Source organism: Rousettus aegyptiacus, unplaced genomic scaffold, assembly GCF_014176215.1.
Source record: "Rousettus aegyptiacus isolate mRouAeg1 unplaced genomic scaffold, mRouAeg1.p scaffold_m13_p_13, whole genome shotgun sequence".
NCBI lineage: Eukaryota > Metazoa > Chordata > Mammalia > Chiroptera > Pteropodidae > Rousettus > Rousettus aegyptiacus.
Window position 1 is genome coordinate 75314034 of NW_023416288.1, and position 144179 is coordinate 75458212.

At 36.8% G+C, this 144179-nt stretch overlaps 1 protein-coding gene, 1 non-coding gene and 1 pseudogene across 9 annotated transcripts; all 3 read right to left on the bottom strand.

Moving 5' to 3' along the window:
- Positions 1-34453: 34453 nt before the first annotated feature.
- Positions 34454-117017, bottom strand: BLVRA (biliverdin reductase A). 8 transcript variants are annotated; one of them, XM_016138059.2, is made up of 9 exons: positions 116898-117005; positions 111558-111668; positions 97278-97310; positions 74120-74241; positions 71308-71427; positions 64865-64962; positions 47393-47500; positions 39682-39853; positions 34454-34813 (listed from the first exon to the last, which is right to left on the bottom strand). In XM_016138059.2, exons 3-9 carry the CDS (start codon positions 97287-97289, stop codon positions 34564-34566), a joined length of 882 nt encoding a protein of 293 aa, XP_015993545.2. In that variant the 5' UTR covers positions 97290-97310; positions 111558-111668; positions 116898-117005; the 3' UTR covers positions 34454-34563. The 8 variants fall into 8 exon arrangements, with proteins under 8 accessions (XP_015993545.2, XP_015993544.2, XP_015993548.2 ...); XM_016138058.2 differs by lacking the exon at positions 111558-111668 and having other exon boundaries at positions 116898-117016; XM_016138062.2 differs by lacking the exon at positions 97278-97310.
- On the bottom strand, positions 76027-93573 carry LOC118610795 (annotated as a pseudogene).
- Positions 90549-90667, bottom strand: LOC118610907. Its single transcript, XR_004954144.1, has one exon. It is a non-coding gene; the product is annotated as a 5S ribosomal RNA (ribosomal RNA).
- Positions 117018-144179: the final 27162 nt, after the last annotated feature.

The window sequence follows — 144179 nt, forward strand, 5'->3', positions numbered from 1 at the left end:
AATATATCCAGCAAATCTTTCCTATGAATATGAAGGATCAAAAAAGACATTTCCAAATATATAAACATTGAGGAATTCTCCACTACAAGGCCTGCATTACACAAAATATTGGAGGGGATCATCCCACCTGAGACAAAAGTACAAAAAATACATAACTATTAGTAAGACAACCAACAAGCAGACAGAATCAGGATAGTGCAACCTTTATTAAGAACAAGATATTATAAACATTACGAAGATAATTGCTATTTCAAGTTAGAAATGATGTATAGCATATATATAAAACTATCCTTTACATAATAGTAACCACACCAAAGATCCAGAACTGAGATACATAACATAAAACACAAAGGACCAGAGGGAAAATCACAAAACTCCACCAACTTAAAAGAACAGACAGAAATGCAAGGACAAGGAAACAATGGAAACACAAAGCTACCCAAAAGCAAAAGATAAAAAGAAATTCTCATATTTTAATAATCACTCTAAATGTAAATGGACTGAACTCATTAATAAAAAGGCAGAGAACTGCAGATTGGATCAAAAAACAAAACCCAACCATATGCTGCCTGCAAGAGTCACATCACAGTTCCAAAGACAAATATAGACTCAAAATGAAGGGGTGGAAAATGATAATTCAAGCAAATGTCATTTAGAGAAAAGCAGGTTCAGTTGTACTAATAAAGGATAAAATAGACTTCAACATTAAAAAAGGTAAAGAGAGATACTGAAGAACACTTCATAAAATAAAAGGAATCGTACACCAAGAAGACATGACACTTATTCATATCTGTGCTCCCAATTAGCGAGCCTTGAAATATATAAAGCAGAACTAAATATATAAAGCAGAACTAATAGAACTAAAGAAAGAAATTGATGAAAACACTATCATAGTAGGGAGCCTAAATACCCCACCGTTGGATATATATAGATCATTCGAAAAGAAAATGAATACAAAAGTAACATCTTAAATGACACATTAGACCAAGTGGACATAATTGACTTTTACAGAGCCTCTCATCCTAAAATAGCTGCTTATACACTCTTCTCTATGCACATGGAACATTCTCAAAGCCTGAACACATCCTGGAACATGAAACTAGCCTCAACAACTATAAGTGGATTGAAATCCTACAAACTATATCCTCTGATCATAATGCTTTGAAGCTGGAGAGCAACTGTAAAAAGAAAACAAGAAGAATCACAAATACATGGAGATAAAACAACATGCTACTGAAAAATAACTGAATCAGAAAAGGGATAAAAGCAGATGTCAAGAGATACATAGAAATGAATGAAAAGAAAAGTACAATATATCAAATCTTTTGAGATATAGCAAAAGTGGTAATAACCGGAAAGTTCATATCATTACAGACCTGTAAAGACCCAAATAAGCAGAAGGAAATGAAATGATCAAAGTTAGAGCAGAATTAAATGAAATTGAGAACAAAAAGATAATAGAATTAATGCAATGGAGAGTTGGTTCTTTGAGACATTTAATACAATTGACAAACTGCTAGCTAAATACATTCAGAAAAAAAAAACACAAATAAAACCAGGAATGAAAGGATAAGTTAAGAAGATACCACAGAAATACAAAGGGTGATAAAAGAATACTATGAAAAAGTATATAACACCAAATTTAATAACCTAGAAGGAATGGAAAAGTTTTTAGAAATACACAACCTCCCTAGACTGGTTCATGAAGAACCAGAAAATCTAAATAGACCAATCAGTGTATGGAAATTGAAACAATCATCAAAAACCTACCGAAAAGGAAATGTCCAGGACCAGATGCCTTCACCAGTGAATTCTACCAAATATTCAAAGAAGATTTAATACCTATCCTTCTCAAACACTACCAAAAAATCAAAGAGAAAGAATACCTTTTACCTCTTTTTATGAGACCAGCATTACCTTGATACCAAAACCTGATAATTATAACACTAGAAAAGAAAACTACAGGCTAATATTACTCATGAAGACAGATGCAAAATCCTAAATAAGATATAGTGAACTGGATACAACACATTAAAAGGATTATACACCATGATTATACACCAAACAAAGAATAAGAATCATATCACATTGATAGGTGCAGGAAAAGCCTTTGACAAGATACAGCATCCACTATGATTAAAACACTTAATAAAATAGATATAGGAGGAAAGTACCCCAACATAGTAAAAACTATATAGGATAAACCCTCAGCCAACATTGTACTTAATGGTCAAAAACTAAAAACCTTTCCTTAAGGTCAGGAACATGACAAGGCTGTCCACTATTCAATATAAACTGCAGGAAAATGATCATTGAGAATCACTTGAAGTCTAGCTCAACAGAAGTTTTATAAATAAGAATATACAGAAGAAACTACTTCAAAATTGATGGAAGTGTGAGAGACATGGAATGAACTGATCCTATACCCACGTGTGCTGGTTAAAAAATAAGGAGGGATATCTGGGCTGTGGAGGACTCCCTCTTGAACAAAGGGGCACAACCCCAAATCAGGCTCCTAAGCCCAGGTTTCCAGTGCTGGGAATGCAAGTCCCCACAACTTCTGGCTGTGAAAACCAGCAAAGATTGTGGCTAAATGAGACAGAGGTTGACTACAGTCCAAGTAATTTCTCTTAAAAAGCCTCCTCACGGACTTACTCCCTGATAAGCTCACTCGCTTTGAGTTCTAGCACTGGGCAATAGTGCTAGAGGCATGAGGGACATAAGGGGAGGAACTGAATTTTCTGGCTTCAGGGCAAAGGCTAGAGGGGTAGTTTCCTCTCAGACAGAAGTGCTGTCAGAAGTCATTGCTCCCCTACTGGGGCAGGTAACCACCATCTCTGAACCTCCATCAACCAGGCTAACACTATTCACCCTGACCTGGTAACTCCCTAAGACCTTGCCCCACCCAAATTGTGGGTCCAACCAGGCCACTTCTAGTGGCTTTTCCATACAAATGGCCTATCTTGGACACAGACATTCCTAAAACTTCCTCAAAGGTCCATAAACCCCAAACAAGCAGCATCAGACTTCAGCATACCCTGTATCTCTTGCTAAGTAGCCCCAAGACCAGCATTAGTGTCAGCCAGCTTCAGTCTACAACTTAGCTTCTCACAGGCACCTCCAAATCCAGCACAAGTGGCAACCATCTGCAGACCACTTTATAACTCATATCAAGTGGCTCTAGGTAGGGAAAGTCAGTGGCTGACTTTGGCTTGCACCACGGCCTCTTCCAAGAGCCCTCAAAATCAACATACCTGGAGCCAAGCTTCAGACCACACAAGAGCACCACCCTGCTATCTACACAAAATACACACCCAAAGGGTGGAATCCATAGGCATTAAATCCCTGCTAAACAAATTTTGCTTTATAGGATCAGTCCCTATATAACAGCTCCCCCACTGTAGTCACGACCAGTCCTTATGACCAATTACTCTTAGGCCACTGACATGCAAATAACAACCAAGTCTCAACTACAACATGGAAGCACACACAACCCACACAAGGGACATAGCCAGAGCACCTAGCTCAGGTGATTAGGCAGATGGCACCATTGGGTCTCACAGAACACCTACTACATAAGACCACTTTACCAACACTAGAAGATATAGCCGCTCTACCTAATACTAAGAAACAAACTCAAGGAGGCTGCCAAAATGTGGAGACAAAGAAATATGTCCCAAATGAAAGAACAGAACAAAGCTCCAGAAACAAAAAACCAAACAAAATGGAGACAAGCAATATACCAGATTTAAGTTCAAAACACTGGTTATAAGGATGCTCCACAAAGAGACAGAAAATATAAAAATGGAGATAAAAATAACCATTAGAAATTAAGACTATAATAACTGAAATGAAAACTACAGTAGAAAAACTCCACAGTAGTTTAGATAAAGTAGAGGACTGAATCAGCCATTTAAAAGATAAGGTAGCAGAAAACACCCACTCAGAGCAGCAATGACAAAAAAAAAAAATTTTAAAAAATGAAGATAGTTTAAGGGGCCTCTGGGATAAGATCAAGCATACCAAGAAGGAGAGCAAGAAATTGAAAACCTATTTCAAGAAATAATGACAAAAAACTTCCCTAACCTGGAGAAGGAAATAGACATACAACCCTAGGAAGCTCAGAGTCCAAAAAAAGATGAATCCAAAGAGGCCCACACCAAGACACATTATAATTAAAATGCCAAAGTTTAAAGATGAAGAGAGAATCTTAAAAGCAGCAAGAGGAAAGCAGTTAGTTACCTATAAGGGAGTTCCTATAAGACTTCCAGCTGATTTCTTAATAGAAACTTTGCAGCCCAGAAAGGATTTACATAAAATATCAGTGATAAAAAGCAAGGAGCTAAAACTAAGATTACGGTAACCAGCAAAACTATCATTTAGAATTGAAGGACAGATAAAGAGCTTTGTAAACAAGAAAAAGCAAAAGGGGCTCATCAACACCAAACCAGAGACTAAGAAAAAGAAAAAAAAAGATAAAAATATGAGTAATAAAATGTCAATAACTACACATCTATCAACAATTACTTCAAAAGTAAATGGACTAAATGCTCCAATTAAAAAACAGGATGACTGAATGGATAAGAAAAAATCCTTCCATATGATGCCTACAAGAGATGTCCTTCAGAATGAAAGACACACACAGACCAAAAGTAAAGGGATGGAAAAAGATATTTCAGGAAAATGGAAACAAACAAACAAAAAGGTAATTAGCAATACTTGTATCAGACAAAATATACTTTAAACAAAGGTTATAACAAGACACACACACACACACACACACACACACACACACACAACCAGTAACTCACTTCCAGGTATTTATCTGAAGAAACCCAAAACACTATTTCAAAGGAATATGTGAATCCATATGTTCATTGCAGCATTATTTACAATAGCTAAGATATGGAGGCAACCTGGGTGTCTATCAATGGATACATGGATAAAGAAGAAATAGTACACATATATAAATTGAATATTACTCAGCCTTAAAAAAGAATAAAATCTTGCCATCTGCAACAACATGAATGTACCTAAAGAGTATAGTGCTGAGTGGAGCAAGTCAGACAGAGAAAAATAAATACCACTTAATTTCACTTATATGTGGAATATAAAGAACAAAACAAATGAACAAACAAAACAGAAACAAACTCATAGATACAAAGGACATTTTGATGGTTGCCAGATTGGATGGAGTTTGGGGGCATAGGTGAAATAGGGAAAGAGATTAAGAAGTACAAATTGGTAGTTACAAAATTGTTATGGGTATGTAAAGTATAGCATAAGGAATATAGTCAGTAGTATTCTAATAACTATGTACTGTGTCAGATGAGTACTACATTAATCAGGGCAAGCACTTTGTAAGTTATGTAAATGTCTAATCACTATGTTGTATGCCTGAAACAAATAAAATATTATGTAACTGTAATTGAAAAATAAAAGATAATTAAAAATTTTTTAATTAAAAAAAAAACAATAACATTTTCCAAGACAGTTTAAATAGAATGCTACCACATATGTTTTAAAAGGGACAGAGGGAGAATATGTGCCAGAATTCGTCTTTGCCTGATTGTGGTTGGACACCTAAGAAATTAATTTAAACAAGTGAAAGAAGCTAGACACAAAAGGCCATATATTGTGATTCCATTTATATACAATGTCAAGAACAGGCAAGTCCATTGAGAAGAAAAGGATATTAATGTTTGCTAGAGGATTGGGTAGGGAGGAATGGGAGTTACTGTTTAACAGATATGAAGTTTCTTTTTGGGTTGGTAAAGATGTTTTGGAACTGGATAATGATGTGGTTGCACAACATTGCGAATATACTTAATGCCACTAAACTGTTCATTTTAAAGTGGTTAAAATAGTCGAAAGAAAGAAAGAAGCAAACAAATTTAAACATCAGTTATCTACATGACAGGCAGAAGAATGGGGACAGGAATGGAAAAAAGGTTTTTCACTAAATAACTTTTTACACTTTTGATTTCTGAACTTAAAATCAGGCAAAACTAATCAATTCTTCTCAGCCTGCATAGATGTCACATTTAGAAGGTGATTTCAGTATTTTGATGTAATATTTAAATAGGAGTACAGATTTTTCTTACCTCAGAAAAACACTTTATGAAAGCCTAGAGAAGCACAGTCTACAGGCAAAAATCAAAAAGAAAACAATGCCTATGCAGGTCAATTAATTAGCAAAAAATTTGCCCTGTTCCAAGGCAGAGGAAGACCTTACTGAGCCAAGTGGAACAGACCTATAGCACTAGTTCCTTACATCCTTTCTTAGAACACAAAAAAAGCTGTGAGTGGGGACATCACCATCTTGGTGTAAATGTAGATTTCATCATTTGAGTCCTTTGCTTTTCTTCTTTTTGACTGTCAAAATGAGGAGAAACCAGCCTCTCTTGCTTCTTCCTTCCATAGAGGTCAGGCTCTCACTGAGCAACCTTACCATTCTTACTCCTATCTAAGTGTGTTTTATTCCAAGTGTGTTTTATTAATTGATTGGGATTAGTCCAGTTATCCTGCATCAGTTTTTAATTCACACCAAGGTAGCTAGCTCAAGATATCTGCTCTGGAATTACTTATACCAGGAGTCCCCAACCTATGGGCCATTGACCAGTACCAGACTATGGCCTGTTAGAAACCAAGCTGCACAGCAGGAGGTGGGCCTTTGAGTGAAGTTTCATTTGTATTTGCAGCTGCTCCCCAGCACTAGCATCACCGCCTCACCTCCACCTCAGATCATCAGGCATTAGATTCTTATAGGAGCACCAGTCCCTGGTGCCAAAAAGGTTGAGGAACACTGGCTTATACAATTTCTGCAGGCACTTCTGCAGGTGAAGGCGCCATGTGCATGCCACTAGTGGAAGGCTGCCTTTCCACATCCTTTGATTACGCTAGGCTTTCAGAAATCTGTTTACTCATCTTGGTTCTATCTGGTCTTTCCTCTGATGCCAAAGCCTCCTTCCTAGGACATTTTTTCTACTCCCTTTACTCAAGAATAAAATTACCTGCTCTGTGCTCCCTCATCCAGACAAGCATTTTATCTGGCAGTTTCAGTTTCTCCTGGAAATATGAGAAAAAGAGTCAACTTCTCTGCTGTAAATAGTAGTTCAGGTTACCTGGGGAGTCTAGAATATAATCTGTAATATAATATATAATAGGATATAGTCTGTAATATAATCTGTAACATAATCTGTAATAGAATATAGTTTTTAATATAATCCCTTATTCTTTGAGCTGCTGAAAGCTAGCTCTTTGCCCCATGGCAGCACAGACACAGTGATTTTGAAAAAGTATAGTGTTAATTAGGCAGGCTCCAAAATGAAGGTGGGTTAGCCCTGCTTGGGTTTCAGGTAAATCTCTGGCAGCCCCAGCTTAAAAAAAAAAAAAGAGATGAAAAGTGACTACCTCCCAAAGAAACTATGAATATTCTTCATATTGGCTTTTCTGTCTCTAGGTGCAGTTCCCATCCAGAGTACAATTGAGCATTGCCACAAGAGAACTTTCATCCTTGTGAAGAAATCTGCCATGGGTTAGGCAGGGGAGGTGGCTTTCAGCTGCTTGGTATTCCATGACTTTTGTATAAGGCGTTGTCAGTGAACAGCTCCTTTCAGACATGTTTCTTTTTCTGTGGCTGCATCATCATTTGTGGTGACTGCACTCTTGCCTAAACATTTCCTCTCCTACCTCACTCCTGTTGAGTTTTCTAGGTCCCAAGGTAAAAATGAAAAAAAACAAAAAACAAAAAACAAACAACAACAACAACAACAACAACAACAACAACAAAAACCCTTTACTTTATGGGCCCAAGTTGTAACCTCTTGACATCTAATCGACCCTGTTTTTCCTTAAAGTTGTATAAATTCTTTCAGAGGCCCCTATGTTCTCCCAATGGAAACTCTCCAAAAAACATTTCTATATAGGTCACTGGGGAAGAGTTATCTGAAATATTTCCCATAGAAAGGAGAAAATCCCATTTTAGGGTCTAGGACATTAGTTTTGTGTTTCTGTAATAACCCAATTATTTCTTATAAGATTCTTTCTCTCAAGGGGTAGCCCCTCTTTCAGTCACCTATGTGGGAAGAAAGACATGGGCCCTGGCTCTCTACTTTCCAGTATCCATTGTCCTGAGGTGCAGCTCTACTCATGATTCTGCCTTGCTCGAAATCCTCCTTGCTAAAAATCCTTCTGAAATAACTGAAGACTATCTGGTCTTACTCCTTCTTTTAAGATGAGGAAACAGAACTCTGGGGACATCAAATAATTTATCAAAATCACAAACCACTGTAGCATTATAGCTACAGCTACAGCTAGCCTCCTGAGTTTCTATCATTCCTGAACCCAGAGTTCTCCAGGTTTAGCTCCTTCCTGCCTCTCAGCAATCTCTCTTATCATCCTCCTCTGTGCTGTCAAATTGCACCACTCACATTTTTTTCTGAACATATTCCTTGTTTTTCTATTTCTTTTTTTGTTTGGATCAACCCAGATACCACTTTCTATAAGACATCTCACACAGAAATACTCCCTTCTCTTCTGAGGTCCTGTAGTTTCAGGCTAATCTTCTACTAAAACATTACAATCTACAGCTGGTATGAACCATTCTTCTATAAGCCGTCAGCATCCTGAGACAGGGGCAAAATTATTTTCACTTCAGTCTTCTCTAAGCCCAGCAAAACCAGCACACATTTGTTGTAGGGCTTCATTATATGTTATTTAAATAAAGAATGAATAAATCATGCATGCTAAAGTCAGAAACAGTCAATAAAATTGGGAAAGTGTGTTCTCTTTGCCCATTTTAGTTTCCAGACTTTGTATTTGGTTTATGACATTAACATTGCCTATGTTTTTTACCTTGACATGAGTGGAAACAGAGCAAGGGGACTAAAAGAAGAACTGCATCCACAGATGCCTAAGATCAATTATGGGCTCCTCCATCTAGAACAGGGGTTGCCAAATGTCTTCTGTATAGACCCAGATTGTAAATAATTTAGATTTTGTGGGCCTATGGTCTTTGTCACAACCCTCAACTCCGCTGTTTTTGCATGAAAAAAAAATGATATAAATAAATGGGTTTGACTATGTGCCAGCAAAACTTTATATAACAGGCTGAATTAGGTGAGGAAACCTGGTCATGTGGCTTATCTGAGTCTCAGTTTTATCATTTGTAAGTTAAAAAAAGATTAATGAAAAGTGCTTACTATACATGGCTTTATATGAGAATTCTAAAGAATAATGGTAATAGGACATGTAAAACTCAGCACAAGGCCTGGAGTTTATTTAATAAATGGTAATTAATATATTTTTAAGACTGCAAAAGAAACATTCCAATGTTCGTTAGCAGCTCATTCTCATTTCACAACTTAAAAAAAAATAGCTGGTTTAGAAAAGCCTATTGGAATTAACAAAGGAAATTTAAGGTGATCATACCAAGGATCTTTGGAAACATCACAGATTGAGAGATGTCCCCAGATCTTTCCCCTTGAAACAACAGTAAACTGGACAGCTAAAACTTAAAAAAAAAAAAAACCACCCATACTGCACACCAGTCTGAGCATGGGATCTGAACATAAGAACTAATACAGGTCAGAACCCCAGGTGTCAGACGGTGGTGGACTGAGAGTAATTTAGAAGCTACCTCTCACAGCCTCCAAAACTCCCTGCAGGAAGAGGGGGAAGGGAGAAGGAACAGCGAGTTTGTGTGGTGAGTTCCCTGAAAATTTCTGCCTGGGATAGATGCGAGCTCACTGTAATCAGCTGGGCGCAGGGCCCAGTCATCAAGGCAGAAAGCAGAGAAGTGGGAAGGCAGAAAAACAACGGCTGATTTTTACCAGCTGCACTTGCAAAACTGAGGCTGAGCCGCAGCGCCTACCCCTTAACCCAGAGGGTCCTTCCCCCTATGTCCTCCAAGACTGATCACGACAGGGCCCCAAGAGAATCTGAGCAAGCGCTACTGAAACTGTTGCTAACACTGACAGGGACTGAAACTGAGAGTAGCAAGTGTGACTAAATATCTACAAGAAAATAAAAAAATACATTATTTAGGCTTTATATAAAGCAGGGATCCAAGAGGCTTAGACGCCACCTACTGGAAACCAAAAGAAAAACACCTCCTTTGCAGCATGCTAAAGACAGACCTTCATGTAATAGATCTTCTTTCTGGAAAAAACAACAGAATACACTTCTATTAATGCTCAGGCAGAGAAATAGTCCATTAAACACCATGAACAACCAAGGTGACAAAGTATCTCAGAAAGAAAGAGAAAAATACCAAGAAAATAAGCTTATAGACATAGAAATATGCGACTTAAGTGACAGGAAATTCAGGACTTCTGAAAAAACTCAGTGAGATCCAAAAAGAATCATATCAACAATTTCAGGAATTAAAAAAAAAAAAACTAGATGAGAAGAATGATTTTTTTTAGAAAGGAGATTGAAACCTTCAGAAAAAAAAAACGAATTGACCTTCTGGAGATGAAGAACACACTGCAAGAGTTAAAAACTAAATAACAAGCTTGGGAAATAGAGTCGATCAAATGGAGGAAAGGATCAGTGATATCAAATACATAAATCTAGAAATAAAGTAGAAGGAAGAACATACAAACTAAAGAATAAAAATTAATGAAAGAGAAATTCAAACTAGCTGACAGCATCAGAAGAGGAAACATAAGAATAATGGTCATTATCAAAGCTGAGGAAAAGCAAGAAGGATTAGAAAGAATTTTTAGATAAATAGTGGATGAGAATTTCCCAAATCTAAGAAATGAGCTGGAGCTCGGAATTCAAGAAGTCAACAGAATGCCTAATTATCTAAACCAAAAAAAGACCTTCTCCAAGACACATTGTATTAACATTATCACAAACCAATGGCAAAGAATTGTCAAGGCAGCCAGGGAGAAAAAAAAGAAGGCAACTCATAAAGATAAACCCATTAGATTATTTTTGACTTCTCAGCACAAACCTTAAAAGCCAGAAAGGAATGGAATCAAATATTTAAACTATTAAGTAAAAGGAATAACCAGCCTAGAATAATGTATCTAGCTAAGCTCTCCTTTAGAAGTGAAGGAGAAATTAAGACTTTTCAAGACATATAAAAATAGAGAGAATTCTCCACCATGAGGCCTGCACTACAGGAAATACTGAAAGGGGTCAGTTCACCTAAAACAAAATGACAAAAAAAAAATACATAACTAGGAGTAAAGTGACTATTGGGCAAATAGAAGCAGAGGAGTGCTACCCTTACCAAGAACAGGTCATTATAAGCTGAAATAATAAGAAGAGAGTTGTTATAACAAGATAATAATGAATGTTCACCATACATAGGAACAAATTGAGATAACAATGACTAAAAAGGAAGGGATTCAAAGATTCAAATTTGAAAGGGGGATGGAGATAAGTCACATGTAGAAGAAAATGGATATATATATATATATATATATATACACACACATATATATATATATACATATATCCCTATCTGTTACATATTCATAATGGTAACCATATGCCAAAAATTCAGAACTGAAGTATATAACATAAAACAAAAAGGACCAGAGGCAAAACCCACAAAAGCCAATCAAAATAAAGAAAACAGAAGCACAAGGACAAGGAAGTAATGGAAACACTAAGCTACCAGAAAGCAAAAGATAAAATGGCTATCAGAAGACCTCATATTTCAATAATCACCCTAAATGTAAATGGTCTGAAATCATCAATAAAAAGGCACAGAGTTGCAGAATGGATCAGAAACAAAATATAACCACATGCTGCCTCCTGAAGACACATCTCAGCTCCAAAAACAAATATAGACTCAAAGTGAAAGGTTGGAGAATGATATTTGAAGCAAATGGCATTCAGAGAAAAGCAGGAGTAATGGTATTAATATCGGACAAACTTCAAAATAAAAAAGGTAAACAGAGATACTGAGGGACACTTCATAATAATCAAGGGAATCGTGTACCAAGAAGACATAACACTTATTAATATCTATGCTCCCAATCATGGAGCCCTGAAATACATAAATCTATTACTAACATAATTAAAGGGAGAAACAGACCAAAATATTATCATGTAGTAGGGGACCTAAATACCCCACAGTCTGATATGGACAGATCATCCAAACAGAAAATAAATAAGGAAATAACATCCTTAAATGACACATTAGACCAATTGGACATAATCGACATTTACAGAGCCTTCCATCCCAAAACAGATGCTTATACATTCTTCTCTAGTGTACATGGAACATTCGCAAGGATCAACCACATCCTGGGACATGAAGATAGCCTCACAAATATAAGAGAGTTGAAATCATGCCAACCACATTCTCTGATCATAATGCTTTGAAACTAGAGATCAACTGCAAAAAGTAATCAGGAAGAACCACAAATACACGGAGATTAAACAACATGCTACTGAAGAATAACTGGGTCAGAGAAGAAATAAAAAGAGAGATCAAGAGATACAGAGAAACGAATGATAATGATAGTACAACATATCAAAACTTTTGTGACATGGCAAGACTGGTTATGAGAAGAAAGTTAATATTGTTACAGGCCTGTATCCAAAAACAAGAATGAGCCCAAATAACCTAATGCCTCATTTAAAAAAAAAACTAGAAAAGGAAGAACAAATTAAACCCTAAATCAGCAGGAAAAAAATTAGAGCAAAAATGAAATTGAAAACAAACAAACAAAAAATAGAAAACATAAATGCAACAGAGAGATGGTTCTTTGAGAAGGTTAATAAAATCGACAAATGCCTGGCTAGACTCATTAAAGAAAAAAGTGAAAGGAAACAAATAAACAAAACCAGGGATAAAAGAGGTGAAATTGTGACTGACATCGCAGAAATACAAAGGATCGTGCAAGAATATTATGAAAAATGTACATAACATCAAATTTAATAACCTAGAAGAAATATACCAGTACTTAGAAAAATACAATCTTCCTATACTGAGTCAAGAAGAACTGGCAAATCTAAATAGACCAATCAGCAGTATGGAAATTGAAACAATCATCAAATATATCAAAAAGTAAAACTCCAGGACCAGATGGTTTCACCAGTGAATTCTACCCAACATTCAAGGAAGATTTAATGCCTATTCTCCTCAAACTCTTACAAAAAATCGAAGAGGAGGCAATACTTCCCAACTCATTTTATGAAGCCAATATTACCCTGATACCAAAACCTGGTAAAGATAATACAAAGAAAAAAAAAAAACTACGGACTAATATCTCTAATGAACACAGATGCAAACATTCTAAATAAGATACTAGTGAACTGAATACAGCAACATATTAAAAAGATTATACGCCACGATCAAGTGGGCTTCATCCCACAGGCACAGGGATGGTTCAACATACTCAAATCAATTAATATGATACACCACATAAACAATTTAAGAAATAGGAATCATATGATCATATCAATAGATGCAGAAAAAGCCTTTGAAAAGGTACAGCATCCATTTATGATCAAAACACTTAATAAAATTGGTATAGAAAGTACCTTAACATAATAAAGGCCATCTATGACAAACCCTTAGACGACACTATACTTAATGGTGAAAAACTAAAAGCCTTCCTTCTAAGATCAGGAACAAGGCGAGACTGTCCACTATCGCTACTGTTATTCAATATAACATTGGAGGTTTTAGCAAGTGCAATCAGGGAAGAGAAAGATATAAAAGGCATACAAATAGGAAATGAAAAAGTCAAAATGTCACTATTTGTGGAAAACCATAAAGACTGCAAGAACACTACTAGAAACAATAAGCAAATACAGGAAGGCCTCTGTATACAAAAGCAACTTTCAAAAATCCATAGCATTCCTATACTCTAATGATGAAGTGTCAGAAAAAGAAGTGGAAAAAATAATTCTTCTTGCAATTTTAACAAAAAGAATAAAATATATAGGAATAAATTTAATCAAGTGAATTTCCTATTTAATGAAAACTATAAGACCCTATTAAAATAAATTGATGAAGATACCAAAAAATGAAAAGATATTCCATCTTCTTGGATTGGAAAAATCAACATAGTTAAAATGACCATATTACCTAAAGCATTATACAGATTTAACGCAATCCCCATCAAAATCCCATCGGCATTTTTTTAAAGAAAAAGAACAAAAAAATCATCAGATTTGTATGGAAGCACAAAAGACCCCAGATTATCAAAGCCATCCTGAGAAAAAAGAACAAGGCCGAAGACATCACTGTGCCCAACTTCAAATTATACTAACAAAGTGACAGTAATCAAAATGGCATGGTATTGACAGCAAAACAAACACACAGACCAGTGGAACAGATTTGAGAGTCTAGAAGTAAACCCGTATTTATGTGGGCAAATAATTTTTGATGAAGAAGATAAAAATATATAATGGAGAAAGGAAAGCTTCTTTAATAAATGGTGCTGGGAAAAACTGGAAAGCACCTGAAAAGGAACGAAACTAGATTGTTTTCTATTAAAAAAAGTAAAAAATATACAGTGGAGAAAGGAAAGCTCTTTAACAAATGATGCTGGGAAAACTGAAAAGCCATCTGAAAAAGAATGAAACTAAACTTTTCTATCACCTCACACCAAAATCAACTCAAAATGAATTAAGGACCTAAATATAAGACCTGAAGCAATAAAAGTCATAGAAAACATAGGAACTAAACTCAAGGACCCTGGACTTAAAGGAATTTGATCTCAAAGGCAAGGGAAGGAAAAGCTAAAATAAATGAATGGGACTACATCGAACTAAAAACCTGTTCAGCACAAGATATGGTCAATAAGGTAAAGAGAGAAACATCCAAATGGAAAAATATATTTGCAACCAACGCCTTTGATAAGGGCCTAATATCAAAAATATACAAAGAACTCATACGATTCTATAACAAAATACAAAAACAAAAAAAAATCTCGTCAAAAAATGGGCATAGGACCTGAACAGACACTTCTTCCTAGAAGACATACAACACATATATGAGAACATGCTCAACATCGCTAGCTATTAAGAAAATGAGAATCAAAACCACAATGAGATACCATCTCACACCTGTCAAAATAGCTATAATCAATAGGACAAGCAACAACACATGTTGGAGATGATGCGGAGAAGAAGGAACCCTCTTATACTGCTGGTGGAAATGTAAATCGGTACAGCCACTATAGAAAATAGTATGGAGGTTCATCAAGAAACTAAGCATTGATCTATCATATGATCCAGCAATCCCTCTACTGGGTATTTACCCCCAAAGACTTGAAAACCCATATTAGAAAAGATAGCTGTACACTGATGTTCATAGTAACATTATTCACAGTGGCCAGGACATGGAAGCATCTGAAGGGTCCTACGATAAAAGATTGGATAAAGAAGCTGTGGTACATATATACAATGGACTAATACTCAACCATAAGAAGAGATGAAATAATGCCATTTGTGATGACATGGATGGACCTTAAGATAATCACGCTAAGTGAAATAAGCCAGTCAGAAAAAAATCACATGATACCACTTATATGTGGGATATAAACCTAAAAGGAACAAATGAGCAGGACAAAGAAACAGAGACTTATGAACATGGGCTTTAGCCTAGTGGTTACCAGTAGACTATTGACTAGTGGTTAGTGGTGTGGTGGGGTAGATGGGGTAAAGGGGGTCAAATATAGGGTTAGGGGGAGTGTAAAGTGGGTAAGGGGGATCAAATATATGATAGCTGAAGGAAACTGGATTTTTAGTGGTAAACATAAAATAGAATATACAGATGTCAAATGATAACATACACTTGAAAATTATATAATTGTAATAACCTATGTTACCTCAATAAACTTAATTAAAAATTTTAAAAAAGAAGGTGCCCAGGCCTGTTAGATCGAGGGGTAGTGCTTGCCGCAGGCATGGCTGGACATGGGTTTACACATGCTATTCCTTCTGACTCTCCCCATCCTTTGTCTGCAAGCATCTGCTGAAACTCCCTCTCAACCTGCTATTTTCAGCACATTCTTTAGAGGTCTTCCCTGACTTCCTGCGTAGAGAAGATTCTCCCTAGCACATGCTTTTAAAATCCTCTTTGTAGAATTCATAGTTATACTTTAACATCTATTGTTTGAATAACATTTTTCTTCCTTACCAGTACACGAGCTTTGAAAAACTGATATGCAATCTCATTAAAATGCAGATTCTCATTCAGCAGGTCTGAGATGGGCTTGAAAATTTGCATTTCTAATAAGCTCCAAGGCCAAGAAAATGCCAAGGCTGTTGGTCAGTATACCACATTTTAAGTACTGAGGTTATAGCTGTCTTAGACTTCTTATTCCCTTCTTTCCCACTTAAATTTCTGTTAATTATTTTTGCAGAGGTTTGTCTAGTTATTTTTCCCGTTCAACCCCTCAAACTAGGTCCCCAAGGATTTCCCTTCCATTACAGAACCTTCCCCTGCTCTTTTCCATTCCAACATCACTACTACTGATGAATTGGTTTATCAAGAAATTTTCTAAAAATAAGCATTCTCTTGATGAACTCCAGTACCATGACTAAAATGTTATTTTTTCCTTGATTCCTTCAGATAGAAGTCTATAAGGAGATAATATATTGTTGGAATTTAAAGTGCCAGCAAAGAATATTCCTTTTTCTCCTCATTTCAGAGACAAATTAAGCTATAAATGCAAAAGACAGATGAAGTTTTAAGTTTATTTTTATTTATTTTTTTATTAAAGTATAGCTGGCATATAATAATGTTAGTTTTAGATATACAATATGATTCAACATTTACATACCTTATGATGTATTCACCAGATTAAGTCTAGTAAACATCTGCCACTGTGCAAAATTATCACAATATTATTGATTGAATTTCCCATCACCTTTTATACCCAGGCCCCCTCTTCTCTCCTTTTTGACAACCAACACTTTGATTTCTGTTTCTATGAGCCTGTTTTTGTTTTATTTTATTTTACTATTACTGTGTTTAGATCCCAATGGTATTTGCCTTTCTCTGCCTTATATTACTCTGCTAATGGCAAGATGTCATTCTTTTTCACTGCTGAGTAATATTCCAAGTGTACATATATCACAACTTCTTTATACATTCTATAAATGGGCTCCAAGGTTGCTTCCATATCTTGGCTATTGTAAGTAATGCTGCAATGAACATAGGGGTGTGTGTGTGTGTGTGTGTGTGTGTGTGTGTGTGTGTGTTTGTGTATCAACTTCAATTAATGTTTTCTTTTTCTTGGGATAAATGCCAAAAAGTGAGAGGAGAGAAAAAATGGTGCACATGATAGAGGCTCTGTTCATTACTCTGGCAACCAAATCTAAGTTGTGACAGAAACAAGGACTAAACAGCAAGGAAAATCACCTCGGATATAGATGAACAAAGCCTTTAACTAGGGCGATAAATAAAAAATCACCCTGCAACGGGAGGAAGTAGGATGGGGTGAGGATGCAAGGCTGCCCAATCCTGAGCTGCGGAGTGGAACAGAGATTATGGCAGTGTCAGCTAGCAGGTGCAAATACCTTTTAAAGGGGCCATGTTTGTGAGCAGACATTCACGGTGACAGACCTGCTTGCTCTGAGCACCAGGGCCTAGTGGGCTGTGCAAGGGGCACCAGGGACTTACAGGGAGATACTGAGCTGTCAGAGTGAGGGGAAGACTTGAGACTTGCTCTATACAGAAGTGCTGTTGCTATCCATTGCTTTTCTGTTGAGCCCTCCCCACTCCAAGTGTGCAGACTCAGCACTGCCATAGTTGAGACAGCATCAAACTGGATAATAGAAGCTGCTCTGCCCAGAGGATTCCCTAAAACTCCACCTCTCCCAACTTGTGGCTCCACTCAAACAACATCCAAGTGTATCCTCCATGAGTCACATGCCCCTTGCTGAGCAGCACCTAGACTCACTCTAGTGGCACCTGACTGCGGTTTCTGGCATGGCCTTTTGAGGCAACTTTAAGCACAGCATCTTCGGATTGCTTGCTGCCCCTGGACTTCACAAAGTCATACTAATAAGACTGGAAGACTTAAGAGCTTTGCTTAGTACATAGACACAGACACAGAAAGGCAGCCAAAATGGGAAGACAAAGAAGCAGAAATTATATGAGAGAACAGAACAGAGATCCAAAAATAATGAGTCAAGCAATGTAACAAATGCAGAGTTCAAAACACTGGTTATAAAGATGCTCAATTGTTGCAACCTGCTTGACTATGGGATTAACCTGAAGGTGGCATGTAGGATTGAGGAAAATACAGAGAGATTATATACAAAAGCAGGGGCCATGTGGGACACCACATTTGAATGGAGTTACAGTGACCCTGAGCCAAGCTCAGCACATTTATTATATACTTCTGAAGATCAAGGAAGGGGATAGGAGTCTTCTTCTCAGGATTTGAAACTTGCTGGCAACAATAATCTCCCAAGGCCTGTCTGTACTCAGTTATCTATGTTAAACCACAAGCAGCTATCTGTTCACTGTTTTGCTTCTCTGTCCTTGGAAGATTGTAACACAGTCAAGCATGGCTTTGCCAGTGCTTTGGACACAGGTCTGGCTCAGATTTGGCTCTCTACACTTAATGAACTTAGGGGAAGTGTAGATGAATGCAGTGAGAACTTTCAAAAAGATATAAAAGATATTTAAAAAACATAAAAATGGTAATGAAAATTATAAAACGGGACCAGTCAGAAATGAAGAACACATAATCTGAGATCAAAAGTATATTAAATGGAATAAACAGAGTGAATAAAAAAAGAATCGAATGACCTATATAGAGGATGGGGAAACCAAAAACACTCAATCAGAATGGCAAAGAAAAAAAGCCAAGACTATAATAATAATTTATGAAGCCTTTGGAACATTATTAAATGTAAAAATATCTGGGTCATAGGGGTATTTGAAGTAAAATAAGACACTGAAGAGTTATTTGAAGCAATAATGATAGAAAACTTCCTTAACCTGGGGAAGGAAATAGACATACAACCCCAGGAAGCTTAGAGAGTTCCAAGAAAAAGGAACCCAAAGAGGCCCACACTAAGACACATCATAATTAAAATTAAAAGTTTAAAGACAAAGAGAGAATCAACAAGATAAAAATATTTACTTACCTGTAAGAGAGCACCCATAAGACTGGCAGCTGATTTCTCAAAAGAAACTATGCAGCACAGAAGGGCTTGGCATAAAATAGTTTATGTGATGAAAAGTCAGGATCTACAACCAAGAATACTTTGCCCAGCAATGCTATCATTTAGAGTCAAAGGGCAGTTAAAGAGCTTCCTAGACAAAAATAATCTAAGAGAATTTATTAACAGTAAGCCAGTATTACAGGAAATATTGGAAGGACTTCTTTAAGAAGAAAAAAACATGTAAAAACTACATTCCTATCGAAAAGTACCTCAGATGGAAAAGAATTAAGGACTCCAATAAAAAGATAGGCTGAATAGATAAGAAAACAAGACCCTTACATATGCTGCCTACAAGAGACTCACTTCAGATTAAAAGACACACAAATAAAAGGAAGGGGATGGGGGAAGATATTACCGTGATGGACCTCAAGGGTATTGCGCTGAATGAAATGAGCTGGATAGAGAAAGACAAATATTGCATGATTTCATATGCATGTGGAATCTAAAGAGCAAAATAAACAACAACAACAAAAGTAGAAATAAACTCACAGATGCAGAGAAAATTTTGAGGGCTACTAGGCGAGAGGGGAGTTGAGGGGGATGAACAAAAAAGGCAAAGGGAATAAGACGTACAAATGGATAGTTGCAGAATAGACATGGAGATGTAGAGGATAGCATGGGGAAGATAGTTAATAATGTAATAATTATGTAAGGGAAAAGAGGGGTACTAGATTTAGTGGGGTGATTGCTTTTTGAGTTAGATATATCTCTGATCACTATGATATACAACTGAAACTGGTATATTATTGTATGCCAACTGTAATTGAAAAAAAAACTCATTGAATTGTACAATGTAAATACAAGCAACTGATTGTCTATTATATTGTATTTCAATAAAGCTGGAAAAAAATACTGAGAAGTGATTACTGGGTTGTATGGTAGTTCTATTTTTAGTTCTCAGAGGAATCTCTATAAAGTTTTTCATAGTGGCAGCACCAATTTACACTCCTACGATCATTACTCAAGGGTTCCCTTTCTCCACATCTCTACCAACACTTGTTATTTGTTGACTTTTTGATAACAGCTATTCTGACAGGTGTAAGGTGGTTACCCTTTGTTGTTTTGATTCACATCTCTGTGATGATAAGTGATATTGAGCATCTTTTCATATGTCTGTTGACCATATGTCTTCTTTGAAGAAATGTCTATTCATATATTCTGCCCATTTTTATTGGATTTTGTTGTTGTTGTTGTTGTTGTTATTGAATTGTATGAGTTGCTTATAAACTTTGGATATTAACTCCTTATTGGATATGTCATTTGCAAATATATTCTCACGTCCAGTACGTTGTCTTTTCATTTTGTTGATAATTTTCTTCACTGTGCAGAAGCTTTTAGTTCGATGTAGTCCCATTTGCTTTTGCTTCTCTTGCTTGAGGGGACATATCCAAAAAGATATTATTAAGACTGATGTCAAATGGTTTACCACCTATGTGTTCTCCTTTGAGTTTTATGGTTGCAGGCCTTAACTTCAAGTGTTTAATCCATTCTGAGTTTGTTTTTACATATGGTACAAGAGAGTGGTCCAGTTTCTTTCTTTCTTTCTTTTTTTTTTTTTTTTTTGCATTTATCTGTCCAGTTGTCCCAACACCACCTATTAAAAGAACTGTCATTTTTCCTTTGCATATTTCATCCTTTTTTGTCATATATTGACAATATAAATGAGGATTTATTTCTGAGCTCTCTATTCTGTTTCATTAATTTATGGGTCTGTTTTTCTGCTGGTACCAGACTGTTTTTGATAGTTACAACTTTGTAATACCTTCAACTTTGTTTTTCTTTCTTAATATTGAGTGAGCTATACTTGATCTTTTGTGGTTCCATATAAATTTCAAGATTACTTTTTCTATATCTGAGAAGAATGTCATTGTTATTTTTATAGGAATTGCAATGAATCTGTAGTTCTGTAGTATGGACATTTTAAAAATTTTGTCTTCAAATCCATAAACACCATTTATCCTTCAAGTTATCTTTGTCCTCTTCAATTTCTTTCTTCAGTGTCTTAAAGTTTTTAGAATACAGGTCTTTCACCTCCTTAAATTTATTTCTAGGTATTTTATTCTTTTTGATGCAATTGAAAATGAAATTATTTTCTTAATTTCTCCTTCTGATTGTGCTCAGTGTATAGAAATGTGAAATTTCTGTATTATAATTTTGTATCTTGCTATTTTGCTGAATTCACTTATCAGTTCCAAGAATATTTTTCATGGAGTCTTTACGATTCTGGTTATATAATAATAATGTCACCCACAAATAATGACAGTTTTACTTCTTCCTTTCCAATTTGGATGCCTTTTATTTCTTTTCCTTGTCTGATTGCTATGGCTCAAACTTCCAATACTCTGTCGAATAAAAGCAAAACTGGACATCCTTGGCCTTTTTCTGTTCTTGAAATGAAAACTTTCAGTTTTTTACCATTGACTGTAATGTTAGCTATTGGTTTGTCATATATGACCTTTAATATAATGTCGAGTGTATATTCCCTCCGTCCTCACAAAGTTTTTTTTTTTTAATCATAAATGGATGCTGGATTTTGTCAAATGTTTTTTCTGCATCTATTGATATGATCATATGATCTCTACCCTTCATTTTGTTTACGTGGTAAAAAACATTAATTTATTTGTGGATATCGAACCAACCTTGCATTACAGGAATAAATCTCACTTGATCATGGTGTATGATCTTTTTAATGTGTTGCTGAATTGAATTTGCTAATACTTTGTTGAGGATGTTTGAATCTGTGTTCATCAGGTATATTAGCCTTTAAGTTTCTTTGTAGTGTCTTTGTCTTATTTTAGTGTCAATATAAGTCTGGCCTTGTAGAATGAATTTTGAATCATTGTTTTTTCTTGATTTTTTTGAATTAAATGAGAAAGATAGGTATTAATTCTTCTCTAAATGTTTGGTAGAATTCACTTGCAAAGCGATTGAGTTCTGCTTTTGTTTAAAGTTTTTTGTTTGTTTGTTTTTAATTACTGCTTCCATTTTATTGTTAATAATTGTACTGTTCAGATTTTCTATTCCTGGTTCAGTCTTAGGAGGTTGTACATTTCTAGGATTGATTCATTTCTTCTAGGCTGTTCAATTGGTTGGCAAATAGTTGTTCAAAGTATTCTTTAATAATCTTTTGTATTCCTGTGGTCTTGGTTGTAACCTCTTTCATTTCTGATTTTATTTACTAGGGCTCTTTTTTTTCTTAATGAGTTTGGCTAAATCTTTGTTAATTTTGTTTATCTTTTCAAAAAATAAGTTCTTATAGTTTCATTGATCTTTTCTATTGCTTTTTAGTCTCTACTTCACTTATTTCAGCTCTGATCGTTATTATATCCTCCCATATACTTATTTTTTCTAGTTCCTCTTTAACATTTCTTGTAAAGTTGTTTACTTGGGATTTTTCTTGTTTCTTAAGGTAGACATGTATAGCTATTAACTTCCAGTTTAGAATTTCTTTCACAACATTCCATAAAATTTGTGAAATTGTTTTCATTTACATTTGTCTCAAGAAAATTTTGGATTTCCTGTTTTATTTCCTCTTTGATCAATTGGTTGCTTAGTAACATCTTGTTTAGTCTTCACTTTTGTGTGTTTTTCAGTTTTCTACTTATAGTTGATTTCTAATTTCACACCACTATCAGAAAAAATATTTGATATAATTTTAATTTTCTTGAATTTATCGAGACTAGTTTTGTGGCCTAATATATGATGAATCTCAGAGAATGTTCCATGTGCACTTAGAAAAATGTGTATTCTGCAGTTTTTGGATAAAACATTTTATACATGTCCATTAAGTTTATCTAGTATATTATTTCCTTATTTTCTATCTGAATTATCTGTCCAATGATTTAGTGAGTTATTAAAGTTCCCTGCTAGTACTGTCTTACTGTTGATATATGTCCATTAATATTTGCTTTATATGTTTAGGCACTACTACATTAGGTACATAGATGCTTATGATTGTTATATCCTCTTCTTGGATTGATCCTTTGTATGTAATGTCCTTCTTTAAAACAGTCTTTGCTTTAAAGTATATTTTATCTGATGTGTATTGCTGCCCTAGCTTTCTTTTCATTTCTATATGCATGGAATATCTTTTTCCATCCCTTCAGTTTCATTCATTGTGGGTTGAAGTTTTTTGTAGGCAGAATATAGATGTCTTTTTTTTCTTATCCATTCAGCCATCCTATGTCTTTTGATTGGAAAATTTAATCCACTTACAGTTAAAATAATTATTGATAAGTGTGTATTTATTGTTATTTTGATAATTGTTTTTTGGTTGTTCCTTTCTTCTCTGATTTCTTTCCTTTTGGTTTGCTTATTTTCTCTAGTGCTTTGTTTGGGTTCTTTTATCTTTATTTTTTTGTGTACTTTTTATCTTCTTTGGTTTGTGGTTACCAAGAGGTTCATATATATATCCATATATAACTTATCCTCTTATTATTTACCATAGTTATAATTTTGTTAATTTTGTCTTTTATCCTTCACATTAGCTTTTTAAGTGTCTGCTTCACTGTTTTAATTATATAATTGCCTTTACCTGTGAGATTTTTTTTTAAAGTATTTTCTTATTTCTCATTATGGCATATTCTTTTCTGCATATTCTTTAACATTTCTTATAAATCCAGTTTAGTGGTGAGGAACTCCTTTATTTTTTTGCTTGTCTGAAAGACTCTTTAGTGCTCCTTCAATTCTGAATGGTAACCTTGCTACGTATCATATTCTAGGTTGTAGGTTCCTTTCTTTCAGTACTTTAAATATTTCTTGACACTTCCTCTGGCCTCTAAATTTGTTGTCGAGGTTTCCTCCTTAATATGGCTTTCCTGTTGTTGCCTTCAAGAATGTCTCTTTTTCCTTAACTTTTAATATTTTAATTACGATCTATCTTGGTGTGAGTCTCTTTGGGTACACTTTATTTGGAATTCTCTGTGCTTCTTGGACTTGGAAGTCTGCTTCCTTCCCCAAATTAGGAAAATTTTCAACCACATTTCTTCGAATATATTTCCGCCCTTCTAGGATCTCTATAATGTGAATGTTAGTGCATTTGATGTTGCTCCAAGGATGCTTATACTCTCATTTTTAAAAATTCTTTTTATCCTTTTGCTATTTTGTTTGGCTGATTTCCACTACTCTGCCTTCTAAGTCACAAACCTGTACTGTATTAACTACTTGCTGTCAGTTCCTTCAAGTGTGTTTTTTTAATGTTATTGTATTTTTCATTTCTCATTGGTCCTTTGTTATATTTCTAATGCTTTATTGAGGTTCTGATTTCCTCTATTCTACTCTCAAGTTTGTTGAGCATTTTTATGACCATTTTCTTATAATTTTTTATCAGGAAAATTACTTATCTCCATTTTATTAGTGCCCCCCCCCCCGACTTGTTTCTCAATTTGGGGCATATTCTTCTTTCTTCTCATTTTGTTTGACTTTGTGTGTTTGTTCCTATGAGTTAGATGAAATAGTTGTTTCTTTCAATTTTGAAAAAGTGGTCTTCAGCCAAAGCAGCCTCTGTATGGACTGTAAGCTGGGTAGTATTGTCAGGCTAGTTGAAGTCAGGGCAGTGTGTGTAGTGCCTGGAGTGCCACCTATCAAGAAGGAGCATGTTCCAGGTGGGGTAGACTGGTGCACATGCATGCACTGTAGCTTCCCATTGTTCTGGCTGTCCGTGGCCAGACAGCACACCTCCCTTTCCTGCTGGTTCAGGTAGGGCCCTTTTTGGGTGCATGCCACAGTGGATCAAGCTACAGATGGGGAGGCCCTGTGCGTGTCTACTATGGTGCCCTCATTCCTGTTGGAACTAGTTTCAGGAGGGGTGTTTGTTGATGCACTATGGTACCCTTTCATGTTGGCCAGAGCACTTGGATAGAGCTCCCATCCATGTTATTCAAGTGCAGGGGGAATGCAAACAATGATGCATACCAGCTGTTACACTCCTAGTGAGTTATCTCAGATTCTGGAGAGCTTCCATGGTTCTTCGATCATCTTTATTCTTTTATATGTCATGCAGAAAATGTTGTTGCCCTTTAGTTATCTCTCAGAGCAATTTATTCAAATATAGGTGTGCAATTAGTGTATTCATTGGAGGGGACAAGCTCTGTCTCCTCCTATGCCACCATTTTGAACCTGCCTCTGAGGTGGTTTTATTTTTTAAAGTTGATCGGGGAATGCAGGCAAATAGGTTTTCTGATCTGCCCTTAGTGTAACTTTTCTTCAAAACTGCAGGCCACTGCAAAGAAAGAGCCTACCCCATGGTAACCTACTATGTGTACAAGCATAGAATTCAAGTGCTTGAAGAGGGTGGCTGGGCTTGTATGCATAGCCTCTTTCTCAGCTTTACCATTTAGGCGAGTTACTCCTGCCAAGAAGTAGGTAAGGGGCAGAGAGGTGTTAAGGGCACTGCTGTAAGTTACTTTCCTTGTAGAGGACCCTCTAACACTTACGAGCATTAGTACAGTGGGATAAAAAGCTTTTTTCTTCAAGTTGGACAGAAATCCTAATTTTTTTTCTGAAATATCATACCTCAAATCTCTCTTTTATCACTAGGCCTTCCAAGGAAGTCAAGAGGAACTTAAGGCAAGGGAGAAAATAAAGGTCATCATCTTATAGGCACTTTGAACAAATGACTGAGGGATACTTGTGGCTTCTTCTGTAACACGCTGGTAGAAAATCTGTTATTAGGAGGTGAGGGTGGCCTTCTGAGGAAGAAATATTCATAAAATGCTGTAGTGGAATATAGCGAGGATGGTTCTAGCAATCCCAAAGTTAGATGAAAGGAGCTGTAAATAGAAGATTAAGAAAGGCTGCTGCTCTAGCATATTTCCAGATTGTGTTCTCCCATCTCCTCTTCTTTCTCTGAAATTCTCAAAAAAGTAGTATTATTAATGAATATTCTCATTATGTATTTCTTGACCAACCACAAAACAAATTGGAGATGAACAGTTACCAATGTCAATTAGTAATCACATAACCCATGACAAAGAATCTCTCCTTGACCAAACTTTAGATAGGCTCTTCTGAACATTCTTCACAACTAGGCCTTGACTTTGTGATGTCCATATCTGCCTTTGTATCACTCAATTTTAACAAAAATCCTACTAAGTTAGTTTAGTAAGAATCACTACCCTAAATGTTCTGGTCAAGATGGTGGAGTAGATAAATGCTGTGCTTGCCTCCTCTCATAACCACATTAAAATTACTACTAAATAAAATTACTACTATATAAAAATCAACCTGTAAAACCACTTGAAGACTAGTTTAACAGAAGTCCTATAACTAAAGATATAAAGAAGCCACTCTCTAGAAGGAGACTGATGGGAAGAACAGAGACATAAAATGAGCTGGCTCTACATCCACAGGTGGTGGTTGAAAACTGGGAGTAATATTTCAGCTTTCAAGGCCTCCTGGAGAAGTGAGGGATCCCAGGCCCATCCTGGGCTCCACAGCCCAGAGCACCAGTGCTGGGAAGAGAAGCCCACACAATATATGGCTGTAAAAATTAGTAGGGATTCCATCCAGCTGAGACAGAAGGCTGGAATCCCCAGCAGCTTTTTAAAGGGCCTGTGCAAAGACTCTTAGGCTCCCAGGCACTCACATTTGGCTGTGACAGACAGCCAATGGCTCGGGAAGCACCAGAGACATACAAGGAGAGGCTGCATCGTGTGGCTTCAGGGTGAGGACTGGAGGGACAGTCGCTATTATCTCTGTGTTGAGCCTACCTCCTGTGAAGCCATTAGGCATGTGGCATCTTTCCTGTGTTGATCCTCCATTCACACAGCCAAATCTGAATCTGCATTGGCTTGGTGAACCCTACTTACTTTATTCTGGTGATTCCCAAGACCCCATGCTTCACCCAACTCACATACCACCTGAGAAACTTTCAGGGAACAAGCTTAACAGGCAACCAGAAGACAGTGGCAGACCTTGTGGTGCCCCAGGCTTTATGCTGAGCTCCCCCAGGCTTGGTTCACAGTGTTGCCTCTCCCATATGCTTCTAGGTTCAGTAAAGGCAGTTATCAACCACAGATCACTTTGTAGCTCCTTCTAGGTACTCCCAAGAGGCCCCAGACTGGCTGCAGACCACAGTGGAGAAAGACTATATTAGCTCCATGAGCAGCACAACCAAAGGGTGGTCTCAGCAGGCACCAGAGTCCACTAGGGGCACCAGAGCCCACTATGGGGAATCCCCATTCCATGGGGTCAGCTCTCATAAAGCAGCTCATATGCTATGATTGTGATCAATGTTCAACATCAAGTCAGGCTGAGAGTCAATCCACCCAACAACCAAGGCTCAACTACAACAGGAGAGCACAGGTGCACACATGTTCACACTTGCGCACGTGCGCACGCGCGCACACACACACACACACACACACACACACACAGAGGACATTTATGGAGCACCTAACCCAGGTGATTGGGGATATTGTGCCACTGGGCCCCACAGGACACCCAGCCAAGAATGGGGAACATAGCATATATACGTAATACACAGAAACAACAGAGAGAAAACCAAAATGAGAAGACAAAGATACATGTTCCAAATTTAAAAAAAAAAAAAAAAAGCAGAAGAAAACTTCAGAAAAAGAACTAAACAAAATAGAGGCAAGCAATCTACCAGATAAAGAGTGCAAAACAATAATTATAAGAATGCTCAAGGAACTTAGTGAGAATTTCAACAAAGATAGTAAGTATTTAAAAGGACCTAGAAACCATAAAGCACCAGACAGAAATGAAGAATACAATTGAAATAAAGAATATACCAGAAGAATTACCAGCAAATTAGATGAAACAGATGATAGACACGGCAATTAAAAATGACAAAAGTAACAGAAAACACTAATTGGGAAGAGCAAAATTTTTAAAAATGAAGAAATTTTAAGAGAACTCTGGGACAACATCAAGCATAACAACATTCACACCATAGGGGTACCAGAAGGAGAAGAGAAAAAACAAGATATTGAGAACCTATATGAAGAAATAATGCCTGAAAGCTTCCTTAAACTGGTGAAGAAAATTGATAATGTCCAGAAATGCAGAGAGTCCCAAACAATAAACCCAAAGAGGCCTACACAAAGACACATCATAATTAAAATGTCAAAGGTAAAGACAGAGAATCTTAAAAGCAGCAAGAAAAAAACAGCTAGTTACCTACAAGAGAGCTCCGATAAGACAGTCAGCTGATGTTTCTACAGAAACTTTACAGGCCAGAAGAGATTTGCATGATATATTCAAAGTGATAAAAAGCAAGGACCTAAAACCAAAACTACTCCACTCTCCAAGGCTATCATTTAAAACTGAAAATAAAATAAAATAAAATAAAATAAAAGAGCTTCCCAGTTAGAAAAAAAAAAGATAAAGTAGTTCATCACCACCAAACTAATATTAAAAGAAATATTAGACTTCAAGAAGAAGGGGGGGGAAGAACATAAATATAAATACTAATAAGACAATAACTATATACCTATCGATAATTACTGTACATGTAAATAGATTAAATGCTCCAATCAAAAGATATAGGGTAGCTGCATGAATAAGAAAATAAGGCCCATACAGGTGCTGTCTACAAGAGACCCACTTCAGATTGAAAGACACACACAGACTGATGTAAAAAGATGGAAACAGGTATTTCAGGCAAATGGAAACAAAAAAACAAACAAGCTGGAGTAGTAATTATTAATATAGGACAAAATAGACTTTATGACAAACGCTATATAAGAAAAACATTTCATAATAATAGAGGGATCAATCTAACAAGAAGATACAACACTTGTAAACATTTCTGCAATCAACATTGGCCCATTTGAACATATAAAGCAAGTACTGATGGACACAAAAGGAGAGACTGAGAGTAATACAGTCATAGTAGAGGACTTTAACAGCACACTGACATCAATAAATAGATCTCCCTATTAAGAAAAAGTGGCCTTAAATGACACATTAGAACAGATTAATACAATTGATATTCTTAAAAAATTTCATCCAAAAGCAGCAGAATACACATTCTTCTCAAATGCACATGGAATATTTTCTAAAATAGACCATGTGTTAGGCCACAAAACAAGTCTCCACAAATGTAAGAAGACTACGATCATATCAAGCACCAGCTCCAACCACAACGGTATGAAACTAGAAATTAAATACAAGAAAAAAACTGAAAAAACACACAAACACATGAATGCTAAATAGTATGCTAGTAAACAATAAATGGAGTAATTATGATATCAAGAAATCAAAAGATAGATTGATACAAATGAAAACAAAAACACAGCCCAACGTCTATGGGACACAGCAAAAGCAGTCATAAGAGAGAAAATCATAGCAATTCGGGCCTACCTACGAAACAAGAAAAATCTCAAATAAACATTCTAATCTTAGAACTAAAGGACCTAGAAAAAGAACAACAAACAAAGTCCAAGTGAGCAGGAGGAGGAAAATAATAAAGATCAGAGCAGAAATAAAGGGAGTCTAAAAAAAAAAAACAAAACAAAAATCAATAAAACCAAGAACTGGTTCTTTGAAAAGATCGACAAAATTGATAAACTTTTAACTGGACTCATCAAGAAAAAAAGAGAGAGGACTCAAATAAATAAAATCATAAATGAAAGAGAAGTGACAACTAACACTACAGAAATACAAAGCATTTTAAGAAATTCTGTGAATGATTACATGCCAACAAACTGGACGACCTGGAAGAAATGGATAAATCCTTAGAAACATACGATCTTCCAAATCTTAATCAAGAAGAATCAGAAAATCTGAACAAACCAATTACTACAAATAAAACCGAATTAGTAATCAAAAAACACCTAAAAACCAAAAGTCCTGGCCCGGATGGCTTCACAGGTAAATTTTACCAAACAATCAAAGAAGAATTAACACTTATCCTTCTTAAACCAATCCAAAAACTTCAGAGGGAGAAAAGGCTTCCAAACTCATTTTACAAGGCTGTCACTCTTATTATAAAGCCAGACAAAGACATTACAAAAAAATTATGGGCCAATATCTCTCTGATTAAAATATATGTAAAAATCCTCAACAAAATATTAGCAAACCGAATTCGGCAATACGTTAAAAAAGATTATACAACATAATCAAGTGGAATTTATTCCTGAGGTACAAAATTTGTTCAATATCTGCAAATCAATTAATGTGCTACACAACATAAACAAAATGAAAGATAAAAATCACATGACCATATCAGTAGATGCAGAAAAAGCATTCGACAAAATTCAGCACCCATTTATGATAAAATAAAAACTCAGCAAAGTGGGAATAGAGGGAACATACTTCAACATGATAAGGACCATATAAGATAAACCCACAGCCAACATCATACTCAACAGTGAAAAACTAAAAACATTTTCCTTGAGATCAGGAACAAGACAAGGATCTCCACTTTAACTGCTTGTATTAAGTATAATACTGGAAGTCCTAGCCATAGAAGATAAAAAAAAAAAAAAAAGGCATCCAAATTGGAGAGAAAGATTTTAAAAGATTTTAAAATGTCATTATTTGCAGATGACATGATACTGCATAGAGAGAATCCTAAAGAATCCACCAAAAAAAAAAAAAAAACTATTAGAACCAATAAATAAATTTGGTAAAGTAGCAGAATACAGACATATTATTTAGAAATGGTTGTATTTTTATACACCCACAATGAACTATATGAGAAGTTAAGAAAACAATCTCGTTTACAATTGCATCAAATATCTAGAAATAAATTTAACCAAGGTTAATTATAAAAAAAATTATAAGACATTGAAGAAAGTAACTGAAGAAGATACAATAAAAAAAGAAATGGAAGCATATACCATGCTAAGGGATAGGAAAAATTAACATTGTTAAAATGTCTATATTACCCAAGGCAATCTATTGATTCAGTGTAATCCCTATTAAAATATCAACGGCATTTTTCACAGAACTATAATAATCCTAAATTTTATATGGAACCACAAATAGCCAACACAATTTCGAGAAGGAAGAACAAAGTTGGAGCTATCATGGTACCTGTTATCAAACTATATTACAAGGCTATAGTAATCAGAACAGCATGGTACTGGCATAAAAAACAGACACATAGATGAATGAAACAGAATAGAAAGCCCAGAAAAAAACCATGGCTATATGGCCAATTCATCTCTGACAAAGGAGGAAAGAGTAGACAATGGGGTCAAAATACTCTAGTCAATAAATGGTGTTGGAAAAAACTGGACAAATATATCTCAAAAATGAAACTACACCACCTTCTTACATCATATACAAGAATAAACTCAAAAGGGATTAAAAACTTAATGTAAGACCCAAAACCATAACACTCCTAGAATAAATTATAGGCAGTAAATTCTTGAACATTGCTCTTAGTAATACATGTTTTCCTTGGGCAAAGGAAACAAAAGAAAAAAAAAATTAAGACTATATAAAATTAAAGAGTTTTACATGGCAAAGAAAACTATCAACAAAATAAAAAGACAACCTACTGAATGGGAAAATATCTCCAATGAAACTTATAAGAATATCCAAAAATATAAGAACTGATATAACTTAACACCAAAAAACAAACAAAAAATCCAATTAAAATTGGGCAAAGCTCTTAAATAAATATTTCTCCAAAGACGACATACAGATGGCCAATAAATATATGAAAAGGTGCTCAGAATCACTAATCATCAGAGAAATAAAAATTAAATTCGCAATGAGAAATCACCTCACACCTGTCAAAATGGCTATCATCAATAAATCAGCAAACAACAAGTACTGGTAAGAACGCGGAGATAAGGGAAACATGGTGCATTGTTGGGATTGCAAATTGGTGCCACTATGGAAAACAGTATAGAGGTTTCTCAGAAAAATCAAATAAAACTATCTTGTGACCCAGCAATTCCACTTTTGAGTATTTATCTAAAGAAATCCAAAACACTAATTTGAAAGGATATATGCATCCTTGCGTTCATTGCAGCAGTATTTACAATAGGCAAGATGTGGAAGCAACTTAACTACCCATCGATAGATAATTGGATAAAGAAGTGGTATATATATTCAATTAAATATTACTTGCCTGTAAAAAAGAATAAAATCTCATCATTTGTGACACCATGGATAAATCTAGAAGGTATTATGTTAAGTGAAATAAGTCAGAGAAGGGCAAATACCACATGATATCACTTATATGTAGAATCTAAAGAACCAAAGAAACAAAACAAAAACAGACTCATAGATAGAACAAACTAATCGGTGCCAGATGGGAGGGGTGTTGTGGAGCTGAGTGAAAATATGAAGGGATTAAGTACAAACTGGTCATTACAAAATAGACACAGGGATGTAAAGTACAGCATGGAGAATATAGTCAATAATATTGTAATAACTATGTATAGTTGTCAGGTGAGTTCTAGACTAATGGGGGGGAGTCACTTCATAAATTATATGTTTAACCACTATGCTGTATATCTGAAACTAATATAAATACTGAATGTCAACTGTAACTTGAAAAAAATACCCCAAATCCCATCACCCCCAAAAAGTAAATAATAATAATAATAATAATAAATTCCCACCCTCAACATCTGATCAAATTTATTCATTCCAAACCTCAGTATCTGATTAGAGTGGGCTGCCTTCTGCAAGAATCTTGTCAAATTAGTTTACCCAGAATCCCCTTACCCTTGCAACTTTCCCTTAGCAATTTTCCATTCACTGACCTCTATCCTGTTCCTTGGCTATAAATGCCCACTTGCCCATCCTGTATTCAGAATCAAGCCCAGTTCTATACGGAGGTCTCTTTTTCTTTACTTCAATAGTCCTGAATGAAATATGTTTATACCACCTTACTATCTAGCTCTGATTTCCTTTGATACTCCCCCCCCCACTTCCAATATATATGGCTAATATTATAGAAACAGCAGAGTTACCAGTCCCAAATGGGAGAGGCTATGGCACTGCATTTCTATCATCAAATATTTACCTCATACTAGATGCAGCACAACATACAAAAATAGAGACAATATTTCCTGTCCTCAATGGACATTTGATGTGGATAATAAACAAAGAAAATAAATGAACCAATATTTATTACAAATTATTTTATATGGGAAACAGACAAACTAAGGATTTTTTTAAAGATTGAATATATTTGTCTGCTTTACCTGGAGGGGTTATGATGATAGAATAATAGAAATAGGTAAAAAATAAAGTTTGGTTCCATCAGTGACTTTATGGATTCTGAACTGGTTAAATCTCATAATGGCAAGTGAGGAGTGAGAAAAAAAAAAAAAAAAAAACAAGATGGAGTAATTTACAGAAGAAAGCTAATGTAAACTTTGTGGAGATGCAACATTAGCACCAATGAAACAAAAGAGCAGCTTCCTGAGACTCAGCTTTGCCTCAAGGTCAGCAGAGTCTGACTCAATATGAGCAACAAGTTCAGACAAGCCAAGGACTGCAAGCACGAACACATTTTTTGGCTCTGAACTAGGTGCCTCCCCTTTGGTCTCAAGTCTCATCTCCTCCAGGCAGCCAGCTGACTACTTTATCTAAGTTGGAAACCTGACCATGCCACTCCCATTAAATAACCCTTCAGTGCTTCTGCACTGCCTAATAAATAACACACCAGCTCCTTCACCTGTCTTACAGCCACCACCCCCCACCCCCACCACCTCTAAGATTAAATTTGCCTCTCTGGTACTCCCTTCTCTAATAACTGTTACCATGGCACTCGCATTACCTTTTCTTTGTTCATGCCAGTCCTCTTCCAAGAAAGCCCTACTCTGACCTTTACACAGGTCACTTACTCATCATAAAAATCTGGTTTGGAAGTCTTCCTTCAGACCTTCTCCAGATGGTAGGGGCATGTCTCTTTTACTTGACCTATAACATTACAATGACTGGTTTATGTGACTGTTTTTTTATGACACTGTGAGTTATTGAGGGCAATGGCTATGTCTCACTCAATTTTAGAATCCCCAGTACCTAGCATAGTCACCCAGTAAAAGTTTGTGAGGGAAAATAAAATTCCTCAAAGCAGGGAAGAGTGTTAAAGTCACTATTTTGTAGTGGTTCAATGCATGAGTAGAATTTAGAAACTGGTTTTGCTATTTACCACCTGGGTGATTTCAAACAAGAATTTCCCATATACTAATGGAAATAAGCCTGGCAATACCCTCCTGATAGGTCTGCTGGAAAAGCAAACTGAATCATGGATTTAGCTCAGCTTAAGCAAGCTGAGTTCCTTCGTCATCCCTACTACATGTGCCCCTGCTCCCAAATATCACTCCCAACACATTCTGTGACAATAAGCAAATCACGATTGCCCAAGACATGTTTAATTGTATGAACAGAGATAAAGGTCAACTCTTGATAAAAATCAAACTATGGTTCTGTCTTGGAAGTGCCCTGTTGCATTCTCTTCTTTTAGCGGCAGCATTTCTGGATTTCTTCTGCAAGCCACAGGCAGTGCAAGATGCGTTTCTTTTCAGCAGCTAGTTCCTTTTCAGAGTACTTGCCCAAGAGTTTCTGGACAAATATATTTTGATCTTTCAAGAAAATATTCTTATTGATTCCCACATTTGGTATATTCTCCAGGGACCCAGATTTGAAATGGAAGCTTAAATGTCTGTTTCGTTTTAGACCAGGCCCCCTCTCTTCAATCCATGTCAGTGGACTGCAAAAACAAAAGAAGCATGTTAGAGATTACACAGGAGCACAGATGGATGCTTGCAGGCACCTGAGCACCTGATAACAGGGCCTCATTTTGCACCCATCTTACCTGCAGCTGCTGTTCACTGAGTTAGCTAAGGTGGCATTCTGAACTCTACCAGTCTCTCAAAGGTCATGAGTGATTACCTCCAAATTTACTGCCAAATAGCCCTTTATTTAATTTTTCTATCAGCCAAGAAAATTTATTCAATGAATTTTGTGTGAAAACGAATTTGTTATACAAGGATTTTTACTCTGAGTCTCATGGATCCCTCTAGGGTACCGATATATGGGTTACAGACAATCCAAGAACCACTTGAGATTATGTGCAAACTATTTCCATGTGTATGTGCATTTTTTTGGGAAAGAGTTCTTATAGTTCTTTCATCACATTCTTAAAAAAGTCTATGACCCCCGCCCCCCAGCACATGTCAAAAAACACCAGACTCTTCCTGCTGATTAAACAAGCACTTGTTCCCATTTCAAATTTGCAGCCTCCCAAGGCTAATGTCTGCACCCCCAAACACCTAAAATCCAAATAGGATAGCCTTCACTTCTCTTAAGTCTCTTCTTTCTCTCTGTTTATCTATTGTCATTATAGCAGGAAGGGCTATATTATCTGCTTAATGAAAAAAAGAGAAACTTGCTAAGAAGACTTTGAACAAAGTAAGAAGCTTCACTGAATATGAGAGGAAAATTATAAAATCTACTATCTTTTATATATTCTAAAAACAACACAGAATTAAGGACTTTTAAATGAAATAAAATTTTTAAATTAAAAAATCTATAATTCACCTAAATAAAAGCATCTTTAGTTTGAGATAATCCTTCATATATCTATCTATATGTATATGGCATGTAAAACATAAAATGTAAATAATTTTTTATTGTGCTTTTTTATTTATTTTTAAATACTGTTATTTTTGTCTGTATACCATATATAATTGATTATATGGTCCAATATTTTATTATTGCCAAATATTTAAGCTCTTTCCAATATTAAATTAATATGAATGTCCTGTATTCCACATCTTCACACATATATACAGCATATTCCCCTTCTTCTTATAACAAAGTCCCAGGTATGATATGATTTGGTGTTGGACTCTGGATACTTCTCTTTGCTTTCTCCTCCCTTTTTTTCCCCCTACAGTGATGAGTCAGGCTCAAGGACAAGACAATTTTGTTGGACTGTTGTGTTAAGTAATGGAGTTTTCGATGTGAACAGAGAAAGAGTTAAATCCTGAGTATGCATCAGGGTCTCTGGCCTTCTTGTGTTCTGACATCATTCCTCAGATTTCCTTTGTCTTCTCTCACTGAGCTACAGTAAATCAGGCCTGGGGTGGGTAGGTTAGACCAGCATTGCTAAGAAATCAAGGTAAACTATCATTTATTTGTTTGCTTGCCTGCTTGCTTGTTCTCTGCCTCTAGAGTGATGGGCCACAGTAAGGCTTAAGATTTAGGTGTAGGGTTGTAGAGAGCTCAGGGCTGCCTCCAACCTGGGTAGAGGTCTCTCCCTTTTGCTAACATAGCTTACCAAGACCTAGACTAAGGCATGGAGTAAATGTCTGAGAGAAAAAGATCTGAGGTATATAAAGGGGGTAGCCATTCCTATACCCATACATTCAGGGAGACATCAAGAGAGATACTGACAGAGTAACTTCCTCATTTTGTGGTCCTATAGGCTAAAAACTTTAAAAGTCATGCTGTTTTCCTAATCATGTATTTAAGTAATGACATTAGCTGTTGGCACTTTACTGCCAACTGGATGGAGCAGAGCTGAGGATAGGACCTGGTCTACTTGTATTCTGGGCTTGGGCAGTACTTAACTCTGGATGTCCCAACCAAAAACCCAAGTTTGAATTCACAAATATCTCCTTCTCTCTGTGAAAAACTTCACTTGCAAATATTTGCATTCATCAACCTGGGCACTAACTACCTGCAACAATGCTTCTTACTTTTCACCTTTTATGGGAAGGTATTTAACCACACCCAAATCCCTAGTTATCAAACAGCATGTGTCTGCAAGAATGGTAGAGACTGTGATTTTCTAACAGTGCTCTTCCACCTGAAAAACAAGCAGGTAGGGGGATGCATGACTTTGGCACCATTCCTACCAACTGGCTTCAATAGGAGTTGAAACTTGCACTTCTTCTGTATACTGGCTGTACACATACGACATGAGTTGAAAAAAGTATTCTAATGCTTATTTTTACATAGTTTGAAAACTTGGTAAAAAGCAAAGAACATGGGCATGGGAGTAAGTTGCGGTAGGACTCTCAGAATAACTCTGGGATCTTACATCACTGACAGGTGAAGACTATGACAAAGACAAGGCCTAATATGTTTTCCATTACATTCCTTTCTCATGCCCTTCCTATTCTGGGGGAGAAGTTGTGACAATTCAGGGACTGGAGACAGGCTGCTTAAGTGTAATTAAGTGTGATTCTCACAAAATCACATATTAGTTCTGTGCTCTTGGCAAGCTTTTTAAACTCCTTGAGCCTGTTTCCTAGTTGATAATGCCCATTTCAGAGAGTTGGGATAAAGATTATGAGAAAATCCCTAGGCCTGTACCTGACACATAGTAAGCACTCAATAAACATTAGCTATACTAACACTTATACAACAGAGTTTCAGGTAATGATTTCTGTCTTGCTAGTCCTTTTATTGTGACCTTTCAAGATCATGCTCCCCCTCTTCCCCATCCTCTGCTGTGGTTCTGCTCCATTCCATTGTGTTGTTTGAAGGTAGCTATAACTTAAGAAATTGTGTCTGGAAACAACTGGCAGATGTTCCTACTGTGTAGTAACGAGCCCTGGAAAGACATCTACTTATAGTTGAAATAAAATCTGGCCTGCAGACTGAGCAAACCTTTGAGGAGAGAAAGAAAAGAGGTCCAAGCTTCCAAAGCATTCTTCCCAGGCAAAGACGGAAACCAGAGCTGCATTCACAGGATAAGAAGGCTTTACTTCGTCACAATGCATACTGTATCGTGGGGCATGTAAGCCAAGTAGGGCCTAATCTGCTTTAAAGAATTGCAGTTCATCAAGTTTCCTATTCTGAAAGTCATTAAAATGATCCATGTGTGAATCAATGATAACCCATAAGTCAAAAGTTCATATTCAGGTTAGGTAAGAAATATAAAAAATAGTAATTAAATTAGTATACTAGTAAAACTAAGGTGTTCAATCTATTAAGAAAAAAAATTTTATGACTCAAATTTTAAAACATAAATGATTATTACAAACGCTATCAAAAAGTTAGTCTAACTTCTAAAAAGTTAATTCCCATGGCTAGTGCTTTTTATTTTTAATTTTGTTTTGCTTTGTTTTATTGAGATAACACTGTATTAGTTTTAGCCTATGGCTGATTTTAAAAGCTCATGGTAAATCTTTTACCATCCCAAATGTGATGACAAACATTATTAATATTAATACTACTCATTAAATGTTTTAATACTAGATAAAAATAAATGAGATATTCCAAATGTTTTGATCTAACTAAGAAAATTTCTTACATCCTCCCATATAACATAGTCTTAGAATTTGAGGGAATGCAAAAATGTCAGGATGTTTCTCCACCTCAATTTTCTAATAAGTAAAATTAATAATAGTAAGTATACAACTTTACCTATGTTGTGGTGGAGATGTGAGATTAAAAATGCAATTTGTGAAGTGAAAAGTATTATAGGAATTTAAGAAATTATAATACAGTATTTGCTGTGTCTCAAATTCTCACCCAATGCTTGCCTACCCTTGGCTATAACAAGAGTCAACCCTGCTTCCCTTATATCTTGTTTCTTGTCTGACTCTTACTCAAATTTCAAGATTAAACATAGCATTGCCTCCTCTAAAAAGTATAATCTGACCACTCTAGGTTTGTCCTCCCTGTACTTTTGCAGCACTTAAGCTAGTTTTAACTCTGAAGACAGGGGACAACACCTGTCTGTGGACAGGTATGATATGATCATGGTGCAATTCTACATGACCAGCATCAAAGCCAGGGACCACCACTGCTATGCCCCCAAATGTAGCACTTCCAAGTTCTGCATGCTTTATCTTCATTTGCGACCTCTGTCTTTTCCTAGCAAAGAGGATACTCCTCAAAATGCACATGAATCAGATTTTATTCAGAGACTCCATTACTTTTCTCTTTTTGTAAATACCCAATGATCTTATTTCACTATCAATAGACCCACTTACCTGGAAGCACATATAGAAACAATCTAAAACCCTTGCTGTTTTAAATATTTAAGAGCTAAAATGCTTTTCAAGGAAATTTATAAATATCCTTTTGTTGAAAAAGCCTTGGTATCAGAAATAAAGAATCGGAACAATTGTGGGAATAGTAAGTCAGTATGACATGATGATAAAGCTGATAAATAGAACTTAAATTTTGATTACACTTAGAGATAAATTTTGGCATGTGATAAGCAAGCAGGATAATGGCAAGATCTAGGTGGTAGTTGTATGGGTGTTCACTGCAAAATTCTTTTAATTTCACCAAATGTCCTAAACTTTCATAAGAAAATGTTGAAAACAATTCACGCCAGGGAGGCTTCTAGATCGGATATTGCTCACCTGTATGGCTTAGACAAACTGCTTATATTCTGTAAGCCTCTATTTACTTACTAGCAAAGGGGATCATGTTTGTCTTACAGGGCTGCTTTGAGAATGAAATAAGGCAATGTAAGTGAAATCTCAGAAGCAGAGAGCCCTTCTGGAATTCGGGGTGGATGTATAGGCCTTCCAGCTCCCTCTAGATTTACTTTTGTGAAAACAGGATGATGTGTTTATGTTTTTTTCACCTCATCAATTTCTCACAACCTACCGTTTGTTCTCTGTCTCCAAGCACACAGTCATTTTCATATACTGATCTTCCTTTCGCTCTTCCAAAGTGGCAGACACAAGAGAAAGCTCCCCAAAGAGAGAAACCAGCCAGGTCAGGCGAGAAATGCCACTGAATGCGGGGAAGCCAAACCGCTCTTCTGCTAATGGGCCAGCTGTGGGAAATAACAAACACTGTAGGAACTGGGAAGTAAGGGACTGACAACTGGAGAGCAGGGGCGGGGCATGCAAGAGTATGACAAGGAGTGAACAGATGTGGTTCGCTGATCAGTACGCAACCTTGCCCTTACCACATAGCTATACAAAACGACTAATAATACTGATGAAAACTCAGGCGCCTAAATTTAACTTTCATAAAAGTGTCTCAATTTCTTGTTTATTAAGTTTTTTTTATAGTACAATAACACAATTTATTGGAAAAAGTAGTCCATCTAGTCCAAAGGATAATAATAAAAAAAGGGTTGTAGGCTTCAAATATATATATTCTATGTAAAAATGCAATTACATTCATATATATATCCTCTTCAGTCAGTGATTTTAAAAAGTTAAAAGGGAACCCTCAAGCTTACGTTCCTATAAATTCCACATAGCTGCATGAATAGCAAGAAAGTGAAGGAAATTGTCAATATCAAGAAAATTGATACAGTGTTAAGTGTTTTCTTAGTCTTCATTATTTCCTGAACACAAGCCCATTCAAAAGAGTATCTGTATGATAAATCGAGTCAAGATATTGCTCCTCTTTCTTCACAGCCTTAATTTTAAAGACAACCTAGATTTAAAAGACTTTATAGCTGTTACATTACTCTATAAACCAAAGATTTCTTATAACTTTGATATTAACTTAGAGCAATTCATAATTATGAGTATGTTTTTTAAAAAAGATAAGACATAAATAAAAGCAAACAGGCTTCCAGTCAAAATGGTGCAACAGGTAAATATTATACTCCCTTCCATGACCACATCAAAACTACAACTAAATTACAGAACGACCATTACTAAGCTAGCTGAACATAACTCCTAGAACTAAGGATTTAAAGAAGCCATGATGAGACTGGTAGGAGGGGTAGAGATGTGAAATGGGCAGGCCCCTTTTCTGTGGTGTGGCAGTTAAGAAATGGAAGTGATATCTTGACAGCAAGGGGTCTCTGAGGACCAAGGGGTCCCAGCCCCACACCAGTCTCCCTACTCCAGGGCTCCAATGCTGAGGACAAGTCCTCACAACATCTGGCTGTGAAAACCAGCAGGGATTGCAGGTAAATGAGACAGAGGGCTGCTGGAGATGAAGACATTCCTTTTGAGAGGCCCATGCCCAGACTCACTCACTCAAATTCATTTGTTCTGAGTGCCAGCAGTGGGGCAGTCCTTGACAAGCACTGGGAAGATACAGGTTGGAGCTAATTTATTAGTGTCAGGGTACGGGCGGAAGGCACAAGGGTTAGGTCAGCTCAAACTGGTGACATACGTGCTAGAAGATGCCTGTTTCTTTGTTGAATCCTTTTCCACCCAGCCTGCAAGCATAGAGGGGCACCATATTGAGCTCTCCATTAAACTGGTGAATATCAATAGTCCAGCCCTGGTGATTCCCTAAGACCCCACCCCAGTCAACTATGTGATCATCTAGATTTTCAATAAAAACTGCCTAACTCGGTCTGCACTGTAAACTTTCCTAAAATCTCTCAAAAGTTCCCAAACCCTAAACAAGCAATGTGAGGCCTCAGTGTGTACTAAACCTCTTACTAAGTGACTTTAAGCCTGGTCCTGGTGGCAGCAACCCTCAGTTCTCAGCTTAGCTTCTCCCAGGTGCCTTCAAACCTAGGGGAGGCAAAAATCATCTGCAGATCACTTAGAACCTCCTACCAGGTGGCCCTGAGCTATATACAGGCAGCAGCTGACATTGGCCTGCATCAGAGCCCCTCCTCCCAAAAGGCCTCAGAATGAACTGACCCAGTAGCCGGCTTCAAACCACAACAGAACACCACCCAAGTAGCTTCACAAATGACTATCCTAAAAGGCAAACTCGGCAAACGCCAGAGCCCTGCTAAATTAAGTTTAGCTCCAAGGGATCAGCCCTTGAAAAACAGCTCATTCACTGTAGTCATGGCCATTCCACATAGCCAGACAGCCTGAGGGTCATTTACTCTCACAGATATCACGACATCAATCAAGGCTCAATTACAGCAGGAAGAAACACAGAACCCACAAAAAGGACACACTTGGAGCATCCATCAAATCAGGTGACCAGGGAGACTATGCTACTGGGTCTCACAGTACACCTACTATAAAAGGCTACTCTGCCAAGATGAGGAGACATACTACATCTACTTAATACATAGAATAAAGACAGGAAGTCAACTAAAGTGGGGAGACAAATAAATATGTTCCAAATAAAAGAACAGGACACAACTCCAGAAAAAGAACATGCAGAATTCAAAATGCTGGTTATAAAGATGCTCAGTCAGCTTAGGGAAAGAGTACATGAACTCAGTAAGAACTTCAACAAACAAGAACTATTAAAATGGAGATAAAAACCATAAAAAAATCCATCAGAAATAAAGACTACAATAACCGAAATCAAGAAAACATTAGATGGAATCTACAGTAGATCAGAAAGTCAGAGGATCAAATCAGCAATTTGGAAGACAATGTAGGAGAAAACAACTAATATGAATGACAAAAAGAAAAAAGAATGAGGATAGATTAAGAAGCTTTTAGGAAAACATCAAGCACACCAACATTTGTATTACAGGGGTACCAGAAGAAGAGAGAGAAAATAATAGATTGAAAACATATTTGAAGAAATAATAATGAAAAAATTCCCAAAACTGGGGAAGGAAATAGACATACAAGTCCAAGAAGCACAGAGAGTCCAAACAAAATAAACCCAAAGAGGCCCACACCAAGATAAACTATAATTAAAATACCAAAGGTTAAAGACAAGAAGAATTTTAAAAGCAGCAAAAGAAAAGCAACTGTTTACCTACAAAGGAGCTCCTATAAGACTGTCAGACAATTCCTTAACAGAAATTTTGCAGACCAGAGGCATTGGCATGAAATATGTTAAGTGATGAAAAGCAAGGACCCACAACAAAGATTACTCTACCCAGCAAGGCTACCCTTTGGAAGTGAAGGAAAAATAAAAAGCATCTTAGACAGAAAAAAAGCTAAAAGAGTTTATCGCCACCAAACCAGTATTACAAGAAATGTTAAAGGAAATTCTTTAGGAAGAAAAAGAGTGAAAGATTAAAAATATAAACAATAAAATGGCAATAACTACATACCTATCAATAATTACTTTAAATTTTAAATGGGTTAAAGGTTCCAATCAAAATACATAGAGTAGCGGAATGAATAAGAAAACAAGACCCACACATATGTTGCTTACATGTGATAGAAAGACATACACAGACAGAAACTAAAGGGATTGAAATATTATTTTATGCAAATAGAAATTTTTTAAAAACCTGGGTAGTAATAGTTATATCAAACAAAACAGGCTGTAAAACAAAGGCTACGAGACAAGGACACTTCATCATGATAGAAGGATCCATCCATCAAGAGAATATATAACCCTTGCAAACACTTATACACCTAACATAGGATCAGCTAAATGCATAAAGCAAATATTGGCAAACATAAAGGGAGATCAGTAAGACAATCATAGTAGATGACTTTACTTCCACATTGACATCATTGGATAGATCATCCGGACAGAAAATCAACCAAGGAACTGCAGTTTTATATAACACATTATACTGGATATTTTCAATTGATATTTTTAGAACATTTCACCCCAGAGAAACAGAATATACATTCTTTTCAAGTATGTGGAACATTTTCTAAGATAGACCACATTAGGTCAAAAATCAATCTCAGTAAATTTTAGAAGACCAAAATCATATCAAGCAACTTCTCAATCACAATGGTATACATTTAGAAATCAATTACAAGAAAAAAAAAAAACTGAAAAAAAACCCAAACAAACATTTGGAGGCTAAATAACATGCTACTAAGCAAAGAATGAGATAACAGTGAAATCAAGGAAGAAATCAAAAGACACCTTGAGAGAAATAAACCCACACATACACACCTACACACACACACACACACACACTTTGACCTCAAAATATACGGGAAAAAGCTTAAGCAGTGCTCAGAGGAAAATCCATAGCAGTAAAGGCCTATCTTAATAAAAAAAGAAAAATCTCAGATAAATAATCCAACCATATACCTAAAAGAAGGAACTAGAAAAGAAGAAAAAATAATAAAGATCAGGGTAGAAAGAAATGATATAGAGTCTAAATAAACAATACAAAAGATCAACAGGACCAAGAGCTGGTCCTTTGAAAAGGTAAGCAAAATTGATGTTTTTAACCAGACTCATCAAGAAAAAGGAGAAGAATGATATAAAAACAAACAAAAAAGAACTGACAGCTAACTTCACAGAAAAACAAAGGATTATAGGAAAATACTACAAACAATTACATGCCAACGAATTTGGAAACCTGGAAGAAATTGATAAATTCTTAGAAACGAACAATCTTCCAAGACAGAAGTAAGAAGAAACAAAATCTGAACAGACCAATAACTATTAACAAAATCAAATTTGTAATCAAAACATGCCTAATGAACAAATGTCCTGGACCAAATGGCTTCACAGGTAAATTTTATCAACCATATAAAGAAGAATTAATAATTATCTTTCGCAAACTATTCAAAATAAAATGAAGAGGAGGGTAGACTCCCAAGATCATTTTACAAGGCCAGCATTACCTTGACTCCAAAACCACACATACGGAAAAATTATAGGCCAACATCCCTGAATATTGAAGATATAAGCAAACAAAAACATATACCATGCTCAGAGATAGAAAAAATCAACATAATTAAAATGTCCATACCACCCAAAGCAATCTATAGATTCAATGTAATACCTATCAAAATACCAATGACATTTTTCACAGAACTAGAATAAATAATCCTAAAATTTACATGGAACCACAAAAGACCCTGAATAGCCACAGCAATCCTGAGAAAGAAGAACAAAGTCGAAGGTATCACAATACCTATTTCAAACTATACTGCAAGGCGATAGTAATTAAAACAGCATGGTACTGGCATAAAAATAGACAAATAGATCAATGAAACAGAACAGAAAGCCTAGAAATAATCCCACACCTATACTGTCAATCTATGACCAAGGAGGTAGGACATTCAATGGGGTAAAAGACAGTGTCTTCAATAAATAATGGGGAAACTGAACAAACACATACAAAAGAATGAAACTAGACTACTTCCACCATATACAAGAATAAACTCAAAATGGATTGAAAACTTAAATATAAGACCCAAAACCATAAAAATCCTATAGTAAAACAAAGGCAGTATATTTTTTGGCATTGCTCTTATTAATATATTCTTAGATGTATCTCCTCAGGCAATGATAATAAGAGGAAAATAAAGAAATAGTACTACATCAAACTAAAGGGTTTTTACACAGAAAAGAAAACCATCAACAAAACACAGACAATTTACTGAATGGGAGAGGATATTCACCAATGATACATTGATAAGGGGTTAATATCTAAAACATATTAGGAACTCATATAACCTAATACCAAAGAAACAATCTAATTTAAAAAATGGCCAGAGCACCTGAATATACATTTCTCCAAAGAGGATATTCGGATGGCCAATAGACATATGAAAAGATATTCCACATCATTAATAATCAGAGAAATGCATAGTAAAACCACAATACCACCTCACACCTGTCAGAATGATTATTATCAATAAATCAACAAATGATGATGTCAGAGAGGATGTGAAGAAAAGAGAACCCTCATGAAATGTTGAGGGGATTGTAAATTGGTTAATCTACTATGGAAAACAGTATGAAGTTTCCTCAGAAAAGTAAAAATAGAAATACTATAAGACCCAGCGATTCCACTTTAGGTATTTGAAGAAATCCAAAACACTAATTCAAAAAGATATATGTACCCATGTTTTTTGCAGAATTATTTACAATAGCCAAGACACAGAAGCAACCTGTGACCGTCGATAGACAAATGGTTAAAGATGTGGTACATGTATGTATACAATGGAGTATTACTCAGCTACAAAAAAAAAAAAAAAAAATGAAATCTTGCCATTTGCAATAATATGGATGGACCTAAGAGGGTATACTGCTAAGTGAATTGAGTCAGACACGGAAAGACAAATATCATATGATTTCATAATTATGCGGAATATAAAAAACAAAATAAACAAACAAAACAGAAAGAAACTCATAAATGCCAAATGGTAGAGGGATTTGAGGGATGGGTCAAAAGAGGAAGAGCTTATGTTATAAAAACAGTCACATGGATATGAAGTACAACATAGGAAATATAGTCAATAATATTGTAATAACTATGTGTGGTGTCAGATGGGTCAGACTTTCCTAAGTGATCACTTCATAGCTTATATAAATGTCTGATCACTATATTGTACACCTAAAACTGATTTAATATTATATGTCAACTGTAACAAAAAAAAAATTTTTAAAGGAAACGAAGTTATAAGTTTCACAGACAACATGGTTTGCAATTATGAGGACCCTATGTATTAAGCTTACAAAAGAAAGATGGCATGCTCTTTACTGGTTTCCATTTGGTCTTTTTCTTTGGAGAGAACTAAGCAGCCATCAAAAGTTTGAACCCTGTACTCAGAGTCCAAAGTACCAATCTGCCTCTGCCACATAACTGTTGTGACAACTTTGTGAAGCTACTCAACTCTTGAATTTCATTTTTTTAACCTGTATAATGGGGGTAATTAATACCTACTTTATAGGATTAGATATGCATTAACATCAAATAATGTATGCCACATATCTAGCATAGTTCCTTGTATAAATTAATGGATATTATTATTTGTTGCCACAACTATAATTATACCATTTTAAATGATAAAGATGGATTTTGAAATGAGGTTCTACTTTATTTTCTGGAAATTCATGAAGAGATTAATAGTTTTACAATTTAATAATGCCATACTATATCAGGGTTTCTCTTCTGTAATGACATCCCACAGGAAATGTGGCCCAGATACCCTAGGGGCTATACAGATAAGGAGTCCATCAAAGGTGACTACAAGAGCAGGAGGCTCCAGGATGCTAATTTCCTATTGCTAGTGAAGGTGCTAGAAAAATGACCAAGATAAAGTAAATAGCCAAATATATGGTAGATTAAATATTTTGGACAATGTTCTTATAACATGTTGGGGGATAAAAGGGGCTAGCATGTTCTATTTGCTCCACAAAGAGAAGTATGTTCTCCCTTTCAAGAATCTTTTTCTCAGTCCTCTTTTAAAAAGAGATGTGTCATTTTCAAACTCCTATGGAAAAAAATAATCTCTAGTTTGTTGAGATTTCACGAGGGAAAATTTTACTTAGTAGATTGGGACAGAAGCATAATCATGCTTAAGATTTCTAACACACTTTTTACCCAAGGCCCACCAAATAGTTCAATCACATTTGAGGAAAGAAGAAAAATAGATATTTTCACTGTTTATGGATATATTTAAAGAATCAAACAGGCCCTCAGAGAATCTTTAGGAGAAATAAACCCAAGCTCACATCCTAGAGAGCTAGGAAAGAACCCAGCTAGCATCTTGGACTCACCACTGACACGAGACTTGCAATCCCACCTAAAACTGACCTGTGAAGAGAAGAGATCCTTTCAGCAAGTCTTTACCCATCACTTCTTTTTTCAGGAATGTAAACTCTTCCATCAAAAGTTCCACGTGTTCCTCATGCAAGACTTTCCCTATCATTATGAAAATGGAGTAAAAAAGGTAGTTATCATCAATTATATAACTGGGCATCCCAGAGTCTGTCTAGTGTAGCATAAAAATCTAAGAAACATGAAGAAGAAAAGGGATTGTTGAGATTGAAGAAGTATTAAAATTACTCTTATTTCAAAGAATGGGAAGAACCAGATAACTTTTTAATATTATCCAGGTTTGAAAGAGGACAAGACCTTAAATTTATAAAAATATTTTGGATTCTAAAAGAAATTTGTTATAGAATATTTTGACATTGCCAGATGGGAGGGGGATTGGGTAGTGAATAAGAAAATAGTCATGGGGATGTAAGGTATAGCATAAGGCATATAGCTAAAAATATTGTAATAACTGTGTATCTTGTCAGATGGGTACTAGATTTATCAGGGTGATCACTTCATAAGTAATAGAACATTTAATCACTATCCTGTATACCTGAAACTAATATAATATTGTATGTCAACTGTAATTGAAAATTTTTAAATCTGTTAAAAATTTTTGATCTGGTGGCTTTTTCATATCTAGGCCAGAAGTTTCATAATTGACCAAAACTATTTTGTGATTAAGTGCCAAGTGTAGTTATGATCTACACTTTCACGCAGAGAGAAATCAGCTACTAGAAGATATTCCTGGGATAGTAGCCTTTGCTTAACCCAGATTCACATAAAATACTGCACAATGTGTTGGGTTTGTTCTGCACATCACTGGGTAGGCAAAGACTACGTCCTGAATCTCCAGAGAGTAAGATATGTGGGAGAGTGTGATCCCTTTCACCCATTCCCTAACCTATAAATGTTGCAAATGAAGCTTCTTACAATAAGTAGAAGTTCTCCCCTGTAGGTGATTTTGTCCATATGTGCATGCTTATGAAGAGAGGCTTGGCACCTGGGAAGTTGAACCATGTTTCAGAGTATGTTGTAGTCTCTCTAGCATTATTTCTATACTTCTATTTATGTATTTCCATATCCATGGTCATTAAAGCAACTTTATACCTTTCAATTGCATCTTTGGTTGCTTTTCTACCAATCACTCAATGCTCTATTGTGATACGCTCATGCAACAACCAAGGTATAAACATATATACACTCAAGCACACAAATTTATATACATATGTTCCCATGTCTCTTCAATGAAAGAATTTAGAAGCAGAGATACCTCAAAAGCAATGAGCACACCTAATATACAAATCTTGGCATCAAAATATCATTTACTTCACTTTTGATGGGACTATAAATTGATGCAGCCACTATGAAAAACAGTATGGAGTTTCCTCAAAAAACCAATCATAGAACTACCACATGATCCATCAATTCCACTTCTGGATATTTATCTGAAAGAAACAGGAACATGAATTCAAAAGATATATGAACCCCTATGTTCACTGCAGCTTTATTTACAGTAGACAAGACATGGAAACAACCTAAATGCCCAAGTGGATTACAAAAAAATGTGGTATACATAAATGGAATATTATTTAACCATAAAAAGGAAACCTTGCCACTTGAGATAGTATGGACCTTGAAGGCATTATGCTAAGTAAAGTAAGTCAGACAGAGAAAAACAAGTACTATGTGACCTCACCTATATATGAAATCTAATTAAAAAAAGGAACGAAAAACCTCATAGGTATAGAGAAGAGATGAGTGGTTGCTGAGAGATGGGCAAAATAGGTGAAGGTAGTCAAAAAGTACAATCTTCCAGTTTTAAAATAAATAAGTCCTGGGATGCCATTATAGCATGACAACTATAATTAGTACTAAACTGTATATTTGGAAGTTGCTAAGAGAGTAGGTCTTACAAGTTTTCATAAAAAAGAATAAAATTGTAATTATGTGTAGTGCTAAATGTTAACTAGACTTATTGTAATGATCATTTCATAATATAAACAAATATCAAACCATTATTTTGTATGCCTCAAACCAATATATCTCAATTTTAAAAAGAATTAATAAAAAAAAATACCATTCACCACCAAATAAGCTAGAGGTCCTTGAAAAAATGGCTAATTTCAGGGCTGAGGCAGAGAAAGCATATAATAAAAATAAACCATTTATATCAGAAAGCAAGGAACTGCTCAAAGAATAATGGAAATATAACAAAATGACACAAAAAGCCAGAAGAGGTCCTCATTGACCAAATATGAAAGAATTTGAACATCAAATAATGAAAATGAATTATAGTCCATTGAATTAAAAAAGGAAGCCATAAATTCATACTAATATTAAGAAATTAATAATCAGAAAGTGATAAATAGTAGATATTTACCAACTTTCAAACAACCTCCTCACAACATAATCATTAATTACAAGGGGAAAAAAATAACTTTCATTGGAAATCCTAGCAAGTATGTTCTCCCTTCCAAGAACCTTTTTCTCAGTACTTTTTAAAAGAGATATTTCATTTTCAACCTCCTATAGAAAAAATAATCTCTAGTTTGTTGAGATTTCACGAGGGAAAATTTTACTTAGTAGATTGGGACAGAAGCATAATCATGCTTAAGATTTCTAACACACTTTTTACCCAAGGCCCACCAAATAGTTCAATCACATTTGAGGAAAGAAGAAAAATAGATATTTTCACTGTTCGTGGCGATATTAAAAAAAAATAAAACAGGCTCTCACAGAATCTTTAGGAGAAATAAACCCAAGCTCACATCCTAGAGAGCTAGGAAAGAACCCAGCTAGCATCTTGGACTCACCACTGACACGAGACTTGCAATCCCACCTAAAACTGACCTGTGAAGAGAAGAGATCCTTTCAACAAGTCTTTACCCATCACTTCTTTTTTCAGGAATGTAAACTCTTCCATAAAATCTAATTTACTTGTTTAAAGCCTACACTTTAAACAAATTGTATCATAAGTAATGGATGAATTGAAATTGGATAGCTCCTGATAAGACCCAGCACAAAGAACACAAAACCACTTCTATATTTCTATGAAAAATGCATACCTCAAATATAATCATAAAGAAACATCAAGCAAACACAAATTTAGGAACTTTCTACAAAATAACTGACCTGTGATCTTTCTAAACACCAAGGAAAGACTGAGGAACTGTCCAGAGCAGAGGTTAATAATGACATGTCATTATGGACATGAACAATAGGCTAGAGGTTACTAGAGGGAAGAGGGGAGGGGGAAGGTGGGAGGTACATGGGGTAAAAAGGGTCAAGTATGTGCTGACAGAAAGAAATCTAATTATGGGAGGTGAACACACAATGTGTAAGGCATATATATATATATATATATATATATATATATATATGCGCCTTATTGTTAAAAATGTACAACTGAAATTTACCAGATATAGTTAACCAATGTCACCATAAAAAATAAATTAAATAAATTAAAAATAAATTAAATTAAAAAATAAATAAAAATAAAATAACATAAAATTTGAAAATGAAATGCCAACTGAAAACTATATATGATTCTGGACTAAATCATTTTGCTATAAAGACTGTTACTGGGAAAACTTGGAAAATGTGAATGGAGTCTGAATCTATGCTAATTTCCTCATAATTTTTCATTTTTTAAATTGAAGAATAACTGACAAATATAATTGTACATATTTAATGTGTATGACAGGTTGACTTTATATACATATACATGATGATTTGGTACACATACACATTGAGAAATGATTACCAAGATCAAGATACTTAACACTATATTATCTAACATAGTTAATTACTTTTGTGTGTGTGTGGTGAGAATGCTTAAGGTCTGCTCTCAGGAACTTTCAAGTATACAGAACTATCTGACTAACTATCATCACCATGATGTACATTAGATTCTCAGAACTCATTCTTATAACTGACTTACATTGCTATATTCTCCCTTCTTTCCCAGCCCAGGTAAGTACCATTATAATTTCTGTTTCTATGAGGTTTTTGTTTGTTTGTTTTATGATTCTACACATAAAAGAAACCATAAGATATTTGTCTTTCTCTAACTGGCCTTTTTAGCAAAATGCGCTCCAGGTTCATTCATGTTGTTGCAAATGGCAAGATTTCCTTCTTTCTCATGATCAAATAATATCACATTATATTAACATATGCCACATTTTCTTTATCCTTTCCTCCATCAAAGGACATTTAAGTTGTTTCCATCCCTTAGCTATTGTGTGAACAATGCTGCGATAAGCACGAGGGTGCATATATCACTTCAATAAAATGATTTAAATTCCATTGGATATACACCTAGGAGTGGAATTGCTGGATCATATGGCAGTTCTTTTTTAATTTTTTGAAGACCCACCAAACTGTTGGCTGCATCAATTTGCATCCCAACCAACAGTGCACCAAGGTTCCCTTTTCTCCACATCCTTGTCAACACTTGTCTTTTTTTTTTTTGAAGCAAACTTTTCATTCATTTATTCATTATTTATCATTCATTTATCCATCCACACATGCATGCAATTTAGCAAATATTTTTTAGTATATTCAATGTGCCCAGAACCATGCTAATTTCTCAATTTAACTGTATAAAAAGTGTTCAGCCTTCTAGGATAACTGTTTGATTTGTTAGCCCAATAAAGCAACCCATGCCTCAATTCTGTGATCTGCAGGAAATCCACTCACTGTTTCTAAAAACTGTGTGAAGTAGTACCTATGCCTGCTATGTCACCACCTTCTCTGAGCTCTAAGATGGCTTGGGCTCCCCATCATTTCCTCCTCCCTTCTCTATCTACTTCTGCTGCTATGGCTATCTATACTCTGGTTTGCATCAAATTATAGACACATTCCCTCCCTTAATTGCCCAAAGCTGCAATTGGAGGGTAGAGGTGAACAGATCACAGTGATGTTGTAGAAGTCACCATGAGAGTATTATAACATAGAAAAGGAAACTGTAAGTGAGATGTTGGCTATCACTGCTCCAAAAGCACCTCCTTCAGCCACAGACAGGCGCCCTCTGGCTGGTGCATCCACTCCTACCCATCCATGCTTCCCTTCCCCTCACCTCAGGTTCCTCACTAGAGAAAAGCAGAGAAGACTTTCTTAGCAGTCAGATAATGTCTCCTCAGGGGTGTCCAAGCCCCCAAGTGTTGTTGTTTTTTTTTTTTTTCATGTTTCCATTATTTATTTAGACATTTGATACATATTTTTTTTCTTCTTAAAGAAGTATCTCCAACATTTTCTGTAATACTGGCTTAGTGGTGACAAACTCCTTTAGCTTTTTCTTGTCTGTGAAGCTCTTTATCTGCCCTTCAATTCTAAATGAAAACTTTGTTGAGTAAAGTAATCTTGGTTGTAGGTCATAGGTTTCCATCACTTTGAACATTTTGTGCTAAGCCATTCTGGTCTGTAAACTTTCTGTCGAGAAATCAGCTGACAATATTATGGACATTCCCCTGTGTGTAATAATTGCTTTTCTCTTGCTACTTTTAAGATTCTCTCTTTGAAAATTTGTACTTTTTGACTTACATCACTATATTCTCCCTTCCCTCCCAGCCCAGATAACTACCATTCTAATTTAACTCTTGGCATTTTAATTATGATGTGTCTTGGTATGGGCCTCTTTGGATTCATCGTGTTTGGGATTCTCTGAACTTCCTGAGGTTGTATTTCTCTCTACAGATTAGAGAAGTTTTCCATCACTGTTTCTTCAAACAGGTTTTTTCTTTGTTATTACCATGAGATTTTCATAATATAACTTATAGTTATAAAAGTCTATTTTAAGCTAAGAGCAATTTCAATTGCATAAAAAAATTGTACAAATTTACTCATCTCCCCATTATGTCTCAATTTACACCTTTTAATAGTGTCTATTCATTACAAAATATTATAGCTGTAACACTTATCTTTTAACCTGCATACTAGACTTCAAAGTGATTTACAAAGTACCATTGCAGTATTAGAGTATTTTGTATTTGACTCTATTTGAAATTTGATCTTCATCACTGAATTTTATACATTCATATATTTTCATGTTACTAGTCAGCATCAGTTCAGTTGAGGTCAAAGAACCCCCTTTAGCATTTCTTATAAAGCAAGTGGAAAATTCCTTCAGAGTTTATTTGTCTAGGAGAGTCTATCTCTCATTCACTTCTGAAGAACAGTTTTCCTGGGTAAAGTATTCTCAGAGTAGTGCTGGCTTCATAAAATGAGTTAGGTAGTATTTCCTCTTCTTCGATTTCTTGGAAGCATTTGAGAAGGATAGGTATTAAATCTTCTTTGAATGTTTAGTAGAATTCACTGGTGAAATCACCTGTTCCTGGACATATCCTCTTTGGGAGGTTTTTGATGATTGTTTCAATTTCCATACTGCTGATCAGACTATTTAGATTTTTTGGTTTTTCATGAGCCAGTCTAGGAAGAATGTATCTTTCTAAATACTGATTCATTTTTCTAGGTTATTAAATTTGGCATTATATAGTTTTTCATAGTATTTTGTATAGCACTTCATATTTCTGCAGTGTCTGCCATAATTTCTCCTCTTTCATCCCTGATTTTGTTTATTTCTGTTCTTTCTCTTTTTCTTTAGTGAGTCTAGCAAGGGGTTTGTCAATTTTATTAATCTCAAAGAGCCAGGTCTTCGTTGCATTTATTTTTTTCTAATTTTCTTGTTTGTTTTTTATTTCAATTAATTCCACTTTAATTTTGATTATTTCTTTCCTACTTCTGACTTTAGGCTTCATTAGTTCTTCCTTTTCTAGTTTTTTAAAGATGAAGCGTTAGGTTGTTTATTTGGACTCATTTTAGTTTTTTGAGATAGGCCTGTAATGATATGAACTTTCCTCTTATTACTGCTTTTGTCATGTCCCCAAAGCTATGATACTATTATTACCATTCATTTCTATGTATCTCTTGATCTTTTTATTTCTTGTTTGACCCAGTTATTCTTCAGTAGCATGTTGTTTAATCTCCATGCATTGTGTTTCTTCCTGCTTTCTTTTTATAGTTGATCTCCAGCTTCAAAGCATTACAATCAGAGAATATGGTTGGTATGAATTCAAGTCTCTTACATTTGCTGAGGCCACTTATGTGTTCCAGAATGTGCTCAATCTTTGAGAATGTTCCATGTGCAGTAGAGAAGAATGAATAAGCAGATGTTTTGGGATGAAAGGCTCTATAAATTTCAGGTATATCCAGTTGGTCTAATATATCATTTAAAGATGTTATTTCCTTATTGGTTTTCTGCTTGAATGACCTATCCATATGTGATAGTGGAGTACTTAGGTTCCCTACTATTATAGTTTCTCTCTTTGTTAGTAATTTTTTAAATAAATTTTGGGGCTCCCTGATTTGGAACATAGATATTAATAAGTGTTATGTCTTCTTGATGTACAGTTCCCTTTATCATTATGACCTGTCCCTCAGTATCTCTTTACCGTTTTTATCTTGAACTCCATTTTGACCCATATAGTATGGCTACCCTCACTTTTCTCTGAATGTCATTTGCTTGGATTTTTTCCCATCCTTTCGAGTCTATATTTGTATTTGGAAATGAGATGTGTCCCTTGCAGGCAGCATATGATTGAGTTCTGTTTTTTTAATCCGATCTGCTACTATGTACCTTTTTATTGTTGAGTTAATTCCATTTATATTTAGGGTGATTACTGAAATATGAGATTTTCCTATAGCCATTTTATCTTTTGTCTTCTGGTAGCTCTGGTTTCCACTGTTTCTTTGTCCTTGTATTTCTGTCTGTCATTTTAATTTGGTGGGGTTTTGTGGATTTTCCCACTGGTCCTTCTTGTTTCATGTTGTGTATCTCAGTTCTGGGTCTTTGGTGTGTGGTAACTATTATGAAAAATATAGTATATATGTGTATGTGTGTGTATATCAGTTTTCTCTGTGTGTGCCTTACCTCCATACCCCTTTGCAAATTTGGATCTTTGCTTTCTCCCCTTTTTGTTACAGTTGTCTCAAATTGTTCCTACGTATGCTCTAAATTCATTTCTAAAATGCAATAGCAATTATCTTCTTAATGTTTAAATTTTAATACCCTGTTATTAATAAGGGTTGCAATATCTTACTTTTTTCTGCCTGTTGGTTGTCTAACAGTTATGTATTTTTTGTCCTTTTGTCTCAGGCGGGATAACTCCCTCCAGTATTTCATGTAATGCAGGCCTTGTATTGGAGAATTCTCTCAACTTTTGTAGGTCTCTAAAGGTCTTTATTTCTCCTTCATATCTAAAGGAGAGCCTTACTGGATATATAATCCTTGGCTGATAATTCCTTTCACTTAATAGTTTGAATATTTGGTTCCACTCCTTTCTTGCCTATAAGGTTTGTACTGAGAAGACTGAAAATAGTCTGATGGTTTTTTTATTTATAGGTTACTGTTTTCTTTTTCCTGGTTTCCCTGAGAATTCCTTCAAAAGGTCTTAGTAAAGGCCTTTTGGGGTTGAGATACTTGGGTGTTCTTTTAGGTTTTTGGGTTTGAAGATCCAGCTTATTCTTTGGATTTGGGAAATTCTTGTTAACTATTTGTTTAAACATGCTCTCAGTTCCCTTCTCCTTCTGGTATATCCATTATTCTTATTCTTAGGTTGCTTTTCCTGATGGTGTCAGATAATTCTTGTATAGCTTTTCTATTTTTTTTTTTTTATTTTCAGATCTCTATTCTTCCTTCCGAGTCATTCCTAGATTTTTTCGTAGATATTACTGATGCATTCCTCCATGTGGTGAGCTCTATTTCCCAAGCTTGCTATTTCATTCTTCATCTCTTTTAATGTGTTCCTCATCTCCAGAAGTTCTATTTGGTTCTTCCTAAGGGTTTCAATCTCCTTGATAAAAAACAAAAAAAACAAAAAAGAAAAAACAAAAACAAAAAAACTCATTTTTCTGGTCTATCTTGATTCACAGTTCTTGGAACTGTCTTTATCTTGCATCTCAGTAAGTTTTTTCAGAAGTACAATCGTGAATTCTCTGTCATTTAGATTGTATATTTCCGTGTCTTTAAGCTTATTTTCTAGAGATTTTTCTCTTTCTTTCTGAACTGCCTTGTCACCTTGTTTATTCATGGTGTTTGATGAACTATTTCTCTACCTGGGCATTAATTGGTGTGTACTCTGCTTTTTTTCCTCCAAAAAGATTATACAAAGTTCCTCTTTAACCAGTTGATAAGGGGCATTGCTTTTGATTTCTAGTATGTGGTGTCCAAGCCCTTGGATATCTCTGTTGAGGCTAAGAATGTTTTTTTTTTTTTTCCCCCAAACATACTATGTATTTGATCCATGACCTGAGCCCCTTGGTCCCAGCACCTGGCTGTGGTACCGGCTGTGGTTTATGTTTCTGTACTAGTTGTACAAATTTCCCTGAGGCTCCATAGTGCTAAGTCTGGGAGGATATGAAGTAGGAGGAGGGTGTGCGCTGGGTTGATGTGTGTGTGGGGAGGGGGGGCACGCAATGTCAGGGTCCATATCTCAGCCTCCCACTTGGCAGTGGTGGCTGCTAAGACACAGCTGCTGCCCCTCTGCACTAGTTCCTGCTCTGATTTCTGCCCTGATCCATGGGATCTGCTGTGTAGAACACTACGATCCCGCAGGCAGGACTGTTTGGGGAAACAGCCACAACTTCTCCCCTCTCCCTACTTCTGCAGGAGCTCCAGCTGTATATGCCAGCTTCTCTATTCTTCCTAATATACCCCCCCAGACTCATGGGGTTCTGACCTTTTGAAGCTCTGACTAACAGATCTCTTAGACGTGCTTGTGTGCAGGTCGGGAGTTATTTGCTGAGTTTTATATATTCAGCTTATTTTTATTTGAAGGGGATAGATCTGAGGAGATCCCTCACTCTTCCATGCTTCTGATGCCACTCTTAATTTTTTAAATTGTTTTATTTGATATTTCTATTTGCTTTACTATTATAAAGCAAATTATGCTCATTACGGAAAACATGAAAATACATAACATACAAAAAAATAAAATCACCTAAAATGCCACTACCAAGAAATAACTACTACTAAACAAGTTGTCCATACATGTCTTTTTCTTAAAAATGCTATAGATTTGTAATTTTCATTTCGAACTTAGTTATGTATAATGTACCTTCTATTATGACAAGAAGAATCTTCATGATTTTTAGAGCCTGCACAGTATTCCACCTGATGAATATACCACAATTAATCATTAACCATTCTCTTACTATTGAATACCCAATTTGCTCACCTCTTATTTGCTCGTATAATGTAGGCATAAACACTTCTGTACAGAAAGTTTTTCCCATACATCTATAAAATAATATTTACAAAATATTTGTACTTTTTAATGTTCTATAGATATTTTGACTTCCAAATAGCTTTTAATAACGTTGCATCTGGAGCCATTCCACTTGAGTTAAAATCCTCTCTCTTCAACTTTTACTGCCCTCACTCTTCTAAACTTATTTAGTTTAGTTGTAGTAAAAATATATAACATAAAATTTACCATATTAACAATTTTAAAATATACAGTAAAGCAGTGTTAACTAAATTCACTCTATTGTACAAAAGATCTATAGAACTTTTTTATCTTGCAAAACTGAAACTCTATTCCTACTGAGCAAGACCTCTCCAAATCCACTTCCCCTTGTCCCCCAGCAACCATCATTCTATTTTGTTTCTATGCATTTGCCTAAATACTTCACTTGTCTTTCTGTGGCTGGCTTATCTCACTTATTATAATGACCTCAAGGTTCTTCCATGTTGTAGTTTGTGAAGGATTTCCTTCTTTCTTAAGGCTGAAGGATATTCTATTGTACATCTTCTTTATCCACTCATCTGTCAATGAACATTTGGGTTGTTTACACCTCTTGGCTATTGTGAATAATGTGTTATGAACATGAGTATGCAAGTATCTCTTCCAGATCCTTTCAGTTCTTTTCAGTATATACCCAGAAGTGGGATTGCTGGATTATATGTTTATTCTATTTGTAATTTTTTTTTCCAGGAACCTCCATATTTTCCACAGTGGCTGCACTATTTTATATTCCCACGATTATTGTACAAGGGCTCCAATTTTCCCACATCCTCACTAACAACTGTTATTTTCTGTGTTTTTGCTAAATAGTGGCCATTCTGATGAGCTTAATGAGATATAACATTGTGATTGTGACTTACATTTCTCTAATCATAGTGATACTGAGTATATTTTCATATAATTATTAGCCATTTGTACATCTTTTGCATAATTTTTAATCAGGTTATTTTTGTTGCTGTTGTTGAGTGGTAAGAGTTCTTTATATAATCTAGATGTTAACCTCTTATCAGATATATGATTTACAAATACATTCTTCCCTTCTGTAGGTTGCCTTTTCACTCTGTTAATTATTTGCTAATCAGCAATTTTATTGAGTGCAAAATCCCACTTATCTATTTTTGCTTTTGTTGCCTGTGCTTTTGGTGTCACATTAAAAAAATCACTGCCATAGCAAATGTCCAGAAGCTTTTTACATGTTTTCTTCTAGGAGGTTTATAGTTTTAAGTCTTATATTTAGATCTTTAATCATGTTTAAGTTAATATGATGTAAGCTAAGGATACAGCATCATTCTTATGCACATAGATATCCACTATTCCAACACTATATGTTGAAAAGACTGTCCATTCCCCCATTGTGTGGTCTTGGCACCCTTATCAAAGATCATTTGACCACATACAAGGGTTTATTTCTGGGCTCCCTATTTTATTCTATTCCACTATGTGTTCATTTGAGTACCACACTGTTTTCATTACTATAGTTTAGTGATATGTTTTGAAATCAGGAAGTGTAAGGACTCCCACCCATTTCTTCATTCTTATTAAGGTTATTTTGACTATGAGAGGTCTCTTATATAAATTTTGGGGTAACATTTTCTATTTCTGCAAAAAAAAATGTCATTGATATTTTGATAGGGATTGTTCTGAATCTGTAGATAGCTTTGGATAGTATGGACATTTTAACACTATTAAGTTGTTCAACCCATTAACACAGGAAGTGTTTCCAGTTATCTGTGTCTTCCTTAATATCTATCTTTCAGCAATGTTTGCAGTTTTTGGTGTACAAGTCTTTTGCCTCCTTGATAAAGTTTATTCCCAAGTATTTTCTCCTTTTTAATGCTATCAATAGAATTGCTTTCATAATTTCTCTTTCAGATTATTTGTTGTCAGTATATAGAAACACAGTTGATTTCTATATGTTGGTTTTATATCCTGCAACTTTACTGAATTTGTGGATTCTGAGTGTTTTGGTGGAGACTATAGGGTTATCTATATATGAGCATATAACCTGAACACAAAAATAATTTCACTTTATTTCTGATTTGGATATCTTGTATTTCTTTTTCTTGTCTGATAGCTCTGAATACGACTTGCAGTACCATATTAATAGAAGTGGTGAAAGTGGGCATCCTTACTTTGTTTCCTGATGTTAAAGATTTCAGTGTTTCATCATTGAGTATGATGGCCTATATTATGAGATAGTTTCCTTCTATTCTTAGTTTTATTGAGTGATATTTTTTATCATAAAAGGGTGTTGAATTTTGCCAAATGCTTTTTCTGTATCAACTGAGATGGTCATGTGGGTTTCGTCCTTTATTCTGTTGTTGTGTATTACATTCATTGACTTTTATATGTTGACCAATTCTTACATTCCAAGAATGTCTCATTTGATCATAGTGCATAATCCTTTTAATATGCAGTTGAATTTGGTTTGCTAATATTTTGTTGAGAATGTCTGCATCTATATTCATCAGGAATATTGGTCTGTATCTTTCTTTTCTTGTGGTATCTTTGTCTGGCTTTGGTATTAGGGTTATGTTAAGTGTAAAACTGTTCTTTCCTCTTCAATTTTTTGAAAAAAACGGAGGAGGACTGGTGATAATTCTTCTATAAATGTTTGCTGGAATTCTCCGATGAAGCTATCTGGTGCTAGGTTTTCCTTGTTGAGAGGTTTTTGATTTGTTTAAATCTCCTTACTAGTCATAGGTTTGTACAGATTTGCATTTTTTCATAATTTAATATTTTATGTCTGCAGGAATTTATCAATTTATTCTAGGTTATCCAATTGCTGGATTAAAATTGTTCACAGTAGTCTCTTATTATCCATTTATTTCTACGGCATCTGTTGTAATGTCTCCTCTTTCATTTCTTTATTATTTAATTTCATTTTATTTATTTGAGTCTTCTCTTTTCTTCCTAATCTAGCTAATGATTTGTCAATTTTGTTGATCTTCTTAAAAACCATTAGCCTCTTTGATTTTTGTCTATTGTTTTTCTATATTCTATTTAATTTATTTCTATTCTAATCATTATTTTCTTTTTCTGATCACTTTTTATTTAGTTTGGTCTTCTTTGGGTTCCCTGAAAAACAAAGTTAGGATGCTGACTTGAGATCTTTATTCCTGCTTAATGTAATTACCACTATAAATTTCTGTCCTAGTAGTGTTTTTACTATATCCCTAAGTTTTGGTCATTTTACTTTCATTTTTTCAAGATATTTTCTAATTTCTTGTAATTTTTTCCTTCACCCATTGGCTGTTTAAGAGTATGTTGTTTAATTTTCACATATTTGTGGATTTTTCTAGTTTTTCTTCTGCTGTTGATTTCTAGTTTCAATTCATTGTGTTTGAAAAGATACTTGGGATGATTTCGATCTTAAATTTGCTAAGACTTATTATAGCTTATATGTGATTTATCCTGGAGAATGATCCATGCACACTTGAGAAGAATGTATTCTCTTCTGTTATGAGTTGGTGTAATCTGTATATATTTGTAAGGTTCAAATGGTTTCTGTTGTTTAAGTCCTCTGTTTCCCTTATTGACCTTCCACCTACTTTTCTTATCTATTACTTAAAGTGGGGTATTAAAGTCTCCTCCTACTTTTGTGCCCCATCTCTGTGAATATTAGCTTCACATATTTGGCAGCTCTGATGTTAGATACCCATATCTGAGAACTGATGTTAAGTGAATGACCCTAACTTTTATCATTATATAATGTCCTTTATCTTTTATGACACTTTTTGACTTAAAGCCTATTTTGATTGATAAAAGTATGGCCATCTTTTTTCTCTTCTAAAATTTTCAAAAAATATCTTTTCCTATCCTTTTAGTTTTACTCCATGTGTGTCTTTATATCTAAAGTCTCTTGTAGATAGTATATAGTTGGTCCTTGTTTTTATCCATTGAGACAATCTATGTCGTTTGTTTGGGGACTTCAATCCATTTACACTTGAGTTTCTGATAGAAAAAGACTTACTAATGCCATTTTGTAAACTATTGTCTGTATATTCTTGCAGATATTTTGTCCCTTTTTTTCCTCCATAGCTTCTTTTGTATTTGTTGAGGTTTGAATATTGGAAAAAACAGCCACCTCTCCCAGTCTTTCCAGAGTACCTTTGTAAAGAAGACCTTCACCACTTCGTCAGGCAAGAAATTCTGAGGGACTATGAAACTTTTTCTGAGAATGTGTCATCTCTGTGTTTACATGTATAATTTCTAAACTAAAGAGGCTTGCCCCTGTTCTCATAAACCTGTAGTCCCTTGCTCCTCCTGGTGTCTATTTGTAGTACTGCAGCTTCTCTGGTGGTGTCTCAAGCCAGAGTACTCACCTTGTTCTCAACAGTCCCCAGCTTGGCATCTAAAGTATATCACCATTTCCTTTAGCACTCCAAGTCAGTAAAGACAGAAACCTGTCCCTCAAGCAGCCCCCTGAAAATCCAGAACATTATAAACACATTCCATTCTCTTCTTCCCTAATCCCCCAAGGCAAAAGTGAAGGAATTTTCTATTAATCAGACCATCCTGTAACAGTGTTGCAAAGCAATATGAAAAACAAATGGAATTTTCTATTTCTATTAATCAGACCATCCTGTAACGGTGTTGCAAAGCAACATGAAAAACAAATGCAATGGACTTTCTTACCCACTTCAATGCATCTCTCATTGGCTTTGTACTTACCTGGGGTACTGCAATCACTTAACTAGTTTTTGAAGTTCTCACTACGACATTTTGGTCTATGTATTGTTCACTCAATGTCTCCATGAGCAAATGAGGTCCTAGGGCTTCTTATTCTACCACCTTGAGACACTGCTCCCAAAGCATCCATAATTTTGCCATCCAAAATGATATAATATTTAGGCATGCCCCATTAAGATTATTAGTTCCTAGGCTACAATGTAAATGCTATAGTTGCCTTTAAATTTTACATTCAGCAGGCAAGTTAATACTGCTAGTTGTGAACATTTGGCAATGTGGGCTCCTGGAGGACAAGGGTCATATTTTGGTATCCCTATCATCATGCAAGATGGCTCATACATAAAGTTAACTATTATGTAAAACCTGCTTAATGATTGTTCTAGAAGGAGTTATGAATACTTGACTAATGAAGAAAGGTCACTTTCATTTTTAAGGACAGTTTTTCTTTTTAAAAGTCATTTGTGATTCGTACACATCCACTCAGATTATGTTTGCTTAAGAATCTAATACCGATGCTCCAATGTAATACCAATCCTTAATATTTTCTCTTTTTCCCTCATTTAAAAAAGTTAAATAAGGTCCATTTTTTTTTTTTTCAAATTTCCTTAGTTTTTACCTAGTGTGTTTTTTCTGTCTCAGGATACTGCATTACACTTAGTCATCATGTCTCCTTAGTCTGCTGAGTTGGAAAGTTTATAAAATTTTCCTTGTTTTTGCATGACCTTGACAATTTTAAAGAGTACTGGTCGTGTATTTTGTAGAATGCCCCTCAACTGGAATTCTTCTGATCCTCTTTTCTCAGACCGTAGTTACATGTTTTAGAAAGGAAATCTAGAGGTAATGGGCCATTCTTATCATATCACATCACATCAAAGGTGCATTTTATTGACATGACATTGCTGTTGATGTTGATCTTGATCACCTGGCTTAGGTAGTGTTTGCCTAGTTTCTTCTTCCCTCCTTTCCACATTCTATTCTTTGGAAGGAAGTCACTATGTGCAGGACATTATCTTTCTGGAGAAACTTAGCCTATTATCCTGTAGAGAATTCTACATTCTAGCTTGCTTGATTTTATTGGTATAATTTAATTTGTTCCCTCATCCTATGTTTCCCATGAAGTGAAAGTTTGGTTTAAATCTCAATTATATGACTGATGCCATATATGTCACACCAGATGGCTTATAATCTCAGAATGATTTACATTATCAATCATTTGGTTAGGATGGTAACAGCAGAGCTCTTTATTGTAAAGAGACTTTTTTTTTTTCTTTGCAATTAGCAGGAAATCTGTGGGACATATTTTGGAATCTTGTACTTAATTCATGGATATATGTGCCATGAGAAATATTATAAAAAGGTAACAGTCCCAAAGCTCCTCAATCCTCTCACTCACTTCAATAGTAATTCATCCATCTTTTCATTCAACAAACATCTAGTGAATGCCTAGGATGACTTTTAAGTTTACCTGCTAGAGCTACAGAGGGGAAAGATGGGCTCCGTCCTCCAGAAGGTACAGCCCACTGCTAGAGAAAGACAATCAAGAATTTTAATAAAGTGTGATAAGTCTACATTGGTAATAACCACAAGGTGCTTTCTTTAGTGATTTTCATTATAATTGTTCACCATATTTTGTTCATATATTAAATATTTTCAATAGAAAATGTTGAAAAAAAAAGAGTGTGACTTTATTTTCATAACTAGCTCCTTTAATCCCTAAACATTCCACTTAATTCTAGTTGCCTCCGTAAAGATACTTGTCCAATTACTATAAAAATCTCTGGAGGGCAAGATGATTCAGAAGAACAAATGTGGACTTCAGAGTCCTTAAGGACTTAATTCACATCTCCATCTCCCATCTAGTAGTCATGTTACTAGCTTTGTGACCTGGCACAAATTATTTATCTACTCTGAGCCATGGATTAGCAAGAAATCTGTGGGACATACCTAAGCTAGAGAAAACACCTACCTCTAAGGATTTCTAGGACAATTAAGCAAAATAACATATGTAGTGCTTATCAGAATCCCCAAGTTTCCGGCCTACAAAAAATATTTAATAAATAGTATTCCTCTTAAGAAACAACAAAAACTATAAATGTGCATATAAAACAACTAATTACACTGATCTGGGCATTTTTTATATTAGCAAATATCACATGACTGTAACTAAAACAATATCATGATACTAGCATAGATAGAAACTGATTCATATTTTAATTAGAGTAAAAGAAGCTGGTAAGTCTCAAACAAAAGTTTGCAAATTACCACCCAGCCCCCTATCCTGTTGGTTCTCCACACATCCCTTAATATGTGCCTACAGTAATGAAAGGGAAAGGGGCTGGAACACCTTAGAACCAGTAATATATCTGACACAGAATTAAACTTTAAAGGCATAAAGATGATACTACAGAAATCTTAGATGCAGCAACTCTTTAAGAGAGTCTGTGTTCTCAAAAGACAGAACATACATCACCTTTCTGTTCAGCCAGCTCCCACAAGTCCTGAGCTGCTGCTCGAGACAGAGTCATGGGGTATTCCACAAGCACATGCTTGCCTGCATTAAGGAACTGCCTATGTGAAAAAGAGAAAAGTACAGAGAAAATGTATTTCAAATAAACTTCACTAAAATGTCCTGTAAGACAGTGTAAAGAACGTTATAAATGAACAAAAATCAATGTGTATAAATGTGTCATGCAAGTGAGAGTCAAGGCAAGAGGATAAAGAATTGTATCTCATATTATTTTCTACTATACTGTAAAGACAATGGCTTTATAGTTATACATTAATTTGAACATTCATTTACTCATCTACTCACATATTCAACTAGGTACTAGTTACCAGTTATTCTGGAGGAGCAATAAAGACACATTAACAGGTAAGTTGCCTGTTACCACATGATAACTATAAATAAAGACTATAAAACCAATGACAGCTAACTCTGCTTGAGGCAATCTGAAAAGATTTCACTAATGACAATTGAACTTGCTCTTGAAATATAAGTAGGCATTTTTCAGGTTCAATGAAATGAGGGTATTTCATTTTGAGCAGCATATACAGGGGCTTGGGCATTTTGTGGCACTGTTCATTTGGATAATGGTATAAATTTCAGCATGGCACGGGAATTGATTACAGGGAGTAAAGGAAAATGAGGTCATAAAAGTAGTTGGGAGCTTGACTGTGAAGGACTTAGAATACTGTGTTCAGAAGTTTGGATTTTATTTTCTAGATATTCCAGGATATAAACATTTATAGTTGACCTCTGAACAATGTGGGTGTTAGAGGCACTGAGCAACCACAAAGTTGAAAATCAGCATATAACCTTTGACTCTCCCAAAACTTAACTATTAATAGTCTACCACTGACTGGAAGCCTTATCAATAACAAAGTTGATTAACATATATTTTGTATATGTATCACATACTATGTTCTTACAATAAAGTAAACTAAAGAAAAAATGTTATTAAGAAAATAATAAGGAAAACACCTTACAGTATTGTACTGTATTTATTGAATCTGTAAGTTTACATCACTTATATACAAGATAAATTATCTGTCAGTACCAATATCAATATTATCCTATGTGATAGAAAACACTGTTGATGTTATATGTACTACTAACACAAGACATCAAAAATGAAAATATAATGTGAAAAAGAAATCCATATTTATTTACAGGTATAATGATTCATGCACTGATAACAAAGAAGCAGCAATATGATTGGTTCGTAGTAGCCTAGCCTATACACTAATGAATCATTATAAAAATTTTATGGCATAGAGTATTACAGTCATATTCTTAATAAAGTATTATAAACATTGTTATATTTTTGTAAAGAACACTTACCTATAATGATAGGTTGATAGGGAGTTTCTCCAATTATACAGTAATATAAGTCTTTGAAAGCAGTTATAAAACAGTAAAAATACTAATACATTATTAATTTCATATTAAGTATCATTTACCTTATATTATATAAGTATAGGCTATCCACTTCCATACAAATCTTGCAAACCATATTCTACATGATGAATACTTAGGCGATATGACAATGACGATGATGACATCAACAAAGTCTAATATAGTTCTTGTACAGTTATTAGATTTTCAGGTGAAGATACACACATACACAACAGATAAGTTTATTAACTGTACAACATGATGGTTATTTACTATTCATTAAATGGAAATGTATTATCATACGGGTCTTCATCATCGGCATCTTCACATTGAGTTAGAAGAAAAAGAAGAGTTGGTTTTGTTGTCTCAGGAGTGGCTGAGGTGAAAGAATTAGAGGAGGTAAAAGGGGAGGCAGGAGAGTTACTCAGTGTAAATTTATGGAAGTACATAGAAATTACTGACTGATGTTTTTGCTTTTATATCTCTAGAATTTTTTTTGATGGTATCAATGATTTAACATTTGCTTTAGTTTCAGTGCCCATGTCATAGAAGGGTCCAGGTCATAAAAGAAGTCAAAGGCAGTCATAAATAACTGGAGCCCTATATCATTTTGTCTAATAACAATGTGTTTTCTAGCATTGCTTCTTACATGTCTTCCTCGTCATCTGTTACTGGTTTGAAAGCACTTCTCTATCAAGGTGTCTTTGGTTAATTCTTCTGGTGTGGTGTCTATTAGCTTTTGAATTTCTCCAAGATCTATATCTTGAAACCCTTCACCCCATCTCTTTTGCCATATCTTTCATAATTGTCTTGATTAGCTCTGTTGTAATCTCATGAAGTTATGCATACATAACATCTTGTAAATCTTATGAAATCATGCATAACATCTGGGCAGTTTTCTCCAGCAAGAATCTATTGTTTCAGACTTGATGGCTTTCATGGCTTTTTCTATAACAATGATGATATCTTCAATGGTATAATCTTTCAATACTTTCATGATGTTCTCTCTACAGGGGTTCTCTTCCATAGTGCTGGCAATCCTTTCCAGAGTACTGTATGTAATGAACCTTAAAGGTTTTTATGACTCCTGATTTAGAGGCTGAAATAGGGACACTGCATTTGGGGGCAAGTAGACTACAATGATGCCTTTGGTATTGAACTCATGGAGTTGAACTCATGGCCAGAGGCACTGCTGAATATCAAAAGAATTTTAAAATGTAGTTCATTAGTGGCAAGTGTACTTGACTTCAGAGACATCAATGGAATCAATCCAGAAAAAGCGTTCTTGCTGTTCAAACCACCTTGTACACTCAAAAGACTGGTAGCTGATATTTATCTTTTCTCTTCTAGGCTCAGGGCTTAGCAGCTTTATAGATGAGTATAAGTCCTGATCATAAACTGGGCTGCAATTGGACAAATCGGTAGAGTTAGCCTGTCCCTTTCTGCCTTAAATCCTAGCACTCGCTTCTCTCTCTCTTACTAATAATGTCCTTTGTGGCATTTTTTTCCCCCTCAAAAAACTTTCATCTGCATTAAAAACCTTTTCAGGTAGGTATCTTTTCTGTTCTGTGATTGTAATTTTCTTGATGGCATCTCAGAATTTGCCTGCTACCTCTTAGTGGTCAGAAGCTGCTTCTCTTGACAGATATAAGCCAAACTCTTTCTAAATTTATCAAACCTTCCTTTTCTGGCATTAAATTCTCCAGCTTTAGATCCTTCACATTCCTTTTCCTTTAAGTTGCCATATAATAACTTTGTTGTGTCTCGAAGCATTTTGAGTCAATGGGTTTGCCTTTCCTAAAATAATCCTACACTCAATAAATGATAAAAAGGTATTTCACATAAAGTATAAGGTTTTTACACTTGCTGCAGCAGCAGCTTCACTATTTTTCTTCCACTATGATCTTTATGTTGGATGAATTAAAAAATGGCAGGCACTGCAGACAGCTCTCAATCTAAAGTATATATCAAGCAATTCAAATTTTTCTTATTATGTCCTATCTTTCCTCAGACTCTTGAGTTGAGAGAAGTTCCAGCATCACTAGTGGCACTTTGTAAGAGTCCAAAGGTATTAGTCAAGGTTTACATTATCACAGTACACATGATGAAAAATACATTAGAACGAAGATGGATCATTTTAAAACTCCCCCTCCCTTTTTTTTTTTATAGACAAGTAATACACCATTGTATATATGTACCACTTCTTTATCTGATTGTCAGTGGGTACTTAGGGTGCTTCCGTATCTTGGCAATTGTAACTAGTGCGGTACTGAACTTAGAGGTGCATGTATCTTTTAAAATTAGTGTTCTGGATTTCTTTGGATAAAACCCAGAAGTGGAATTGATTGATCATAAAGTAGTTCTATTTTTAATTTTTTGAGAAACCTCCAAACTGTTTCCTATAGCAGCTGCACCAGTTTGCAAACCCAATCATAGGTTATGAGGATTCCTTTATCTCCACATCCTTGCCAACACTTGTTTGATTTATTATTGATGGTCACTCTGACTGGTGTGAGTTGATATTTAATTATGGTTTTAATCTGCATTTCTTTGAATATTTGTGACACTGAACATCTTTTCATTTATATTGGTCATCCGCATATCCTCTTTGGAGAAATGTCTGTTCAGGTCCTTTGACAATTTTTTAACAGGAGTTTTTCTTTTCTTTTCTTTTTTTGGTGTGGAGTTGTATGAGTTCTTTATAAATTTTGGGTATTACCTCCTTATCAGATATATCATAGGCAAATATCCTCTTCCATTCAGTAGGCTGGCTTTTCATTTTGTTGATTTCTTTTGCTATTGGTATGTCGGTAGGTAGGGCTCACCCTCAGCCTCACTGGCTGTGTCATTTGGCCACATCCACAGCTCATGAGCCGCTGTGTGGAGTCTTAGCCTGCAGAGGGGGATTAGCCCCAGAAGGTTCTGGTGCCTACTGAGAATGCCCTTTGCCTATACCACAGTGAGGCTAATCAGGTGGGCTCTGTTATAATCCGAAGCTGTCTTCCAGGTCGGTTGGTTTGGGGCTTTGGGGACTGGCTCTCATGTAGGTCAAGGTCAGCCGCTGCCTATGAATGGTCCATGCTTACCTTGTAGGAGCTGTAAAGCTATCTAAGGTTGATTGCTGTCTTGACCTGGAGGATCATGGGAGAGGTCATGTTATGAACCAAGGCCAGCTGCCACCAGTACCAGACTGGGGTAGCTCCACAAAAGGCCCAGGGCACCCTGAGGCCTGACGACGCCTGCCAGCTAGCTGTAAGCCTCAGCCAGTAAAAGAACCTCATGCTATATGTGAGTTGGGTGAAGCAGGATCTCAGGGAGTCACCAGGATGGGACAAGTGGTTTTCACCAAGTTAATGAAGACTCAGATTTGGTGCCAGTGCTAAGCCTGGAGCTATTCATCAAAAGGCTCAGAGCACACTGAGGCCAGCTATGGTCTGCCTAGGCCAGCTGACCCCAAGAATTCTCCAGGATATACTGTAGCACAGGCTAAGGTCTGGCTGCTGGTTGTGAAAATGCTTCCTGCGGCATGCAAATTAAGGCCAGTTGTTTGCTGCTGAAAGAGCCTCCTTGTGGAGCGTGAGCCAAGGTCAGATAGTTGCTGCCAGAAAAGCCTCTTATGGTGCTCGAGCCACGGCTGGCAACTATCTATTGAAAGAACCTCCTTCAGTCTGGTGGGATGAGCTAGTGTTTTAAGTGGATACTTGTAATACTTTCACTCACTTCAAAAGCAATATGAAGTGGCTACAAAATTATTACAGTAACACTATATACACTAGTTAATTTTAAGCAATTATGATTTGATACTGCATCTTTACATTTGTTTACATTTCTCTCAATTGCAAATGGTACCATGTACCACCCACCTATAAGTGTGTGTATGTTTTGATAACTTTTGACTTTTATAATAGATCTGTGTATATTTAATAGTAGTAAATGATAAAATAGACTACTGTCTACATATATTATAAGCATTCATGACATACCTAATATTTTCTTAATTTTCTTGTATGTCTAGGATACATAGTTTATCTGCAAGTTTTTTCAAATTGTCTCAAATCCTCTCCAAAATTTTCCAATTTATTTATTTAAGAAATCCATGTATAAGTGGACTGGTACAGTTCAAACCTGTGTTGTTCAAAAGTTAACTGTATAAGCATGGGAATTGCATGATTACTTTTTAAAGAAAACACACTCTGGTACCTAAGAATGTTAAGGAAAACCAAAGCAAGGTGTTTCTGTCCACACAGCAGTCGGCATGATAAAAAGGGAGTAGTTTATGACTGAGGATCAGTACGATGACATTAGCAGCTGTATGTAAGAACCTAAAAGGGAAGCTGATATTCAGGAGGCAGTTGGCACAACCTTGTTATCTGCCAGGTCATATATGAGGCTCCTCCTTCCAGGCTCAGTCCCAGTAAATGCTTGAAGGGCTCTAGGCTTTTCATTCAAAGGTGAAGGAGAGGGACACCTTACTTACTTTGCTTTAAAAACAACGTCCTCTTCCCTTTCTGATGCCATCACAATCTCCTTACTTACGTTATAGAAAAAACACATTAAAGGAACTCTCAGAGGTATTTCTCAATATTGAATGTTCAAAGAATAAAATGTTAGAAACCAATCCAAACTTAGAAAGGACTATGATAATTTGCTAAGGCACAGAAAAGATGCTGGCTCTATATCCTAAGTTACATGATGAGTAGAAGGCAATGACTATTCAAATTATTCTTGATAAATATTTTACAAATAAATAAAACACTTTAATTCTTAATGTTTTGAATTGCAGTGTACTAAATATTAGCTTTATTATATTTTTCATTTTCTTATACATTTATAACCCGTAGTGAGAGTTTTTAATATTTTGACAATTTTAAAGGTCACAAATCTATTATAATTTTTCCCACTAATTATTAGGACCCCTTTGCGAGACTTCAGCTTGCCCAGTCATTTTTACAGTACTGCACTACTGTGCAAGGGAAGGCCACCTGCCAGCTAGCTGTAAGCTTACATTGAAAACCCACCTGATGTAGTCCTCATGGCTTGTGCTTTCACTGCAAATATAAGCAACTTCAACCTCTTGGCTGGAAAGAGCATCTTCCAAAGAAATCTGCTGTACTTCATCAATATACTTGAGCTCTTGTCTATTTGAGAATAACAAAGAAATAGAACTTAAAAGTGGCAGAACAATGGCTTAGAATAAATGAGCACCTTTTTCTCCTCTCACTCAATGTCCTGATGATCAGCATTTGGAAATGAAGAAATTTCCATCCTCCCACATTCAGGGCATTTTCTATATGGATGGAAAAAACAACCTCAGGGTTAAAGTCAGGGGACCTGGCATTGAGTGCCAACACTATCACTAACTGTATGATAAGGGAATCTTGGAATTACTTCATATCTGAAATTAAAAATCAACAACAACAACAAAACAAAAAAAAAACTATTCTCTTTTTACCTCATGAGAAATGATTTCTGCAGTCACCGCCAGCTCCACACACCAGGCCAAACACTACGGCCACCGAATCTAACTCAAATCCAGTAACGCTGCAAACTGTTGTGCAACTTCAAGCTCCCTCACATATGTCATGGCCTTGTGATGGTCAATGGAAGGCAAATGTCACTGCCTACTTTATAGCTGAGTTGACAAAGCCCAGAGAGGCAGTAGCTGCCATGGCTAACCAGTCGGAGAGGCAAGACAGGAACTCCAAGCCTTGTGATTCTTATAGAGCAGCAGTCTCTAACCTTTTCAGCACCAGGGACAGGTGCTCCTATGAGAATCTAATTAATGCCTGATGATCTGAGATGGAGCTGAGGTAGTGATGCTAGCACTCGGGAGCAGCTGGAAAGAAAGATGAAATTTCGCTGGTTCTCCTGCCACTCACCTCCTGCTGTGTGCCTGGTTCCTAACAGGCTGCGGTCAGGGTTTGGGTTCCCTGCTGTAAGGCAAGAAGGGACTCCTGATTGAAAAGGGCTGAGGGCCCTGGCCATTTGCACTACCCCAGTGCAGAGGCTGGAAAAGTGGAGTGATCCTCCTGTGATGAATGTCAGAGGAAATGAGGCAGCCAGAAAGAGGCTCTCAGTCAGCTTAGAGCTCTCCTCAAGTTGCAGCAAGCAGAGGGCATTTGGGGAAGTTTGGCTCCCAAAGGACATTATGGTAAGTTTCTTCCTATGGGGGTCACCAAGTCTACACTGCTGAATTACACCAATACTTATTGTTTGCCTACTGTGTGCTAGGTACCAAAGGGAAGATCATAAAGAACGAATAAAAGTCCTCAGCTTATAATGAGCTCACAGTCTGGTAGAGAGGGGAACACACACATACACAGATATGATAACAATACAAAACTAACATGAGAAATGTCCTGGGGTACCTACATGTAGGAGATTCAAGGAAGGTAAGGAACACCTAGTTAATGGTTTCAGAAAAGAGTTCCTACGGAGAAAGTAGGACTTGGCAAGAAGGTCATAAGGAACAGGGTATGTAAGAAGGGGAACAGTGTGACAATGACAAGGGTGCAGTAAAGCAGTGGGATTTGAGCTGGCAATCTTTACATATAATTTGGGAACTTTAGAAATTTCCTCCGCATTGGTCATGGCAGCCAGCTGGCAGAGGACTAAAGCTAAAGGGAAAAGGAGAGGCTTTACTTCATCATGCTTGATCAGAGCTTCAAATAGGGGTGCAATGGGAGTTATAGTGTGGCTAATAAATTTTATCTCCCATTTGTGTGCAACTCTCTTAGAATCTTACTGGGAGGGGAAGACTAACCAACGGCAGGTCCCAGCACTTATGGGTCTCCCTAGTGACCCAAAGTCTACTTTAAATCCTTCAAGGAAGGCCCAAATTTTGTGACAGCAAACTGGAAAAAAAGTATGGCCCATAAATTAAAATATAAAAAATCATCTGCATGGACCATCACAATAGTTACTTATGCTTTGTGTAAGTATTTGATTTCTCTAAAGCACTAAAAGTAGAGATGTGCCTAACTTCTTCACTGCCACATTTCCTCAGCCAACACAATGCCTACATCTAATTCACGATTAATACTGATAAATCATGTTACATGCCATTAGTTATTTACATGCCATGAGTAGTGTCTGTGTGTTTGAGGAAGTGGTAAGAGGAAGGACCTGAGCATAGTGCAGGAAAAAGTATGACTGTGATAAGTTCTAGTTGGGTATAGGAGAGAAATGAAGCCTAAAAGAAAAGTGCAGCTCAAAATTATCAAAGGGAAAATAATACCTGGTGTTTAAAAGATGGACTTTGGAATCAAATGGACCTACATTCAAATCCGATTTAGACTTTCCAGCTATGTGACCTCAGCAAATTACTTAACCTCTCTGTGGCTGTTTTTTTTGGTTTGTTTGTTTGTTTTATTTTGTTTTGTTTTCATCTGTAAAGTGAATTTGATAATGATACAAATGTCAAATAATTGGTAGGGCTTGTAAAGCCCAGGGTCATACCATGGATGGTGCTTATGACATCTGATGTAATAGTTAACTGTTGCACACCTGAAGCCTTCATTCATGCCAGCCAATCATGTATTCACTGTGCTTTCTATAACTGTCAGGTCCAATGCTCATCTTACCTGCTTTTGCCTTTGTAGTCCCTTCTAGGCTGACTCACTGCACATCAAGCTATAGACCCAATACTCTTCAATTCCCACACCCATTCAAATCTGAGATCTTGTGGGGCTGACTCTGAGCACAATTCTCTGGAATGAATCTGGAGCTGGCTCTCTTTCTCCTGGGTCTGCAGAATTTCCCTGTCCCAAGGCTTACTCTATCCCAATGGGCTTCCCATAAATAACAAGGCATAAAGCAAATGCAAGCCACCTGGATATGAAGCCAATCAGGTTCAGGAATGCTGAGGAAGCATGTGGATTCCGCAAGTCCTTCATCCGTATAGAGCCAGCTCTGCCAGCGCCAACCACCACCACGCCAAACTTTCTCTCAGGCTGAAACACAAGGAATGAAGGTGGGGTTTAAAAACATTCCAGGCATCTAGCAGAAAATAACAAAAGACAGGTCGGCAGGACCACACATGACCCAGACAAACGAGTAAAGGAGCCAATCCAGAATACACAAGAAGCCATAGCATGTAAGGGTGAGATAAGACACTCCCTGAAACACGAGCTGAAAGAAAAGTCAGCTCTACTCAAAATATATTTCTACAGGAGCTCTGACCTGTGTCATCCATAAAAAAGGCTCCTCACATTTGGTTCTCCACTTCTGACACTTGTCCAATAAGGTGAGACTTTCTACTTTAAGTCATATCTAGCATATCATCTATATAGTACTTCTATCCTCCCTGAATCCCTTTTCCAGTGGACAAGTGACTCATATAACTGGGAGTCACTCAGATGCCAGTTGCTTAGTGAAATGCTGGCAGACAGGGGAAATGGGAAAACCATGAGATGTCACCTTACTCGGACTCCTCACTATGGCTTTCTGAGTTCCAACCAACTTCAGTCCCCTCTACTTATTATTTAGGCATATTCATTATTTAAGTATACTGCTAAAGGCTGTATGTGAAGAGTATTAGAGTAAGAAATCAAGTAGACTTTTAAAAGTTATAGACAGCAACTCGACACAGTCCAAACTGGTTAAAAAAATTATCTCTACACATCCCTTAAACCTAGTTCTTTTTGTATATCTCTGAGCATAGAAACATAAATGTCACCCTAGACTCACCCCTTTCCATCGCTTTTGCTATCCAGCTGTCACCACTTCCCACTAATTCTGCCCCTTTTCCTGTGTCCACTACCCTACTCTTGGCCCAAGGCTTCTTTGCCTCTTGCCAACTGTTCTCAGCGCTTCTAATCTTACCTTTCCCATGTGTTGTTCATACACAGGCCTGCCACAGTTGTCACTTAAGATAAAAACTAAGACCCTCTTCTGATTAACACACTTTATTTTCTCAAATGATATGGACTGAATGTTTGTGCCCCTTGCTAAATTCTTATGTTGAAACCCTATTCCTCAATATGATGACATTGGGAGGTGGGACCTTTGGGTAGTAATTAGGATTAGGTGAGGTCATGAGGACAGAGCCCTCATAAACGAGGCTAGTGTCCTTATAAGCTTCACGAGAGAACTTGCATCCTCTCTCTGTTCACTGCCTCTGAAAGAATACAATGATAAGTCAGCAGTCTACAACCCAAAACAGAGCTCTCACCAGAACCCAACCATGCTGGTAGCCTGATCTTGAACTTCCAGCCTCCAGAACTATGAGAAATAAATTCCTGTTGTTTATAAGTCACCGGTCTGTGGGACTTTAATGCAGCAACCCAAATTGACTAAGACAGCAACTAAAGAGAAAAATATCCAAGTTCTTTACAATACATATAAGGCCTTCCACAACTGGGCTCCAGCCTGCTTCTCCAGCATTGCCTTTGGGCCACCTACTCTACTGTGAAACTTTAGGCCTCTGGTTTTCCAAACAACTTGAAAGTCTGCAGAGCACACGATTGCTACTTCTAAGTCAGCAAATCCTGCTCCCCTTGACTGAAATTAGCTTCTACCTACTGTCCACCAATGGACATCTTCAAAGCTTTCAAAACTTGGGCATCTTACACTCTATAAATACTGCCCTAACATTATTGGTTAGGTTTTTGTGCATATAATAAATTTATATGCATATCACATTATAACATTTATATTTTACAAAAAAATTATAAATATGTATATATTTATAAGCAAAATTTATAATTTATATTAAAATAAAATAATTTAGTGTAGTTTTTGAGTTATGCCCAAAATAGTCACATAACTACCACATGGAATGAAAAAACACTTCTATCATCCCCTCCAAAATTAACTAAGTACCTTTGTAGTCAACCCCTATCCCAGAAACCACCGATTTATTTACTGTCCCAATAATTTTGCTTTTTCCAGAATGTCATATAAATGAAATTATAAAATATGTAGTCTTGAGCTTTGCTTTGACTTCACACAGTGCACTTTTCATCAATATTGTTGCATGTATCATTAATTTCTTTTTTTATCACTGAGTAAGTAGTTCATTGTATGCATGAAGTGGTTTGTTTACCCATTTGACAATTGAAGAGCATTCAGTAAGAATCAATTATAATTCATTCAATCATGAATAAAGCTGCTATAGATTGTCAAGTACTATTTTTTTGTGCAAACACAGCTCTCCTTTATCCTGGGTATGACTTTGCTAAGTCATATGGTAAGTACAGGTTCAACTATATGAGAAATTGCCAAACTATCTTCCAAGGTGTACCTATACTGTTTTTCATTCTCCCCACCAATGTATGGGAATTCCAGTTGTTCTGTATTCTCACTGGCACTTGGTATTGTTGTTTCCCTCCTCTTTTTATTTTAGCCATAAATAAAATATGTGTTGCGGTATCTACTTCAGGTTTCTATTTACATTTCCATAATGTCTAGAGATGTTGAACATTGTTTCATGTGCTTATTTATCATTTATATTATCTTTTTTGGTGAAGTATTTGTTCAAATATTTTGCCACTTTTTATTGGGTTGTTTTCTTAATATTGTGTTTTTAGAGTTCTTTATATATTTTTCATACAATTAATTTGTCAGGTTTACGATTTGCAAATAACTCCTAGCCTGTAGCTTGTTTTCGTTTTCTTAAAAATGTCTTTTGAAAAGGAAAAGTTCTCAATTTTCATGAAGTCCAACTTAACAAAATTTTTTTAATAGAGCATTCTTTGGGTTAACTCTAGGTCACAATGCTTTTCTCCTGTTTCCTTTCAGAAGCTTTATAGTTGAAGGTTTGTAGTTTTAGTTTAGCTTGTTATAATGTTCTAATAGGAATTAATTCTTGTACATGGTGTAGGTATGAATCAAGGGTTGTTGTTGTTGTTGTTTGTTTGTTTTGCTTTTTTTTTAAGCAGAGAGGCAAATGTGTATTCATTCCATAGGCTGTATTTACTGCCTACAACTAGTCAGGGGTATGCCAACCCTATATTTAAATAGACCCAAACTTCCAATTGTTCCACATAATTTATTGAGAAAGATTATCTTGTCTCAGTTGAAATGTCTTTGCACTTATGTGAACAGTCTTGATTATCATAGTTTTATAGTAAGTTTTGAAGTCAGTTATTATGGATCCTCCAACTTTTTTTTCTTTTCCAAAATTGTATTTCTCCGGACTTTACATATAAATTTTATAATCAGCTTGTCAATTTCTACCAAAAAAAAAAAATTTCATGCCAGGATTCTGAATGGGATCATTGAATAGGTCAGTTTGATTGAAAAAAAAAAAAAAAATGACATCTTAACAATAATGAATCTTTCAATCCATAAACATGATATATATCCCCATTTAAGTCTTCTTTGATTTCTTTCTATCATTTCCAGTGTATAGATATTGTACATATTTTGGTAGATTTACATTTAAGAGTTTTATGATTTTAGTGCTATTGTAAATAGTATTGTTTTTTACTTTCCATTTGCAATTGTTCAAGTATAGACACATACAATTGGTTTTTGTATACTGACTTGGTATCTTGAAACCTTGCTGAACTCACTTATTACTTTTGGCAGCCTTTTTTTGGTAGATTCTATTAGTTTCTTCATAAACCATAGAATCAAACATGAAGAGATGGTTTTACTTCTTCTTTCCCAATCTGTATGTGCTTTGTTCATCATTTTTGCCTGACTGCACTGGATAGGACCTCCAGTATGATTATGAATAGGAGTAGTAAGAGTGGATGTTCTTGCCTACTTTCCAATCTTAGGAGGACAGCATTCAGTCTTTCACCATGAAGAATGATGTTAATTATAGATTTCCTTTTTGTATGCCCTTTATCAAGATGCATATCTTTCCTTTCATTCATATTTTGCTGAGATTTTTTAAACCATAAATGGTCTAATTTTTTCAAACACCTTTTCTGATTCTGTGAGATAATCATGTGTTTTTTCCTTCTTAAAATCTGTTCATATGGTGACACCTTTCATTCCTAGGAAAAATCTCATATAGTATTATCCTTTTTAATGTATTGTTGATTACAATTGCTAAAGTCTTATTAAGAATGTTTGCATCTGTGTTTATGAGAGTTACTGGTTGGCAATTCTCTTGTCTTGGGATATGAAATGATTTTCAGTATATCTCATTTTATAAAAGTACTACTTTTATAATGCCTGTATAAAACATTTTATATCACTATTAAGCCCACTGAAAAGCTGCCTTTTCTTTAAGGAACTGATTCCAGTGGATAGGATACATGCCCTTAAAATAGGTTTCCTTTATCCAATAAAATTATGATTACTGATAAGTTTATTGCTTTACAGATGGACACGATGCTACTAGCACATTTTAGGTATATAACATTCTTTGTTAAAAACTATGAAATCTTTTTAAATCCTTCATAATAATTTATGGAAAATAGATAATATATTAAATTCCACACTGGCTGAGCTATTAACTATAGATATTTATAAGTGAAGCAGCTCTTTAAACAATTAAGACCAAAAATAAAGCTTTCTTAAAATACATAATTGAAATGAATAAAACCTGGAAGACCAAAATTGTTACATTATGTTCTATTAGAACCATTTTTAAAAATAACACAATTAGTAATCAATTTCTGCTTACACTATTCATATGTATGAGTTTAAAGGAAAAAAAAACACCTCTGTACATAATAAAGTTGTATATACAAATATATTTTTTTCTAATTGCATTTTTATTAACGACACTTTCTTAAAGTCAAACCCTCCTTTCTACCTGGCACAGTTTTTCAGACCTAAATGTTGACAATAGGAGGCCTCTCTGGTATTGTGAAGTAAATAACGAAGTGATAAAAGACCAAGCTGTAGCCATTAATCCAAGACTTTGAATTGCACTGGCACCTTCACCTGCCCCTTTCCCACCACCACCATCAAGCCCATCATTTATAAAATTATCCATTTCTTCAAATTTCAGATTTTTATTTGTTTCCCATTATTGTTAACTTTGGCAATATTTTAAGAAGCCTGCTGCTGACCTTCCTGCCTAACGGCAAATCATCTACCTTGCTGTACATAAACCAGTAGCATAGCTTCCATTACCATAATAAACTGACTAAAGAAGAAAAAAAGTACTCAATGATAAGGAGAACTGCAGCTTCTGAGAACCTGTACATCAAATCTAGCACATTTTAGCTGACATCTTTGTCTAAACATTCTAATTCATGGGCTAACTTTCTTGGTCTACAAGGTTTGAAGCTAGTGGGAATTATTCTCTGGGAACATGTGCCAAATAGAGACTGTGAAGCAACAGGCTGGTTGGGTTGACATCTGATGTGGCCTGAGCTTAAACTTCAGCTTCATATTGTATATAATAGATCATAATACTAATGAGCATACATATTTGCCATCAAAGTATCTGCAGCGGGCTAAAAGTAGGCTATAATGGGAATCTAGCTGGAATAAATTGCCCAAGAAAATGGTTGTCAACATTTCTTTGTGTTACATGTAGGAACTGATGATCCTATATGGTTATTGGTTTTTATCTGTATAGGTAAGTTATCTCAGTCCTTCTGAGGAAGAACTGGCAGCTCTAAATAATGTTTCTTGATTAGATTATGGAGTGGTTGATCTTGAATAATTTGAACTATAATTACTGTTGGATGCCAACGTTTCATGACTTTCTCAATTGGTACTGGGTTTTGGAGAACTGGGAGTTGACTAAACACACAAATGATAAGCCATATAACACTCATCATGTTTTCTGATGTCTTTCCTTTTTCAAATTTATTATCTCACAGTTTCTATGGGTCAGAAATCTGAACATGGCTTACCTGGGTCTTCTGTTCAGATATCACAAAGTTGCATTCAGGAGCTGACCAGGTTACATTCTCACCAGCCTAGGGTGCTCTCCCAAGCTCTTGTGGTTGCCAGCAGAATTTAGATCCTCACAAGTGTAAGAGAGGCCCTCGGCTCCTAGAAGTCACCAGCAGTTCCCTGACAAATGTCCCTGTCTATAGGAATTTCACATTATAGCAATCCGCTTCTTCACTCTAGCAGAATTTCTCTGTGGAAAGGTTCTACAGATTCTATTTATTTAGTGGGTTTAGTTGAAATGTACATGTACATATGCACATATATATATATATGTACATTGTGTGTGTATATATATATACACACACACACACACATACACATTCAAGTTGCTCATTTCTTTTAAAATAAATTTACTTAAGTTAGTTTCTAGTACACAGTACATTGGTTAGACATCTATATTGTTCATCAAATGATTCCCCCAATTGCTCCCTCCCTTCCCTAGCCCTCCACTTAGCCATATTAATGCTAACTGCATTTCCTGTGCTGTGCTTCCCATACTCGTGTCCAACTATCAACTACTAATTTATACTTCTTTAATCCTTCACCCCACTCTCCCAGCCCCCAACCCGTCCCCTCTGTCTGTCACCAAATCGTCCACTATATTTGTAAGCATGTTTTTGATTAGTTTGTTCTTTTTGTTCCTTAGAGTTCACATATAAGTGAAATCATAGTTTGAGTCTTATAAGGAATATGAGTCTTATAAGAAAATTGTTGAATTCCTAGCCATAAAGGTATGCACAATACATTCTTATTATCCTTTTAATACTTGACTCTAGACTTTAGTGATGTTCTTTATCTTGAATTTGATATTGGTTAATTTATGTCTTCTCTCTTTTTTTCCTGAGCTGTCTATAAGTTTATCAAGTCTAATGATCTCAAAAACAATAGCTTTTGATTTCACTGATTTAAAAAAAAAATTGTTTCCTAATGCATTGATTTCTACTCTTATCCTCATTCAACTTTTCTGCTTCTTTGGAGTTTAATATGATTTATTTTATTGTTTGTTTGTTTGTTTTCGTTTCTGAGGATGGCAGTTTAGATCATTGATATGAAAACTTTCTTTGCAAAAATAGGCATTCAGAGCTATAAATTTCTCTGTAAGTGCTGGCAATGGTTTAGTTGCATCCTACAAATTGTAAAATATCATGCTTTCATTTTCAGTTAATAATACTAATTTCCCTTTTGATTCTTTGGCCAGTAGATTATTCAGATGCGTGTTTAAATTGCACATGTTTAGCAATTTTCCAGATATTTTTCTGTTATGTATTTCTCACTTAATTCCATTGCAGTCAGATGATATTCTTTAATGATTTGAATGCTTTATTATTATCTAGATCTGATTTATCTTGATAAATGTTTTGGGCACACCTGAAAAGAATGTGTATTTCACTGTTGTTAGGTACACCTTTCCACAAGTCTATTAGGTCAAGTTGGTTGATAAGGTTGTCTAAGTCTTCTATAACCTTATTGGTTTTCTGTCTTTTTTAAAAATCAATTATTGAGAGGTACTAAAATCTCTGAATTTTAAATATGCACATTTCTCTTTTTAGTTCTATCAGTTTTTGATTCATGTATTATGAAGCTGTTATTAGGTACACAAATGGTTGGATGGTTATATCTTCCTGAATAATTGACTCCTTCATCATTTTAAAATGACCATTTTTTATTCCTGGTAGTATTCTTTACCCTGAAATTAATTTTGTGTGATATTAACTATCCACTCCCAGTTTCCACTGATTGGTATTAGCATGATATATATATATATATATATATATATATATATATATATGTATTTTTTTTTCCAATCTTATGTGTGGTTTGATATCTAAAGTTTCTTGTAAGCAGCATATAGTCAAGCCTTGCTTTTTAAATCAAACTAACAATCTCTGCCTCTTAGTAAAGTTTAGACAATTTATGCAGTGACTATCAATATGGTTGGGTTTCAGTACACCATCGTGTTGTTTGTCTTCTATTTATCCAATCTGTTCTCTCTCTCTTTTAGTGCCTTCTTTCAGATGAATAGAACATTTCTTGTTATTCCATTTTATCTCATTTATTGGCTATTTGTTGTGACTTTTTTTTAATGATTATTTTAAGGATTTTATATTATACATATTCTACTTACCATTGTCTACCTTAGGGTAATATTATACCATTTCACATATAAGAACCTTGTAACAGTATACTTCCATCTCTTCTCTCCCAGACTTTGTATCATTGTTGTTACACAATTCACTCCTATATTTATTATAAATCCCACAAAATATTCATCAAAATTAAGTCTGGAAAAGATAAATCACTCTATGAGTTCTAAGTATACAGTTTTAACACAAGAAATTAGAGACTTACATAAACCATTGCCACCAATGGGGAGCTAAAGCCAGAGAAGCTGTCACTGACCATGTCCCTGCCATACTAAAACAAGTGATTCTCAAGAGCTTGCCTGGAAGCCAAGATCTCTGGAAAGAGTTTACATCCTCTCTCAGCCTGCAGCTTGGGAGAAAATGATTCATAGGAGCTTGACTGCCTTTTACTGCTAAACCACATACCATCCTTGGCTCAAACCAGCCTTAGCTTACACATCTGAGTACAACTTTGCCCTGTAGATAATAGTAGCTTTCTTTAGCCTTCCAAATTTCCTGAAAGTGCAACTAACTGGCCAACCTCACACATAAATGGGAACTCAAGGAAATGTAGTTCCAAGCTTCTCTTCTTTGAACCCTAGGAGAGGAAGGGAAAGAATGGCCATCATGCCCAACTGACAAGAAGCAATTTAGCCCAGTACCTGCTGGGGAAGTCTAGTTTTTAATTTTTATTTTTTGACAGTGTCATGTACCAAAAAGCAGTAAGTCAGTCATTAGAAAAATCTATACAGCCAATACACATACCCCTGATCAAATGTCTGTTTCTTCTTTAACCAAGGAGACAAGCGATCTCCGATTATGCTAAATATTTATGGCATTTCTAAGATTAACTACTGAATTACTAAATTCCAGATAACAACCAAGAACATAAGCTTCTTCTTAGCTTTAAAAAAGCTGTAACGTTAAGAAACATATCCATTTCTTTAATAAGCCAAGTTGCTTTTTTAAAAATCTCATTAATGATACACGCATACTTGCATACAAAACCTGGCTTGTATAGTGTCAGAATGAATGATTAAGCACTTTAGAATTTGGTTTAGACATTTCCTTGAAAAACTAACACACAGGGACAAGTGTGGGTGAAAATACTGATGTATTGACAGTTGAGTTCCTCTTTGGAAAAGAACTGTATTTTTGAGGAAAATGACTTGCTAGACTATCTTATCTGTGCCTCTTCCTTTTACATGAGGCCTTTTCAAAGTATGTTGTGAAAAGAAACTGCAAATCAAAGTGATGAGGATTTCCAGTTTCCCATTCCAAATATAAGGAGCTGCAAGTTGCAACTCTTTGCTAACAACAAGCAAAAAGCCAAAAAAACTGAAAACGTAACAATTCTTCTAGGATTCTTTAGAGAGATGAGGATATAAGACAAACTGCAGCCCCCAAGATTGAAGAGACAGAGATGCTAACGCAGAGAGTAACAACTTACCAGAGGAGAGACTCATGAGTGAAAACCACCGCAGGAACCAGTGCTATAGTAGGAAAGCTTGAACTGTAATGGATGAATTGCTGGAGGCTAAGTGTGAACAATTCTGAGAGTTAAAAACTCCAGGGAATGAGTCACAGGGAGACCCTCTCAATTTTGAGAGATGTATCTCCAGGAGCTTGAACAGGCTCGTACAGGATATACTAGAGAAATTTCCCCTTATTATTCCAGCAGGGGAGAGGGAAAAGAACAATTCTGAAATATACCAGTACACTTTGTTCTTAGTAAGGCCTGACCTCAGAGAAAACTAGTTTACCAGAGTCTACCCTGCTAGGGTATTATCAGAGCTTAAATGACCTCAGGGAAAGAAAATACCAGACTCTAGTCCACTCCAGAATTCCACTTGGGAGAAGAAAAATACCCACTTCCAATCCACTCTTACCATACTCTCCAACTCAAGAGGGGAGGAAAAAAACAAAACAAAACAAAACTGAGAAACACAGTCCATTAGCACAGTCTCACTCAAATCCTGAAACCTAAACATTGGACTATGGACTGATTCCCCTCCCCCCATAACTCACCACCACATTATTAAAGGCCTGTTTAGAGTACTTCCTTTAACGTAGTATATTATATCTAGCTATAAAGAAAATATGACAAACCATAAGAAGAGGCAAAACACGGGTTGAAGAGCCAATGCAAGCATCAGAACCAGAAATGGCAGGGATGTTGGAATTATCAGTCTGGGAATTTAAAACTATGATGAGTACCTAATCGGTAGACAGTATGCAAGAACAGATGAGTAATGTAAGCAAGGATAGAAAGCCTAGGGATAACCCCTCCCCCCCAAAAAACAAAACAAAACAAAACAAAACAAATAAACAAACAAAAAACCCAAAAACCAGAACAGAATATCCAAGGACTGTGGGACAACTGCAAAAGCTTTAACACACAGGTATTGTGAATACCAGAAAGAGAAGAGAAAAAAGAAAAGAAATATTTGAAACAATAACAACTGGTAAAATCCTCAAATTGATTTCAAACACCAAAGCACAGATTCAGGAAGGTGAGAGAATGGCAATCAGGAAAATTGTTCGCCACCCCACCAAAAACAATGACTCATTAAGCATATCATTTTCAGTTACAGAAAAATCAAAGACTGAAAAAAAAAAACCCATTTTTAAATAAGTCAGGGGGAAAAAAATTACATTCTACTTCTCAGAAACCATGTGAGCAAGAAAAGAATGAAATGAAATCTTTAAAGTACTGAGAGAATAAAACAACCAACTTAGAATTCTGTATCCTGTGAGACTATCCTTCAAAAATGAAGGAAAAATAAAGATTTCTCAGACAATAACTTGAGACAATAACTTGAGAGAATTTGTTGTAAGTAGATGTTAAAAGAATTACATTAGAGAGATGGAAAATAATATAGGTCAGAAACTTATCTACATAAAGGGAGAACATCAAAGGATTAATTGAAGGTAAAATAAATTTTATTTTCCTTATTCTTTGCATTTTTAAAAATTCATTTTTTTAAAGTAGTTTCAAGTATACAGTATATTGGTTAGACATCTATATAGTTCATAAAACAATCCCCTAAATTGCTCCCTCTCTCCCCTGGCCCTCCACCTAGCCATCATATTAATGCTAATTGCATTCCCTCTGCCATGCTCTCCATCCCTGTGAACGACTATCAATTACTAATTTATACTTCTTTAACCCTTCACCCCATTTTCCCAGCTACAGTTGCGAGTATGTTTTTGATTAGTTTGTTCTCTTTGTTCCCTAGATTCTGCATATAAGTGAAATCATATGGTATTTATCTCTCTCTGACTTATTTCAGTCAGTATAATAACCTCTAGGTCCATCTATATTGTTGCATATGGTATGATGTCATTTTTTTTAATGGCTGAGTAATATTCCATTGTATATATATATACTATAATTTCTTTAACCAATTGTCTGTTGATGGGCATTTAGGTTGCTTCTATTTCTTGGCTATTATAAATTGTGCTGCCATGAATAGGGGAGTGCAAGGATGATTATGAATTATTGTTTTGGTTTTCTTTGAATAAATACCCAGAAGTGCAATTGCTGAGTCAAAAGGTATATCCATTTTTAATTTTTTGAGAAACCTCCAGACTGTTTTCAATAGTGGCTGTGCCAATTTGCAATCTCACCAACAATGTATGATGATTCCCTATTCTCGATATGCTTGCCAACACTTGTTGTTTTTTGATTTATTGATGATAACCATTCTGACAGGTGTGAGGTGATATCTAATTGTGGTTTGATTTGCATTTTTCTGATGATTAGTGACCTTGAGCATCTTTTCGTATGTCTATTAGCCATCTGTATTTCTTCTTTGAAGAAGTATCTGTTCAGGTTTTCTGCCCATTTTTTAATTGGATTGTTTGATTTTTGTTGTTGTTGTTATTGAGCTGTATAAGTTCTTTATATATTTTGGATATTAACCTCTTATCAGATGTAACATTAGCAAATATCTCTTCCCAGTCAGTTGTCTTTTTGTTTTGTTGATGGTTTCCTTTGCCATTCAAAAACTTCTTAGTTTGATGCAGTCCCATTTATTTTTTCTTTTGTTTCCCTTGCTTGAGGAGATATATCTGAAAAGAAATTCCTCGTAGTAATATCAGAGAGTTTATTGCCTATGTTTTTTTCTAGAAGTTTTATGGCTTCAGTTCTTAACATTTAAGTCTTTAATCCATTTTGAGTCTGTTCTTGTATATGGTGTAAGAAGGTGGATTTATTTCTAGGCTCTCTATTCTGTTCCATTGATCAATGTACGTGTTTCTATGCCAGTACCATGCTGTTTTGATTACCATAGCCCTGTAGTATAGTTTCATATCAGGTAGTGTGATACCTCCAACTTTGTTCTTCTTTCTCAAGATTGCTGTGGCAATTTGGAGTCGTTTATGGTTCCATATAAATTTTAGGATTATTTGTTCTTGCTCTTAGAAAAATGCTATTGGTATTTTTATAGGGATTACACTGAATCTATAGATTGCTTTAGGTAGTGTGCCCATTTTAATGATGTTGATTCTTCCTATCCATGAACATGGTATATGCTTCCATTTATTTGTATCTTCTTCAATTTCTTTTTTTAATGACTTAATTTCTGAAAACAGGTCTTTTACATTCTTGGTCAATTTGATTCCCAGCTATTTTATAGTTTTTGATGCAATTGTAAATAGGATTTTCTTAATTTCTCTTTCTGAAAGTTCCTCATTGGTGTAGAAAAATGTCACTGACTTCTGAATATTTATTTTCTAACCTGCTACTTTACTGAATTCACTGATAAGTTCTTACACTTTTTGGGTGGAATCTTTAGGGTTCTCAACATATAGTATCATGTTATTGGCAAATGAGAGCTTTACTTCTTTCTTTGCAATTTGGATGCCTTTTTTTTTCCCCCTTCTGTACCCAGGGCTTCCAATACAAAGTTGAAGAGGAGTGTTGAAAGTGGCCATCCTTGTCTTGTTCTCTTGATCTTAAGGAAAATACTTTTAGGCTTTTCCCATTGGAGTATGATGTTAGTAGGTTTGTCATATATGACCTTATTTTGTTGAGGTATGTTCCCTTTATTCCCACTTTGCTGAGAGTTTGTATCATAAACGAATGCTGGATTTTGTTAAACACTTTTCCTGCATCTATTGATATGATCATAAAGGTTTGAAACTTTTGATTTATTAATGTGGTGTATCACATTAAGTGATTTGCAGATATTGTAGCAACTTTGCATCCTAGGAATAAAACCAACTTCATCATGGTGCATGATAATTTTAATGCATTGATGAATTCAATTTCCTAATATTTTATTGAGGATTTTTTTTGCTTCAATGTTCATAAGAGGTATTGGCCTATAGATTTTGTTGTTGTTGTTGTTGCTGTTTTTTCGTAATGTCTTTGTCTAGTTTTGGAATTAAGGTAATGGCGGCCTCATACAAGGAGTTAGGGAGCCTTCTCTCTTCTTGGATTTTTTGGAATAGTTTAAGAATAGGTGACAATTCTTTGAATGTTTGGTAAATTTTGCCTGTGAGCCATGTGGTCCAAGACTTTTGTTTTTTGGGGGGAGGTTTTTGATACTGATTCTACTTCATTGGTGGTAATCGGTTGGCTCAGATTTTCTGTTTCTTCTTAACTCAGTCTTGAGAGATTGTATTTCCTAGGAATGTGTCCATTTCTTCCGGATTGTCCAATTTGTTGGCATATAATTGCTCATAGCATTTTCTTTTGATCCATTGTATTTCTGTGGAATTCATAGTATTTCTCCTCTTTCATTTCTGATTTTATTTGAGTCCTATTTTTTCCTTGATGAGCTTGTGAATTTTGTTTATCCTTTCAAAAAAGAAGTTCTTGGTTTCATTAATATTTTGTATTGTTTTTCTAGACTCCATTTCATTTATTTCTACTCTGATATTGATTATTTCTTTCCTTCTATTCACTTTGAGCTTTGTTTTCTGTTATCTTTCTAGTGCTTTTCATTGTAAGGTTAGATTGTTTCTTTGAGATTTTTCTTGTTTCTTGAGGTAGGCCTGTATTGCTATGAATTTCCTTTTTAGGACTGCTTTTGCTGTGTCCCATACATTTTGAGTCATTGTGTTTTCATTTTCATTTGTCTCTAGGTATCTTTTGATTTCTTCCTTGATCTCATTAATAACCCATTCATTGTTTAGCAGCATGTTATTTAGCCTCCATATGTTTGTGTATTTTCCAGTCTTTTTTTTTCCTTATAGAGGATATCTAGTTTCAGATCATTGTGATAAGAGCAGACAGTTGATATGATTTCAATCTTCTTAAATTTATTGAGGCTTGATTCATGTCCTAATATGTGGGCTATTCTTGAAAATGGTCCATTGTATCTGAGAAGAATTTATATTTTGCTGCGTTGGGGTGAAATGCTCTGAAAATATCTATTAAATCCATCTGTTCCAGTGTGTCTGTTAGGCTCATTGTTTTCTAGTTGATTCTTTGCCTGGAAGATCTGTCCATTGGTGTCAATGGGGTTTTAAAGTCTCTTACTATGACTGTATTACTATTGATCTCTCCTTTTACGTCAGTCAATAATCACTTTATGTATTTAGGTGCTCCTATGTTGGGTGCATGTGTTTACTAGGGGAATGGCCTCTTGATTTATCGATCCCTTTATCATTAAGTAATGCCCTTTTTTCCTCTTATTATAACTTTTGTTTTAAAGTCTATTTCCTTTGATATAAATATTGCTACCCAGCTTTTTTTTTTTTTTTTTCATTCCATTTGCGTGAAACATCTTTTCCCATTCCTTTATTTTCATTCTGTTAATGTTGTTTGATCTGAAGTGGATCTCTTGTAGACAGAATATGTACAAGTCTTATTTTCTTATCCATTTGGGTACCCTATGTTTTTGATTGGAGCATGTAATCCATTTACATTTAAAGTGATTACAGATAGATACACTGTTACTGCCATTTTATTATTCATATTTGTTATTTCTATTTCCTTTTTTGCCCCTTCTCTTTTTATAGAAGATCCTTTAACATTTCTTGTAATGCTAGCTTGTTGGTGATGAATTCCTTAAACTTTTTCCTGACTGGGAAGCTCTTTATCTTACCTACTATTTTAATCTAAAGCCTTGCCAGGTAGAGTATTTGTGGTTGTAGATTCTTGTTTTTCATAACTTTGAATATTTCTTGTCATTCCCTTCTGGCCTGCAAAGTTTCCATTGAAAAGTCAGCAGACATTCTTGTGGTGGTATCCTTGCAACTAACTCACTGCCTTTCTCTTGCTGCTTTTAAGACTCTCTCTTTGTCTTCAACCTTTGGCATTTTATTATGATGTGTCTTGGTGTTGGTCTGCTTGAATTCCTCTTGTTTGAGACTCTTTGTGCTTCCTGAACTTGTATATCTAATTCCTTTGCTAGGTTAGGGAAGTTTTCTGTCATTATTTCTCCAGTTAGATTCCCAATCCCTTGCTCTCTCTCTTCCTCTTCAGGTACTCCTTTGATCCAGATATTTTTATGCTTCATGTTGTCCCAGAGGTCTCTTAAACTATCCTCTTTTTTTAATTCTTTTTTCTTTTTGTTGTTCTGCTTGGGTGCATTTATTTTTCTTATTCTTAATTAACCTAACAATTTGTTCAAAATAAGAATAGCAATAACATATCCAATTAGGTGTGCTTATGTATATTTTTATGTATATATTTATAGGCTTATGTATGCTTATATTTAAGTGAAGTGAATGACAGAATGAATAGAATTATTTTGTTATTTTATGATACTCACACTACTTGTGAACTGGTATAGTTATATGAAAGTGGAGTTGGATTATCTGTGAATGTTTTTGCAAACTCTAGAACAACCACTAAGCAAAGTAAAAAGAGAGAAGTATAACTGATATACTGTAAAAAGAGAAAACTGAATCATACAACATGCTCAATTAAAACCACAAAAGGCAGAAAAAGGGTAGAAGAGAAAAATAGGAACAAAAAAGAAGAGCAATGAAAGAAGAGTAACAAATAATAAACTATAACAATAATCACTTTGAATGCTAATGGTTTAAATGCATCAGTTACTAGATAATGTCAGAGTGGATCAAAAATAAGACCCAACTGTATGTTGTCTACAAGAAAACCACTTTAAATATAAAGACACATATAGAATAAAAGTAAATGAATGAAGATGAATATACCATTCTAACACTAATCAAAAGAAAGCAGGAATAGCTATATTAATTTCAAGAAGGATATTATATAACAACAGGACACAAGAAGCCATAATGATTCTTTTTTTTTTTTTTTTCAGGTGAGGCAACTCTTGGTTGACCTCACAGTTTGAAAGGACCTTGTCAGATAACAATCCTTCATTTTTTTTTTATTTTTACATCTACAGCACCCGGTCTTCCTAGGTGGTCTCCCATCCAAGTACTAACCAGGCCCAACCCTGCTTAGCTTCCAAGATCAGACGGGATTGGGCTTATTCAGGGTAGCATGGCCATAGACCATAATAATTCTTAACATGTATGCACCTAACAATGGAGCATCAAACTACATGAGTCAAAAACCCAATAGAACTACAAGGAAAAACAGAAATCCAATATCATAGTTGGAGACTTTAATACTCCTCTATCAGAAATGAACAGATCCAGTAGGCAGAAAATTAGTAAGGACATATCTGAACTCAATAACATCATCAATTTTAACTGGATATAATTGATATCTATAGATTATTTCATACAACAACAGCAGAATACACATTCTTCTCAAGCAATATATAGAATATTTATCAAGACAGACCACATCTGGGGTATAAAATATACCATATTAAAAAAAAATTTAAAAAAAAAAAACCCAGAAATCACACAGTGTCTGCTCTGAGACCACAACGGAATTAAATTAGAAATCAAGAACAGAAAGATACCTGGAAAATCCCCAAATGTGAGAAGATTAAACAGATCAAAGATATGGTTAAACTGCTCTGTCGTGATGACCAAAACTTTGGGAGTGGAAACCAGCAGAAAGCAGAGGAAAGAGGAAAGTACGAGCAGGTTCTGAGGAAGTTGAAGTATGCAGAAAAAGGAGCCAGTAAGACATGCCTAGCGGAGGCACAGACAATAGATTTCTAAAACTCAGGATGTCTTAATTTCCATTTTGAGTTCTCTGCTGTATTCTGCTCTCTTGAACCTTTGGTTAAATGCCACTATATACACAGCTTTGTAGAGACAATATTTTAAGGAACAAAGGAACAAGATCAGTTTCAAGACAGCAGAAAATGAACACACATAAGAATAGCAAAGTGACTCAAAAACTAATTTAGGGCCAAAACACAGTCACAGAGTGAGCATGCTCCCCTTCTTGGACTCAGAGAAACCAGTGTTTGGAGCTCCAGATCTAGTACAAGAATTTAGAAAATGTTACAATTAAGAGAACATACTCTGTCAATTTAGAAAAAGAATTGATTTGAGATTAAGAGGGTGAAAGAAAATGTAAAATCATCATAAAAGAACTTCAAGGTGTGAGGCATGAGGGCAGATTCAGGACTACCACTTTGAGATGTACAGATACCCTATCTATATACATGTATCTGTAACGCGCGCACACACACACACACACACACACACACACACACGGAGAGACAGAAAGACAGAAAGACAGACAGACAGACAGACAGATGGATTTTACCATTATAGCCATAAAGCCAAGTTTAGAGTCTGGCACGATGCGCCGTTTTGGTGACTGATTAAATCAATGAAATAACGGAATTTACAGCATGGAATATAGGAAAGGAGTGAGGGGGACATTAGGCTTATAGGCCAGGTAAATAGACAACAGTGATCCCATTCTCTGAGAGGACCCCATGAAGAGAAGCATATTTGGGAAAGGCGAAAAAGAGCAAGTCCATCCTAGGTTAGGCTGTTGGTGGAACCTCTAAGTGAAGATGAGCAATCCAGGCTTCTGGATGTATGGATCTGGAATTGAGAAGGACCTGGTTGAACAGATCCATTTGGGACATTCCTAAACATACAACTGACAAATAAAAGCTGTGAGGTCAGCTGAGTTTCCTAGGGCAGTGAGTAGAGCAAGAAGTACCCTAGGAAACACAAACTTTTAAGGAGCAGAGAGAAGAGGAGTCTAAGAAAGAGTCTGAGAAAAGGTAACCAGAGAGACAGGCAGAAACCCTGAGGTGTCATGGAGACATTTCAAGAACATGGGCAGTGTGTCAAATGCTTCAAGGAAAAGGTTTCCACCCAATTTGGCAATATGAAGTCCACTAGTGACTTTTACCTGAGAAGTTTTAGTGGAATAATGAGAAGCAAGTCAGACTGTAGTGGGATCAGATATAAAAGAGAAGTAAGAACGTGGTCACAGACATGGAAAAATGAATATTTAAGGTAAAAGAGAAGAGGGAATAGGTAGAAGGGGATCCAGCATCTGGGAATGTTTTTAAAAGGCTGAGATGAAAAAGCCATCAAAGAAACAAGGTTGAAATGATAGGACAGAAGAGGTAATTGATGACTGGTGGAACTGTTAACGGGCCAGGCTATGTAAACAAAGTTTCTATTCTTCTTCAGAACTTCTAAGACATGAGTATTTGGGTGAGTGATAGGGGCCTTCAGATAAAAAGTTAGAGGCACCATAAAGTGGTTGAAAGAAGTCAGCTCCATGAAGAGAACGCTAAGGGGATGAGGTAGTAGGAAGACTTACTTTTGATTGTTTAGCATTTTGCATCTTTTAAGTTTTGTTTTAGGTATGTGTATTTGCATTATTACAAAAATAAAATTTTAAAAATTATTTAAGATCAATTTCATTATGGGCCAAAGCCAGACTAAAGAAGGTTAAGAATGACTTGAGGTATTGAAAAGTTAAGTTCCAGTCGAGAAAGTAGGCAAAGAAAAAACAAGTTCATCTCTTTGAATGACTGCATTAAAATTACAACGAAATTATAAAACAAACAACTTGGAGAATTACCTGAAGTCCAGCTGATCATAACATGTACATCTGAGGATATAAAGAAAAAGCCACATCGAGTCCAGTAAGAGGAGCAAAGAAGTGAAGTAGGCTGGTTCCGCACCTGCGCATGGTGTTTGAGCAGCAAGAAAAGTGTAACTGTGGAAGCCACCCTGAAAGAACAAGAGGCCCTGGCTCCACACAAAGGCTCTTCAACCCAGAAAGAGGAGTTCCCACAAAATATGACTAGAAAAATCAAGGAAGACTCTGGCCATCTAGTGAGGTAGAAACAAACTGAAAGCCCAGATGTAACATTAAAAGGACTGTGTACAGACTCACTCACTTGTAGATACTCACCCTGGGCTCTGGCAGAGGGTCAGCAGCCTGGGAGGCGCAAGAGACACACGGGAAAATACTGAGTCATGGGGCACCGGGGCAAGGGCTGAAGGGACAGCTCCCATCGCCCCTTTGTTGGGAACCCCTCCAGGCAGTCTATAGGTGGGTGTCACCTTGCTTGTGCTGAACTCTCCTCCCCACCACACAGGCAATTATGAAGCTGCACGAACTGAGTGAGATCAGCTCACTCCACCCCGTGTCTCACTGGGGCCCTGACCCACCCAGCCCACAAATTGCCCACGGCAGCCTGTTTCTGGGCAGCCAGCCTCAATCCACAGCTTCCCTGGGCAGCATATTTACTGGCAGGCAGCAGCTCTTGGCTCACATGGCCCACACAGCAGACTACACATTTTGGGGGATACTTCTGGTGGCGAGCCACTGGTGCCAGCCCAAGCTGCAATATCTTTTAGACAGATCACAAGGGTATGAAGGCCTTACTTTGCTGTGATCTGAGACTTTTATGGGAAGCACAGATTCAGCATTGGCATAAACTGACTGCAATGGCTGGGTGAAATCTGTTTGCTTTACCCTAGTGACTCCCTGGGTCTCTTTTCCTCACAACTAGCATGCCACTAGACTCTTAAAGCTGTGGAGTTATACAGGCAGCTGGCAGGCAGGCCTAGGCCTTGAGATGCACTAGTCCATTTGCAGGCCCAGTACTAGAGGTTACTGATCTCAGCTTATAGTGTGGTTTCTCCCATTTGCCTCCAGATCCAGTGTAGGCAGCAACCATCTGCGGATTGCTTTGTAGTTCCTAACAGATAGCCACAAGCAATTAAAGGCATCACCTGAACTTGGCCTACATGGGAGCCCCTCCCAAGGGGCCACTGAACCAGCACATTTGAAGTCTGGCATCAGACCACAACAGGGCACCATACCCTGTGGGAGTGGCCAATTTCCACAGCCAGTCAGGCTGAGAGTCAATCCCATCCACTGATGTGCTAACAGCAATCAAGATTTAGCTACAACAAGAGAACACGCAACCACTCAAGGACCAGGTCCAGAGCCTCCAGCACGGGTGATAAGGGAGACTGCACCACTGGGCCACACAGGACACCTAGTACATAAAGCAGCTCTACTAAGACCAGAAGACATAGCAGTTTTACCTAATATATAGAAACAAACACAAGGAAGTAACCAAAATGGGAATACAAAAAGCATTTCCAAGTCAAAGAACAAGATAAAGCTCCAGGAAAAGAACTAAACAAAATGGAGACAAGCAAGGCTGGGAGGCATAACAAATCTTCCTAATACACAGAAATGAACACAGAGAGGCAACTAAAATAATAAAACAAAGAAACATGCCACAAATGAAACAAAAGGAGAAAACACCGGGGCGGGGCGGGGGGGGGACTATATGAAATGGAGGCAAGCAACTTACCAACGGCAGAGTTCAAAATAATGGTTATAAGAATGCTCAATGAACTCAGTGGAAGAATAGATGATCTCAGTGAAGACTTCAACAGATAGACAATAAGTATAAAAACAGGTACAGAAACCATAAAGAAGAACCAGTTAGAATGTAAGAATACAATAACCAAAATGAAGACTACACTAGAAAAAATCAATAGCAGATTAGATGAAGCAGAAGACCAAATCAGAGGGAGGGTTGGAAGACAAGGCAACAGAAAACACTCGATCAGAAAAGCAAAAAGAAAAAAGAATTTTAAAAAATGAGGAATGTTTAAGAGACATCTTGGACAACATCAAACACACCAACATCAACATCATAGGGTACCAGAAGAAGAAAAGAGAGAGGAAGGGATTGAGAACTTATTTGAAAAATAATGACAGAAAACTTCCCTAACCTGGCAAAGGAAACAGACATACACATCCAGGAAGAGCAAAGAGTCCCAAACAAGAGGAACCCAAACAGATTAAAATGCCAAAGATTGGAGACAAAAAGAAAATCCTAAAAGCTACAAAAGAAAGGCAGCCAGTTACAAGTGTACTCCCATAAGAATGTGAGCTGACTTTTCAACAGAAACTTTGATGGCCAAAATACATTTGCATGAAATATTCAAAGTGATAAAAAACTTAAACTTCTAATCAATACTACTCTGCCCAGCAAGGCTATCAATTAAAATTAAAGGTGAGATAAAGAGCTTCTGAGGTAGGAAAAAGCTTTTGAAATTTATTACCAACAAACTAGAATTAAAAGAAATGTTAAAGGGACTTCTATAAAAAAGGATGGAGGAAAAACACCTGTTAATGTCAATAATAAAATGGGAATAACTATGTACTTATCAATAATCACTTTAAATGTAAATGGAATAAATGCTCCAATCTAAAGACATACATTAGCTAAAAGGATAAGAAAACAAGGCCCATACACATAATGTCTACAACCTGCCTCAGATCAAATGACATACACACAAAAGTAAAGGGATGGAAAAAGATATTTCATGCAAAAGAAAATGAAAAAAAAAAAAAAAAAAACTGGGGTAGCAATACTTATATCAGACAACATAGACTTTAGACATAAGAGACAAAGAAGGCCATTACATAATGATAAAGGGATCCATACAACAAGAGAATATAACCCTAGTAAACATACACACCCACCACAGGAGCACCTACATATATAAAGCAATTATTGACCAACATAAAGGGAGAGATTGACAGTAATGTAGTCAAAGTAGGAGACTTTAACACTCCATTGACACCAACAGACAGATCTTTCAGACAGAAAATCAATAAAGAAACAACAGCCTTAAATGACATACTAGATCAGATGGATTTAATTGATGTTTTCAGAACCCCAAAGCAGCGGAATATGCATTCTTCTCAAGTGCACAAGGAACATTTTCCAGGATAGACCACATGTAAGACTATGAAAGAATCTCAATAAATTTAAGAAGACTGAAATCATATCAAGTGTCTCCTCTGACCATGATGGAATGAAACTAGAAATCGACTACAAGAAAAAAATGGGAAAATATCAAACACATGAAGGCCAAACAACATGTTGCTAAACAATGAATGGGTTAACAATGAAATCAAGGAAGAAATCAAAAGATACCTAGAGACAAAAATAAAAACACAAAGACTCAAACTGTGGGACACAGCAAAAGAAGTTCTAAGAGGGAAGTCATAGCAATACAGTCTTACCTTAAATAAACAATCTAATCTTACACTTAAAAGAACTAGAAAAAGAATAACAAACAAAACCCAAAGTGATTAGAAGGAAGGAAATAAGATCACAGTGGAAATAAATGAAATAAGAGTCAAGAAAAATAATACAAAAGAAAGATCAATGAAACAAAGAGCTGGTATTCTGAAAAGATAAACAAAATTAATAAACCTTTAACCAGACTATTAAGAAAGAAGAGAGAGGACTCAAATAAATAAAATCAGAAATGAAAGAGAAGCAACTACAGACTGCACAGAAATATAACAGATTATAAAAAAATACTACAAGCGATTATATGCCAACAAATTGGACAATCTGGAAGAAATGAATACATTCCTTGAAACATACAATCTCCCAAGACTGAGTCAAGAAGAAACAGAAAATCTGAACCGACTGATTACTACCAACAAAATCGAATCTAACTGAAGCAGGACAGACACAGATAAGAACTCAGAAAAGCCACTTCACATATCACCCAGAGCCATGTGAACATTGGCAGGTGGGAGGGGAAATGTTTTCAAGTTTGTGCTGAAATGTTTCTGAAAGCTCTATAGGGTGAGAAGACACTCTGTGAAAGAGAAATGAAGAACAGTAAAAGAAAAGCATTCCTTAAACTGGTGCTTTTAAAGAACTCACCTCAACATTCATCTTGGTCTTTTCCGCCAGTAGCTGTGAAGACAAAAAGCAGAGGTTCAGGACCCTGGTGACACCTACTCTGAACTCCATTATGACACTCCCTTTTACCACTCCTACTTTCTCTCCCACTATTTCCTGTCCTATTGACCCTATTATTTCCAAATGCCTATACCACCTTGTGACCTCCAGTGAAGGTACCCAGGTCAGTGTCTGATTCTGAGTCTGGTGGTCGCTGACTCCCCGTGACATCATACTAGTGATGTTTCTCTAAAGGAGGACATTTCCAAAGCCCACGTTCAAATCCCTTTACTGGAAGACTGACTGCAAACACTAACTACTTGAAAGAATGATGAGCTTCTCAAAGCTAGTATCAGAGAAAATAACTTTGTATCTACCTTCATTTTATGGGGACAAACAAAGCAGTAAGAAATACATACTTTTTTTTTTTAATGTCCTAGATGAGTTTCCAGAGGATCTAAATTTATTATGTTAAAAGAGCAGTTCATCTGGCTATTCTGAACCAGTAGCATTAAGGAGGAGGAAGGGGTAAAGAAACAGGTGAGCATTAGTTTAGAAGGTATGAGGAAACAAAAAGGGAAGATAAGGGAAAACAGGAGAAAAAGGAAAAGAAATAAGCAACTAGTAAGGAATAACTGGTTTCAAACTTTAATGTACTCCTGGGACTGCTTGCTGAAAATGCATGTTCCTCCCCAGAGATTCTGATTCTGGAAGTCTACAGAGGAAGGGAGGCTAAGAATATGCATTTCTAACAGGCATCCAAGAGATTGTGTGCAAATGGTCAGAGAGCCAAACTTGGAAAAATAGTAGAATTCAGAGTACAACAGAGGCCCTTAACAATTAACTTTTTTGAGATCTGGTCAAAATGGCAGAGTAGGTAAACACTATGCTTGCTTTCTCTCATGCACACATCAGAATTACATCTAAACTACAGAACAACTATCATTGGGAGTCACCTGAAATCTAGGTGAACATAAGTCCTACAATTGGGGACATACAGAACAGGCCACCTCAAGATTGGTAGGAGGGGTGGAGACATAAAACCAGCTGGTCCCCATACCCAGCTGTGACAGTTGGGAATCAAGAAGGATATCTCAGCTGCAAAGGTCCCCCTAGGGGAACTAAGGGTCCAGTCCCACATCAGGCTCCCCAGGCCAGAGTTCCAGTGATGGGAAAAAAAATTCCCCAAATTTTTATCCATGAAAACCACTGGAGATGGTGGCTGAGTAAAATGAAAGGCAGCTAAAGTCACAGACAATCCTCTTAAGGGACCCACACAAAGGCTTTCTCACTGATGGACTCGCCTATTCTGAGCTCCAGCACTAGGGCAACTGCCTGAAAATTACCAGACAGAAACAAAGAGAAACTAGGTTGTCTGGCTTCAAGGTGAGGGGTAGAGGAGCAGTTTTCTCCCAGACAGAAGTGCTGGAAGAATCCACTGCCTCTTTGTTGAGCCCTCCCCTTACCCAGCATATAGATACAAGCTGCCACCAAATTTGAGTCTCCATCAACCTGGTTAACACCATTGCCCCACCCTGGAGATTCCCTGAGACTCTGCTCCACCCAACTTATGGTCCCACCCAAGTCGCTTCCAGTGGCTTTTTCATACAAATGGCCTATCTTGGCTCATGCTGTGGACTTTCCTAAAATCTCTCAAAGGTTCACAAAACCCAAAAAAGTAGCATATGTCCTCAGCATGCCCTGTACCTCCACTGAGCAGCCCTAAGCTCAGGACTAGCAGCAGCCAGCCTTGGTTCATAGCTAGGCCTCTTGAGCCTCCTCTAAGCCCAGCACAAGTGATGGCCAACTGCAGATTGCTAGGTAAATCTTGCTAGGTGGCCTCAGATAGGGCATAGGCTATGAATGAAGTTGGCCTGTGGTGGGGCCCTTCCCAGGAGTCCCTGGGGCTGGCATGTCTGGTGGCCAGCTTCTGATTGAGCTGGAGCACCACCCAGAGCTGCATCTAAGAACAATATGCCCAAAGGGTGGACTGTACAGGCACCAGAGTCTTGCTAAAGCAAATCCTGCACCACAGGACAAGGCCCTCACTGGCCAATCCTCACAACCAATCAGCCCAAGGGTCAATCCCCCCACTGACATGTAAATAGCAACCAAGGCTCAAGGCTCAACTACAACAGAAGAGCATGCACAGCGCATACAAAAGACATACTTGGAGCACCAGCTCAGGTGACTAGGGAAGACTGGGCCACCCCACAGGACACTAACTACATTAGACCTCTCTCCTAAAATTGGGAAACATAGCAGCCCTACTTAATTTACAGAAACATATGCATAGGGAGGCAGCCACAATGCTGAGATAAAGAAACATGTCCCAGAAAAAAGAACAGAACAGAAAAAGAACTAAACAAAATGGAGACAAGCAATCAACCAGATGCAGAGTTAAAAAAAACTAGTTATAAGGATGTTCGATGAACTCAGGGGAAGAGTAGATAAACTCAATGAGAATTTTAGAAAGATAGAAAACATAAAATGGAGACATAAAACATAAAGAACCAGTCAGAAGTGAAGAATATAATAAGTAAAAAAAAGATTACATTAGAAGGAATCAACAGATTAAATGCAGCAGAAAACCGAATCAGCGATTTAGAAGATAAAATACCAAAAAACCCAATCAGAACAGCAACAAGATTTTTTTTTTTAAATGAGGATATTTTAAGGAGCCTCTGGGACAACACCAAGCATACCAACATTCACATCACAGTGGTACCAGAAGGAGAAAAGAGAGTGCAAGGAATTGAAACCATTTATGAAGAAATAATGACAGAAAATTTCCCTAACATGATAAAGGAAATAGACACACAAGCTCTGGAAGCACAGAGAGCCCCAAACAAGATTACCCCAAAGAGGTCCATACCAAAACACATTAAAATTAAAATGCCAAAGGTTAAAGACAAAGAGAGAATCTTAAAAGCAGCAAGAGAAAGCAATTAGTTACCTACAAGAGAGCTCCCATAAGACTATCAGCTGATTTCTTGACAGAAACTTTGTAGGCTAGAAGGGATTGGCAAGAAATATTCAAAGTGATGAAAAGCAAGGACCTACAACCAAGACTGTTATATCTAGCAAAATTATCATTTAAAATTAAAAGAGAGATAAGAGCTTTTCAGACAAGAAAAAGCTAGAGTTCATCAATGCCAAGCCAATATTACAGGAAATGTTAGGACTTAAGAGGAAGAAATAAGAAAAAAAAATCACAAATATGAATAATAAAATCGCAATAACTACATGTCTATCAAGAATTACTTTAAATGTAAATGGATTAAATGCTCCAACCAAAAGACATAGGATGGCTGAATGGATAAGAAAATAAGATCCTTACATATGGTACCTACAGAGACTCACTTCAGATCAAAAGATACACACAGGCTGAAAGTAAAGAGATGAAAATAGATATTTCATGAAAATGTAAGCAAACAACAACAAAAAGCTAAGGTAGCAATACTTATACCAGATGAAACATACTTTAAAACAAAGGCTACTGAACAAGCCCGATCCCGTCTAATCTCAGAAGCTTTGCAGGGTCAGGCTTGGTTAGTACTTGGATGGGAGACTGCCTAGAAGACCAGGTGGTCTTCCTATAGGCGTAAAAAATTAAAAATAAAGGACTGTAAGATGACAAGGTCTTTGCAATCTGTGAGGTCAACCAAGGGTTGCCTCGCAAAACGAACAAACAAAACAAAGGCTATATATAACAAAAGACAAAGAAAGACCCAATAATTTGACTTCTGGGTATTTATCCAAAGAAACCCAAAACACTCCTACATTGAAGGGACATGTGAATCCATATGTTCACTGAAGCATTATTTACAATAGCCAAGATATGGAGGCAACCATTAATCCGTTCATCCAATAATGGATGAATGGATAAAGACGAAGTGGTATATACATACAATGCAATATTACTTAATGACATAAAAGAACGAAATCTTGCCATCTGCAACAATGTGGATGGACCTAGAAGGTACTGTTGACTGGAGTATGTCAGAGAAAGACAAATGCCAAATGACTTCACTTACAGATGAGATCTAAAGAACAAAATTAACAAAACAGAAACAACCTAGGATATAGAGAACATTTTTACGGCTGTCAAATGGGAGGGGGGTTGGGGGTAAAAAAGAGTACAGGATTAAGAAGTACACACAGTCATGGGATGTAAAGTATAGCATAAGAAATACAGCCAATAATATTATAATAACTATGTATGGTGTCAGATGGGTACTAGATTTATCAGGGTGATCACTTTGTAAATTATGTCTAATCACTATGTTGTACTCCTGAAACTAATATATTATATGCCAACTGTAACAGAAACATTTTTAAATTATTTTTTAAAAGAATTAACTTTCTCATTCATTTTTCAGAACTTTAAAATTGCCACTTTATTTTAACTAAGATCTAGGCAGGCACTGGCAAGGTGACTGGGTAATCAGAGGTGACAGATAAAGAACTAAAGATGCCTCTTCAGCTTTCAGCTTGGGAGGGTGGTAGGGGGATATCCAAGGAGCCAATAAAATGACTGCTCAGAGCTTATGGAGAGGAAGGATGGCCTTTCATAGCCTCTGGGAAGAGAAGGCTATGGCAGCCACTTTCCTCAGACCCAGCTCTTCATCTGACCTCATTCTCTTTCTAAATATAGGTAAGGTTAAGCATAGTAATGATGACCATGGATAATAACAATGAAATAATAATTCCCATTTAAAAAAATAAAAAATTAAAAAATTAAAAAAAAAAAAACCTTGACTCTTGGCAATCCTAAGAACACCTACATCTTGGCTGTATATTGAAAATGACATGTTTTCAGTAATTCTCCATCCCCTCTCTCTTCCCATTCCTGTCTTCCCTCTTAAGAGTAGGCCAAAACCTGGCCAGCACACATGCTGTCTTTCCTTTTGAAATATGGAGCCTTTTAATGTTTCCTGGAAATCTGAAAAATGAAGCTTGATAGAAGACAAACCTTAAAAAGTTGAGAGTTACAAAGTGGGTAAACTTTCTTCTTAGATATCTGGGAGTCCGTATGGGTGTGATGCTTTACTTCCATTTTTAATAACTTTAGTTTAAGTCTCCCTTAGAGCTTACATGTGAGTGGGCAAGTCAAATAAAATGCACAAATATGAAGGTGATAACAGTGGTAAGCCTATTTATGTCAACTACATTATATACATTAATCCTAATCCTTGAAACCTTTGTAAAAAAAGCTAATACTAGTTTCATTTTACAGAGGTACTTGAAGTTCAGGGTAGCTAAAGGCACTTGGCCTCAGTCAAGGCACTGCGACACTGCACTGTAATTTCCAAGCTTTCTAGTTGTAGAGCCAAACCCCAGACTGCCCCAGTGACCTTTACAGATCCCGTCTTACTGTGACCCCAACAGCTTTCATGATAATTAAGAGTCCTATTTAGTCACGGACTAGCCAAGTGACCATGGCCAAAGGTTCTCCAACTGTAGGCTGAGCAGTTGGACTTCACCTCACAGGTCTGTTCCAGCTTGAAAGTGTTTTCCGATTCCCAGAAAAAGAAATTCAGGTGACCCTTAAAAACAGGTGGAACGATGCTGAACCTCAGTCATGATCACTGAATGAAAATGATGATTTCACCTAGATGCTCTATATCAGACTGACAGATCAAAGTGTACGCCACAGAATGTTGATAAAAGTGTGGAGAGGAATACTGACATTATTGTGGGTCTACAAATGGGTATCATATCTATGGAGGGAAGTTTTGCAACATCTATTAAAATTCCAAATGCACACAACTTCTAACCTAACAATTACATTGCTTCCTATATCTGTCTCCAGCCCCAAAAGTACATTCAGGGGAAACCATTAAATTGTCCTGAGTCCTTTGTCCTTGTAGAGACATTGCTACCGTTTGCCTTCTCTTTCTAATGAGAACTTCCAGGAAAGTTTTCCTATAAAGAATAGTCTACAGAACATTACTTTTGAAATTCACTATTTCTCAGACAATATGGGGAAAGCAAAACAAAACAAAAATGACTCGAAGAGATGAATATGCATGAGAAAAAAAGATCCCACCTTGGCATTCTAATATACTAGGTGTCAATGGTCTACTACTTATGATGAATGCATTGTATTGTCACTTATAAAGCATATTCAACTGTGGTATCCTGGCCAGATCTTTTCCATGCCCTTTTCCCTCTGATTACATTTCAACTCTCCTTATAAGAAGATGGTACTGTCAAGGAAGGCAGCAATCCCAGATGGATTTGCCTCTACCTTTCAAAACCCTCCCTGCTCATCCCATATCTCTTTCTCCCTTCCTCTCCATTGTCCTGCCAAGACCAGTTAAAGTTTAAACAGAACCAGGGAGAATTGTATTCTATATTTTAATATATTCCAAAAGATTGAAGACCAAATCCTATAAGAAAAAATTGTAGGTCTGGTTATTTCCAGGATTTAATATTTAAATGGTTAAAAGCTAAAAGGCTTTAAGTTCCTGCCTCTTATTATTATGTTTACAAAGATTTATAGATACATTTTATTTTCTTTTAGACTTTAAACATTATTTACATTTTCATTTTAGAACCAACTTAAATTTTATTTTATTATATGGCATCAGACTCTAACTGTACTTTTCCCTAAATAATCTTGTTCCCAAATCATTTACTGGATATTTCATACTTTTCCCCAATGACTCATACATAAATTCTTATGAATATGATTATTCTTTTTTTCACTGTCTCTGACCTCTAATCTCATGGCTCTAATATACTGTTTACATGACTGTGTCTTTACAGTATGTTTTGGTATCTGGTCATTCAAGTTCTTTTGTTATCTCATTCAGTATTCTTATCTATTCTTGCTTGCTCAGACCTACAGATTAATTTTGGAACATCTCTTGTCAAGTTAAAAAAATCCACAGGGACTGTGTCCATAATTACATCAATTTATAAATTAAATCAGGGTTCATTAACAAGCTTTTCCATCTATAAATATATGGTATGCCTCTCTAGGAGCAGCCACTTAAAAAAAAAAAAAAACAGAAAAAGACGAATCTTGAGTTTGCTGCCAAATTATTGCATAATGGCAAAGGGAAGTTCAGGCACTGGCTCACTAGTTCCCCCAAATCTACTGAAGCAGGTCTACTAAACAGTGTTGGGAGTTTGAGCTTTGACCCCAAAACATGATGCACTCAATGCACAAACATAAGCTCTCTCTAGGAGGTAACAGCCTGCCTGTGACTCAAGAGACCAAAATTCTAGACCTAGGTCTGGCACTCACTAGCTGTCTTACCAAGGCCAGAACACACTGATTCCCAGTGCATAGGTTATACCCCTTTGAAAAAGGAGATGTAGCAGATGAACTCAGAAAAACTTCGATGACTCATACTCTCTCAGTGCTGATATGCTATAATTTGAACCCACTGTACTTCCATTTTTCTGTTCTCCTTTGGTTTAGATTTCTTGGTGTTTGGCGTCATTAACTGGAGGTTATTAGCTTCACTTCTGGTTTTTTCTGGGGCAGACAAAAACAAGTAGGACAAGGCTCCAATTATAAGAGTTAGTGAAAGTGCTGCAGTCAAAGCCTCAGGTACAGAAAAGCTGAACAGGGAGAAATGCTTTCCTTGGCATTCTCCCCAAACATAAGCCACTCTCTCCCCAACCCCATCTTTCTAGCCCCTCCTACCTGTTCCATGTTCTCCTATTCCTCTTTTTACTGTTTCAAAACCTTTTACCTTTTATTAAAAGTGATCATAATATAATAGGAGAGCTATAACAGGAGTCAAATTACTCTTACTAATGAATAAATACCTACTCTAATTAAACTTGGAAGGGGATATCCTTATTTTAAAAGAGCAGCTTAGTAACTCAAATAATTGTAGAACAATGTGCAACTCAATTTCAAAATTTGGTTAAGATCAGGATACTCTGAGGCGCATACATGTGTGAAACATTGATCCCCAATAGGTCCAGGTCAAAAACTTGGTTCTCTATTGCTGAAAGACTAGTTTTTCCTGGCTATGTGCTATAGAAAACCATGAACTTTTGGAACAGCTGATCATGGTACAACTGACAATGGGGGGAATACAAATCTTCCAAGCAAGCAAAACACAAGTATAGGTATAACTTTTGTTTTTAATATTTTAAAGCTCAATCATTTTGTTTTTAGAGATCTCTAGAGAGAACATATTTTCTTAGTAAATCAATCAGGATTTTTACAAGCAACATTTCACAATGTGTTATTTGTGACCTTGATTGTAATTATATAAATCATTTTATTTCACAAAAAGTATCATGTTCTTTATTTTGTGCATGTTTTGTTTTCCTATATAATTTTTTCCAGCTTTATTGAGATGTAATTGATACATAACATTGTGTAAGTTTAAGTCATACAATGTGGTGATTTAATACATGTATATATTTTATGGGCAGTTTTTTTAAGGCTATAAATTCCCAGATTTCAGGTAAGAAATTTTAAGGCCGTTTCAAACTTAGAGGTTTTATGATGTGGTTTTTGTGATGATAAAAAAAAAAAAAAGAGGAAACAGTTAAGCTGCAAGAAAAACTATTCTGTATAAGTAAAACACACACACACACACACACACACACACATATATATATATATATACACACACATATACATATATATGATATCTAACTATTTACAGGCACCAGCAAATATATGTTTTAGTATACCAAACAGCACAACTGAGCTGGAACATGGAAAAATGTAGAGAAATTCTACTGTAAAGTCAACCAAGATGGCAACAAAACAGGTTCCTAGGCTCCCCTCCTCCCACAGATGCACTAATTTTACAGCTATACACACAGCAATTTCCTCTTAAAGAGATTCAGAAAATAGCTGAGTAATTCCTATATATCTGGTAAATGAGAAAATATTCACATGAAAGCAAGTAAAAAAGGCTAAGACACGCTCTCACCACAAACCAAACCCCTGGTATAATGCCACACAGTCAGGAAGGAACCCTCAACTCCCAGCTTCTCCTTGAGGTTGGGACCTCAACTCTAGTACCTCAATTTTTAAGACTCAAATCCAAGGGATGGGTACAAAAAAACTAGCTCTGAAAGCTAATGGGGCTTCTATCAATAACACCACAAAAAATAGCAAAGAAGCATTTCCTCACAGGCACACAAGCACCCCCTGCAGATATCCCTGCAAGACTCAGTAGACAGAGCAAGCAAAAAATGTCCATTTTCCAGTCTTTCTCTGAAAGGGCTCTATTTGCATACTTTAGAAGCTGCTGCTTGAGGGTCAAGCCTAACTGAGGAACATATCTAGGGTCTACCTGGGATTCTCCCCAGAGCTTGAGGAAGCCAGCATACACCTCCCTCAAGTTGCAAGTATCTCCCTGAAAGAAGTTTGTACATCTTTTTGTGCCAAAGCTTTTGCAGCTACCTCCCAAGGGATAGATCCCCAAATCACCTGATCCATTGGTCAAATGAGTCTTCCATTCATAAGTCCCACAGGATTTTAGCAAACAATGAAGTTTGTAACCAGCTATCTTCCCCTTCCCCCAGGGCTCAGCAGAGGAGCAAACAAAACATCACTCTTCCATTATCCCACCCCCACTCTGCCACCCCCCCCCCCAAAAAAAAGTTCTATTTGTATACTTTACAAGTGCTGCTTAGGAGAGTCAGGCTTCTAACATAAGCATATATCTAGGGGCTGCCCAGAGACTGGAAAGGCTAGTAAACACCAACTCACCCTGTCTCACTCCAGCCCACTTCACTAACGAAAGTAAGCTGCCAGTGCCTCTTTGGAAGGATCTTACCTACATGTATGGTACCTTAGCTTTTGTGGCTCCTGCCTAAGAGACAGCCCCCAGGTTGTCTGACTCTGTTAGCAAGGAGGCATGCATTCAAAAGTCCCACGGGACTGTAGCAACTAAGGAAGCAATTCTTAACTGGCACAGGAGCACCCCTCCCCCACATCCCACTTCTGCAGCTATATGCCTGGGCCCAGCATAGAGGAAGCAGGCAAAAACGTCCATCTGCTAGTTTCTCCCTAGAAAGAGCTTAACTACACATTTTCCCAGATGCTGCCTGAGGGTCTAGCTTAAAAGGCTACATCAAAGTGCTAACTGCAATCTTGCGCTTTGGGACACTGAAGGGTCTTGGCACACCCTCAACTATGGGAGACACTATGAACAAAAATGATAGCTTTAACAATCATGAACATTTGAAAGATAACTAGGAACTCAGTAAAAGCTGATTGATGAGGTCCATCTCCTATACAAGACAAGACTGTCAGACTGGAAGATGTAGCTATTTTTACTAATGTGTAAGATAGGAGGTCAAGGAAAATGAAGAAACAAAAGAATATGTTCCAAACAAAAGAACAAGATAAATCTCCAGAAAAAGATATTAATGAAAAAATGAAAAGTGATTTTACCTGAAAGTTCAAAATAATAGGCCTAAAGATGCTAAGAGTTCAGGAGAGTAAGGCTTGAACAAAGTGAAAGTCAAAACAAAGAGAGAAAATATAAAAAAGTATGAAAAAAGTCACAAAGATGAAGAATACAATAAACTGAAAAATGAAAAACTCAAACAGGGTTTCAACATCAGACTATATTAATAAAAGAAAGTACTAGGAAACTTGAAGACAGATCAGTAAAATTAATAAAATCAGAGAGACAAAAAAAAGTTTCCTTAAGTGAAGACAGCTTAAGGGATTTATGGGACACCAAAAGGGGATCAAACATATATATATAGTAGGGATCCCAGGAGAAGGAGAGAGAAAAGGGCAAAAAACTTACTGAAAGAAAAAATGGCTGAAAATTTCCCTAACCTGGGGAAAGAATCAAACAGCTATCAGGAAGCCCAAAAAAAGACCAATCTAAGAAGTTAAATACAAAGAAACCCATGCCAAGATATGTTATAACTATATCATCAAAAGTTAAATCAAGGGGAGAATCTTAAAAGCAGCAATATAAAACCAACAGTTAAATACAAGCAAACCCCAAAATAACTATTTACTTATTTTTTTAACAGACACTTTGCAGGCCAGAAGAAAATGAGATGATATATTCAAAGTGCCAAAAGAAAAACTGCCAACTAATATACTTTATCCAGCAAAGCTGTCCTTCAAAACTGAGAAGAAACAAAAAAAAAATATTTTGGACAAACAAAAACTGAAGGAGTTCATCACCATATACCACTAGCTTTAAAAGAAATGTTAAAAAGAATTATTCAAGCTGAAACAAAATAATGTTAATTAGTAAGAGAAAAAAAAAAAACACTCACCGGTAATTGTAACTATACAGTCAGGTTCAGAATACTCTAACATTGTAATGGTTGTAGATAAAGCATTTATAAATCTAGTATGAAGATTAAAAGACACAAGTATAAAAAAATAACAACAATAACTTATTAATGGATACACAATGTAAAATTATGTAAACTGTGAAACTGAAACAAAAAAAGTTGGAGAAATAGTATGTAAAAGTAGAGCTTTGTTATACATTTGAAGTTAGGTTATTATCAGCTTAAAAAAAAACTGTTATAAAATACAAGCCTAGTGGTAACCACAAAGTAAAAACCTATAACAAACACATAAGGGAGAAAGAGGAAGGAATCAAAGAATATCACTACATAAAATCATCTAATCGCAAAGGAAGAGAGCAGAAGAGGATGAAAACAAAACAAAACAAAACGAAGAATTACAAAACAAAGGAAAACCAATAAAATGACATTAGTAAGTCCATTACTATCAATAATTACCTTAAATGGACTACTACAATCAAAACCATAGAGTGGCTAAAGTGATTATAAAAACAAGACAACTATACACTGCCTACAAAAGACTCATTTCTGTTTAAAGGACTCAAATAGACTGAAAGTGAAAGAAAGGAAAAAAGATATTCCATGCAAACTAACCAAAAGAAAGCAAGGGTAGCTTATACTTATATCAGACATAACAGATGTTAAGCCAGACTCTAAGAAACAAAGAAAGTCATCATATAATGATAAAGAGGTCCATCCATAAAAAAGATATAACATTTGTAAATATTTATGCGTGCAACATGGAAGCATCTAAATGCATAAAGAAAATATTAACATATCTGAAGACAGACAGCAATACAATAACAACATGAGACAAAATACCTCTACTTTCAATAATGAACAGATCATCTAGACAGGAAAACAATAAAGAAATATTGGACTAAATCTAATCTACCAGATATATTCAGAAACATCCATCCAAAAGCAACAGAATATGTGTTCTTCTCAGGCACAAATGGAACATATGTTAAGATAGGTCACTTATTAGGCCACAAGATAATTCTTAATATATTTAAGAACGTTGAAATTATATCAAGCGTCTTATCTGACAATGATATGAAACTAGAACTCAATCATCACAGAGATGAAAAATTCATAAATATGTGAACATGCTCCTGAACAACCAATGAACCGAAAAAAAAAAAGCAAAAAGAAAATTTTAAAAATATCATGAGAGAAAAGAAAATGGAAACACAACATACCAAAACTATGAGATTTAGCAAAAGCAGTTCTGAGTGGGAAGTTTATAGCAATAAATGCCTACAGTAAAAAAACAGAAATATTTCAAACAACCTAAATTTATATCTCAAGGAACCAGAAAAATAATAACAATCTAAGCCCATAGTTAGTAGAAAGAAGAAAATAAGATAAGCACAGAAATAAGTGACAGAGACTAAAAAGTCAATAGAAAAGATTGATGAAACTAGGGACATGTTTTTTGAAAAGATAAATAAAATTGACAAATTTTAAGCTAGACTTGAAAATAAACATAGAGAACTCAATATAATAAGAAATGAAAGAAGAGATATTACAACTGATAACACAGAAATACAAAGGATCATAAGAGACTCTACGAATACATATACATCGACAAATTGGACAACCTAAAAGAAATAGATAAATTCTTGGAAACACAACCAGGTCTGAGTCATGAAGACACAGAAAATCTGAACACAAAACTACTAGTAAGGAGATTGAATTAGTAATTTAAAAACTCCCAATTAAAAAAAAAAAAATAACAGGATCAGATAGCTTCACTGGTGAATTCTACAAAACATTTAAAGAATTCAAGCCAATCCTTCTCAAACTCTTTTCAAAAAATGAAGAGAAGGAAACACAATCTCAAAATGAGACCAGCACAGCATTACCTTGATACCAAAGCCAGAGAAGGACACTACAGAAAAGTAAACTAGAGGCCAATATCCCTGGTAAATATACTTGCAAAAAGCATCAATGAAGTATGAATGAACCAAATTTAGCAATAAATTAAAAAGATCATATAGCATGATCAAGTGGCATTTATTCCAGGGGTCCTTGGATGGTTCAATATCTGCATATCAATCGATGTGCTAAAATATGACATTAACAAAATGAAGGATAAAAATAATATGATCACCTCTGTAGATGTAGAAAGAACATTTGACAAAATTCAATATCCTTTCATAAAAATGCTCAGCAAATGGGTTATAGAAGAAACCTCACCATAATAAAGGCCATATATGCTATAGTACAGTTAACATCATATTCAATGATGAAATACTGAAAGTTTTTCCTCTAAGATGAAAAAGAGGACAAAAATGCTCACTTGCACCATTTTTCTTCAACATAGTATTGGAAGTCCTAGCCAAAGCAATTAGGCAAGAAAAAGAAATAAAAGGTATACAAATCAGAAAGGAAGAAATAAGATTAACTTTATTTGCAGATGACATATAGAAAACCCTAAATATCCCTCCCCCTCCAAAGAAACTGTTAGAACTAACCAACAAATTCAGTAAAGTTGCAGGATACAAAATTAATATATGAGAGTGATGTAAGAAACATGGCAGAGAAACATCCCTAGATCTTTCCACTTGAAACAATAAGCTAAACATCTAAAATTCAATGAAAAACACCCATAATGCATGCCAGCATGTCTGAGCATGGGATCTCCACATAAAAGCTACCAAAGGTTAAAACTCCAGGTGTCCAGCGGTAGACTCAGAGAAACAAAGAAGCTGCCTCTTGCAGCCAGAGCTCCCTGTAGGAGGTGGGGGGAGGTGAGAAGGTACAGTGAGTTCTCTGAACAGCCCTGCCTGAGAGAGCTATAAGCTCCACATGGCCAGCAGCAGGGCTCAGTCATCAGGGCAGAAAACAGAGAAACAAGGATGGCAGAAAAGCAGAGACAGCAGAGAAACAACAGTTGATTTTTACCAGCTGCAGTTGCAAAACCAAGGCTGAGCTGCAGTCCCCATTACCCAACCCAGAGGGTCCTTCCCCACATACCTTCCGAGACCAAACACAGCAGAGGTCCAGGGGAATCTGAAAAAATGCTACCGAAACTGTTGTTAACACTGGCAGGGACTGAGACTGAGGGTAGCCAGCCTGATTAAATATCTATAAGAAAAAAAAGAAGGCATTAAAAAGACTTTATATAAAAAGCAGGAATCCAAGATGCTTAGACACCATGTACTAGAAACCTAAAGAAAAATGCCCTCTTCACAACAAGCTAGAGAGACCTTTATATAATAAATTTTCTTTCTGGGGGGAAGGGTGGGAAAGCAGAACATACTTTCTCTAATGCTCAGGAGGAGAAATAGTCATTAAACACCATGAACAACCAAGGTGACAAGGCAGCTCAGAAAGAAAGAGAAAAATCTCCAGAAAATAAGCTTACAGACATAGAAATATGTGACTTAAATGACAGAGAATTCAAGATGGTACTTCTGAAAAAACTCGGTGAGATCCGAAACAAATCATATCAACAATTTTAGGAATTGAAAAAAACAACTAGATGAGCAGGATGAGTTCTTTAGCAGTGAGATTGCAACCCTCAAAAAGAACCAAACAGAACTTCTGGAGATAAAGAACAAACTGTAAAAGTTGAAAAATGAAATAACAAACTTGGGAAATAAAGTTGACGAAATGAAGGAAGAGATCAGCGATAACGAAGACAGAATTCTAGAAATAAATCAGAAGAAAGAACAGAGAAACCAAAGAATGAAAAATAATAAGAGAAATAAAAGAATTAGCAGATGCCATCAGGAGAGGAAACGTAAGAATAACGGGCATTCTCGAAAGGGAGAAAAAGGAGCGGGGATTAGAAAGCATTTCCAGAAAAACAGTTGACAAGAAATTCCCAAATTTAAGGAACGAGCTGGAGCCTAGAATTCAAGATGTCAACAGAACACCCAATTATCTCAACCAAAAAAAAAAAAAAAAAAAAAAAAGCCTTCATCAAGACACATTTTATTAAAATTATCAAAAATCAATGACAAAGAATTCTCAAGACAGCCAGGGAAAAGAAGACCATTACCTATAAAGGACTTATCGTCAGACTTCTCATCACAAACCTTACAAGCCAGAAAGAAGTGGAATCAAGTATTCAAACTATTAAATGAAAGGAACTACCAGCCAAGAATAATACATCCAGCTAAGCTCTCCTTTAGATATGAAGGAGAAATAAAAACCTTTCCAGACATACAAAAATTGAGGAAATTCACCACTATGAGGCCTGTACTACAGGAAATACTCAAAGGGGTCAGCTCCCCTAAACAAATGACAAAAATAAATAAATACATAATTAGGAGTAAGGTGACTAGCAGGCTGATAGAAGCAGAAGACTATAACTCTTACTAGGAACAGGGCATTATAAGCTTAAACAACAAGAAGAGATTTGCTATAGCAAGATAGTAATGAGTGTTCAGCATACATAGGGACAAATTGAGACAACAAGGACTGAAAAGGGGAGGATTCAAAGATCCAAAGTCGCGAAGAGTAATGAAAATGGACGACTCCCTCTCTATATATAACTATCCTTTACATATTCTTAATGGTAACCACACGTCAACGATTCAGAACTGAAGTATATAACATAAAACAAGAATGACCAGAGGGAAAATCCACAAAAGCCAACAAAAATAAAGAAAACAGAAACATAAGGACAAGGAAACAATGGAAACACCAAGCTACCAGAAAGCAAAAGATAAAATGACTATAAGAAGACCTCATATTTCAATAATCACCGTACATGTAAATGGACTAAACTTACCAATAAAAAGGCACAGAGTTGCAGATTGGATTAAAATTAATATGCAAAAATAACTTGCATTTCTATACACCAAAAACAAAATATCGTAAAAAAAATTAAGAAAACAATCCACTTACAATGGCATCAAATATTGAGGCATAATATTTAACTAAGGAGGTAAAATTAACTGAACACTGAAAAGTATAAGGCATTGATGAAAAAAACAGAAGACTCAAATTAATATAAAGATATTCTGCATTCATGGACTGGAAGAATTAATGTTATTAAAATGTCCATACTACCTGAAGCAATCTACAGATTCAATGCAATCTCTGTTAAAATTCCAATGGTATTCTTCTCAGAAATAGAAAAAATTAAAAAATATGTATGGAACCACAAAAGACTGTATGTAACCAAAACAACCATGAGAAAAAACAAAAGCCAGAGGTAACACTTCCTGATTTCAAACTCTATTACAAACATATGCATACATGGTCAATTATTTTTTGACAAAAGAGTCAAGAATATACAATGGGGGAAAGGATAACTTCCTCAACAAATGGTATTTGGAAAACTAGATAGCCACATGGAAAAAAATGAATCTTGATACCTCTCTTAAACCAAATACAAAAATCAATGCTAAATGGTAAAGACTTGAACATAAGATCTGAAACCATAAATCTCCTAGAACAGGGGTCCCCAAGCCCCAGCACAGGTCCGTGGCCTGTTAGGAACCAGCGCCCAACAGGAAGTGAGCAGTGGGAGAGTGAGCAAAGCTTCATCTGTATTTGCAGCTGGTCTCCAGTGCTAACACCACCGCCTCAGCTCCACCTTAGATGTTCAGACATTAGACTCTCATAAGAGCACTGGTCCTTGGTGCCAAAAGAGTTAGGGACTGCTGTCCTAGAAGAACACATAAGAGGCAAGCTCCTTGAATTGGTCTTGGCAATGTATACATCTATCATACCATCACATTGGGTACTTTAAATATCTTAGAATTTTTTTTGGTCAATTATACCTCAGTAAAAAATCTAACCCGGCAGTAAGAGTATCACTTGACATTACTAAACAGAACAGAGCCAGATGTCAAAACAGCAGTGGCCTACATGTATATGTGCTTTATTTCTCAAAAACAATTTGTGCCTATCTCCTTTTACGACCACAGTATTCCTTAAGAAGTGGGAGCCCCAAACCCTCACTCTAAAGTCAATAAGATATTAGATCACTTACTAACAGTTGACTCGCCATGTGTCCCCCTCCCAACCCTCAGAATGTTGGCTGACCTCCCCAGGCTGCATCACACAGGCTCCTTCCACTTGGATTTGGCAAGTATAGATCAGTGTGCAGAGTTGGGGAAAGAGGACACGGTACTTACCCCCAACCTGCCCCATCCCTCTGGGTTGCTGTTCTGGCAATGGGTGCCTTCTGTCAAGGTTACAAGAGCCTTGCAGGGTAGCCCCTCTTCCAGTGCTCCAAATCTCTCCCCCTACCCCTGAACTCTAGTACCAAGCTCCACTACCTGACCCTTTAGACCAGGGTGGGGATGTAGCTTCAACAATGCTTTTCCCTGGATGCCCCACCATCACTTGTTAGTCCCCTGAATACTACCCATTCTATAAAGGGCTCCCTTAAAATTATTTTCATCTTTTTGTTTTCCTGTTGGGACCCAGATAGGTTCCACCAAAATCTCACCATAAATTAATGGTACACCCAGAGTAAACAGCTTAAGTTATGCCGCTCTTTAGAGCTCAGTCTCTCCCACACGCAAATTGGAATATCAACGTATTTAGAGCATATCGGCAAGAATATGGTGATTTCCACAAACCGAGTGGCTCTCAACTGATTGTCATGATGTGCATCAGTATGCCAGAAGTGCTGCTAAACATCCTATAATGCAAAGGACAGTCCCACCTCACCTCCATAACAAAAAATAATCCACCCCAAATAGCAATAGTGCCAAGGTTGAGAAACTCTGGATTACTCGTCTGGCAGAATGAGCCACAGACATGACCAACCTCTCTCCCCTTTTCTCCTCTCTAAAATGCTCCCACAGATGCCTATAATCATTTTCCCTAAAGCCAGGCCACTGGCAGAATTATGGAGATGGATTAAGGAGAAGGTGACCTTCTCGGATGAAGCCAGGTCCTGGCCTGAGAGGTCCAGGGGTAAAGGTAAAAGTGAACCTCACTCCCAGATTGGATTTCCCTTCAATGGGTGAGTTGGTTACTTTGGGGCCTATCAAGGAAAATGAAATGACTACATGGGACAAAAGTCTGGAATTACATTGAAATATTAAAAGTAATTGTCTTTGGTGAAAATTTTAGTGATTTCATTTCTTTTTGCTTACCTATATATTTTTAATTTTACTTAAAGGTTAATTAACATTTGTACTGTTAAACCCTAAAGTTATAAATTACACCGTATTCACTGACTCCATCCCTCCCAGCCCCGCTTCCTCAACTGAATATTTTCACATGGCAATATATCAAGGTGTTCTAATAATGAAACTCACAGAAAATTGTCCTTACAGCTGATTTTCAAGAAAGGTTCTGCTTCCTTCAAGGCCATTAAAAGTTGCGGAATGAATAAATGAATGAAGTCATTAGTGTGATTTACTTTCAAATAGTAAGCACTATGTAGCTAAGTTTACCTTCCTAGAGACAAATTTGATCCTCAACTACAAATATAGACCTGTATTGTCCTATAAGGTAGCCACAAGATAGTGGCTATTTAAATGTAAGTTAACTAAATATAAAACATTTCCATTACCACAGAAAGTTCTATTAGCCAGCACTAACACAGTTTCTTCCCCTCCTCCGCCAATTATCTTTTGTTCTTATAATGTCTGCTCCCAAAATCTGGTTATATTTACTTTACATATATTTGCTTCTATTCTATGGTTTTGTTGGAAACTGCCTTAATCTCTTTGTGGAACATTTCGGAGTATTAGTACTTTGAAATATTTCTGTATAAAACCCTGTTGTTGCTGGGAGCTCAGTCTTAGTTTTTTTAAAGAGTGCACGTAATTCATGTAAACCCTCACAACGTCTATGAAATACGTATTTTCCAGTTTCCAAAGAGGAAAGTGAGGCCAGAAGAGGTCAACTGTTTTGTGCAGGACTGGCATAGCAGAGGAGAATTCCAAACCCCTAGAACGTCCTCAGATTCCCACCGCCCAGTCGCCACCCTAAGCTGGAGACATCTCCACAGAACTACTCGCTCAAGCCCAGCTGCCTTTACCGTACACCATACACGGACGCAGCAGCAGTTATGTCTACCTAAAAACCGAAACCATAAACATTTTGTAAATGAAATGCAGGTGTTTTTTTTTTTTTTTAATAGTTTGTCTTTCGTTTACTTAAGAAAGCACCTCCTGGGGAGAACATATCGTGATTCCCTGCCGGTCAGGCCCCTGCAGGGCTAAGTCAAGAAGTATCGGCGAGGGCGGGGAAGCGGGTTCTGCTCCAGGCTGAGGCCCATCCGGCCCTAGGCAGGAGCCCAGGCGCCCGTCTCCCGCGGCTAAATCTTTCAAGCTCCTTGCTGAGGGTTTTATAAAAGCGGCAGAGTACCCCCCAACTTCCCTGCACGTGCCTTACCTGTCCCTGGGCTCAACACTCAAGCTCTCCCAGCAGCCTCCAGACTTTGCCAACCGCCCTGAGAACTGGGTGGGAGCCGGCTGGGATTGGCCGCCTGGTTGGAGGAGGTGGGGCCGGTAGGAAGCAGAAGTCCACAGAGGAAAAAGCGGGGAACCTGTGAGAGGAAGGGATCCTGCCTAACTCCGCCTCCTGAGGGGGCGGACCCCAGCAGCCTGCTAAGTTAGGGGACTGCAGAGCTGCCTGTGAATATGGCTGCAGCTGTGCCGCTCCCGTCTTTCCTGCGCCCTGCTTGGCAGTGCAGAGGGCATGTTAAAAGAATTTTAACTTCCAGGGCTGAAAGTCGTTTTCAAAGCAAGGGTTTATTAGGCCATTGCTGGGAAAGACTGGTCCTGGGGTGTTAAGTCTAAACCACACGCAGCAGAGCTAGATAGAAAAGACAACATGTCTGACATCTAGGAGTTTGCAAGTGTGTTTATGTAACAAGTAGGAGTGAGAAAGATGTAAGCCATTCTGAAGCAATTTATATCACCTATAGAGAAAGGGGATGGGAGAATGTGAAGCAGGGCTAGTTCTGGGATAAGCGCAACAGTCTATGGCAGAGTCCGCAGCACAGTTGGTAGCTTTTGTGAAAATAATAAGCGAAGGCTCTTGGAGATCCATGGTGCCTGGCTATTCTCTTTTGGATAATTTTAGACGTAGCCACATGGAAAAATTAATCCTGAATTACAATAGATATACAGAAATGTGAGCGATCATTCATCAGAGCTTGTCCACAGCTATTAACGAGCTATTTGTCTCACCTTCTGACCACTGTAATTTTAATTTAGAACATTTCAGAATTTTTTCTTGTCAGGCACTTGCCAACTGGATTCAGGTGGTCCCTAGCCCATGATGTGGGGCCTGTGGAGGTGCCAGGAGCCCTCACAGCTGCTCGATGGGAGGTGAGAGGGCTTTGCAGCCTTCTCCTCCACCTCACTCTAATCACAAAGAAACCATTGGGTATTTTGGGGTTAGTAGCCAGATGGCCCCAGTGAACAAGTAGCAGAAGCTACTTTGGGGGGTTTTGTTTTGTTTTGTTTTGTTTGTTGTGTGTGTATTGTAAAATACACATAAAATTTATCATCTTTACCATTTTAAAGTGTACAGTGGTATCAAATACGTTTACATTATTGTGAAAAAATTACTACTGTCCATCCCCATAATTCTTTTCATCTTGTGAAACTGAAACTGTTTAAATAGAATTTCATTAGACAATAACTCCCCATTATCCTTTGCCTCTAGCCCCTGGCAAACACTACTATACTTTCCATATTGAGGTTTTGACTACTCTTAACTGCTTTGCATAAGTGGAATCATAGAGTATTTGTCTTTTTGTGACTGGCTTATTTCATTTAGTATCATGTTCTCTAGGTTCATTCATGCTGTAATGTATTGTAGAATAGCGTTCCTTTTTAAGGTTTAATAATATTCCACTGCCTGTATATCCACATTTTGTTTATTCATTCATCCATTGATGGACACTTGAGTTGCCTCCATGGTTTAGCTGTTGTGAATAATGCTGCTATGAATGTGGGTGTAGAAATATTTCTCCGAGGCCTTGATTTCAACTTCTTTGGGAGTACACTCAGAAGTGGAATTGCTGGATTGTATAGTGATTCTATTAATTAATTATTTGAAGAACCATCATACTGTTTTCCATAGTGGCTTACCATTTTACATTTCCACCAATAATGTACAAGGGTTCCAATTTCTCAACATTCTTGAAAATATTTTTTTCTGTTCTCTTGATAGTTGCCATCCTAATGAGTATGAGGTGATATCTTATTGTAGTTTTGTTTTGCATTTCCCTAATGACTGGTGATGTTGAGCATCTTTTCATGTGTCAGTTGGCCATCTGTATCTCTTTGAAAAAATATCCATTCAATTCCTTTACCCATTTTGGAATCAGGTTGTTTAGGTTTTTGTTGTCGAGTTTTAGGAATTCTCTATATAATCTAGATATTAATCCTTTATCAGATATATTATTTACAAATATTTTCTCTCATTCTGTGGAGTTCCTTTTTACTCTGTTCTGTTGATAGTGTCTTTTGATGCACAATTTTTTGTAATTTTCATGAAGTCCGATTTATCTATTTTTCCTTTTGTTACCTTGCATTTGGTGTCATATCCAAAAAATCACTACTAATCCAATGTCATGAAATGTTTTCTTCTAGGAATTTTACTGTTTTAAGTCATTCATTTAGGTCCTTGGTCCATTTTGAGTTAATTTTTGTATCTGGTGTTAGATAAGGATTCAACTTCATTCTTTTTTTGCATGTGTACATCCAGTTTCCTCAGAAACATTTGTTGAACAGGCTGTCCTTTCTCCATTGAATGATCTTGGGACCATTGCCAAAAATCATTTTACCACATGCATGGGTTTATTTTGGGGTTCCCTATTCCATTCTGTTGGTTGATATCTCTGTCTTCATTCCATTACCACACTGTTTTATTGTTATAGCTTTGTAATAAGTTTTGAAATTAGCAAGTAGGAGTCCTCTACTTTAGTTCTTTCTTGAGATTGTTTTGGTAATTCAGTGTTCCTTAAAATTCCATATAAATTTTAAGATGAAGTTATTTCTATTTCTGAAAAAAAACAATCAAACCCATAACTGGCATCTTTATAGGGTTTGCCTTGAATCTGTAGATTACTTTAGATAGTACTGACATTTTAACAATATTAAGTCTTCCAATCCATAAACATGGAATGTGTTTCCATTAATTTATGTCTTGTTTAATTTCCTTCAGAAATATTTTGCAATTTTTACTGTATAAGTCTTTTGCCTCCTTAGTTAATTCCTAAGTATTTTATTCTTTTAATGCTATTGTAAATGAAGGTGTTTTAAATTTTTTTTTCAGATAGTTAATTGTTAGTGTATAGAAATGCAACCGATTTTTGTGTGTTGACTTTGTATCTTGCTACCTAGATGAATCCATTTATTCTAATTATGTGTGTGTGCATGTGTATGTATGTGTGTGTGTGTAATCCTTGGGATTTTCTTCATATTAGATCGTATCATCTGTAAACAGATAATTTTACTTCTTACCATTCAATTTGTGATATGTATGTATGTATGTATGTATGTATTTATTTATTTATTTATTTACTGCTTAATTACACTGGCTAGAACTTTTCAGTACTATGTTGAATAGAAGTGGTAAAAATGGATATCCTTGCCTCGTTCCTAGTCTTAGAGGAAAAGCATTAATTCTTTCACCATTGAGTATGTTTGCTGTGAATTTTTCATATATGACTTTTATTATAATGAAGTTTCATTCTATTTCTAGTTTGTTGAGTGTTTTTATCATGAAGGGTGTTGAATTTTGTTAAATGCTTTTCCTGTATCTACTGAAGTGATCATGTGAGTTTTTTCTTTCATTCTGTAGATCTGGAGCATTACACTGATTTTTATATGTTGAATTGGTCATGGTATATAATCCTTTTAATGTACTGCTGAATTGTTTCCTAGTATTTTGATGTTTATTTGCATCAATATTAATAAGGGATAATGACCTGCTGATTTCAAATCTTTCTTATTTTTTAATTTGTTTACAGCTATAAATTTCCCCTTCAATGCTGCTTTTGCTGTGTCCCTTAAGTTATAGTATGCTATGTTTTTGTTTTTATTTCTCTCTAAGTGTGTCCTAATTATCCTTATATTTTCTTTTTTGATCCACCGAGTGTGTAAACATGTATTGTTTAATTTCCACAATTTCAGTTTTCCTTTTGCTATTAATTTCAAGCTTCATCCCATTATGGTCAGAAAAGATGCTTTGTATGATACTTGTCTTTTTAAATCCATTGAGACTTAATTTGTGGCCTAAAATATGGTCTATCCTGAAAAATATCCAATGGGCACTTAAGAATAATATGTATTCTGTTGTTGAGTAGAGTGCTCTGTGTATGTCTATTAGACACAGTGGTTTATTATGTTATTTAAGTCCTCTATTTCCTAAAGTATATTCTTTCTGGTTTTTCTATTTATTATTGTGAGTGGGTGTTGAGGTCTTCAACTATGTTGTAGAACTCTCCATTTCTTTCTTCTCTTCTATCAGTTTTTCCTTCATATATTTTAATGGTCTGCCACTAGGTGGGTAAATGTTTATAATTCTTATATCTTCTTGCTGTCGTGAAACTTTTATTAATATATAATGTCCTTTGTCTCTTGTAAAAAAAATTATTTAAAGTCTATTTCGTCAGATATAATAGCCATATCCGCTCTCTTTTAATTATTATTTGCATTGACTATCTTTCTACCCTTTAGTTTTCAACTTGTTTGTGTCTTGGATCTTAAGTGAGTCTCTTATAGACAGCGTATAGTTTGGATCATGAATTTTCATCCATTCTACCAATCTGTTTTTTTATTGGAAAGTTTATTCCATTTACATTTAAAGTAATTATTGATAAAGAGAGACCTACTTCTGTGATTGTACTATTTGTTTTCTATAAACCTTATAGCTGTGTTTTCTGTTTATTTATGTTTTATAAAATTTGTCGGGGTGATGTTTGTAAATGAGATTATATGTTTCAAGTGTATAATTTTAAAATAGTTTATTTGTATATCACATTTTGTGCTCATCACTCAAAATTTACTGCCCTTCTGTCACTACAGTTTTATCCCCTTTGCCCTTTTCTATCTTTTGCCACTCTTTCTCCCCTCTGGTGACCATCATACTGTTATCTGTGTTAATAAGTTTTTTATTTGTTTGTTCATTTATTTGTGGCTTTCTGTTTTATATCTTATGTGAGTGAAATCATATGATTCTTGTTCTTTTCCATCTAACTTATTTCATGCAGGATGATACTTTCAAGAGCCATCCATGTTGTCGCAAATGACAGTATTTCATCTTTTCTTATAGTTGAGTCATTCTCTTGTATATATGTACCACATCTTTTTCATACAATCATCCATTAAAGAATACTTGGGTTGTTTCTGTGTCCTGGCTACTGTAAATAATGCTGCAATGAATATAGGGATACATATATCTTTATGAATAGCTATTTGCAATTTTTTCATGTAAATACCTAAATGAGGAATTGCTAGGTCACATGATAGCTATAGTCTTATTTTTTTGAGAAACCTCTATACTATTTTCCATAGTGCCTATAACAATTTTTAATCCCACCAGCAGTCTATGAGGAGGGTTCCTTTATTTCCCCATGTCCTTTCCAACACTTGTTATATCTTTTTTTTTTTTATTGATAATAGTTGTTCTAACAGCTGTAGGCACTATTGTATTGTGGTTTAGATTTGCATTTTCCTTACAGTGAAGTTGAGCATCTTTTTGTATATCTGTTGACTATTTGAATGTCTTCTTGGGAAAAGTGTCTGCTCAGATCCTCTGCCCATTTTTTAATTGGTTCGTTTTTTGTTTGTGGATATTAATCCCTTTTTTGAGGTATTGTTTGCAAATACTTTTACCTACTTTGTTGATTGCTTTTTTGTTTTGTTGATTGTGTCTTTTGCTATGAAGAAGCTTTTTAGTTTGACATAGTTCCATTCCTTTACTATTGCTTTTACTTCCCTTGTCTTTGGGGTCAAATTCATAAAATCCTCTCTGAGACCAAGGTCCATAAATATCGTAGCTATGTCTTCTTCTATGTATTTAATTGTTTCAGGTCTTATATTTAGGTCTTTGATTCATTGTCAGTTAATTTTGGGGTATGGTGTCAAATAGCAGCATGGTTTTCTTTCTTTAAATAGGGCTTTCCCCGGCACTATTTATTGAAAAGCCTTTCTTTTCTCCACTGAATTGTTTTGGCTCCTTTGTCAAAAATTGGTTGTATAGATACATGTGGGTTTCTTTCTGGGCTCTCCATTTTGTTCCATTGGTCTATGTGCCTGTTTTTCTACCAATACCATACTGTTTTGATTATTGTAGCTTCGTGGTATAATTTGAATTCAGGGAGTGTGATACCTCTACCTTTGTTATTTTGTCTCAGGACTACTTTGGCTATTTGTGGTCTCTTGTTGTTCTATACGAATATAATAATTTTTTCTTCTATTTCTTTGAAAAGTACCATTGGGATTTTGATAGGGATTGCATTACATTGTATATAGTTTTGAGTAATATGGCCATTTTAACTATGTTGATTCATCCAGTTCATGAACATGGAATATCTTTCCATTTATTTGTGTCTTCTTCAATTTCTTTCAATAATGTTTTGTAGTTTTCTGTGTATAGGTTCTTCACATCCTTTGATACATTTATTCCTAAGCATTTTATTCTTTTGTTGCAATTGCAAATTAGTTTTTTCATTTCTTTGAAATTTCGTTGTTAGTATACAAGAATGCAATGGATTTTTGAACACTAATTTTATAACTTGCAACTTTACTGTATCTGTTTATTGTTTCTAATAGCTTTTCGGTGGAGTCTTTAGTGTTTTCTTTATAAAGAAACATACCATCTGCAAAAAAAAAAAAGTGTCAATTTTATTTCTTCATTCCCAATTTGGATGCTTTTTATTAACTTAAGGATTAGCATATATATGCCCTGTATTATGTTTAGATACTTTTCTTCTATACAATTTTATTAAGTATTTCAATCATAAATGGATGCTACATCCTGTCAAGTGCTTCTTCTGCATCTATTGACATGATCATATGATTTTTTATCTTGTATATTGTAAATGTAGAGTGTCATATTGATCTATTCACATCTTGAACAATGTTTGTGTCTTGCACAATGTTCAATGTTTGAACCCCAATTTATCATGATGTATTATTTTTAATATACTGTGGTATTTTATTTGCTAATATTTTGTTTAGATATTTTGCATCTATATTCATCAGAGATATTGGTCTCTAATTTTTTTTTTTTTTTTTTTTTGCATGTGTTGTCCTTGTCTGGCTTTGGATCAGGATAATGTTGACCTCACCAAATTAGTTAGGAAACATTGCCATTTCTACAATATTTTGACAGAGTTCAAGAGTATAAGCATTAAGTCTCCTTTCAACGTTTGATAGAATTCACTAGTGAACCCATCTGTTCCTGGAGACTTTTATTTTGGGGGTGGTTTTTGATTATTGTTTCAATTTTCCTACTGTTGACTGGTATATTTAGATTTCCTGTTATCATAATTCAGTCTAGGAAAATTATGTATTTCTGAAAACTTATAAATTTCTTCTAGCTTTTGAATTTAGTGGCATATAACCTTTCATAGTATTCTTGTATAATTCTTTGTGTTTCTGTCTTGTCCGTTGTAACTTCTTTCACTTCTGATTTTGTTTGAGACTTCTCTGTATTTTCCTTAATAAATGAAGCTAGAGTTTTGTCAATTTTATTTATCTTTTCAAAGAACCAACTGTTTGTCACATTAACTTTTTCTCTCATTTTCTTCTTTTATGTGTTATGTATTTCCATTATAGATTTTTTGTGTGGTTCTCATTAAGTTTATGCAAAAGAAAGATTTATGTATACAGTAGTCCTTTTACTCAGTCCCATATTCCCTCCCTTCTTATGTATTCTATGTTGTAAATAATCTCTTTTCATGCTCTGAGTTTATTTCCAAATTGCAGTGCTATTTTTTTCTTATTATATTTTAATATTTTACTTTTTTTAACTTTCATGTTATATTTAAAGGTTTGATACCACATTCTGAACAAGGGTTGCAATCTCCTGGTTCTGTCTCTATCATCTTGCTCATAATTTTGTATCTTTTTGTCTTTTTTGTTTCCAGTAGAACCCCCTTCACTATTTCTTGTAATGCAGCTCTTGTAGTAGTAAATTCCCTTAGCATCTGTATGTCTGGCAAAGTCTTCATTTCTCCTTCATATCTAAAGGATAATTTTGCTGGATATATTATTTTTGGCTGGTGATCCCTCTTTTAGTAATTTACATTTGATTCCACTCTTTCCTAGCTCTAGAGTTTTTGCTGGCAAATTCAATTATTATGTAATGGAATATTCTTTATAGGTTATATCTTCTTTTCTTTGGCTGCCTTGAGAATTCTTCCTTTGTTATTTACTTTTGACAGTTTTAATATAATCTGCCTTGGAGAAGGCCTTTTGAATTGAAATCAATAGATGTTCTGTTAGCTTCTTGTATCCAAGAATCCAGTTCTTTCCAAAGATTTGGAGAGTTTTCATCAATTATTTGTTCGGATAAGCTCCCTGTTCCCTTTTTCCATTCTTTGCCTTCTAACATACCCATTATTCTTATATTGGTCTTTCTAACAGAGTCAGATAATTCTCATGTATTTCTTTCATTGTTTTTATCTCAATTTTCTCTCTTTTTCCACCTGAATCTTTTCTAGATTTCTGGTCCACTTTTTTTTTTTTTTTTTTTTTTTTAATTCTTACCGAGTTTTTCAGCTCCCAAATTGGGTCTTTTTTTACATTTCAGTCTCTTTGGTGAAGTGCTTTTTGTTCATTGATTTTATTTCTAAGTTTCTTGAGTTACCTTTCTGAGTTTTCTTGTATTGAGCTATTTCAGAACAACAATCTTGAATTCTGTGTCATTTAAGGCACATATTTTCATGTCATCAAGTTTATTTGCTGGAGAGTTTTCATTTTATTTCTGAATCCCTTTGTTATTTTGTGCTTGATTACTCATTCTGCTTGCTAGATTATTTCTGTGCTTGGGCACTTGTAGAAATGAAAGATGCTTTTTAAAAAAAGTTGGTTGTTAAGTAGAGTCTTTGTTTTCCAAATAGGTGTCATTGAAGTGTAGGTTTTTATTTTCTCCTACCTGCACTGCTGGGGCTTCCAGGATCTCCATGGGTGGGGCAGGAGGTTCACCCTGGCCATACCCTTTATGACCTGGTCACCTCGGTCTCAGTGCATCACTCTTGTGGATTGGAAGGTGTGGGCTATAGATCGCCTATGTGTTCTTGGTGCCACCTTTCTGGGTCTAGAAACTGCCACAGGGCTGCTCTGAGTTGATCCAGTTTCTTCTACTAGGCTAAGTCACAACAGATCAGGAATGGATGGGTGGGGATGTAGGTTCACTCTCTTGCACTTATGCTCTTTCTGTGGGTTTAGCTACAATGTGTAAAGACCATTTAGGCTAGAAAGGTTTGTGTTTTTTTTTTCTTTCTGTGCTTTGTGACCCAGTGAGTGAAGATTTTACTGCTGGGCAGGCCACGAGGAGATGATATCTGCAGATTCATTGTATGCAAAATATTTTGTTCAATGCTGGTGGGCTTTGGAGTGCTTAGATTTTTTGTACCATTTCTCTGCACTTGACCCTGCATCCAACCTCAATGTGGACCACTTATGCAGGTCTGAATGCTGTCTCTGTTCCTTCGGTCTGAGTGTCCAGTAGGGGCTGAACCCCAGCCCTTCACTGCTATTGCCTCCACTGGGGCTGAGATGAGAGTGAAACTGCCCATGTCTTTGTCTCAATCCTCTTCATCCCCATACTGTCTCCCCTGTTGGCTCCAATACGACCACCTTTAGATATCTCTGTGCAATGTCTGAGATATGTCTGTGTGTTGAAAAGGGAATTCTTTGTTGAATTTCAGCTGTCAAATTTATTATAATTTCAAAGAGAGATGTGGATGTTTTTTCATGCTGCCATGCTAATTAATCACCATTCAGCTTTATGTTCCTTGTTTTCTGTAATACTGTATCTTTTTTTTTTTAGTTATATTATCGTAGTGATATATTTAAATTCCTTTGTCATTTCCATTGTCTATATTCTATAGCTATTTTCTTTGTGGATACAATGGAAAACAATTGCTATGGGTCAATTTCTCAGCTCTAATTCCTGAAAATAGGGGAAGGACTTAGAACTAAAAACCAAGGTCAGTACTCTATTTCCTGATTGAAAGTACAGGCCAGAGACCAGGTCCTAGGTCTTGAGTTAAGATTCTCTTACTAGAGAATAGACTGGCCATGTGGGTTAAAGTCTCCTATCTACTAGTTTTCAAAGAGGACAAGCTTAGTGCCTTGGGACCCTGTCTCCTTTGTGCTTATTGTTAGGAAGAGACAGGCTCTGAGCCTTGGGTCCAGGTCATTACTCCACATCATTTCAAAGGAAGACAGCATTGCTAGCATGAATGGAGGCCTCCATTCTTTCTTTCTTTTATTTTTTTCAGAGAAGACAGCTTTATTTGTGGGCCATGCACTCCACATGAGTTTCTGTTCACAGGGGATACCTTGGGTATAATGTGAGTAGGTGTTATATCTAGTCTGTTATCAATTAGATGGTGTTGACCTTGGGAGCCTGGACCTACACTCTAGTTTCTGTGAAGAGAGTCCAGGCTTGATGTCATGGGATTAAGTCTCCATCCCAGTTTCCCTTGCAAAAAGACAGTCTTATTGCTGTGGGCCCAGGACACTACTCAACATTGATTCAGGGAGGAAAGTCTTAGAAATGTGGACCCCAGCTACCACTTCAGTCTATGTTAGAGAAAGAAGGAAGACATGCTGTAGGTAAAGGTCTTAGCTCTACCTCCTGGAATTGGGGAGGGGATTTTAACGGCAAGTCAGCACTCTCTCTCCAAACAGAAAGTCAAGGAATGGAACCAGGGTTCTAATTCTCCAAAAAAAGGTATTCTTACCAGAAGACAGGTTGGCCTTGGGGTTTAAGGTCTCCAATCTACCAGTTTTCAACAAGAACAGGCTTGGTGGCATTACACTAGGTCTCCATTGTATTAGTTTTAGGAAGATACTGGCTTAGTGTCATGAGCCCGTGTCTCCAGTCTACATCATTTGAAGGGAGAACAGTTCTGGTGCCATGAACAGAGGTCTCTATTCTTATCTGTAAGAGTAAATAGCTTTGTTCTGTGGGTCACACATTGCACATTAGTTTATGTCAGAAAGGATATGTTGTTTGTAGTGTAGGATGTTAGCCTAGCCTATTCAAATTTAGATGGTCTTGACCTTGGGAGCATGGCCCCACAGGAATCATGACCGTTCATGTCACTGCCCCAAGGGAATCACAACACATTCAGGTTACCGCCATGCAGGAACCACACCAAGTTCAAGTGACCACTGATAGGAAACATATTGCATTCATCTGACCACCTTGCTGGAATCATACCATGCTCACGGCAACAGAGTGAGGGAATTAAGTGACTATAAAGAGAATGGCCAATAGGAGTCACAGGAAGATCACGTGACATTGAATGATTGTATTGCACTCACATTTATATACATATCCACATCGCTTCATAAAATTTACAAAGATACTAAGAAAACATTAGTCTGTGTGTAACAGAAGGTGACTGAGACAGCCTCCTAACAGACCTCCAATCAAAAGGTCATATCTATATTAGAAAACTTACTTGAGGTCAGTGGTATATGCAGCCAGATGGTAATCCTTAATTTGTCTCAGGTTTTGCCTGTTGTCAGGAAACATGTTTTAAGGCAGTGAGGGTGGCAGTCGCACATTGACAGCATTGTAAATTGGAGCCTGAGTGTGCTGTGAGAAAGTGAGTGGATGGTGCTGGAAACAACAGCCATCATTTTGCTGTATTGTAAGGAAAATGTTGTCGCATTGTGAAGGTACCTGTTCATGGCTGAAAGAGAGGCTACCTCAGAATTCTTGTATAGCAAACCTCAGACTACACATTCTGAGACGGACTGGCTTAATGACCATGGGAAAAAAAAAAGCTGAGATATTGACATTGAGGCTGTTCCTTCAACATGTTCTGAAAACCCTTATTTTAGGTCAGCAGAAGAAAATGAGGCGGAAGTCATCTGAAAATCCCTTAGCAAGAAATGCAGGATTCACATGGCTGCCTGTGGGAATCACGTCACTATCAAGAGACTGGCCTGAGGACATCACAAGCAGATCACATGACATAGGAGTGATGGTGTGGTGCTCTCTTTGCACTTCTACATCACTTGGTCAAATTCACATAAACACTGAGGAAAGGAGAGTCCTTGTGTAGAGCGCATGGTCGAAACAGCCACCTCACCGCCCTTCGATAGAAAAGTCATGTCTGCATAAAACTTGCTTGAGGACTACGGAGTAGTTTACCAGACAATGATCATAAACTGGCCTGAGATTTTTTCTGTGGTCAGGAAACCTACTTTAAGGCAATGGGCGAGGCTGTTCACATTAGCTGTGTTGAAATTTGGAAGCTGAGTCTGCTATGAGGAAGGTACATTAGCTCAGTGGAAACAGCAGCCGCTATTTTGCTGTATTGTACCAAAAATGCTGATTCACTGTAAATATAACTCTTAACAGTTTAAAGTGTGACTCCGGTTCTACTCTTGTATGAGGACCTTTGGTCACTGCTGTCAAGAAGGAAATATTTAACAGCCAATGCATCAAAGCTGAAATCTTGAAAATGAAGCAGTTTATGAGAATGTTTTGAAAATATTTGCTTGAGTAAAGGGCAAGAGAAATAAAGTGGAAGTCGCCTGAAAATCACATAGTAATCACTAGGGAATCACACAGTGGCCATGTGAATACTTCACGGGATTCACGTGGGCATTAAGGAAGAACCCATAGGAATCAAGTGTCTACCAGGTGACCAGTCTTGTTACTGTAAGCGTAGATCTTCACGCTACTTCTTAGAATGAACCACACTTGAGTGTGTAGGAAACATTTTCCACTCGAGTTTACCTTGAAAACGAGACCAGCATGGTGTCATTTTCAAACATATAATCTATTTCCCCTGATAATGTAAGAGGACTGGCTCCTAGGCCATGGACTTCTCTTCTATTTTTTTTTTCCCAACCAAGATGGTCTTGTTACCATGTGACAAGTCTGCCACATAAGATTTCGTTAAGAAAAGTTAGGCTACATATTGTGGTCCAAGGTCTCCAGTTGACTTCCTAGAAATAATAACAATGCCTGGCTGTGCTTCCAAGCTGCCCAATCGGTACCTGAAAGAAATGTCCAAGCTTTGTGCCGAGTTTCTATGTGCTCAAACTACCTTCTCTTATCAAAAGAAAGGCTTTGTGATGTAGGTTACAGTCATTTTTAAATAACTGGCAAAACGAAAAAAAAAATTGTGTCATGGGACAAGGTCTGCCTGAATTGACTGTTTGGAGGACATGAGGTTGGTGCCATCAGCCCAAATTCTATTGTCCATACTTTCAAGAGAGAGTAGTCTTGGTGTCGTGAACTGAGTCCTTCATTATTCCTCCTCATAGGAGAGGACATTTTGTTTCTGTGGGTTAAGGTCTGACCAAGAATTTCTGATAGCAGGAGCCAGGCTAGGTGTTGTAAGCCTAGATCATCAGTCTGGTCTTCGTTACCAATTGGATGATATTAATCTTGTCGGCCTGGGGCTGCCAACTAGTTCCTTTTAGGAGGTCCAGGCTTGAAGACGAGTTTCGTAGTCTACGTTCTAGTTTCTATTACATAAAGACATGCTTGTTCTATGAGACTAGGACTCTACTCGACATTCATTTAGAGAGGACAGTCTTAGGACAGTGGCTATTGCCTCCCTTTCAGGTTAAAGGGAAAATATAGAAGAAATGCTTTGGGCCAAGTTTTCAGTTCTACTTCCTGAAAATAGAGGAAGGGCTTGGAAATGAAAAACACGGTCAGCACTCTAGTTCCTGATTGAAGGTCCAGGCCAGAGGCAATGTCTAAGGTATTGAGTTAAGATTCTCTTACCAGAGGACAGACTTACCCTTTGGGTTAAGGTCCCTTATTTATTAGTTTTCAAAGACGACGTGCTTGGTGAATTGATCTGGTATCCGTTGCACTTATTGTTAGGAAGAAACAGGCTTTTTGCCTTGGGGACATGTAACCACTCCACAGCATTTTAAGGGAAGACCGTGCTGCTGCTATGAACAGAGGCCTCCATTCTTTCTTCTATTTAAAGAATGCTTTATTTGTGGGACAGGCAATGTACATGAGTTTCTCTTCACAGGGGTAAACTTGGATGTAGTGTGAGTAGTTGTTTTGGCTAGTCTGTTATCAATTAGATGGTCTTGACCTTGGAAGCCTTGGCCTGAATTCTAGCTCCTGTGAAGACAGTCCAGGCTTGGTGTCACAGGCCTAAGTCTCCATTCAAGTATCCATTGCATAAAGACAGGACCAAGAACACTACTCAACATTCCTTCAGAAAGCACAGGTTTATAATCATACTCCATGTCACCAATTCAGTCTCTGTTAGGAAAAGACAGAAGAAATGCTGTGGAACGAGATCTCAGCTCTACCTGCTGAAAAAGGTGAACAGATTGGAACTGCAAACCAAAGTCACCACTATCGCTCCTAAGAGAAAGTTCAGACATGGAGCAAAGGTTCTAGTTCTCCAAAAAGAGATATTTAAAAGTGGAACAGCCGGCCTTGTGGTTTAAAGTCTCCGATCTACTAATTTTCAACAAAGACACGCTTACAGGTTTGGGGGCTTTAGACCAGGGCTCTGTTGTATTATTGTTAGGAAGAGACTGGCTTTGTGTCCTGGGCCCGGGACTCCAGTCTACATTATTTGAAGAGAGAACAGTACCCTTACCATGAACAGATATCTCCTTTCTTTTCTGTAAGAGTATAGAGCTTTGGTCTGTGGGCCATGTACTGCACATTAGTTACCTTCACAGGGTGTAGGTTGTTGGTAGTGTGAATAGGTCTTTGGCCTACTTTGTACAAAATCAGTGTTAACTTCAGACCCATTGTATTGTGGGAGTCACAACAGGATTAAGTGGCCACCTTGTGGTAATCAAGGGCCTAGCAGAGACTGGCCAGTATGAAACACAGGGAGATCACATGACAGAAAAGGATGTTGTACTGCTCCTTTTGGAATGAACAGTGCACATCACTTGATAAAATTCACATAAACAGAAAAAAATATTAGTCTCTGTATAACAGAATGTGACTGAAACAGCCTCCTGACCTCCAATCAAATGTCATGCCCACATTACAAAACTACTTGAGGTCAACAGTATATGCGGCCAGACAATGGTCCTTAATTCGCCTCAGGTTTTCTCTGATGTCAGAAAACGTGCTTTATGGCAGTGGAGGCAGCAGTTGCATATTGGCCGTGTAGAAACCTGGAGGCTGAGCGTGCTGTGAGAAAGTGACTGAATAGCAGGGGAAATGACAGCTGCCATTTTACAGTAGTGTAGGTAAAATGCTGAGTCATTATGAGGATACCTCTTCATGGTGGAAAGAATAGTTGCCTCAGAATTCCTCTATAACAAACATCAGACTATAAATTTTGAGATGGACTGGCTTAAAGACCATAAAAGGAAGTTGAGATATTTATACTGAGGCAGTTCTTTTGACGTGTTCTGGAAAAACTTGGTTTAGGCCAGCGAAGGAAATGAGGTGGAAGACACCTGAAAACCTCGTAGCAAAAACACAGGAATCTCATGACCATTAAGAGACTGGATGAAGGGTATCATAGGTATATTACATGACTAGGGTGATGGTATGGTACTTACTTATAAGTTCCCCTTCTATATTCCTTGGTGAAAGTCACATAAACACTGCTAAAAGGAGATTTCATGTATAACAGAGCATGGCCAAGATTGCCACCTGACTGAGATTGAATCGAAAGGTCAAGTATTCATGAGAAGTCTTGCTTGAGGACAGCAGTGTAGGCTACCAGACAATGAATCTTAGATAACTGGTCTGAGATTTCAGCTGTGGTCTGGCCACCTGCTGGACGGCAATGCGAGCAGCTGTGGCAATTAACCGTGTTGAAATTTGTAGACTGAGTCTGCTTGAGGAAGCTACTTTAGGGTGGTGTTAAAACCAGTCACCATTTTGCTGCATTGTAGCAAAAATGCTGAGTCATTGTGAGCATAATTCTTAATGGCTTCAGGTGTGTCTCCCACACCATTCTTGGATGCTGACCTTAGACTACTACCGTCGAGAGCAAATTATGAACATTTTTGAAATGTGCAGTTGATGAACATTTTATGAATGTGTTTTGAAAACACTTAGTTGAGAATAGGGGAAGAGAAATAAGGTGGAATCACCTGAAAATAACCTAGCGTTTACTAGGGAATCATGTGACAGTCACGTGAACACCTTGTGGATCCCACATGGGGTCAAGGAAGACCCCACATATATCGTTTGTCTACCAAATGATTAGTCTTGTTACTGTGGGTGTAGGATTTCACTCTACTTCTTAGAATGTACCAGCTTGAGCATTTTCCACTTAACTTTACCTTGAAAATAAGAGCAGCATGATGTCAGGTTTTCAAACATCCACTCTACTTCCTCTTATCCAGGCAGAGGACTGGGTCATGGACCATAGACTTCTGTCAACCTCTTTTTTCTATCAAGACATTCTTGTTACCGTGTACTAAGTCCTCTACCAAAGAATCCATTATGAAAATTTAAGGAAGATTCCCTGCGCCAAGGTCCCCAATCTACTTCCTGGAAATAAGAACGATGCTTGGCCATGCTTCCAAGCTTTCCAATCGAGTTCCTGAAAGAAGAATCCAGGTTTTGTGCCATATTTCTATGTGCCCACAGTACCATCTCTTACCAGGGCAAAGGCTTGGAGTTGTAGGTTATGGTCATCTTTCTATAATGGCAAATGGGAAAATTGGTGACATGGGACCAGATTTTGTTGAATAGACTGTTAGGAGGACACACAGTTGGTGCCATTGGCCCACATTTCTCTCATAAATGCTTTAATAGAAGGACAGTTTTGGTGCTCTGAACTGAGTGCCCTGTTCTTCCATCTCCTAGGAGATGACATCTTAAATTTGTGGGCCAAGGTCTCCCAAAGAGTTTCCGGTAGCAGGGGCCAAACTGTTTATTGTGGGCTTAGATCTTCAGTCTGGACTTTGTTATCAATTAGATGGTCTTGGCCTTGTGGGCTTCAGGCTGCCACGTAGTTGCTTTTATGAGGTCCAAGCCAGGTGCCGATTTCTACAGTCTCTTTTCTAGTTTCTCTTCCATAAAGAAGGTTTTTGCTGTGTGCCTAGTACTCCAGTTGACTTTCATTCAGAGAGGACAGGCCTACAACTGTGGGACCGGGCCACCCCTTCAGTCTCTGTTAGGGAAATACAAAAGAAATGCTGTGTAGGTTATTTCTCAGCTCTACTGCCTGGAAATAGAGAAAGGGATTGGAACTGAAAACCAATGTCAGTACTCTGGTTTCTGAGTAGAAATCCAGGCAGGAAACAAGGTCCTATATCTCAAATTAATATTCTCTTACCAGAGAACAGGCTTGCCCTGTGGTGTAAGGTCTCCTCACTCATAGTTATCAGAGAGGACAAGTTTATTGCCATGGGTCCCAGTCTCTGTTGTACTTATTGTTAGGAAAAGACAAATTTTATGCCTTGGGCCTGTGTCACCACTCCACATCCTTTTAAGAGAAGACAGTGGTGCTGCTAGGAATGGAGGTTTTAATTCTTCCATTTGTTCAGAGAAGACATTTTTGTTTCTGGGCCATGCACTGTACATTAGAGTCTGCTCAAAGGGGCTACATTTGATGTAGTATGAGTAGTTATATCTTCTAGTTTGTTATTAATTAGATGATCTTGACCTTGAGAGCTTGGACTGCACACTAGTTCCTGTAGGAGAGTCCAGGATTGGTGTCACAGGCCTAAGTCTCCATTCTAGTTTCCCTAGGACAAAGACAGGCTTGTTACTGGGGCCTAGGAAACCACACACTATTCCTTCAGGGAACATAGGCTTAGAATCGTAGTCCATGCCACCAATTCAGTCTCTGTTAGGAAAAGATAGAAGAAAAGCTATGGGGCAAGTTCTCAGCTTTACCTCCTGAAAAAGTTGAAGGTGTTAAAACTGCAAGCCAAAGTCACAACTCTCACTCCTAAGAGACAGTCCAACATGGAGCCAAGATTCTAGTTCTCAGAAAATTATATTTTTACAAACAGATCAGCTGGTGTTTTGATTTAAGGTCTCCAATCTACTAATTTTCAACAAGGACAGGCTTATAGGCCTGGTGCTTTAGACCAGAGCTCCATTGTATTACTGTTAGGAAGAGACTGGCTTTGTGTCATGGGCCCGGGACTCCAGTCTACATCATTTGAAGGGAGAATAATACTGTTACCATGAATAGAGCTCTCCTTTCTTTCCTGAAAGTGTCAAGAGCTTTGGTTTGTGGACCATGCAATGCACATTAGTTTTCATCACAGAGTTTTGGTTTTTGGTAGTGTGAGTAGGCATTTTGCTTAGTCAGTTCAAAATCAGACAGTATTATCCTCAGGCAAATGGCCCCACAGGAGTCATGGCAGGCTAATATGACATTTCCATGGGGATTAAGTACCCATCAAGACACTGGCTTGTATGAAACACAGGGAGATCACATGAAAGATGTAGAGGTTGTAGTTCTCTCTTTGAAATCACAAGTGCATATCACTTAATAAAATTCACATAAACAGAGAGAAAATATTAGTCTCTGTGTAACAAAAAGGGGCTGATATAGCCCCCAAACTTCATTTGAATGTCTTATGCATATTACAAACCTGACTTGAGGTCAAAGGTATAGGCGGCAAGACAATGATCCTTAATTCACTCCAGGTTTTGTCTGTTGTCAGGAAATCTGCTTTATGGCAGTGGTTTCATATTGACCATGTTGAAATCTGGAGGCTAGTGTGCTATGAGGAAGCAACTGGAGAGTAGTGGATAAGACAGCCACCATTTTCTGTTTTGTGGGTAAATGCTGCATCATGGTGAGGATACCTCTTCATGGCAGAAAGAACATTGCCTCAGAATTACTCTACAGCAAAAACCTCAGAACATAAATTCTGAGAGGGACTGGCTTAATGATGATAAAAAAAGATGAGATATTGATATTGAGGTAGTTTTTTCAATGTGTTCTGGTAACATCTAAATTTAGACCAGCACAGGAAAACAAGGTGGAAGACACCTGCAAAACTTGTAGCAAGAACGCAGGAATCTTGCAATATTCATGTGGTTGCCCCATGAGAATCTCGTAATGGTTAAGAGAATGGCCAGAGGGCATCACAGAAAGATCACATGACACTGAGCGATGGTATGGTGCTCCCTTTAGAGTTACTCATCTACATTCCTTGGTGAAATTCACATAAACACTGATAAAAGGAGATTCCATGTATAATAGGACATAGCCGAGACTGCCACCTCACTGGCCTTGAATCAAAACGTCAGGTCTGCATGAGAAGACTTGCTTGAGGACAGCAGTGTAGGCTACCAGTCGATGAATCTTAGATAACTGGCCTGAGGTTTAGGCTGTAGTCAGGTCACATGCTGGAAGGCAATTGGAGTGGCTGTGGCACATTAACCGTGTTGAAATTTGTAGACTGGGTCTGTTTGAGGAAGCTACTTTAAGTTAGTGTTAAAACCAGCTGCCATTTTATTGTATTGTAGCAGAAATTCTCAGTCATTGTGAAAATAACTCTTAAAGACTTTAGGTGTTTCTCCTGCACCATTCTTGGATGCTGACCTTAGGCCACTAATGTCGAGAGCAAAATTTTTAATGGTCAATGCATCAATGCTGAAATATTGAAAATGTGTAGTTTATGAGAAGAGTTTTGAAAACAATTGGTTGAAGATAGGGGAACAGGAATAAGGTGAAAATCACTTGAAAATAACCTAACATTTACTAGGGAAAATGCAGTGGTCATGTAAACACCTTGTGGGATCTACATGGGGGTCATGGAAGACCCCACAGATAGCGTCTTTTTTTTAACAGATGACTAGTCTTGTTACTGTGGGTGTGGGTTTTCACTCTACCTCTTAGAATGTACCAGCTTGAGTGTGTGGGAAATGTTTTCCACTGGACGTTCCCTTGAGAATGAGAGTGCCATGTAGTTGTGTTTTCAAACATCCATCCTACTTCCCCTGATCAGGCATAGAACTGGGTCATGGACCGTAGACTTCTGTTGACTTTAATTTTTCTACCAAGATGGTCTTGTTACTGTGTACCAAGTCCTGTACCAAAGGTTCCATTATGAAAATTTAGGCTAGATTCTGTGTACCAAGGTCTCCACTCTACTTCCTGGAAATAAGAACAATGCTTGGCCATGCTTCCAAGCTCCCCAGTCAAGTTTCTGAAAGAAGAGTCCAGGCTTTGTGCCAGGTTTCTAAGTGCCCACAGTACCATCTCTTACCAGGGGAAAGGCTTGGAGTTGTAGGTTATGGTCACCTTTCAATAATTGGCAAAAGGGAAAATTGGTGACACGGGACCAGATTTTGCTGAATGGACTGTTAGGAGGGCACACAGTTGGTGCTATTGGCCCACATTTCTCTCATAAGCACTTTAAATGAAGGACAGATTTGGTGCTGTGAACTGAGTCTTGTATTCTGTCTTCTAGGAGATGACATCTTAAATTTGTGGGCTGAGGTCTCCCAAAGATTTTCCAGAAGGAGGAGCCATGTTATGTATATGATCTTAGGTCTTCAGTCTGGACTTTGTTATCAATTTGATGGTCTCGGCCTTGTAGGCCTTGGGCTACCAAGTAGTACCTTTTAGGAGGTCCATGTCTGGTACCGATGTCCACAGTCTCTTTTCTAGTTTCTCTTCCATTAAGAAGGCTTCTTGGTTTGTGCCTAAGTCTTCAGTCCGCTTTTGTTCAGAGAGGATAGTCCTACAATTGTGGGACCCGACCACTACTTCAGTCTCTGTTACGGAAATACAAAAGAAATATGTGTAGGTCAATTCTCAGCTCTACTTCCTGGATATAGGGAAATGGATTGGAACTATAAACCAAGGTCAGCCCTCTGGTTCCTATGTAGAAATCCAGGCAGGAGACAAGGTCCTAGTTCTAGAATTAAGATTCTCTTACCAGAGGATAGTATTGCCCTGTGGTGTATGGTCTCCCCTTTCCTAGTTATCAGAAAGGACAAGTTTATGGCCATGGGTCCCAGTCTCTATGTGCTTATTTTAGGAAATGACAGGCTTTGTGCCTTAAGTCCATGTTACCACTCCATATCCCTTCAAGGGGAGATGGTGTTGCTGCTACAAACAAAGACTTCCATTCTTTCTTTTGTTCAGAGAAGATAGCTTTAATTGTGTGTCGTGCACTGTAGATGAGATTCTGCTCACAGGGGCTACCTTGGGTATACTGTGTGTAATTTTTTCATCTAGTCTGTTGTCAAGTAGATGGTCTTGACTTTGGTAGGCTAGACCTGACTCTAGTTCCTGTGAGGACATTACAGGCTTGGTGTGAAGCCTTAGTCTCCATTTTAGTTTCTCTTCCATTAAGATAGGCTTCTTTTTGTGGGTTTAAGATATCATTCGACATTCCTTCATCGAAGACAGGCTGAGAATCATGGTCCACACCACCATTTCAGTTTCTTTTGGGAAAAGAGAAGAAATTCTGTGGAACAAGTTCTCAGCACTACCTCCTGGAAAAGGTGAACTGATTGGAACTGCAAGCCAAAGTCACCACTCTTTTTCCTTAGAGAAAGTCCAGATGTAGAGCCAAGGTTTTAGTTCTCCAAGAAAGGTATTTTTCCAATGGAAATGTTTGGCCTATGGTTTAAGTTCTCCAATCTACTAATTTTCAGTGAGGACAGGCTTACAGCCTTGGTGGCTTTACACGAGGGTTCTGTTGTATTATTGTTTGGAAGAAACTGGCTTTGTGTCATGGGCCTGGGACTCCAGTTCACATTTATTGAAGGGAGGACAGCACTCCTTTCTTTCCTGTAAGAGTAGATAGCTTTGGTCTGTGGGCTATGCACTGCACATTAGTTTCCATCACAAGGTCTAGGTTGTTTGTAGTGTGACTAGGTCTTTTGCCTATTCAGTTCAAAATCGGAGAGTGTTAACCTTGGGCCATGGTTCCATGAGAGTCCCAAAAGGTTGTGGGAATATCCGGTGGGAATCAAGGGTGAAGCAAGAGACTGGCCTGAATGAAACACAGAGAGATCATGTGACAGATGGAGATGTCATAGTGCTCTCTTTGAAATGACAAGTGCATATCACTTGATAAAATTCACATAAACACCAAGAAAACATTAATCTCTTGAAACAGATGGTTGCCGAGACAGCCTCCTAACTGACCTCTGATCAAATGTCGCGACCACATTATAAACCTTACTTGAGGTCAACGGTATATGTGGCCAGACAATGATCCTGAATTCACCTCAGGTTTTGACTGTTGTCAGAAGATCTGCTTTATGACCATGGAGGCGGCAGTTGCATATTGGCTGCATTGCCACCTAGAGGTTGAGTGTATTTTGAGGAAGTGACTGGAGAGTGGTGGTAATGACAGCTACCATTCTACTATGTTGTAGATAAAATGCTGAACCATGCTGAGGGTATCTCTTCATGGCAGAAAGAATGGCTGCCTCAGAATTCCTCTATAGCAAACCTCCGACCATAAATTTGGAGAGGGACTGGCTTAACTACCAAAAAACAAGAGCTGAGATATTGACATTGAGGCAGTTCTTTCAACATGTTCTGGCAACACTTGGTTTAGGACAACACAGGTAAATAAGGAGGAAGGCACTTGAAAATCTTCCAGTAAGAATGTGGGAATCTTGGGATATTCATGTGGTTGCCCCATGGGAATCTCTTGACTATTAAGAGACTGACCGGAGGGCAACACAGGGAGATTGCATGACATTGGGTGATGGTGTGTTGTTCACTTTTGAGTTATCCTTCTACATTCCTTGGTGAAATTCACATAAACAGAGATAAAAAGAAATTCTGTATGTAACAGAGCATGGCTGAGACTGCCACCTCATTGGCCTTGAATCAAAAGGTCAAGTCTGCATGAGATTTGCTTGAGGATAACAGTGTAGGCTACCAGACAATTAATCTTAGATAACTGGCCTGAGGTTTAGGCTGTGGTCAGGCCACATGCTTGAAGGCAGTGGGAGGGGCTGTGGCTCATTAGCCGTGTTGAAATTTGTAGACTGGGTCTGTTCGAGGAAGCTACTTTAGGGTGGTGTTAAAACCAGCTTCCATTTTACTGTATTGTAGCTGAAATGCTCAGTCATTGAAGCATAATTCTTAAAGGCTTCAGGTGTGTCTCCCACACCATTCTTGGATGCTGACCTTAGGCCACTATTGTCGAGAGCAAAATTTTTAATGGCCAATGCATCAATGCTGAAATACTGAAAATGTGTAGTTTATGAGAAGTGTTTTGAAAACAATTGGTTGAAGATAGGGGAAGAAGAATAAGGTGGAAGTCACCTAAAAATAACATAACATTTACTAGGGAGACATGCAGCAGTCTCGTGAACACTTCGCAGAATCTACATGGGGGTCATGGAAGCCCCTGCAGCAATTGTTTGTCTACCAGATGACTAGTTTTGTTACTGTGGGCATAGAATTTCACTCTACTTCTTAGAATGCACCAGGCTTGGGTGTGTGGGATCTGTTTCCACTCAACTTTACCTTGAAAAATGAGAGTGCCATGGTGTTGTGTTTTCAAACATCTACTCTACTTCCCCTGATCCAGGCAGAGGACTGGGTCATGGGCCATGGACTTCTATTGACTTTTTTTTTCTACCAAGATGGTCTTGTTACTGTGTGCCAAGTTCTCCACCAAAGGTTCCATTATGAAAATTTAGGCTAGATTCTGTGGGCCATGTCTCCATTCTACTTTCTGGAAATAAGAACGATGTTTGGCCATGCTTCTGAGCTCCCTAATCGAGTTCCTAAATGAAGAGTCCAGGCTTTGTGCCATGTATCTATGTGCCCACAGGACCATCTCTTCCTTGGGGAAAGCTTAGAGCTGCAGGTTACCGTCACTTTCAACAATTGGCAAAAGGGAAAATTGGTGACATGAGACCAGATTTTGCTGAATGGACTGTTAGGAGTACACATGGTTGGTGCCTTCAGCTCAAATTTCTATCATAAATGCTTAAAAGGGAGAATAGTCTTAGAGCTCTGAACTGAGTCCTCCGTTGTTCTACCTCCTAGGAGATGACATCTTAAATCTGTGAGCTAAGGTCTTCCAAAGACTAGGTATTGTGGGCCTAGGTCTTCAGTCTGGACTTTGTTACCAATTTGACAGTCTAGGCCTTGTAGGCCTGGGCTACCAAGCAGTTTTTTTTGGAAGGTCCAAACCTGGCGCCCATTTCTACAGCATCCGTTATAGATTCTCTCAATAAAGAAGGCATGTTGCTGTGTGCTTAGGACTCCAGGAGACTGGGTTTGTGCCATAGGGCCAGAACTCCTCTTTGTTCCCTATAGTGTCGACAACTTTGGTCTGTCTGCCATGCACTGCATATTAGTTTCTGTCACACAGTCTAGGTTGTTGGTAGTGTGACTAGGTCTTTTTCTTAATCTGTATCAAATTAGACAATGTTAACCTCAGGCCCATGGCTCCTCATAGTCATGACAGGATCATGTGATTGCCACCTGGGAATCAAGGGACCATTAAGACACTAGCATACATAAAACACCAGGAGATCATGTGACAGATGGGGATGTCTTAGTGCTTCCTTTAAAAAAACGGGTTCATATCACTTGATAAAATTCACATACACATTGAAAAAAAACATGAGTCTCAGTAATAGAAGGTAGCCAAACAGCCTCCTAACTGACCTCCAATTGAATGTCATGTTCACATTACAAATCTTGCTTGAGGTCAACGGTATATGGGGCTAGAAAGTAATCCTTAATTCTCCACAGATTTTTCTGTTTTCTAGAAACCTTCTTTAGGGCAGGGGAGGCTGTGGTTGCATATTGTCCATGTTGAAACCTGCAGGCTGGATGTGCTGTGAGGAAACGTCTGTAGAGTGGTGGAAATGATAGCTGCCATTGCTATATTGTAGGTAAAATGCTGAGTCATTGTGAGGATACCTCTTCTTAGTGCAGAGAATGCTGCCTCAGAATTCCTCTAAAGCTCATCTTAGACTACAAATTCTACAATGATAGAAAGAACGCTGAGAATTTGACATTGAGCTAGTTTCTTCGTTGTGTTTTGGAATTTCTTGTTTTAGCCAGCAGTGGAAAATGAGGTGGATGTCACTTGAAAATCACATAGCCAGTTGCCGGGAATCTCACAATATTCACATCCTAGCCTGAGGGAATCATGTGACTATCAAAAGACTGGCCTGAGGGTATCATTGGTTGATCATGTGACATTACATGATGGTGTGACACTCACTTTTTAGTTGGCTTTCTAAGTTCCTTAAAAAATTCACATAAACACTGAGAAAGGGAGAGCCTTTGTGTACCAGAGCATGACAGAGGTAGCCACCTACTGTCCTTTAATTGAAAAGTCAGGTCCACAATACAAAGACTGGCTGAGGACAGCAGTGTAGGTTACCAAACAATGATCCTTAGATAACTCACCTGAGATTATGGCTGGGTCAGGCAAGCTGATTAAAGGCAAGGGCAATGGCTGTTGCCCATTAACCTCATTGAAATTGGGAGGCTGAGTTAGCTTGAGAAAGCTACTTTGGAGCAGAGTTAACAGCATTCACCATTTTGTCCTATTATAGCAAAATACTGAGTCATTATGAGCATAAGTCATAAAGGCTTCAAGTGCGACTCCCGCACTATTCTTGGATGCGGATTTGAGGCCACTACTGTCAAGAGGGAATTGCTTAACGGCCAATGCATCAATGCTGAAATATTGAAAATGTGCAGCTAATGAGACTTATTTTGAAAACACTTGGTCGAAGATAGAAAAGAAATGAGGTGGAAGTACCTGAAAATGACATAGCAATCACTAGGGAATCATGCAATAGTCACGTTAAACCTCATGGGAAACACATGGGGGTCATGGAATACCCCGCGGGTTTTATTTGTCACCCAGGTGTTAATCTTGTTCCTGAGGGTATAGGTTTTCACTCTACTTCTTAGAAGGAACCAGGCTTGAGTGTGTGTGATATGTTTTCCACTCAAGGTTACCATGTAAATGAAACAGGCATGGTATCGTGTTTTCAAACATCCACTCTAATTCTTCTGATCCAGTCAGAGAACAGGGTCATGGGCCATGGACTTCTAGTGACTCTTTTTTTCCTATATATGGTCTTGTTACATGTGCCAAGTCTCCACCAAATGTTCCATTATGAAAATTTAGGTGAGATACTCTGGGCCAAGCCCTTCCTTCTACTTTCTGGAAGTAGGAACAATGCTTGGCATACTTCCAATCTCCCTATTCAAGTTCCTGATAGAAGAGTTCAGGCTTTATGACAAGTTTCCAAGTGCACACACTTCCTTCTCTTACCAGGTGAAAGTTGGTGCTGTAAGTAATGGTCATCTTTCAATCACTGGCAAAAGGGGAAATTGGTAATGTGGAACCAGGCTGAGCTGAGTGGATAGTTAGGATGACACAAGTTTCATTCCGAGGGCAAATTTGTATCATAAACGCTTTAAAGGGAGGACGATCTTGGTGCCAAGAACCAAGTCCTCTGTTCTTACTCCTAGGAGATGACATCTTGGTTCTGAGGGCCAGTGTCTCCCCAAGAGTTTCTGGTACCAGGGCCTATTTCTTCAATCTAGTCTTTGTTATCAATTGGATGGTCTATACCTCGAGGGCCTGTGGCTGCCAACTACTTTCTATTAGGAGTTTCAGGCTTGATTCCAATTTCTACGGTCTCCATTCTACTTTCTGTTCCATAGAGAAGGCTTGTTGCTGTATGCCTAGGACTGAAGGCAAAATTTGTTATAAGAGGACAGGCTTAGAATCATGACCCCAGATCACCACATCAGTTTCTTTTAGGGAAAGACAGTAGAAATGCTGTGTACCAATTTCTGAGCAATACTTTCTGGAAATAGCTGAAGAGATTGGAACTGCACACCAAGGTCAACACTCTGGTTCCTGATTAGAAATCCAGGCAGGAGACAAGGTCCTAGGTCTCAAGTTAAGATTCTCTTACCTGAGGACAGGCTTGCCCTGTGGGGTAAGGTCTCCTATATAGTAGTTTTCAGAGAGGACAGGCTTATTGCCATGGGTACCAGTCTCCCTGGTACTTATCCTTAGGAAAAGAGGCTTTGTGCCTTGGGCCCTTGTCTCCATTCCACATCCTTTCAATGGAAGACAGTGATCCTGTCACTAATAAAGGCCTCCTTTCTTCCTTTTGATCAGAGAAGACAGCTTTGTTTGTGAACTATAAACTTCCCATGAGTTTCTGTACAAAGAGGCTAATTTGGGTGTCATGTGAGCAGTTGTTTTGTCTTGTCTATTATCAATTTGACAGTCTGGACCTTGGGAGCCTGGGCCTGTACACTAATTCCTCCTAGGAGAGTCCAGGACTGGTGTCACAAACATAAATCATCATTCAAGTTTCACTTGCATAAAGACAGAATTGTTGCTGTGGGCCAAGTAAAGCATTTGACATTCTTTCAGGGAAGACAGGCTTAGAACTATGGGTCCAGGCCACTGCTTCATTTTCTGTTAGGAAAAAACAGAAGTGCTGTGGAACGAAGTCTCAGCTCTATCTCCTGGAAAAGGTGAAGGGATTGGCGCTATAAGCAAAAGTCAGCACTGTGGCTCCTAGGAGACACAGAGCAAAGAT

Coding starts and splice junctions, on each gene's coding strand:
- BLVRA (XM_016138058.2), bottom strand. Junction 47,501..64,864: donor GGAGCTGGCTGAACAGAAAG/GTGATGTATGTT, acceptor TCATAATGATAG/GGAAAGTCTTGCATGAGGAA. Junction 34,814..39,681: donor TTGGAGACAGAGAACAAACG/GTAGGTTGTGAG, acceptor TTGTTTTTGCAG/TCCACTGACATGGATTGAAG.